General features: G+C 35.8%; 15 protein-coding genes across 22 annotated transcripts; 7 read left to right on the top strand and 8 right to left on the bottom strand.

Moving 5' to 3' along the window:
* Window positions 1–978: 978 nt before the first annotated feature.
* On the top strand, window positions 979–4628 carry LOC147402772 (DNA-directed RNA polymerase II subunit 4-like). Its single transcript, XM_086438119.1, is given in 8 exon segments — window positions 979–1107; window positions 1338–1433; window positions 2062–2170; window positions 2315–2392; window positions 2791–2824; window positions 2920–2962; window positions 2965–2987; window positions 4400–4628. Coding segments are annotated over 7 exon segments (414 nt in total). The 5' UTR covers window positions 979–1107; window positions 1338–1384; the 3' UTR covers window positions 4478–4628.
* A 1399-nt stretch (window positions 4629–6027) lies between these two features.
* LOC147402771 (programmed cell death 2 C-terminal domain-containing protein) lies at window positions 6028–11701 on the bottom strand. Of its 3 annotated transcripts, none has more exons than XM_086438117.1 (8): window positions 11572–11701; window positions 10664–10762; window positions 10486–10569; window positions 10293–10390; window positions 9849–10177; window positions 8847–9081; window positions 7018–7222; window positions 6028–6477 (listed from the first exon to the last, which is right to left on the bottom strand). In XM_086438117.1, the coding sequence occupies exons 2-8, from the start codon at window positions 10754–10756 to the stop codon at window positions 6355–6357; spliced, it is 1167 nt and encodes a 388-aa protein (XP_086294243.1). In that variant the 5' UTR covers window positions 10757–10762; window positions 11572–11701; the 3' UTR covers window positions 6028–6354. The 3 variants fall into 3 exon arrangements, with proteins under 3 accessions (XP_086294243.1, XP_086294244.1, XP_086294242.1); XM_086438118.1 differs by having other exon boundaries at window positions 10664–10766; window positions 11572–11680; XM_086438116.1 differs by having other exon boundaries at window positions 10664–10758; window positions 11572–11676.
* A 1409-nt stretch (window positions 11702–13110) lies between these two features.
* On the top strand, window positions 13111–15116 carry LOC147402770 (Ubiquitin carboxyl-terminal hydrolase family protein). Its single transcript, XM_086438114.1, has 2 exons — window positions 13111–14455; window positions 14965–15116. The coding sequence occupies exon 1, from the start codon at window positions 13167–13169 to the stop codon at window positions 14442–14444; it is 1278 nt and encodes a 425-aa protein (XP_086294240.1). The 5' UTR covers window positions 13111–13166; the 3' UTR covers window positions 14445–14455; window positions 14965–15116.
* A 1954-nt stretch (window positions 15117–17070) lies between these two features.
* LOC147402769 (GTP-binding protein-like protein) lies at window positions 17071–23966 on the bottom strand. The gene is made up of 10 exons (XM_086438115.1): window positions 23818–23966; window positions 23368–23421; window positions 22182–22358; window positions 21458–21529; window positions 20575–20634; window positions 19988–20097; window positions 19509–19808; window positions 18153–18344; window positions 17636–17687; window positions 17071–17478 (listed from the first exon to the last, which is right to left on the bottom strand). Exons 1-10 carry the CDS (start codon window positions 23857–23859, stop codon window positions 17428–17430), a joined length of 1110 nt encoding a protein of 369 aa, XP_086294241.1. The 5' UTR covers window positions 23860–23966; the 3' UTR covers window positions 17071–17427.
* A 1964-nt stretch (window positions 23967–25930) lies between these two features.
* Window positions 25931–34080, top strand: CSTF64 (cleavage stimulating factor 64). The gene is made up of 10 exons (XM_086438112.1): window positions 25931–26109; window positions 26268–26346; window positions 26968–27142; window positions 28289–28322; window positions 28435–28679; window positions 28765–28842; window positions 30712–30747; window positions 30847–31398; window positions 31851–32204; window positions 33467–34080. Exons 1-10 carry the CDS (start codon window positions 26076–26078, stop codon window positions 33587–33589), a joined length of 1710 nt encoding a protein of 569 aa, XP_086294238.1. The 5' UTR covers window positions 25931–26075; the 3' UTR covers window positions 33590–34080.
* A 1400-nt stretch (window positions 34081–35480) lies between these two features.
* LOC147402767 (shikimate kinase 3, chloroplastic-like) lies at window positions 35481–41372 on the top strand. Of its 2 annotated transcripts, none has more exons than XM_086438110.1 (11): window positions 35481–35639; window positions 36148–36483; window positions 37266–37324; window positions 37534–37588; window positions 37676–37748; window positions 38258–38345; window positions 39404–39486; window positions 39602–39731; window positions 39867–39945; window positions 40652–40716; window positions 41159–41372. In XM_086438110.1, exons 2-11 carry the CDS (start codon window positions 36264–36266, stop codon window positions 41213–41215), a joined length of 909 nt encoding a protein of 302 aa, XP_086294236.1. In that variant the 5' UTR covers window positions 35481–35639; window positions 36148–36263; the 3' UTR covers window positions 41216–41372. The 2 variants fall into 2 exon arrangements, with proteins under 2 accessions (XP_086294236.1, XP_086294237.1); XM_086438111.1 differs by having other exon boundaries at window positions 35576–35698.
* Window positions 41373–42025: 653 nt separating this feature from the next.
* Window positions 42026–45243, bottom strand: LOC147402766 (O-Glycosyl hydrolases family 17 protein). Its single transcript, XM_086438109.1, has 2 exons — window positions 44483–45243; window positions 42026–43880 (listed from the first exon to the last, which is right to left on the bottom strand). Exons 1-2 carry the CDS (start codon window positions 44827–44829, stop codon window positions 42764–42766), a joined length of 1464 nt encoding a protein of 487 aa, XP_086294235.1. The 5' UTR covers window positions 44830–45243; the 3' UTR covers window positions 42026–42763.
* A 154-nt stretch (window positions 45244–45397) lies between these two features.
* Window positions 45398–53949, bottom strand: LOC147402765 (S-adenosyl-L-methionine-dependent methyltransferases superfamily protein). Of its 4 annotated transcripts, none has more exons than XM_086438105.1 (11): window positions 53816–53949; window positions 52860–52957; window positions 52563–52667; window positions 52113–52173; window positions 51816–51891; window positions 50831–51356; window positions 50641–50739; window positions 50197–50346; window positions 49137–49243; window positions 48409–48483; window positions 45398–48093 (listed from the first exon to the last, which is right to left on the bottom strand). In XM_086438105.1, exons 1-11 carry the CDS (start codon window positions 53908–53910, stop codon window positions 47995–47997), a joined length of 1491 nt encoding a protein of 496 aa, XP_086294231.1. In that variant the 5' UTR covers window positions 53911–53949; the 3' UTR covers window positions 45398–47994. The 4 variants fall into 4 exon arrangements, with proteins under 4 accessions (XP_086294231.1, XP_086294232.1, XP_086294233.1 ...); XM_086438106.1 differs by having other exon boundaries at window positions 50641–50718; XM_086438107.1 differs by having other exon boundaries at window positions 50641–50715.
* Window positions 53950–56128: 2179 nt separating this feature from the next.
* LOC147402764 (laccase-15-like) lies at window positions 56129–62729 on the bottom strand. 2 transcript variants are annotated; one of them, XM_086438102.1, is made up of 6 exons: window positions 62572–62729; window positions 61396–61547; window positions 59868–60112; window positions 58854–58982; window positions 57766–58713; window positions 56129–56268 (listed from the first exon to the last, which is right to left on the bottom strand). In XM_086438102.1, the coding sequence occupies exons 1-6, from the start codon at window positions 62665–62667 to the stop codon at window positions 56138–56140; spliced, it is 1701 nt and encodes a 566-aa protein (XP_086294228.1). In that variant the 5' UTR covers window positions 62668–62729; the 3' UTR covers window positions 56129–56137. The 2 variants fall into 2 exon arrangements, with proteins under 2 accessions (XP_086294228.1, XP_086294229.1); XM_086438103.1 differs by having other exon boundaries at window positions 56142–56278.
* Window positions 62730–67407: 4678 nt separating this feature from the next.
* Window positions 67408–71272, bottom strand: SEP2 (stress enhanced protein 2). Its single transcript, XM_086438100.1, has 2 exons — window positions 70882–71272; window positions 67408–67857 (listed from the first exon to the last, which is right to left on the bottom strand). The coding sequence occupies exons 1-2, from the start codon at window positions 71161–71163 to the stop codon at window positions 67588–67590; spliced, it is 552 nt and encodes a 183-aa protein (XP_086294226.1). The 5' UTR covers window positions 71164–71272; the 3' UTR covers window positions 67408–67587.
* Window positions 71273–72584: 1312 nt separating this feature from the next.
* On the bottom strand, window positions 72585–74874 carry LOC147402762 (uncharacterized). Its single transcript, XM_086438101.1, is given in 2 exon segments — window positions 72585–73379; window positions 73382–74874. Coding segments are annotated over 2 exon segments (1494 nt in total). The 5' UTR covers window positions 74572–74874; the 3' UTR covers window positions 72585–73075.
* A 1633-nt stretch (window positions 74875–76507) lies between these two features.
* On the bottom strand, window positions 76508–77564 carry LOC147402761 (uncharacterized). Its single transcript, XM_086437530.1, has one exon. The coding sequence runs from the start codon at window positions 77562–77564 to the stop codon at window positions 76734–76736; it is 831 nt and encodes a 276-aa protein (XP_086293656.1). The 3' UTR covers window positions 76508–76733.
* Window positions 77565–83642: 6078 nt separating this feature from the next.
* On the top strand, window positions 83643–90837 carry LOC147402760 (histone acetyltransferase of the MYST family 1-like). Its single transcript, XM_086438099.1, has 9 exons — window positions 83643–84091; window positions 84870–84958; window positions 85359–85418; window positions 86384–86593; window positions 87504–87572; window positions 88086–88247; window positions 89436–89529; window positions 90080–90222; window positions 90454–90837. Exons 1-9 carry the CDS (start codon window positions 83776–83778, stop codon window positions 90655–90657), a joined length of 1347 nt encoding a protein of 448 aa, XP_086294225.1. The 5' UTR covers window positions 83643–83775; the 3' UTR covers window positions 90658–90837.
* A 4080-nt stretch (window positions 90838–94917) lies between these two features.
* LOC147402759 (somatic embryogenesis receptor kinase 2) lies at window positions 94918–103215 on the top strand. The gene is made up of 11 exons (XM_086438098.1): window positions 94918–95389; window positions 96083–96215; window positions 96355–96426; window positions 97787–97930; window positions 99050–99121; window positions 99230–99301; window positions 99390–99502; window positions 100326–100460; window positions 100540–100881; window positions 101048–101442; window positions 102337–103215. Exons 1-11 carry the CDS (start codon window positions 95305–95307, stop codon window positions 102649–102651), a joined length of 1878 nt encoding a protein of 625 aa, XP_086294224.1. The 5' UTR covers window positions 94918–95304; the 3' UTR covers window positions 102652–103215.
* A 4610-nt stretch (window positions 103216–107825) lies between these two features.
* On the top strand, window positions 107826–111209 carry LOC147402758 (Tetratricopeptide repeat (TPR)-like superfamily protein). The gene has a single exon (XM_086438097.1). It carries the CDS (start codon window positions 108592–108594, stop codon window positions 110548–110550), a length of 1959 nt encoding a protein of 652 aa, XP_086294223.1. The 5' UTR covers window positions 107826–108591; the 3' UTR covers window positions 110551–111209.
* The last annotated feature ends 1589 nt before the right edge of the window (window positions 111210–112798 follow it).

Below are 112798 nucleotides of genomic sequence, written 5' to 3'. Positions count from 1 at the left end.
GATCAGTGTAATTTAGTTTTAGAGAGAAGAAGAAATCGAACCTCTCTTACCCATAGTCCTCCTCCTTTTATAGGCATTAAACTTGTTCGTTTTCTGTGCCACCCTTTGAGGTGACCTAGGACAGTTAGCTCACTCCCTGACATGTCAGCTGCAGGGGTTGTTGCAACTGCCCTGCCACTTCTGAAAAAATCAGAGTTGATTTGACATGATGTGGGTTGTTAGAGCTGTCCATCACTAGCACATCTGTCAGATCCGTCTTACCGACCTACACTGTCATTGCCCGGACTATTTCATTAGTAAATGGCTTAGTTCTGAGCTAGATATCCGTGCATCTGTCGAGATTAATCATCCGAGCAAAAGTCGCAGTTTGTCCGAACTTAAAATCATTAATTCTGGCCTTTATTTGAGCCACGTGTCCATGCTTAAGAATTTCCCCCACAATATCTCTAATATTCAACAAAACATGAGAAGGCCAATCTAAATCATCATTTACTCAGTGTCTCAAACTTCACACCATCTCATGAGACAAACAAGATGACTTAAACAATATTTTGTAAGTGTAATGATTTTCTAATTTAACTCAATAACTCAAAAACTCAAAGACATGGCATTTAGATTTTCCCTTGGGATACACAATCACACATCCCCATACATTAAACATGTGCAGTTGTGTATCCCAAGTGAAAAAATCTCTGCCTTCTTGCACATGCCATGTCAATGAATTTTTGAGGTATTCTATCAAATTGAGTTAGAAAATTAACACTCCTTTGATAAAATCATGTAATAAGACTCCGTTGGGTCAATTAGGATTTTCTATTTTTATTAATATTAATAATATTTAACTATTTATTATTAAAAAAAAAATAGTAACTAATCATCATATAATAATCTACCTTCTTTTTTATAAATAAAAATAAAAATAAAAAAATAAAAAATTATTTAAATGAAAATATATCTTAATAAATAATTTTAAACCATGAACGAGATAACTCGGCCTCGTCCATACGAGACCGAGACGACGAACCAATATTCTTAATTTAAAGCCATGCGTGTGTCTTCAACCCACTAATCTTCTTTGCGTCTCCCAAGTCCTAAGTCCTAATCGAGGTGAGTAATTCTCTCTCTTTGTCTCTTTCTTTTTTTCCTTCTCCTGAAATTGAAGCAGAGCTTTTTATTTTTCTGTTTATTTATCTTAGGGTTTTGGTTTCCAAATTCCAATAGATACATAAACAACGGTTTTTTCAAATATTTGTGCGCAAAACCAGTTTGTTTAATTGAAATTTTCGTTTTTTTTTTCAATTTCATGGAATCGATTTAATTCTCTTTTAATCTTCCAGAAACTTTTGAAGAGCTTTAAGAAGAACAATCATAAAATAAAATAAAAATGTCAGGAGAAGAAGAAGAAAATGCTGCAGAGCTGAAGATCGGAGACGGTAAAATACTGTTATTTCTCTTAATTTTATTGGTACAAACTGCAAGTATGATTACTTTTGATTCGAAATCTATTTGGTACTTTTTAGTGAGTGGTTATGTTGAAACTTGTTAATAATCTTAAAGTGATGGTTTTGATTAGGTTATCTTTGAATTAGGGCATGTTCTGTTCTCTATCATGTGTCCTATATGGGCATGAATTATAATGAATGAGTCTTTAGAGAGATATTTTGGATCTGTGACGTTGATCTCGGTGAACTAAAACATATTGCCTCTTGTTCACTTTTCTCCCCTTTTTTTCCACCATTTTGTTGAGATCTTGGAGCTCCTTAATTGACAATCACCGAAGGTTCTGGGTTCAATTTCATGGAAGTTTGGAATAAAATGACCAAACAGTGTCCAGATTGAAGAAGATAGAATAGGTTGACAAAACATGTGTTAGAACAAAAATAGTACACAATTTACTACTATGTTGACAAAATTATTTTTCTTAGAGCATATTGTATATATTCGGTCATGACCAAAAAAAATTAATCGTTTGTTTTGTTTTTTCGTTCTTCGTGTGTGTGTGCGCGCGTTATTATACTTTGTGTTTCATTTTATGGTTTTGTTCTTTTCCTCTTTTTTCAGAATTTTTGAAGGCCAAGTGTTTGATGAATTGTGAAGTTGCTCTAATTCTCGATCGAAAGTATGAGCAGCTTCAACAGATGTCTGATGATCCAATGAATCAAGTTTCTCAGTGAGTATTCAACCACTTTTTTCCAGCATCATTTTAGTGTATAATACAATTTATTTAGGAGTAAGTGTTCAAATCCATCACGTTTAGTTCCAATTCCACCTCTCACACTATATGGAATTCAATTTTGGGTATCTTCCATTTCAGAGTATTTGAAAAGTCACTGCAGTATGTGAAGCGATTTAGCCGGTACAAAAATCCTGATGCCGTTAGGCAAGTTCGAGAGTATCCTTCAATTTCAGATGGTGATACAAGTTTCATTTTCCTTTCTGTGGGCAACATACCATGATGGCCATCTTTTGTGGTTGTTACTGGGAATTGATGTTATGAACTTATAACTTATTGAATTTCATGAAGTTTACTAATTTTCCTTGGCTATTTTAGTTCTCCATTTTTTTTCTATCTTGTCCAGAAAAGAAATGGAAAAGCAAACTGAAAGAAGTCCTTTTATGTAGCTGGACAAAGGGAAAATCTTGCTGTTTCCTATGTTTTCTGTGAAATTATGTGCTTTCTGGCTTCCTGTGAAGTTTGAATTTCGTTTTCTTTAGAACTTGGTTTTTTTTTTTTTTGGTGGAAGTCATTTGTCTCTAACGTTGTGAATGTGATTCTTAACCGACAATCAGAATCCTTAGTAGGTACCAGTTGGCTGAGTTTGAGGTAATTTAACAAATCATTCACTGAACAGAAATCCAATCCTTATTCTCTAATAAAAGCCATACTTGTATAGTGTTTCACTTCTTTGTATTTTACAGCTCTGTGTACTTGGCAACCTATGCCCTGAAACTGTGGAGGAAGCAATGCTATGGTCCCATCTATTAAGGTAATCTCATTCGCACACGCTTTCACAAGTGCAAGTGTGCATATCTCTAACCAATGCATTATTGTGACATTTGTTTTGCTTTCATAGGAATAAGTATGCCAATGCAAGATTTTTCGACTTTTTTCTTGGGATAGGGTGCCCCCCACAAAACATCGTATATAAATGTGTTTATGCATGCTAACACACATCTACATGAAATAAACACGTGCATGAATCTCTCATTTCAAATTACATGGGTACTTGCATGCATCCATGCATGCATTCATGACATACTTGTAGTTCAAGGGTGATCGGAAGGTTATATTACCCTTCCATGGTGACTTGAGATCTCCGACTGATATATAATTAAGACAGAGGAGTGGGAAATAAATATTTCACTAAATCAGTAAAGCTGTAGAACATGAAAAAGGAGACCTTTGCATCACACATTTCCTTTAAAAGACAAGATTCAATCAACTGACATTGAGTGTACAATCACCACTCTTGAACTTAAAATATCACAAGCTTTAAGTTGTTGTGAGTTGGTTCTTGGGAACCTTTGAACTTGAAGATAGATGTGATTGAACTGAATCGAACTGAACTGATTGATAATTCCACTGTGTACCAAGTTTTCAAGTTAGGTCACGATGTAATTCCAATCAGTGGGAACCATTTACTCTGCAGTCTAGATATGCCTTCTCTTCCAGCTTAGGATAATTTATAGTAGTAGTTCCACATGGTTGTCTTTCGGTATTTTGGGTGCTCCCTGAAAAAGTACCTGGCAGAACTCCATCGTGCACCAAAATATACGTATCAAAGCCTTGTTTGATGACTTTGGGATTTTTTGGTCTGTCTATCTTGGCTAGTTTATTGTGTTATTTTTGCTACTTTAACTCAAAACTAAGAGGTGATAATGTTGATAAAACATTCAAAGTTCACACTAGTTGAATTTTTATGTTTTGGTGGGTAGGGGGTGGTAAGCTAATGAAAGTTTACTTACAGTTGATTAGTTTTGTTTACTTGTCAAAGGAAGGGCCGTTTCGTTGCCACTTCTTGACCTGGACGAATCATTTGCTACAACAAATTAGGCATTAGCATACCAGATCCCACAAGGACTTCATATCATACATGATTGGTCCTTGTGTGCATGACCCTGCTGAATAATGGTACTTATGTGAGACAAAACTAGGTCCACCTTAATTTGTGGAACAAAATCTAGGGTTTTGTGGAGTTTGTCGAACATCATGTTACTGCAGCAGATAGCATGTATGCATGCCACCATTGGCTTTTATGTGTGTGTGTGGACGAACTCTAGGGCAGATTTCAAACTTATGATTGTGGTATACTTGTATTTCTGAAAATAGTGTGCACTTTTCATTCAAAGCTGCACTTGCTTTTTACTAGTCATTTTACAGAGTGCCCTTGTTTTGCAGACCAAGGGACGGGCCCATGATGATGAAGCCATTGAGAAAATGTTGAACGACCTGTCTTTGATCAAGAAATTTGAATGATATACTTGTAGTTTCCTCATTAATTTATGTATCTGCCAGATTGAGTTTTTAGGTCAATTTGAATGTTTTGTATGTGTGATGAACCTATGTTCTAAGTACATAGGAAGGACCCAGAAACTTTATGAAAAATTTGATTCGAAACTTAAGACTACTATAATGTTTCTACAAACTTTGTTGCATGTTGAATGTTTATACATATGCCCATAGATCAAGAATGCACTATTGAATGAGTTTGATGATTAAGTTCTGAGCAAAATGCAATATTAGGAGAAAACAATGCCATGCTCTTGAAGTTATACATTTCAATCTCAACGGTGAGCTCAAAAGTTGACTGATCCAAATTATCTTTACAGTTACAAGGAAGGGTGGTGAATATTAAAGATATAATTGAAATCAAGTGTTTAAAAATAAAAATCTTTGAAATCATTTTTGGAATGTTAAATAATGGAAACAAGCGTAATTACTAAAAATAAATATAGATTATGGGAAGTGTTTATACTTAAAATAAGGGAAAATTACTTAGGATCCAGGCAAAGGGACTTATTTCTAATTAGTTCTTTCTTAATAGTCCTTGTAGTAAAACTTTTCTTTCTCGTGAACCTCATTTCTCATCAATGGAACAGCAAATGTGTCTTAATCATTTGAAATCACCATTTTTATTCAAAGACTCCATTCCAACATAAAGGATTTGAGAAGGAAGAAGTCATTTTCAAGTACTTTGAAGATGTGTGTAGAAAATTAAGATTCTTTTTATAAAAAAAACCTTCGTTTTTAAATGAAAATTGATTAAAAATGGTTTTTTTTGTTTGAAATCATCTAAGACAATTCATTATGTAAAGTTTTTAGTCCATCTTTTTATGTATTTTAGTTGAAAATTTTCAAAATAAATGAAAATGGGTGAGTTTTACAACGTAAAGTATGAAAATTTTAATTGTCGAGTTCAACAACAACAACAAAAAATGTCAACTAAACAATGAAAAAGTAGTGATCTTGACAATGTATAAAAAGCAGTGAGCTCGACAATAAATAAAAAGTGGTGAGATCAACAATAAAAATGTTGACCTTAGATAATAAATAAAAAGTGGTGAGTTCAACAGTAAGAGTGATGACCTTGACAATAATGAAGGACCATGAAGAAAAAAAGAGTTTACTAAATGGATCATCAAGCTACCGCCCTAAATTCAAGGACTACTTAGAAAGAAAAACCCACTTGTCATGGTCATCCAAGTAATTTTCCCTTAAAAAATGCCTTATTGTAGAAACAATAAAATGACTTTGTAATCAAATTGTGGATTGTTATTTTCTAATTAAATCAGGATCACAGAAACTATAGATTGGGAGCAATTGCGATGGGCAGCTCTCGATGCAACCACATGGTTATTGACACAGACACTAATGGATTTGATCGTCTGAATCAATTTTCTCTCATAAAGACAATCATACGCAAATCATTTGGAATCCAACCATTTGAGCATTTGACCAATACATTTTTTTAATAGTTTGCGAGGCAAAAGGTCTGTTGTTCACATGTACCTTGAGTTCAAGCCCAATTTTCATACAAAAAATTAATAATAAAAATTATAAATCAAGTTATTAAAAACATTGCAGTAATTTCAAAGTAAAATAAGCAGACAAAAATAATACACGGACATTAAAGGATTTCAATGAGAGGTCTTCCCGTTTCTGTTAGTATAAGCTCAACAAGATCTTCCTCACTTCCTCCACAATTTCAACCTGTTTTCCTTGGTGAATGCTTCACAATTTCATTTGAAAAAGAATATTACTTAGACGATAACCATGCATGGATCATGCTGTTAGGCATGGCCACAGGTCACCGTTGCATGCAATGGATCTGTTTCCCCATATGATGCTGCAGATTACAAGTAACCAAGTTCAGCTGACCCATGCAATGGCTTCTCGAATTGTACTATAACAGCCTCCTCTGCCACAGTCCAGCCCTTGCTGCCAGACTTCTCTTGATGGGATGGAAGAGAACAACTCTGAAACCACAAAAAACCATATCAGGAGCAGATTTTAAAATGCCATCTTGATATGAGATCTCAAATGCTTTCACACAAAACTTCACTCCACATGGTACACATGCAGAAGGAATTAGACGAAGTGAACCCCTCATTGTGCATCTCGGAGCCTGAAACAGGCTTGACCAGTTCATTCAACCCATATAATCAAGTTGATTTTGTGGGTAACGAGCCAATCCAAGTTGCAACCCATAATGCAGTACCAATAGACATGGTGCACGTGTTGGATTGTACCCACTATTCAATGGGTTATCGTGGCAGATGTCCTAAGCTGAAAACAAGAAAACCAACCCCAACTTGTGATATCCTAACCACCTGACCAAGTGCACTATCAATACAATCCAGACAGAAAGAAAAAAAAAAATCTACCAGTATTATGTGGGGGGACCATCCTGAGTACACCTGATTTGTAGCTTACATTTCCTTGAATAGAAAAATACAGCTTTGGAAATGTAAACTAGGTCTGAAATAAAATTAGTTAGATATGATAGAGAAATCCACCTTGGAACAAGTGTACACAATGAGAGTCATCCAGTTCCAATCCTCCGGAGAATGTGCTGATGAACCATCACTGGCTTCCTGTAGATAAAATAATAGTGGAGGCATCAACTGCATTTCATAATGCCGGGGCTCACCACACAACCCACAGTTCACGGGTTCTTCTAATGCTCTTGTAGCCAAAAGCGGCTTCCCACCATATGAATACCTAGTGGGAGAAAAATAATGAAAAGTTTATTAGAAAAACAAGAGGGAAAAAAAAGGTAAAATAAAGATAGAAATTGCACACAGAAACAGCAAAATTTTTGGACACTCCAAGAAGAGGAGAAAAATAATATTAGTCAGAAAGAAAGAGTCGCATAAAACATTGCTTTGTTGAAGACACATCAAAAAGTACATTTTTTTAAGATTTTGAATACATGCCCGCAAATTTGAAAAGAATTGTAAGGGGTTGGCCTAGTGGCAAACCAAGCCTTGACAAGCTCCTCAGGAAGGCTAGGTCAAGTGTTCGAAACCCCATGAAGCATTCCTTGGAGCCACCCTTCCGGGTCCGGTTGAATCTCAACTCAACCAATTGCACGTAGGACTTTCCGAGGGGGTGGTGTGTGTGACAGTGGGATTAGTCTCACCCAAAGGGTGGGGATACCCACGATAAGTAAAAAAAAAAAAAAACAGACCATTCCAAATTTGAGGGATATGGAATGTGAACAATTTATCAGACAACTGTTAGGGAGTACTCCATATTCTACCGACACAAATAACTTTTGAGAATCCAATGAATTTCAAAAGGATGTCATGAAATAGAAAAGAAAAAAAAAAGTTGCATAAAAGGACCATTTCACATGGTCCCACCTGGTATAAAAGTTTCAGTGGGTTTGACTTGTCTTTCCTGTGCCAGAGGCAGGAAGATCTAGGTTGTCATGATAAGTTTCAAAGAAAACAACAGAAATCTAAAAACAGAATATGGTTGTATTGACATGCTATTCAAACTAGTTTGGTGAAAGACACAAAGAAGTGATCCTATATAATATAGACTTTGAAAAACTAAGACTGGACTAGATAACAGAAACAAGTTTGTGTTTCCAATGATAGTAAATAAGCCTTATCTTTCTCCCAAATAGGGAACGGACACAATTACATGTACCAACTATCCAAGCACATTTACTCCGTCAGAGATTTGTTACCACCACAGACATGGCATCAATCCAGGCCTTCCAAATATTGGGACACCCCTTGGACATGAAGTAACAGAAGTTCCCATTATTTGGACCAAACAACAATGTCACAAGGAATTCTAATTTTTGAAGGAAAACAAATGGAACACCATGACCATACATGCACATCAGACACGTGTCAATTACATACCAACACACTTGGACAAATCTTACATTATATTCTTTAAATTTTTCATTGTATATACTTCTCAAAAAAGAAAAATCAGTATAATCCTTCTCCTATGTTCAAACTGATACATTTTGCATGCTCATAAATGGTTATGTACAATTGTTTTTACGAATATAAAATATATTATCCAAAAGAGGAGACTGGGTTGAGAAGTTCTAACTCATATAGAGAATAAAACAAGAAGAGAAAACAAAAGAACATGACCTCAAACGGAAAAAGCCACAAAACCCACACCTGATTCTACAATCTCTCATTACCAACTAACTCCCAATTGCTTAGGCAAATTCGATTTATCAGTGCCTGAAACCTTATATTAATGTCTAAACCACACATATAGCCCCATATAAAACAGAAGACCCCAGATCAAAAAAAAACATGCATGAATCAGTAAAACATAAATATCACAATTCGCTGTCCAGGTGCAATACCTGAAGCACTGCTCCGGATATGCATCCATTTGTTTCTTGAACTTCAGGTATGTCCTGTCAACATATAAAGCTCTATCATACTCATAACCTTCTTCTTCCCATATTTCTTCCCCAGTTGGACCATGAAGATCACTCTGGCTCTCCTTGATAGAAAGTGAGGAGTAATTGGAACAAATAGCACTGATATCCCCTGACAGTGACTCTTCCTGACTATAGATATAAAAGCAAGATACCACTGCAATCAAAATACAAAAACCAAAAGCACAGATGAATCAAATGGGATCCTTAAAAACAGACCAAATATCCAGATTCATAGAAAAGATGTCCTGTCTTGGCTACATGAGTAATCATGCACCAATATACAAGCAAAGAAATGGCTAGAAATCGTCCTTCTTATGAAAAAGTATATTTTGGTGAAACTTTCACAAAGAAACATTTTCTATCGAATCTGAACACAACTTTGTCCTTTCATGTAAGAAGATTTACAATAAGGTATGATATCCATTTTGTAGAGTTCGGGTAACATGCCATCAAGAAAGGAAAATAATGGGTTAAAAGTCTTTCCACAAACGTGCAAGCTATAACCCCCTATTGGTTCAACTTAGAATAATGGAACCCTTTGATAGATATAGGGTTAGTGGTTAGCAAATGAAGTAGGGTTCAAGGGGGTTTGAACCTAGGATGGAACCTTTTTAAAAAGGCCCTGCGTATTTATGAATACTTTTAGGGTAATTAAGCTGTGGAACGGGACTTCACAAACACGAATTTTGAAATCTTTTAATCGGAGATCGTAAGTTTTGTAAACAGTGCCTTTGAATTAGGTCATAGTCTTTCTTTAGCCCACACTCTTCGAGATACTAACAATCTAGCCAATTTTCTTGCTAACTAAGGTGTGAAAAGCACTAAGGAGACTACCTTCCCTAAAGCAGTATTTTTTTTTTTTTAATCTCATTGTTTCTTGAATAAATTATTCATTAGTTGAAAACAGAATGCAAGTTATACCCGGTATGCTGGCATCAATTGGTCTGGTGATCAGTCTTAACGCCGAGCCCTTCACATCGGACTCAAGTTGTTGATGACCATTTTGTTTCTTGGACTGCGAAGCCAGGCATGAAGCTTCAAAGAGTGCCCTACCCAACTCCTCTAGATCCACATCTTCATCCTCGTTATTTACATCAGCGTTGTCTTCTCCAGAGTCATTCGCCCACAAATCCATCTCCAACCATTTGCTATTTGAAACAGCTGCAGAAGATGTTGATGAAGCAACTTCCTGACAGGCAGAGCTTGATTCCTCCTCAGTGTAAGACTTCTGAACTCGAAGAGCGCTCCAACTGCATAATTTCATCAAGAATTTTAATATATATTTTTATTGGATAATTTCTTCGTTTAAATCATCACTAATAGAAAAATAAACAAAAAGAACATTATAACTCGGAAGAGAAGGACCTAAGAGGGTTACTCCCACATTTAGGCATTACGCAACCAAAAACATAGATTACACGCTCTTCAATCTTCAAAGTATCACTTGAAATAGGAGCATAAAGCTGCATAAAAACAAAACATCTCTTAGAATTTTCTCATTCTGAAGGGCATGAATTGTTTAAAAGAATTACATAATGATATAAACAAGCGACAGAACCTGCGTAACGAGACAAAGATCGCTACCACATGCACCACACTTGAGCAAATTAGGTTCAATGTCCACTTTTGGAATAGGCCAGTCCTGCCAAGTGAAAATAAATAAGACTTTTAAAATCCAAAAAGGGTAACTTCTAATTATGATTGGATATGTTATCAAATATATAGCAATTACTTACTGGAAGCCCACCAATTTTTGTAGTATAATGATCGGCTGCTTCACGATAATCCTCGGCCCATGGCCCTGGCATGCCTAGAACAACTTTACCCATGTCTTACTATGTTCAACAATAAATGGTGAAATCAGTATCATATAATATATGGGGGCGGTTCAAGGGCCATATGAGAAAACATATGAAAAAACTTTCGTTTTTCAAAATAAGAGTTAGAGGTTTTGGATTGAGCTGATTTTTTGCAAGGATGGTCACTATGATGAAAAGATCATCCTCACAAAAAATCAGCTCAATCAGAAACTTCTAAATCCATCAAAAGTGATTTACAAATTAGTGATAAAAATTGGTAAAAAATCGACGGTCCACATTCTAAATCACTTTTAATGGGGTTAGAAGTTTCAGATTGGGCTGATTTTTTTTTTTTTGGATGATCTTCCCATCATAGAGATCATCCTCACAAAAAATCAGCTCAATCCAAAATTTCTAACCCATATTTTAAAATTTTATTAAAAACGAAAGTTTTTACATATGTTTTCTCATATGGCCGTTGAACCTGACCCATAATATATATATATATATATATATATATATGCAGAACAATTTTCGCACAAAGAATCTCTTTGTGCCCAATTATTTGGGTAGATAGCATAAGTCAAGGAAACCAAAACCCGGAGTTTTATAAATCAAATTAAGAGACCCATTGAAAAAATAAATCAAATTTAAATAAATTGGTTGAAGGAATGGTTTCTAGGCAAACTTGGCAATCAACTTGATTTGGTAAAATATCAAATTGGTAACCACATGCATAATTTTTTTATTTTTTTTTCTGAATTTCATGTACAGAAATAACAATATCTTGAAAAATAATGCCTCAAAATAGTTCAAATCCAGAGAAAAAAGAGTTAAGAAAATACCTAGAACGTCTACTATAGTCCTTAGTCTGTCGCCAAATCTGTGGAAGTGGGAGATAACGAAGCAGAGAGATAAATATGGAGAGTTATAGAGAGAGAGGGGAAGAAAATAGATTGATGAGGGAGAATAAAATATATATATATATACGTACCTTGCGCGCGAACTCCTTCGCAAAGTTAACACGGCTTTCATAGAGTTTTACACGGATAAAAAACCCGCAAAAATAAACGTCCAACTAGCAGTCTGCCCTTGACCAAAAGTCAGAATGGCAGTTAATCGTAAAATTTGAGAGCTGTTACTGGCACCCCAATTTCAATATATTAAATTATTTATCAATAAAACACATTTTTCAAACATTACAAAGATTTGACTGAAAGTATAAGGAACTTTTTCCAAAAAGTGTGCAACTTATGACCAAATTCCAGTTTCACTGCACGATTCATTTTAATTTTCAAAACATGCATTTTGCGTGAATTCATCACTTTAATAATCAATGAATTCGTTGGTATATCTACGAATTTGTTGATATTAAAAGTGACAAACTCATGAGTTTAGTAGGTTCTAAAAATGACGAATGCATGTTTTGAAAATTAAAATAAACAATATATATCAAACTTGGAATTTCATCGTACTCAATACATGAAATGGAGATTCACTCAAAATATAATCTCAATGTTATAACATTCGTTCAAACAATTTCAATAGTTGTTTACAATTATGATTAGACTCATATAAAATTTTAAATCCAAAAAATAGAAATCTAACAAAATAAAAAAAAATGAGAGAGGTTCTATTGGCACCAAAACTTTAACTTATTCTCAATTGATTTGGGGTGCCAATAGAAACTCTCAATTGATTTTATTTAAAATTTCTTTTTGAGGTAAATGACTAAAATGGATTCTACCTTAAGCTTCATTCCTTAATGGGTGAAGCTTCATTTCGTGTGTTCAATATGATGAAATTCCAAGTTTGGTATACTGTTCACTTTAATTCATAAAACAGGATTTCATCATTTTCATGATCTATGAACTCGCGAGTTCGTCAATTTTAATATCTATGAATTCATAAATATACCAACAAATTCATTGAGTATAAAAGTGATGAATTCACTTGAAATGCAGGTTTTGGGAATTAAAATGAACAGTGTACTGAAATGAGAATTTGGACATAAGTTGCGCACATTTTGGGAAAAATTCCATTCTTAATTCAAATAGTTCATTCTTTAGAGTTTGCTAACAACAGCCCAATTCATATGTAATCATCGAATAGGTAACCCACACATTGGGTTGCTATTATTAAAAGATGGTGTGACAATAGAAGCTTTCAATTGAAAATCTAGGTTTGGGCTTCAGTTGTTACAACATTTGGTGGGTTTCATATTAGGCCTAAGACTAGGCCCAGTCCATCATATCCTACATCCGAATTCTGAACCTGACCTCCATGAGCACTACTCCCTTACATCGTCGAAACCCTAGCTCTGCAACGAAAATATAGGATTTTTTCTCTCTCAAGCGAAGAACAGTCGAGTTTTCACAATTTGGGATTAAACAATTAGTTTTTTCTTCGTAGATTTTCGTCTTCCCCTGCGCGGAGACACATGAACTTTAGAAGAACTACGACTCTAGTCTCTCTGTTCAAACCTCAGCCTCCACGCGAAACTAACCTTCATCACCACTTCCAATGGCGAGGACTTGAAAAGGTTAGACTGAAATGGGTGAAAAACAGAGGTCTCGACCACATAATCGACACAGAGACTGATCTCAAAGCCGCATGTCTACTCAAAGACGCCATTAAACGATCTTCAACTGGTTTCATAACCTCAAAGACTTTCTCAGACTGGCAAAAGCACCTCGGCCTCACCATTCCAGTTCTTCGATTTATGCGAAGGTATCCAACTCTCTATCAAGAATTCCCTCACTCTCGTTACCCAAGTCTCCCTTGTTTTCGACTTACAGATACTGCTCTCCTATTAGACTCACAAGAACAAAATGTACACCAAACCCAAGAAGCAGATACAGTCGAAAGGCTTTCTCGGATTCTAATGATGTTGAAAAATAATTTAATTCCGTTCAAATCACTTCTTCCTTTAAAATGGGATCTGGGTTTACCAGATGACTTCGATAGAACATTAGTCCCCAAATACCCAGATCATTTTCGGGTCGTTAAGGCGTCAAATGGGCTTTTGTGTTTGAGTTTGTCTCAATGGAGAGAAGAACTTGCAGTGTCCGCTTTGCAGAAAAGCAATGAGAGTACCGATTTAAGAGATGGGTATCGTCAATTTAAGAATCAAAGAACGACATTAGAATTTCCTATGAGGTTTCCTAGAGGTTATGGGGCACAAAAAAAGGTGAAGGCTTGGATGGAGGATTTTCAGAAGCTCCCTTATATTTCACCTTATGAGGACTCTAGTCAGATTGACCCGAATAGTGATCTAATGGAGAAACGGGTTGTTGGGGTTTTGCATGAGCTTTTGAGCTTGATGATTCACAAGAAAACTAAAAGGAACTACTTGAGGTGCTTGAGAGAGGAATTGAATCTGCCCCATAGGTTTACTCGGATTTTTACTAGGTACCCAGGGATATTCTACCTTTCATTGAAGTGTAAAACGACAACTGTAGCCCTCAAGGAAGGATATGAACGGGGGAAGTTGGTGGACCCACATCCCCTTACTCGAATCAGAGAGAAGTTTTACTATGTAATGAGGACGGGAGTTCTTTATCGTGGTAAAGGTGTGAACTTAATACCAGAGAAAGAAGGTGTGGGTAAGGATGGGGAGGACGGAATGGAAGAAGAAGATTTTGAAGAAGAAGAGAGTGGCGATGAATACTATGAGGAGGTTAACTCAGACGTTAAAGAGGAATCTGACGAAGAGTAGAATGTTTATGCCTAGTGTAGATGCACGAAATGGCACTACACTTTCCTTCTCTTTAAGCTCGGGGGACCTGCAAAACAGCCCACTCCGACGATCAAGTTAGCCAAATTGATCAGTGTAATGTGCTTAGAGAAGAAGAATTCGAACCTCTTTTACTCATAGTTCTCTTCCTTATATAGGTGTTCAACTTGATCGTTTTCTGTGCCAGCCCTTGAGGTGACCTGGGGTAGTTAGCCTACTCTCTGACATGTCAGCTGCAGGAGTTGTTGCAACTGCCCTATCACTTCTGAGAAAGTCAGATTTGGTCTGACATGGCGTGGGTGGTTAGAACTGGCTGTCTATTGCAGGCTTATCTGTCAGACCTGTCATACCGACCTACGAGCTGATGGCACAGCTCCGAGCTTGGAATACATGCATTCGTCGGAGTTAATAAACCGAGCAAGAGTCTTTGTCCGACCTCAAAATCATTATCCTTGCCCTTTATCCGAGCCACGTGTCGGTGCTCAAGAATTTCCCCCCACACCTAGTGATTTATCAGGCGAAAGCAACAGCTCGCTAGATAAGATTGTATCAAAATGCTGAATGTACATTTTCTTTGGAAGTTAATTTAGTGAATTTGTTGTCATTTTCCTTCTCAAATATCATTATTGATTGTTGATGCTTGTATCAAATAAATTGTTTACATGGTATTTTGTGGATGTATAGACACTAGGTACAAACACTAATGGGACCAGGATTGCTAACAAAAATGGTAAAATAAAATTTGTGAATAAATGGTAATGTTTTGTTTATAGATTTTTATGTTACATTTCGTTGTGTCCACTTTTTTTGTATATGATGATAGGATAATATATTATATCATGCTTTATTATGTCGCGTGATAGTGAGTCCCGGCTCATGATATGGTAAATGATTGTGAGTCCAAATTCATTTGATGTGCAATAGGCCTGAATCTCATTTGTAACTCTCACTTACCAGATCAAACAGTAGAAAGAAAACTATGCAGGAAAAAAACAACCTTCAAAGATAATGGGATGTGATATATTGATTCTTTTTTCCTATAAGAGTAAAATCTCATGTTAACACTAGATGAACAAATCATAGCTTTCATGAATGTGGAAAATGATTGAGGATAAGGAAAACAATGTGATATTTAGATCACCTAAAAGATCGCTTGTTATCTTCAAAAACTTTATTTATATTGTACCCATTATTAGCAGTAGTTACTTGTTGCATGTATGGTCACTAGTTTTATTTTTATTTTTATTTTTTTTCTCCGAACATTAAATCTAGATGAAGGACCATAATGTATGATCACTTGTTTCATATTACCTACTGTTAGTGCTCATAATCATTATTAGTTTTACAGGTTCCATACCTTCTATGTGTGTTAATTCATCACTCACGATACCTTGGCCCAATGCTTAACTATTGGTAGCAACAACATCACCTGTTTTTTTTTTTTTAGCACCATATCTTTCGTCAAGTTATGTTTCTTCTTGGCCTATTAGTGCCTTCAAGATGAACCAAAGTGCTTTCTGATTGATTTTGGTGCTGATCTTTGGTGTTTGTTTTAGATGCCAAACTGTCTTAATTGACTTTGACTTCTATTTTGTCCCTGTTGGAGTTGCTCATAAATTTTGTTGGATGTGATCATGTATAAGTTTAGTCTTTCATGGCTTTCCCATCCATCCATCTCTTCGTCCCCTTTTTTTACACTCATTTTATGTACTTATTTATCAATTGCCGGACCGGTCCTATGCTCCTCTTGTAGTTCTTTCCCTTTATTAGAATGTGTTCAATTGTGATATAACCTAGCGGTAAGATCATTTCCCCACAAAATCACCAACTTTTAAAAACTGTGTTTGATTGTGTAATTTCTTGAGAAAATGAATTCCCTGAGAAGTCAGATTCTCCTGTCCAGGCATGCAGGAAAATATGTCATGCCTACCCTCCAGTGAAATGATTTTCTCATCAGGTTGGAAAATATCTGTGGTGTTTCTCATAATGTTAACACAGGCATGAAGCAACCAAACACACTCTTGATTTGATTGGTACTCATCGATCACATTCCAGATCTAAGAACCTATGCACAACTTGTCGAGACTGTTAACTATCAGAAAAATAAAATTGGGTACCACCTTGGTAGTACAGTTTTGGATAATTAAAAAGGGTGTCCATTCTCCATTTCAGGAGTCAATCACCAAACATGACGCCTCCCCTCTAAAACTCTCCATGTTGTAAGTTGTTTCATCCCAAAATCATTTGATTGGTAAAATTCTAATTGTTGGGTTTAACTATCCATTCCTTGGGGAAAAGGGTCAGGAGTTATTTGACCATAAAATTGGTAATCCTATCCAATGGGCATTGGAAAGCATTTAATAATTGAATTCAAATATGTCCCAGATAAGCAATCTTAATTTCTCTCTTCTTTTTTTAAGATGGAATTCATAATGATATTTCTGTAAATAACTTTTTTTTTTTTTTTTTTTTGGTATAAAAAATAAAGAACCATTAAAACACAAATGATTGCTTTGTAAGGGTAATTATTGAAGGTTGCTGCTATCATCCCATGATTGTATTACTGAAGGCTTGCCATTAAAAATCATGCACACAACTTTGGAGCCTCTTCTAAAGTCAAAAGTTTATTATATTCTCTCCCATAGAAAATCTAGGTCTCCCTTTCATCTAAAATTATCCACAACAGTCTCACTAGTTCCAGTCAAGCAATGATGGATCACCGGATTCTAGCTAATATCTCGCATATTGGTAAGGCCCTACTCTATAAATATATATGAACTAAACTGATGATACAGTTACTGCTTCAAACATACTTGGAAGGAAACCACATTACTTAAGGGGCAAGGCAAAAGAGGGAAGCAAAACTCTCACAGAAATTTCTTCTTCACCAACAGGACATTTTCTCTTGATCCGGAAATCTCTGGTACACTTTCTGCTGTCATGACAAACTTCTGCGTCCCTAAAATCACACCTTTTTAATAATTTGAACAACATCCTCATCTTCAAGTTCATGCTCCTGATAAAGATTATCAAATGATCCATCAATATACGCAAAAAATGCATGGGCAAAAGGAGGGTAAATTGAACTACAAATTTATCCAAAAGAAAGAAGAAAGATGAACTACACAACCTAGCAAGTGATGTTCATTTAAGTCAAATTATAGAGAACCAACCTTGCCCACTCGCTGGGGCTTGTGTTTCACGCTTGACCCCCAAACCAATGCACTGAACATCAACCACCACAGATGAGTTAGTGAAGAGCAATATAGAATAGTAATGACAGAAAACTGGAAGCTCAAAACCCAAAAAAGATAACTCATGTCAAGAGGAAGGTATACATTCAGGCACATTAGGAGCCACAATGCAATGGATCCCACTTGAGGCCAAAACTTGGCCCGATCTGATGATCCTACCAATATGATGCATAACATTCTTCTGTATGGGAGGAAAAAGTAAACAAACTAGGGAAAACATGTATAGAAGAGATGGTTATAATTCTATGATGGGGTCATTGATCTGGGTCACTCTGATAGGACCCATCAGATGGTGGATCTCAGAACCCTGCACGTATGCTATTTGTACAGAGCCCGTGTGGACTAAAGCTTCCTCCCATTCAATCTGACATGAATGTTCTAAGAAATAAAATAGATCAAAATCCAATATCATGGGAAGGCTGGACGGATAACTCACTATTTGAACTGTTTAAGCATATCTTTATGAATTCGGCTACAGAAATCCTCAACAGTCCTCTTTTTGGATGATAGAATTACTGGGTCTTCGTAATCAGGATTCATCCCCTTGGGCTTCGTATATATGCGGGTTAGATCAAGATATTCCCATATTTTATCCAGTAGGCCATCAAGGTTCCACTCCAAGTGAGCACTGCAGCAACAACCCCAGTTAACATAAAAGTAAGCAGGTTGATGTATATGATTGAGAAGAAAATAGGCAAAGTGGCCAAACTTGTCAAAATAATGCATAAAGGTAAAGTGGGCAGCGAGACTAAGCTAAATACGCTCAATAGATAGCAAGAGACTTAGAGGCACCATGATATCTGAAGAGGATATGGTAGATAATGAGCTACTTTAAACTTTGGTTGTAAACCACCGCTACACCTGTTGTTGCCCATGTCAAAGACCCAAATTGGAAATTCTGCATTTTCTGATGCGTGCATGTGTGGGTGGAAAGGAATTCGATGCTTAAACCAACCCATTAGAAATGTTACATATTGGGGTCTCACGTTTCTGATAGATGGCACCAAACATTGTAAAGGCAGTCTGTAAAGGCCCGGGGTGTACGTGCAATCAAACTCAGGTATGTATCTATATATATATATAGAGAGAGAGAGAGAGAGGAGTATTTACAGGATTGAATCAGAGAATCTGACAACTACATACACGGGCCCGAGGCCAATTCACTATTATGCATCTCTTGCATAATTGGATTCCCCTTCCCAATGGGGATCAAGCTATAAATAAAGATTTGCATAACTTGGAAATTGATATATGCTCTCTCCAAAACTAAGCAGACGTGATATAATTTATTTTCTGAAATTTCCTTATTCAATGTACCAGTTTCAATCAAGATGTGCGTATTTTTGGCAATCACACTTTCTTTGGCAACAAAACAATTTAAAAATAACTGTAGAAAAAAAAAAAATTATGTATCTCTTGTACTTTTGGTAATCACACTTTCTGTATATGTTTTGCGACACTTAAGGTGTGCCAGGGGGATCTCTGTCAAGATGTACATAATTTTTGCACATACTTTCTGTTGCAACAAGACAATATAAGTGGCAAAAAAGTGTGAATGATGCAAGACACTTAAGTTGAAAAGTAATTGTTTCCAGAGGAGATTATAAAGTCTCAATCATTCTTGACGGTCAAGAGCAAGATGCATATCATATTTATAGCCTCACAAAAACATAGATACCCACTGCCTTTCAACTGTAAACATTCACAAGTTCCAAAATAGATCACTAATTGGCAAAGGCAGAGGTAGAAATGGTTATGAAAAAGACAACAAATCCATCAAAGAAGATATTACCTGACTGGGCAGTAGTGAGGAAGTTTGTCCAGAATCTCCAGCTCTTCAAGTGTTATTTGATCAATCTTGTTGACAACATAAATGCATGGTATATATACCCTACTACCCTCAATGACATCTATGAGGTCATCAGCAGTAGCATCAAACCGAAGAGAAATATCTGCATTATGAATTCTGTATTCACCACATATCGCCTTCACAGTCTCAAGGTCCAGGTGCGTGTTTGTCACGGTTGATGTGAAATTAATTCCACCCTTATCTTTCTTCCTAAAGGTCATATTTGGCGGCTCCTTGTTTAACCTGTCATTAGAATAAATAAAGTAAGATTGAACTCCTTAAACACAGAGTATGCAAATAAATAAAATAATCTACATATATCTTGGAGAATGCACAATGAAGCAACTCAAGCAATCTCTGTAATATTTCTGGAATAATTAATCAGAGTAAAATGTAAGAGCACGTAGATTGTCCCAAAATACCTTATTCCGAAACCCTCAAGCTCTTTCTCTATCAGACGCTTGTGAGTTATCGGTTTTATTGCATCAAGAACAATTAAAATACAATTGCATGTCCTAGCAGTACTGATAACCTGGAAAATGACGACACGGCATTTAATATTAAGTGATCTAGTACAAACAATAAATGAACAAGAAGCATCTAAAAAGTAAGTAGCAGCGACTGTCAATCAAGATTTTCAGAATATATGACGTGACTAAGAAAGGTTGCTAATTTCAGGAAATATGCTCGAATTAACAGAATATGTGGCTTTAGATGATATTCAGTGACCCTCAATATGGAGATCTCTGGTTACTTAGATAAATTAATTTAAGAGAATTCAGTCAATCACATCCGGGTCACTTTGGTTAATAAAAAACATGAATTATGCATAAGACAAACAGGAAATTGGAAGGGGGCAGAAATTTGAATCACATGGTTCAGATGAAGTTTACAAGTGATCCTGTAGGCTTACCAAATAACAATACTCTGGTACTTAACACAATTGCAACAGAAAACTCCACATAAAAATAGGTACAAAGCAAGGTTCTAAAAACAATAATCACTTTACCTGCCTTCCTCTACCCTTTCCATCTTTTGCACCCTCGATAATCCCAGGGAGATCCAGTAACTGCCAAGAAAAAAACACACACATGATATTTGCTGGATTGATTCACAATCTACAGATAAAGAACTGAACATTAAAAATTGCAAAGAGAACAAAATAAACATCATACGTGAAGCTCATTGCAGTCATCTTTGAAACAACAAATCTATCAAGAGAACACAAGTTTCCCACAAAAGAAAAGTGTTTGGGGTTACACCAGTTTGGAAGCCAGCAAAATACTGATACCAAAGGTTGATTAACTCATGCTGCTGACCACAAGAAACAGGGAAATCTGAGGGAGATTTTTTTCCAAGTGTATGAAGCTTACAAAACTTCATCAATGCATTTTCTCTCAAGTCCCACTATTGTGGATGGAGAAAAAATAGGAGCCAAGTATATTTTGATGGAAATAAGGGACTTCATTTAGAAAAACATCAACCGGATGGCAGTGTGCCCCATTGCATTTCCTTTGAGAATGTTCCGTGTACATACTGCCACTGCCTACTTCCCTTACAAAGAAGCAGTCACGTTCCTCATTAAGAATTGCAAACATAGGAACCAAGTATATTTTGATGGAAATAAGGGACTTCATTTATATAAAAAAACATCAACCGGAGGACAGTATGCCCCATTGCATCTCCTTTGAGAATTTTCCGTGTACATACTGCCACTGCCTACTTCCCTTACAAAGAAATATGCACATAAACAACAGTTTAAATGCTAATAAATCATCGCATCCAAAATTTCTTATTTGACATTAGAAAGTATCATTCAATGCCACAACTAAGCTTGAAAACAACTTAAAGCAGACAGGAACCCTAGAACTTTGTGTGGAGCATGATAATACCTGAATTTTAGCTCCTCGGTAAATGATAACACCTGGAATGCAAGTTAAGGTAGTAAATTCATAGGAAGCAACCTGCAAATGATGAAAAATATTAGGAACTGCAAAAAAAAAAAAAAAATCAGATAGCATGATGACCAGAGTAGTAGTTTCTTCTGGTCATCAACAACATTTGAGTTTAAAGACAGCCCTTTGAGAATGATGTAACTAAGTGGGTGGAGAATGTTACGAGACTTGCATTAATAGAAGGTATGACTTTAGACAGAATTCGTTCAGTTGACCCCGAGTTTTCAGGATACAGCTTTGATGATTTTCGGGGTAAGGCTCTGATGATGGTCATGATGAGATTGCTGTGGAAGATTCTTTAACTTTTTTACAGTATAGATCAGTGGCAATTTGTTAGTGAGGGCCTTCCTCACTATCTCCCCTCCTTTTTCCACTTTATTTCAATGTATTGTTGGGCTTTCCCTTTTATCTAAATACATTTTTTTTTCAATATCATATACTTAACATAATATGAAATATTTTTTACAAACATAATATGAAGTATTTAAAAGAATATTTCTATCAATGAATGGAACAAACTATACAAAAGTGACCCTGCGTTGGGTTTGCCGGAGTTGGTGTATCTCACACAATATCAACGTGGGACACGACACTTGTCTCTGTATTTGACACATAGAAGTCGGGAATCCAAAATATGAGAATGCATGCAAAAGTTGCATACCTCTGAAAAAGTTCCAGTTAATTTATTCAGAAGGGTTGATTTCCCAACTGAAGGGAACCCTACTAGACCAACTCTTGAATCTCCACTTTTAGTAACATCAAAGCCTTCACCAGCACCACCACCACCTCCTTTTGTAGGAGGAGCAAGGAGATCCCGTCTTAGCTTTGCCAGTTTAGCCTACCAACACACAAATAGCAAATGTAGTAAGTCCCGTTCAAGTAATTTAGAAGTGTAGGAATTGAACTTAAAGATTTTGTAAAGTAAATTGATAAAACCAAGTGAGAAATGATCAGGCGAGTATATGGCAAAAGCATGGTGATTAATACAGATGTACTAAAAAAGGAAGGGAGGGGGGGGAGGTACAAGAAGAATAAGAGGGAGAGATACCAAACGAGAAAAACCCTCAATATAACATAGGAAGGGGGAAAAACAAAACAGGAAAAGCTGCCCTTTTCAAATGGTCAAACATGTGGCAAATGGAAGCGACCTCCACAAAACACAATCACGAGAAGAAAAGGAATTAGTGAACAATCATAAGAGAAGCCGAAGCCCATGAAAACTCCTTGGGACATGAAGAAAATGTTGCACACTTTCTAGCAAAACAGCAACAAAAGTGCAAATGATCCTTTGCACTAATGATTTTTTCTATATTTATAAATATTTTAAAGCGTGAGTGAATGAAAATGTCAGTCCTTTGGCTACTCTTCTTAGCATTTGTCTCATGGGGATTGTTTAAACATGTGAATTTTTAATTTTTTTTTTGGTGGGGGTGTTGTTGCACCAACCATCATATCATTTTTTACGAGTATCCACAACCCATCGTAAAACTCTACAAGTAATGCACCTTTACAAGAGGATCCAACCCAAATAATATAAATACAAAATATATAAATACAAAAATAATAAAATTATTTCAAGTTTCTCACTCTATATATAGTATTCAAACTATAGTGGTGGCGATAAAGTCTCTGGGTGGCAAAACCACATAGCTGTGATCAAAACCCCGCCTTCACTTACAATGAGTAACACTTCTCTAAAGAACACGAAAAGTTACATATCATATACACTAAATACTGGATCAGCATCAGTTGACAATTGTTGTTGTTGATGATGATATATTGTTTAATTGAAACAAAATACTCATTAAAGAACGATAATAATTGTTAAACAGTAGAAGCATGGGCACCTTAAGCAAACCAAGGTGATGAGCAGTAGCTTTGTTCTTTTGTGTCCTTGCCATCTGCAAGAAATAAACATTGAGGCATTATTAGTCCTTAATATTCCCTAAACTAAAGGAGAACCTTCGTCTCTGCCTAAGCATCTACAACTGACAAATCTGAAAATCTTCGTTCCAGTCTATCAAATCTGATGTTGATGTACAATCCAACAGATTTGATCAATGGAACACAAACCCTAATAAAGTCCTTGATTCTACTCTTAAAAGAGCTCAATCATCTCTGGATACTGATAACTAGAAATAAAAGTACGAATCGTTCGATTTTAAATTGCGAGTTTTCAACTGGATTAAACTTCTTGAATGGATGTCTTCGACTAATAACCGATAGTGAAATTAGGGTTTTCTAACCAGATAGGTGAGAGATAGAAGAAGAAGAAGCATGAGTATAGCTCGATGTACCTCATCTTCGATGTCTTTGATTTTCTGCATCACAGTCGCCATTGTTCAAGCTCGCCGAAAATATTTTCTTCAACGAATATGGAGTGAGCGCCTTTTTTCCTTCTCTTCGTCTTCGATTACAGAATCGAACTGCGGGGGTGGGAATATTAATACCGCAGGTCTATGTGACTGGTTGAGCGGTTGGTCGGTTCGTTTGGTTCGGATTCGGGTTTCGGTTCGGGTTTCGATTTTTTCTTTTTTTAAATTAAAAAAATCCACACCTATTTGTTTACTTAAAATTGCAAAAATAACATTGCCTTTTACCTTAATATCCAAGGTTCCCAAGTAACCATTTTTTTTAATTAAATAAATTACTAAGTTAGTAAGGATTTCACCCTTACTAGTGTCCTTGGCTCAACTTGTGGCATCCAAGACCATGATCCAATGCTTTAGAGTTGAAAAGGACAAAATTCTATGAGCTTTGAAAATTTAAATATTTTTCATAGTTGAATTTTAATTTTAAATTTTGGACTTAGGTGAAAGTTTGGTAGCTTTCTAATTTTATAACAGGTAGATCAAGTCCAAAAGAATTTATTTATTTATTATTATTACTATTATTTTGGATGTGAGCTTTTCCATAAAATCTAGAAGAGTATAGTATTGAATTGCCAATGTGATAATCCATTTGAGCAAAAACGACTTTTAGTAAGGCTTAAAATCTCGCTAAATTAGTAAGGAAAGTATTTTTTTTTTTTATATAAAAATACTTTTAGATATTCAATTTTTTTAGTATAACAAATGGATAAATAATATCATTTTCTTATTGTCTCTCGTTTTTATCCAATCGGTTTCTCCCACTTTGAATTCATTATATTTATCTAATTCTCATTGTTCTTATCATAGTTGATTGGGCATTGTAATTTTCTTGAATCAAAATGATTGAATTCATAATAAGATATTGTTTTAATATTTCTTTATTTTATTCTTTTTTTTTTTTAATACCTATAAATCATATTTAACCAATAAGACTAACAAATGTTGAATGCAGTGACGATGCCCCTTCAAAAAGGAAGAGGTCTTAAGTTCAAACCCTTGTGTTGGATACCCATAGGGATTTATCCCTATTTACTTAGTACGTGTGGTTTTGTGGGATATTGTATTTATCCGAGGAGATTTTAGCAAGATATAGTGTTTTAAGAGGTCAGTTGCCTCGCTCATTCTAGTCGAGCTATGAGTTCGAAACCATCATCCTCAAATAGCAAAATAATAATAAATCATGCTTAAAATTATAAGGTGATTAGACATGCTCCTTTATGTTTCATTGAATATTTGAGATACCCATATGTCTTCAAATTTGATGAATCTCACTTCAAAATAGTGGTAAAACTCTAACATAAAAATGTGAGAGAGAAGCAAATGTGTCTGTTCAATGATTTTGTCAAAATCACAACCCCTTTATTAACATAGTGACAAGTTGAAGGGTTTGGGAAAATTGAACAAGGAAAAAGTTCACAAAAATTATCGAAAGTTGAAAAAATTGGAGAAAAAAACATACTATTACTTGACATAATATTAAATAAAACTACAAAATTCTATATTAAAATAAGATATAAAAATATATTTTTCAAATCTTTGTGAATAACTCCGGATTAAAGTGCCAATTGACAAAAGGGATAGACTAATTGCACTATTTTTCTTCATCTTGGAAGTTTATAGAGTGATCACAACTTCAAAAATTTATAAACAATAAATTCAATTTTCAATGCTTTATGATCTACAAATATAATAAATTTTTCAGAAACTCGTGATAGTGATTGATTATTTATCTTTAATATTGGTGTAAATTTTTTTTTATCAGACATAACAAGTAGAGATGGGATCTAATTTTTAATTTAAAAAAAAAAAAAAAAAAAGTGCTTTCTTTAGATTGGAGTGCAATTGGTTCTAGGTGATGTGCAACTAGTCGGTCTCTTAAAATCAATTAGGTCGTTATATTTCTTAAATATTCTAAAACGTGGGCGGCTCGATTATTTGGACAAAATCATGACTGTTTTTCATAAAAAGCTAACCCAAGGTTTATAAGGTAAATATTAGGAACCTAAACTACTCAAACGGAAAAAAAAAAAAAAAAATCAAAACGAAGAAAACCTAAGCATCTTCAACTGTCCCCCCCACCCCCCTTCATCTTTCTCACTGTCACATACAAAAAGGACAAAAAGAGAGAGCAGAGTTGTTGCAGAACAAGAATGCCGAAAAGGAAGCTCTTTTGCTTGTGATAGATGGCCACCAATTCTCAACACCGCTGCGTCTTCGGTTGGTCACAGACTCTCCCTGATTTCGTTGTTTGTTCGTACACATTAGTGTATCATATTGATTCTAATTCATCAAATAGCCCTTCGTGGATGTGATTTCTTCAGTTGGATCAATTTGCCTCTAATCATTTTGTTTTGAATTTATTTGCAATCTGGCAGTTGGGAACATACCCTATGATGCGACTGAAGAACAGCTTATACAAATCTGCGAAGAGGTTGGCCCTGTTGTATCATTCAGGTTGAACAATACAATCAAATTATTTTCATATTGAATCATTCATCTCTCTTTATATGTATTCTTGTCTCTGTCTCTGTATCTGTATCTTTCCTGAGTTGTTAATTGTCGAGTTTAATGCATAGTTTTATTATCGAAACACGAAGAAGCATATGTTTGAGCTTGCAAGGAAAAAATAAAGAAGAGAAGAACAAAAATTTGTTTGGGTTGGGTCCAGTTCAATGATGTACTGCATTGATCATATGTTTTAAATTATAGATTTGAAAGTCTGAAACTTTTTGCACAAAATATAGCTTAAAATCTTAGAAAAATGTCAACTTAAAAAAAAAAAATTTCATTTTTTGATCTCAACTTACCTAATAAAAGGGAGGAAAGGGGCTAGAACTTCGTAAATTACATGTCTGTCATTTTCTTAAGCTTCCAGTAGAAACTAGTTTATCAAAATTTATTGGATATGCAAGTTTCTGCTTATATACCACAATCTGTTGTGCAAATGACAAAGATCAAGAGTATTATTGTTTGTGAGGTGTGGGAGGGAATATGTGTTATCGTGTTATATCTATCTTCGTTATTTTCTTATTGAGATTGCTTTACAATTTGTTCAGTGCTATTCTTTTGTTTCAGATTAGTTATCGATAGAGAAACTGGGAAACCAAAAGGTTATGGGTTCTGCGAGTACAAGGATGAAGAGACAGCTTTAAGTGCTCGTCGAAATCTTCAGGGCTATGAGATAAATGGACGCCAGTTACGAGTTGACTTTGCTGAAAATGATAAAGGCGCCGACAGAAACCGTGAGCAGGTAATATATCATATTTTTTGTTATTTTGCGTTGGCATTCTACCCAATGAGCTATTACTTATGGTGCATGAATTGTTTGTCCATGATGTGAACGTCTTGCTTGAGTAGATTGGTATGTATAGGTCTTAGATTATTGGTTTGTTGGATGTTGTTTAGTCAAATCATATGATACATACCAATGCGACCATATTTTAAACCAGGCAATCTAAAATACATGAACTGTTGGCCTATGATTAGGGTTTGAGGTAACTTTATCAAGTTTAGTATCAGCCTTGGGCGGTTATGATATTGACGGGGGGAAGGCATGAACATTTTTTTTTTTTTTGGAAACATGCAAACATTCATAACTTCTCACTGCACTAAAGTCATAGTATTTAAGCATTGGAACTATGTAGACCATCAATTATATAACCTATAATAAACGCGCATATGTACATGACACTGTACAACAATCAGATTTGATGGATCCATATAGTCTTAGAACTGCAAATGACACAGTGAACCGTCCTCTAAAGAAGGTGGCATTGAAAATTTTTGTGTGCTGGGAGCTTTTTTCCATGGTTGCTTTATCTTAAACATAAAACAAGTAAAGTTCTTATTTTTACTGAATAAAACTCTTAAGATTTTACAATTTGATTTACAATTTGCTTTACAATTCATATCAAGTCTATGTACTAATGATTTTGCAATCCAATTTGATTTAGTCGACATTGGTTTAATAGCCGTGAAGGTATCTTTTCTTACATATTAATTGATAGTTATTCTATCTCACAATTTCATAGGCAAGAGTACTTGTCACTATGTCATCTTGATGAACTTGAGCAATTTCATGGTGTCACTACTAAATGTATGGATTTTGGATCTATAAAAATAAACATTAGGAGTTACTCTATGCAACTAATTGAAGACAGAATTGCTACCGGATCTGCTTTTGCAATGTGAGAGTGGAAATAAACAATGAAGTGATATTTTCTTTCTCATAATCAAGATGCTTGTACTCCAACTACATTGAGCGACACATTTTGCATTTTCGTTCCTTAGCTTCTCTTGTTTTGTTGATGCCATAAATTTTGTTGCTTGGTTTGAACTGAATGGCCAGTCATAACAGAGAAATAAGTTGTGTCATTTGGGCTTTCCTCTTCTGCAGGGTCGTGGCGGGCCTGGGTTGACTCCAAATGTTGGTTAGTCTTCTTCATTTTTTTTTCTTCCCCCCTCTCAACTTTGATTTTCTTTGGGATGTTGCACCTTACTAATACAACAACTCAAGTGACCATTCTGTATGGAATATAACAGATGCTCAAAAACAATTAGGTGGTCCGGTCCTCGGGGATTCTGTTATCTTCCAGCCAATTGGTCTCCAGCTAGCTGCTACTTCTGCATCCATCATGGCAGGAACTTTGGGTGGTGTTCAGACCGATAGCTTGTCCTCTAAGCAAAATGGTTTGCCAGCTCAATCTGGTCTGGGCAATGATCCCTTAACTCATTTTCTAGCTAATATGTCCAGGAAACAGTTGTACGAGGTTATGTCTGAGATGAAGGTAAACATTTATTTCCCGCCTCTCTGCTTTCTTATATCAAAACTTTCAATATATTATGTGATTTGACATTTAAGTCTGATGATAGGTAATGGCTACACAAAACAAGGAACTAGCTCGTCAACTACTGTCAGCGAGTCCACAACTGTCTAAAGCTCTCTTTCAGGTGGTTCTTTGTTATTTGGTGCTTTTGTTACTAAATAGTCCCCCCCTCCTCCTCCTCCTCCTCCTCCTCCTCAGTAAAGATAACTAAATAGCCACTCTCTCTCTCCCTCTCTCTGGTTTAATTATATTTTCAAGCAGCATATTTTGCAATAATTATTTGAATATCCATTCTAGGAGCACTGGTAAACATTATTTTGAACATTAGGAGCTGTTTTCTATAATGGATTTTTTTATTTTTATGTATCATGTACCATACTCCAAATGTTGGGATTGGCAACTCGGATCTGATCTTGCCAGTCAAATATATCTTTAGCCATATCCAAGTGTGTCTTCGTATCTGTCCTTCCCATCCTTTTAGAGTTTTTGACTTGCGCAAAAGAATCAAAGAGATATTCTCTAGGTACATGCTATATACAGGTGATCTAGTGTTGGTAGATGCAACAGTAGAGGGTCAATTCAAAACTAGAAGTATGAGTGGTACATTGGAGACTAAAGGTTTTAATGTAAGTTGTTAGGAAAAAAAAATATATGCAATGTTTGTCAGGACACTTCTTGTGATGGAAGCATTGATTAATATCGATGGATAAAACAAGAGAGATTCTATTGCCACACCAACTTTTGCCAACGCCACCTCAATTCATATGTAAATTACCAAAGAATTAGCACACATCTCAGGGTGGCATTAGTAAAAGTAGGTGCGGCAATAGAAGCTCTCTAAAACAATATTTTACAAAGACCACTTCCATTATACGTAAGGATGGAGAAATTGGTAAGGATGTGACCTTAGTGTTGGGTGGATACAAAGAAAGAATGCTTTTGGAGTATTATGCGATCAATGTGTGCTAATCAAGCTAAAAGAATTGGTATCAATAACGGCATCACTCAGAAGGAGTGGCTTGGTGCAAGTTGAGGACTGTATAGTAACTGAAGAAAGATAAAAAATGACAAGGATGAATGTAATTAGACAATATATGAAAGAATATGCCTTAATTGCAAAAATATATATATTGATAAAAATTGAGTGAGTTGTTAGTAATTAATCGCTGAAAGTGGGTTTTGAACCCAGGTTTTGATATCGACACTCGCAGAGTTTAATCAACTTAGCAAATTGGCACCTTCAACCTTTGATTGAAGATATTCATGATAAATAGAGTTAGATGCAAAATTCATGTTGTCAACTCTAATAATTGGGATAAGGTGTTGATGATGATGAGGAATTTCACAATAGCACTCCCCCCCCCGACCCACCACACTTTACTGGAGTTTCTTTCATGGATTTTGTTTTTAGATGGGATAGTTTATGCTACTAGTTGTTTTGTTTCGGTGGTTTTTGTCTTTTCCTCGTTGTTCTCTGTTTGTTTTTGTTTTTCCTTGGGGGCTATCTCTAGACTCCTTTGTATTCTCCTTTTTGATATTTATAAAATCGTTATATTTATCAAAAAAATGAAAAAGAAAGATAAAGCAGAAACTTTTGTTGATTATGTCAAACTGTGCTTTAGAAACCAAGAATAGAATCTTATGTTACTTTGTCTACATGTTAGGGAGATATAAATATAGCTCCTTCCCTTCTTTCTCTTATTCCCCTCGTTTCATGGTCATATTTATTCTTTTAGTCTTTAACAAAGTGAAGAGAGGTGGTTCTCATTTATGCACATCTCCCAAGTGAAATACTAGATACATGGCCTATTTCAAACTTAAGCTTCATTTGGAAAAATGCTTAATTCTCCTAAATCTCAGGGCTAATGTTTTCTTTTCCTTCTACTCTTTTTGCCTGTTTTCTTCCATTTTGTGTTATTAACATCGTTTTATTTATAGTACAATCATACAAGACCACAACTGAATGATTATATTTTATGAAATGATCGTGCAGGCACAAATAATGCTAGGAATGGTAGCTCCACAAGTGGTTTGTCCCATTTACCTCAAAGCCCCTTTTTATCTTTTGTTAGACACCACTGAGATTCTCTGGCAAAGGACATATGATTATTATCTTTGCATTGTGCAGTTGCAGATGCCAAATATCCGGCAGTCATCACCTGGTTCACTCTTGCAGCCTCCAGTGCAGGATGGCATACAGGATCAGAAACCAGCAGTGCTTCCACCTCATCCTGGTCAAACATCTGTCACACAAAATAAGTTGCAGTTTGGACTGATGCCAAGGGTTCAAGAAGCTCAAGGCTCTACTGTGCCGCCTCAAAACACTTCTGTTAATAATCAGCCTACCACACTTCCATTTCAACAAGTTATTATGCAACCTCGATTTCATCATCCTCACCAAACACAAAGTCAACTTTTACCACAGACAACAGTGCCAGGACAGTCTGGAATTTCAACAGTTCCATCTTTACGACCTTTCACTAGTTTGTCAATTCGACCACAAGCTTCGGCTTTGGAAACTTCTACTGCTCTGAATCAGCAAATGCAGCTTCCTTTGCCACAGAACCCTAGACCAGTTGGAGCTGCAAATTTTGGGCATAATACTCCGTTGGTTGTTCCTAATGCAACTGCTCATAATTCATTGTTGCCTCGTCCTCTGTTATCACAACCAAGCTTTCAGGTGCTTACCTTTTACTGACATGATCCGTTCTTTTTTGACTCAGCTCTATTGAAAATAATCTCACTTTTTTTTTTCTTGAACTTGTGATTGGAAAAAATAAAAATAAATTGTTAATTCAGTTAAAACTTTATCATCATGCATGCTGAAACGTTCACATTGTTTTGTGGTCTGTGTATCAGACTTTGGAAAAGAAACATATCAATGATTCTAAAATTAGGTTCTTATACACTGGTCACCAGTGGGAAATAAAATGAAAAAAGTGGAAGTTAAAGGGGATATAACAATACCAAGATGTTCTATTTTTGTTCTTTTAGTTTATGTTTTTCTTCTGGTCTTTTGATGTATAATATTCTTCTAAACCATTTGAAGTGAATCCGTTTTGGCACATCTCTGTGTTTCTTATAGTACAAAGTTCTATTCTTTCGCTGCCTCTAATGCTTGTTGAATGGCAGCCTGGCTCATCAAATACTATGATATTATCGGGTGCACCAGAGACAGTAAACAAGCGCCCTGAAAGATCTGCTCAAGTAACTGATGACACACCATGGGTCCCCAGAAGTGTGTATTTGAACTCGTCGTCAGGTTTATCTAAGCAAACGAGCATGTTTGGTGATACTTCAGAACCAACGAATCATCCATCAAAACTAGCTAGGTTAGAAGATGGACGGAGTTCCTTACGTACAATGATGAATCAGAAGAATTCTACAAGTGGATCTGGGCCAACCCCAGATTTTGGAACTGGCTCATTGCCTTCCAACCGAATTCCTAGTACTGAAGGACAGCATTCTGAGAAACAAGCTCCTCAGGTAAATTTCTTTTAATCCTTTGGTAATTTCAATAGGCCCGCAACTTTTTATTGTAATATTGTTAATATATCATTCCATTATTCTTGCTTGGTTTGGTGGTGTAAACCGAATTGTTGAACAAAGAATTCCCTTGTTACTCTCCTCCTTTGAGTCATGGGTACCGTGTTCAGCAATCAATGTTTTTATACAGGAAGGAGTGGGGCAAGGGCGAGGCAGTTGGATGTCCTAAAGTGTGATGCTTACACCTCGCAAGGATGCCTACAATCTATCTATAAAAAAATGAATGCCAACAATCCACTCTTCTGCCTTTGAAGTTTGAACTCCACCTTTAAGCTTGCTGGCCAGTCCCAAGCCTAAAATTTAGGCTTGTTAAATTGTCGCACTGGGCTCATGCTTCGGTTTTAAGAACCAATGGGTCTCTAAAAGTATGCCCACCATAGAGGCTTGTCGTAGGTTGGCATTACTCTCAATCATCTCCCCCCCAACCCCCTGCGCCCCCCTTCTCCCTCTCAAGCCACAGTTTGCCTTCATAATATACCTTTTGTTTTTTGATCCTTCATGAAAAAAATTCAGTATTGTGTGGTGGCAATTGAAAGGTGGAGTGCTTGCTAATAATACTGGTTTTGAGGGACGGAGAAAGTAGAATGCCTTTTGACTGTTAATTGGGGGCTTGGGTTAGACTTTGGTGTTGGCTCATGCTAAACTTGGGGCTAATGGATTAAAAAATGTGTTTTTAATCAGAAATCTTGCTGTTGCATGTTACTCCTTCAGTTTTGGTTGAAATGGACTCCAGCCCATCTAATTTTCTTTGCAGAGCAAACTCTTGCACACCTTGAGGTTTCTAGCTGAGTTCCACACATTACAATGCCTTGTGCAGACTCATCATCTCATTACCAGCTTTACGCTCTGTACATTGATTTAATTGTCTTGTTTATTTGCATCTTAAATGGTCATATTTCCCAACACTTTTATCAGCCTCATAATCATATAATGCCTTATCCCAGACCATTCAACTCTTTATAGAAAAACAACTTCAGTTGGGGCAAGAAGCAATATCCTAAATCAGAAAATTGTATCCATATTGATATTTGCTAGCACTTTTGCGTTGATATTGGTCTGTTACTGCTACAAGAGTTCGATGATGTTTAACAGTTGTTTTGGTTATTTAGCGCTTATGATTCAAACTCACATTTGACCAAGCAATGCTCGTGGTTTCCTTGTGGTGGCGTCATGATTTTTTTTTTTTTTTAACACCATTGCAGCTTGCACCTGAGGTAGAATCGGCCCTTCTGCAGCAAGTGATGAGTCTGACATCAGAGCAGTTAAGTTCGTTGCCTCCGGAACAACGACAACAAGTCATTCAGCTGCAACAGATGCTCCGATGAATCCAATCCCCAGATGCTTTTACCGATCATCAAATTGACCGGTCTCACACGACACAACTATCGGCCCAGACATGTTTTTTCATGCACTCGTGATTGTTGCCTAGGTGAAAGAAGGCTGGTGTCGGTTGTCACCATCCCTAACAGTTGGAAAAAGACTCATTACAGTTGTCCTGTTCAGCTCTAAAATGCATGGGGATGGTCACATTCATGTAACATTAAGAGATTGTGAATATCATTATCTATAAAAGAGTAAGATTGAAAAAAGAAGATAGTTTTGGGTTCAATTTTTAATTAAGGGGAGAGAATGATTATTTGTGGTGGTGTTATTTCTTGACTTTTAACATAAGTTTGTTCTTTGGTCAAAGGGAAGTAAACCAAGTCAGAATCAGATTGCTTGTTGAGTTGGATTTGGTTACATGATGTTTCATGTCTTCTCTGATGTACTTTTAACCTAAAACAAGTTCATCTTGCATAGACTTTCTTGTGTTGAATCTCTCTTTTGTGCTTTGCCTATCATCTTTGGTTTTGTACTTTTAACTACACAATGAAGACCAATGAGGGCATTAGTCTGAATGAGAAATTAAATAAAAATGGTGACTTGGTCTCGTAAAACAAAAATGAATAATAATCCCAAGTAGAAGGGATCGATGGAGGTTGTTAATGCCAGGCATTAAACGAAATTGAATGAGAAAAAAAGAACCTTCTTTAGTTTACACAAGATTCATGGAATGAAACTTCTAAAATATTAAATCTTAAAACAAAACATCTAAAATAAATGAATGTTTTGGTGGATTTTTGAGATACCTCTTCTCTATTTTCAATCTGATGACTTGCCTCTTTGATCCCTATCCTCTCTTATAAATTAATAAAAATTGATCCAAATGAGTTCATTTTCAACCTTTAAACAAAAAGTCTTTGATTGATGGTCTGAAAATCAATCGTCTTCAAACTCTTCAACCGTCATGGTAAATTATTTTTTATGGGTAGATTGAAATTATTAATCTCATCTTCAATCTATTATTTTAAACCTTGTCTTACCCCCTTATAAATAAAAAAAAATTGTAACTTTATTTACCCAAAATCTCATCACTTATATTTCTCAAAAATTGTTATCTTGTTCTTTAATCGAGAAGCTTGAAGTAGATAAAATCTTAAGATCTGAGATAGGGAAAATGATTTTTCATCAAAAGGTCAAAGATGATGGATTTTTTTGGAAGTAATTGAAGATGAGGACATTTATATTATCTTTGTTCTACTAAAGAGATTACGATGAAAGGGCATATCATCAGTTTGAAAACGTATGGATACCTCAAACAGAAGAGTCGTGATAAAATGATTCTCCCACATGGCATGTCATACTCAAAATACTCACTTGACGTGGGATACACAACTGTACATTTCCGTACATCTATGTAGTTGAGTATCCCGATGAAAGAAAATCTATGGTTTTGACACACTTCACATCAGGTGAGTATTTTGAATATGCCACGTGGGAAAGTGTGAACCATCTGATTAACATTAGCTAGTCATTAAGTGATTAGGATTGAAATATTTTGATACGTTAACGAAGCACTGAAAAATCCCTCAATTCTATCCCTGTTCTTGTCCATTACCAAACCCTTCATGTTGCGCGGCGGTAGGTGAAGGTAGCGCCTCTTGCCAAGATTCTCACCAAACACTCGTAGACGAAATTACTAAAATACCCTAGATAAAGACCAGAACATGATAGCTCAGCATTTTTTATAGTAGGATATCTTACTCTCTAGAGCGACTAGGCAAGGTCAAGAAATCTCAAAATACCAAAACACCCATACGAACTAAAAGAAATTCCACCAACTGTCCAGTGGTAGAAGCGTTATATATTAGTGGCATTTTGAACAATTTATAAGAAAATAGTTTGGTAAGGGGTTCTTTGGTAAATTCGTATTTACTTGAATTCCCCTCGCAAATATAAGAACCAGAGAAACGTTCACTCTTCTCCTCCCACGTCTCTACTGGTTTACCGCTATCGTGCGCATCTCTCTAATTCTGGGCCGTATCCCCTCTTCGGGTACGTAGATTCTCTGTATCTCTCTCATGTTAGAACGAAGAACTCTAGGGTTTGAGAAGGTTTGTAAAAAATGCATAGTTAAATCTATCTGGAATTCTCCATTAAAGACTTTATTTTCAGTGATTCAACCTCATTTACGCTATAAACCTCCCTGATTGGTTGCAGATATTTCATTTCTAATATTATGTGTAATATTAGAAAAATCTCGGGTTTCTTCGGTTCTTGTTTGCTTCTTTCTGTTTTTGGTTCATTTTGGGGTTCTAAAAATCTTTATTTAGAGAAAAATAGAAATAGAAATTTAACCATCTATGATTGGTTTCATATTTTGGATATGTTCTATGTAATTTCGAAATATGTCGTCTTTTTTTGTTTCTTGGTTTAATTTTATTTTGGTCCGATTAGGCCTTATATGCAAGCGATTGTAGTGTTTGGAAGTTCTTTATTTTGAGTGAAAACGAGTATTGGAATCTAAAATTTTCCATTTTTAAATTTTTTTCTCCTGATGCAGCCAAGGTATGATTGAATTGGATCATTGGATCTCTGTTGGCCGAGAATCTTCGAAAGTCAGGTTCTTTTATAGCTGAAGATACCAAGTGTTCTGTATTTCTTTGGGATACTGAAAGTATGGAGGCGATGTATGCTACGAGCTCGGCATGTTGTATGTTGAACGGTTTGGAGAAGATTGGACAGAAACCAAGTGGTTGCTTGCAGTTTTCTCAGAGATGTAGAGAGGACCAGGCTCTTCGGATGCTTAATTCAAGGCAGTTGAGGCATAGTATTTCTTTTGTTCGACCACCTAGACTGGTTGGACTTGAGCTTTCATGTTCTTATAAGAATTCTCAGGGTAAGTAGGGAAATCTTTACTATTATAATGAGAGAAGGCGGAGAAGAAGTGGTTCAACACCAAAATTTGAATCTCACAAATGCTCCCACCTTTACATTTAAATTTAATATAATTAGGGTTATTTTGGTCAAAAATCAAGAAAATTGCACCTTATAATCACGTTGCTTAGTTTTCAAATTACAAAAATATCTTTCTTAATATGTGATCTTCAAAAGCACTTCTCATACATGTGTTTTTGCACATGCCACCTTCTAGTTATTGATAATAAAAAAAAATTGGTATGACCTCACAGCTTCAACACAAAGCACTGTTTTTAAAAAAAAATTATATATAGTGTGTGGTGTGGTAGGGAAGTTGGATTTAAACCCACGGCTTCAAAGTTGCATTGCAACATCTCAACCAACTGAACTATGGGTATAAACCTCGAAGTGGTCTTGACAAGAATTGAACTCACGATCTCCTTTTTCAATGAATTGTGACCTATTTGATCTCCTTGGTTGAAGCAACTTAAAGAAGTGCCCTGACTGCTTACTTGTTCTGATTATATATAGACATTTTGGTTTCAAGGTTCAAATTACTTCCATTAACACTCAATGTGAACATTCCGATGGAAATATTTGAGATTAGATTATGTAGGTGGGCTTATGGAGCCAAGGAAATTAGTTAGAAATCATTCTGCGTCTATTTTCTGTTTTGTTTGATTAGTTTTGCCATAATCTGAGACTGCTTATCTTGTTTTTATCATTGAGTTCCCCTTTCAATTATTGTTACTTCTTTTGTAGAGTCGGCATTGGAATCAGAAAAAACTCATACTTTTGTTGACGAAGCTCTAGTTTTGAAGGTATGGATCGATGTCCTTGATTACCTATTTTATTTTTATTTTATTCCACGAGGAATGGAAGAATTTTGGCCCGTTTTTTTGTGAAATGGTGTTATACATCGGGTAATTGGTTCTTGGTGGAAAGATTTTAGTACTTGAAACTTTGAGAGATGATTGGTCGTGTGAGATAATTTGCACGTCTATCTTATTGGATGTTAGCATAATTGCAGAAGAAGTCACAAGAAGTTGCCCCATACTTAAACGGACGTTGCATATATCTTGTTGGTCAGTTCTCTTAGCTGAAAGTTGTCCAGTACATTAGTATTATGCAGGTGGTTCTAATAGCTAGATTCTATGGGGTATAAAATGCAGGAATGATGGGATCTGGAAAAACAACCGTGGGAAAGATTTTATCAGAAGTACTAGGTTATTCTTTTTTTGACAGGTTTGTTCCTGTATATCTTTTATATTTAATTTATATGGGAGCATATAAATAATGTGGAAATCCAAGGTGACTACTCATATGGTTCATTTTGAGGTGGTCTACTAAATTATGTCAGTGAATGTGCTGCACTTTGTGGATGGATGGGATCCACCACTCCATGGGTACCTTGTCGATACTTTGTGCAAAACCAAGTGGATCAGATGATCATAAACGTCTGTTTGATAGACCTTTTCTATTTTGGACCACTTAAAATATTTTATTTGATCATACAAAAGAATGGGTTTAGATGGGCTATGATGATCAGCTGATCGGATCTTTTTATAGAAGATCTCCTTGGAGGCACCCCAATGAGGTGGTTGATCCAATTCCTCTCTGTTTGCCATTTATACTGGTATGCCTTTGGTAGGTCTATCCTTATGATCCACTCAACCGGTACCTTTTTTCACTGTTACATGGAACTCTAGAATATATATGTATTGGATTATTTATGATCTTTGTTGGTGTTGCAGTGACAAATTGGTGGAGCAGGCCGTGGGTGGAACTTCTGTTGCTCAGATCTTCAAACAGTACAGTGAGACCTTTTTTAGAGATAATGAGGTATTTTAGAAAACATTGTATGTCATCTCTTACTATATTCTCTTTCAATTTGGTCTAGTGTTGAATTTCAGATCTTATTATTATTTAGGCCACAGTATTTTAGTTTCGAGGTCTGCCAGCATGATATGCTGGGGAAGTGTCAGAATTTTATTATCTTGGCCTAAATGAGCAGTGTATTTTGGAACTTTTGGTCATTTAGACTTAAGATGTAACATTTTCAATGTGAATTCTTTTCAATTAAATTTCCAAAAACCCTTCAAAGTACTTTTTTTTTGTTTCTCCCATTTTATTATCTTCATCTAATTTTACCTATGGAAAAAAGATAAACCCCTTTACATTAGGTTTATTAATCACATTTTTTAAGGTAAAATTTTTGGAGTACTTGAAAAAAGCCCTAATTTCTTTTTATTTCATACAAAACATCCATGACATGATTTAAATTCTCAGCTTCTAGGTACATCTCAGTCAGTTGAAAGCCAAGTTGTTTCAGTACAGGTAAATTGAGACAATGCGACAACTTTAGTATGACCTCCAAAGTATTGTTCTGGTCACCTCAGCACAGGCATCTCAGCCAAGATATTCCTGTTTAGAATGGAATTCTGAACCATGGTCCACTGTTGTGCATCATGTCATGGACCCAGTATGTCTGAGATAAGCTGAATGTTCTGTGCATTGGAGTGCTAGGAGGTTGGGTCCCTGTTAAGACTTGGGCGTCAACACACGTTCGGGACATATGGTACAATGATGAAACCGATTTATTGCGTATATTAAGAGAAGCAAACCAACAAATCAACAGAAATATTTATTAATACTAGCATTTAAGAATCACTGATGCCACAACAATTGGAGCTCGTTGGCTGTTGTTACAAACAGCTACTGCTTTAAATTTGATTCATTTAGTTTACTTTTTCATCCCCTACAGCAAATAAAAGGTTAATGGTTGATCTGTTCTTTAGATTGAGTTAGGCTTGTAGATTAAACAAGTCGTTATCTTGTTTAGCTTTTTTTCCCATACAGGAAATAAAAAGTTAAAAAGATTTTTCTTCTGTTTTTTTTAGAGTGAGGTATTGCTGGAGTTGTCTATGATGCGCCGCTTAGTTGTTGCCACTGGGGGTGGTGCAGTGATTCGACCAGTCAACTGGTATGGTAACATGGATATAGTAATAATCTATCTTTTCCATCTTCCTAATAATTTTCAGATTGCGTCATATCTTTCAGTCATATGTATGAGCTATGTTGATCTTTTGAATTATCAGGAAATATATGAAAAAAGGGCTCACAGTCTGGTTAGATGTGCCTTTGGAAGCTTTGGCAAGGAGAATTGCAGCTGTAGGGACTCATTCTCGCCCTCTTTTGCATCATGAATCAGGTGATGCTTACACAAAGGTGACCTTCATCTTGAGCAGCACCTGTACAGCAGGATTATTTTTTTTTAATTTCTATTATTTGTGAAATGCTATTTTAGGAGGGAGCAAAATCTGATTTTTCTCTTCACTGTTTACACATTTACTTCTTTAACAGGCTTTCGTGCGGCTTTCGACACTTTCGGAAGAGAGAGGTGAAGCCTATGCCAATGCTGATGTCAAGGTTTCCCTTGAATGTATGTTATCTTGAACACATGACATGTTTGTGGTTTCTTTTAGTTTGTGATAGAATTTAATGTAGGAGCATGATTTGATCACTCGACCGAAAGAGTAGGGATAAGCTTTGATGATGAGTTGACATGTTGGAATATGATAAGAGGGATGATCCCTCCTCTTATGAGTCTTATACAACCTATGATAGCATAACAATGCATGTGGCACTTGCATTCTATGGATCGATCTCACCAGGAAAATCTCTTAAGCCAAAATTGATGTCTTCCAGCATCATCTATTATATTCCTTTTGACCCTTCAAAAACCACGTTTGATTGTTTACCATCATCTAATAGAGTCCATTTCTGGATAGCAGTCTTGCTTCTTCCCTGTGCCATGTTCATGTAGATAAAGAACATCTATACTTTCCTTCATTAGGCTATCGTGTCTTTAATCCTTGTGACACGGAAAAGTTCAGTCTGGTGGATGATAAGGATCTCCTACCACCTATTGATGGTTCACAACCTCCTGGTCCTGGATGTGTGACACAGAGAGGGTTGATTGAGGTGGAAGCATGAAATTTCATTCTGAATATATTTTTTTTGCTGCCTCATTTTAATCCCTTTTGCATGTGTTTGATTCTATAGAGTCTGGAAAATATAACTACATCTATCGTTATGCTTATAATTTGGTAAATGCCGAAGAAGTCAAAATGTGTCTACTTTTGCAGATATTGCAGCCAAAATGGGTCTTGGAGATGTAGCCGATCTGACACCAACCGCCATTGCAATTGAGGTAGCTTTGCCATGCCCTTCATGTCTATGTAGTCTCTTTCCCCTGTAACTCATTCGGGGCATGATGTGAACACCCATCTACTTTATAGGAGTTTTCAGATAAACAAAAGGTTTCTCTCTTTTATTTTCCATAGAGCCTAGATATCTGCCCTAAGGAGTGATCACATGATCTGTTTTTTTTAAGCATCCATGCGAGGACCAAAAGGTATTCCCATGGTATATGCCAGTCCTAAGCCCTGATAAAGGAGGAAGCCTGTGTACAAACTTTGCTACCTCTTAGAATGAATCCCAGTCCAATTCTTTTAGTTAAAAGAAAAATAAAGGAGTAGCACTTGTTCATCAGGCCTCCATTTTTGGGATGTCTTTGATGATGACGACGCAGTATGAATTACATGTTTAATTAATGGCTTACTGTTTTGACATCATTTTTCTCATCTTGGCAGGCTCTCATTCAAATCAAGAACCTCCTGCAGGGTGAAGGAAACATGACTTATTCATAGAAATTTTCAAATCCTCGAAGCTCTCTGGTTCTCCTTTCCATGTTGTAATGTCTTATGTTATATATAACTTTTGCCACGCCAACTTTATTTATCACACAACAATGATGCATCTGTACTAATTTTATTGTTACATAAGTGACATCTCTCTCTCGTTAAACCCTCTATTATCCCACCTCCTCCGGTCTATATTTTCCCATTCTCAATCAAACCCTTAATAATCTATTTTCACATATCTCTTCAAAATCCCAAGGAGATCAAACTCTAATTTTAATCTTTCCTTCCCTTTCAACCTCTCCAACTCCATCAAAATCCCCTTTTCTCCACTTCTTAAAGTCACGCTAATCCTCAAACAAGTCGAAACAAATCTTAATAACTTTTTTTTTTTTGGATCGTTGATGTTGATAATGGGTTGATTTCAGAAGAGTCGCAGGAATTTAAAGATTATGTGCAAACTGTGATGTTAAAAGAGTGATTCTTTAGTTGGAGAGAAAAGGAATTTGTATCATGATAAAAATAAAATAAAAAAATGTTTTCCCACATCTTTCTAATTTTATCATTGGGGTTGTATAAAAAAAATGTGGTTGTGGTAATAGACTTATAGTTCTCATGTTTTGTTATTTCAATATTTGACCAGATTCGTATGGCACAATTGATCCTACTAAAGTGGTACCACAAATAGTGGATTCGGGTTTTTATTGGGTCAAATCAGGATCAATCAGACCTTAGTTTAGTTTGCTCATCCATCCTATTGTGATTTCTTTGGCCATATCAAAGCTTTATCCCAAAGATTTGGGGTGGGCTACTTAGCAATATCTATTTGAAAACGGTCTTGGTCCTACTATTGAATTTGAACAAGACATTAAGAGAGGGATAACTGATGAGTGGGTAAAGAGAAACCAGAGGCACGGCTCTCTTTGAGAAGAGTTCAGGAATTCACGAAAGCAGTTATGTGAAGATTGAGTAAATCGACGTGAAACTAAAAAAAATTGTGATCAATTTTGAAATTGTCCAATGTGCAATCAAATTAAACAGTAGAAATCATTTTCCTGCAGAGTTCATTTTTCCAAGGATTCACTAGAAAAAATAAATTCCCTGCAATCATACAGACCCTGTCCCTTATTGTTATGTTCCATGCTTGCTAGGCAATGTTTAAGAGACTTCTGCTTTTCACAAATTTGTTGCATTTGTTCCCTTAATTTTCTTTTCCTTTGCTTGTTTTTTTAGACAAAACAATAATTTATTGTGAAATTGAATATGGGTGTGTACAATATATGACTGATACAGAGAAGAAGAAGATAACCAAAAATGAAAAATAAATAAGGAACAAAGAAAAGAGACAAAAATACACCATCCTGCACTGTTGGGCGTTATATTTTCTGAATGCGTGTCTAGTTCAAAACCACATATTTTAGAAATAGTTGTCTATCTCATAACACAAGCTATGGCATCTTTTCGCGCTTAGTTTGCTGGATCATCAATGTTCAGATATGAGAAGGTTGATATATCTCAATCAGAAATAAAAATCATTACTTCCTAAAATCTTATCCTTTATATGAGAAGCAAGAACGCCACAATCCCCCCAACTACTGTCACTAAAACATCTACTACTCCCTTCTGCAACGACACCGAAGAACCATATGCAATCATTAATGGGAAATGACAATTTTCAGTAGATGGATCATCATGAGTCACCATTGCCAGACCAGAGAAATCACAGTCCAAAAGCTTCTGGTTCCTTTCCTGAAAATACATGTTGAATGCATACGAAGCATTACCATGGACATCCAAGTTGTTACAGGAGGACCCATAACCCAGAGCGGTACAATCAGAGAAAGTACAAGCATAGTCAATGTTTTCGGGCAATTTTGAGAGGTCTTCTACATATTGGTTCAGAATACACCACCTTCTTGGTAAATAGTCTACGTCTTGCGCCCCAACTAGACCCTTGTTCTCTAAGTTACCAGACAGATCTAATTCATACTTTGGCTTCCCATCAAACTCAAATATCCCCCAATGCCTCTCAAAACCACCTGGTGCAATGCTTTTAACATTCTCATCGTTGATGCTGAATAGGTACGCTTCAATCTTCCCTCTTCTAACTGGAGTTCCATTGCCACTCAGTACGTGTCGAACCAGTCCTTGGTTGAATCTCTTTGCATTATCGACATTTGCATTCTTATCACCATCAGTAGGCCACCCAACTTCTCCAACTATGATCGGTGTGTCAGGGTATCCTGCTTTCTTCAGGGCCCATAGGAGAGTGTCAAGATTGGCATCAAACACATTAGTGTAGAGGGAATCACCATCCTTGATGGGCTTGTTTGACCCATCAAAAAAGGCGTAATCGACAGGGAAGTATTCGTTCCCGTAGAGACTGAGGAACGGATAGATATTGACAGTGAAAGGCGCATCGTTCTCGTAGAGGTATTGGACTATTTGGATAGTGAGGTCACGTATCTCTGGTCTGAAGTCACCAGCAGATGGAACTGGATTGGAATCGGGGGAATTGTAGATGTCAGCGTTGAATGGAACAGTGGCTTTGATATGTGAGCCGAGCCCGGCTACATTGAGGGCTTCCTGGATGTTCCGCAGAGCTGGCAAGGTGACTGTCAAGTAGGTGCCATTGTAGGTCTGAAGAAATGGTTCATTGCCTACAGCAATATACCTGCAAAATCATTCTTTTGCAATCTCAATTTCTTCATCTAAGTTAAATTAGTTTGGCTTGATAGAACTGTTTTTTGTCTCTTTAGAAATTTAAAAAGATTTAGAGAACATAGAAGAAGAACCCACAATTTAACAATTGAAGAAACACAACTAATCTGGAGAAACAAGAAGAACAAATATCAATCAGAACAAAGAAACCCATAGCATGAGTTGAAACCCAATTCAAATGGAAACCAGAAAAGTAAGTAAAACATGATTTTGTGTTTAAATGGGACTTATGTTCAAATTAACTGTGTAGTTTTTAATTCTCTGTTGTAGTATGTAACTTGACTCTTGTACTATGGCTGGTTACCTCAACCGTCTCCTTCTTTATTTTAATAAAATTTGCTCTACTAATAATAAAAAAAACCAAAGAACAAAACCCAATTCAAAGAGGCAAGATGAACCCATTTCACAATTTGAACAAGAAAAACAGTTAGACAAAGAACACAATAACAAAAGGAATTATTTTTTTTAGAACATAGCAATTTATCAAGAAAGAAAAAAGTGTTCAAGCAGGAAAAAGAAGAAGCATATATATGATAAAAAACTGTGTTACTCAACTTGATTTTGACTCCACCATTGAAGCAATACTGGGTCACATTCTCTTGAACCCAAGAAGAAGCAACCCCATTATCTCCACTCATCTCCTCCAACATGTAATTCGGTATCGCCAGCATGACCTCGATATCTGTCCCAATCAGAGCTGTTAAAATCTTTTCTTCAGCCTCGAACAGCTTCACCTTGTTGAACCCATTGGTTCTAAGCATCTCAACTACCATCTCTGGAGGGAGCTGGTGAGTTGCCATTGTTCCCCAGTTCACTCCAATGCTTTGGCCATTAGATACCATGTTCATGAACACAAGAAAAAGAATAAAGAGAGCTTTAGAGTCTGTTCTTGAATCTGCCATTATGTCCTTTTTAATGAATCTTCAATAAAATCTCTTGCAATCTTTCTTTCTCAAATCAAGGAAGAAGAGAAGAACATCAAGAAAGAAAGAGAGAAAGGGGAATTGTTCTATTGTTTGTGGTAGTATTTATAATACACTAAAGATGACTTTCTCTCTCAAAAACTATGGTGGTTTAGACAAAAGAAAAAAAAATAATAAAAAGGAGAAAGGGAAGATTCGTTACTTAATTCTGTTATTCAGTTATACTTACCGATCTAGGCTAACATGCACCTGGTGCTAAAATTTTCAATTCTGTACCATTTTATTAGGTGAATTACCTGAATTGCCCTTGGGCTTTCCTTGATGAAGGTTGGATGGGAACTGGAAATTGGGGTTTGTCTTGTGGCAAAAGTGTCATATTTTTTTGGTAAAAAAAAACACCTGTTTCACAGGAAACAGTAAATATTTCGTGTGGAGCAGTAAATATGTCCTGGGTATCCTTTATATTAGTCCCCACAAACTTGGACACTGGCGTCCAACGAAATGTCGAGTTGGGTGAGTTCAACATCAACTTCTTTGTTTTGTTTAAGTTTAAGTTACTGAAAATGTGAAAATCCTCCTCTACACTGGGAGTGGCTTGGCATTGCGCACCCTACCTCTACTTTTCTACCTCGTGATACTCTTTTAGGCCCACTAATCTACAAATAAAAGCCAGTTTGATTGATGATTTTTAGCCATTCCATTATTTTTTTTTCTTTCTACGAGCTTTATGAAGATGCTGATGGATATAAGCTAGAACTCACTGAAGTTTGATATTTGATATATGGGTCAGGATCGGTGTACACATGTATCTACTCATATATTTACAACACATTTTGTCCTATGTGGGCTAAAAGTTCTGGATTGAGCTGATTTTTGGTGAGGACGTTCTCTATGATGAGGAGATCATCCTCACCAAAAATCAGTTCAATCCAAAACTTCTAACCTCATCAAAAGTGATTTACAAAAAATACATGGTCCATGATTCTTCAACTTATAAATATGGGGTCAGAATTTTTAGAATTTGCTGATTTTTGATGAGGATGATCTCCTCATCATAGAAATCATCCTCACCAAAAATTAGCTCCATTCGAAACTTTTACTCACATAGGACAAAACACGTTATAGATATAAGCGTACAGGATATATAAATATCGCCAAAAAGAGGACCAAACATGGGTCAGCCAATTCGAGTCTTACAGGAGTTATCTTAAATATCTGACATACATATAAGACTCATAATATGATACAAGTGACAATGCCCCTAACCTGAGAGTACCTTTAAGGAATGAATTGAAAATTTTCTTCGGTCTTCCATTCATGGGTTTGTATTATTACCGACATATCCTCATGCGATCATACAAATATGCTATTGAGCCTTCTGAGCAAATTCATTATTTTTTTTTTTTTTACATTGACTAATGCATGAACAACATGTGGCATAATCAGAGTTACAAGTGGAAACTATCTTTGATTAGAGTGGAAGGAAGCTTGAATCCCCTTTGAAAGGAAGGGAATCCTATCTAAATGCCAACTTTCCAACCTGAATCTACGTGTTTCTTACTCCATAAACTTTTCGTTCCTTCTTTGCCTTTGTGTTAAAGGGCACCTTTTCCTTCTTCACAAAGGGGTTGTGAAGGCATGGACCATTTCCAAAAAACAAAAGTAACTTAAAAAAATAAAATATTTTTCTTTATTTTGCTTCCTTTTTTTCTTTATTTTGCTTCTTTTGATCTTTAGCTTTTATACATATATGTAAATAAATGACACTACCCGAAGCTGGTATGTGGGATGTTATGGTCTTGATGCACTATGTTAAATCTCGTCAAAGACTGAGACGACTCATTCACCAAGGAGAAGAGTTGACATGTCGTCTCAAAGACATGATTTGTTCTAGTTCTATGGCATTTTTTAAAATCTCGTCCCACACCTCAAATAAATTGAATATCTCATCCAATTAGATTCGGTCTCGTTCATGGACAAGACGTCAAAATGAATTGTAAATCCATGCTTGTAATAAAAGGAATACATAAATAAACAAACTTCCTTTTCTATGATTTGAGAGCAAAAAAAAAATGTAAATTGAAGTAGTGTAATGATTTTCTGACACCCTCCTGTGACACACCCCCCCCATCACAGAACAATAGATTATTTGCCTTGGGATACCTCTAACCATAAATCTTTTTCCTGTGTATCACAAGGCAGATGATCTACAACTCTGTGATTGGGGGAGAGGGGTAACACATGGATACATCAATTTTCCAAGAAATTGTACAAAAGTTGTGGTACCAAAAAGTTCATCATTAAACTTTGTTAAGAACTCGTTTTTTCTTTTGTTTATTTTTAATTTTTTTAAGAAAAGGTGTAGTGGCGATCTTAATCACAGGTCCCTCTCTTACCATTCCTTTTCATTTTATATTCCAAAGTTTACTTACACCCCTCATATACTAGGCAGAATCTGAACAAATGTTACTTCGTTTCAGCAACAAATGTTAACCATTAATCTTTTTTTTTTTGAAAAGTTTTTTTTGGTTCCTTCTTCAGCGATGCCAAATGTATAGAAGCCAGAAGAACAACCAAGAACTCAGCACATCATAGTTGAGTGTCAAGTGTCCACTCCCCATAAAAAGGAGTTTTTTTCCGTTACCCAAATGCTATTATCAAAGGTGTAGAAAACCTCAATACAAGAAAGTTGCATAAAAAAATTGATGGTGCATGATCATTTCTGAGGACCATTCAAACCAAGTCCCATCAATTGGCAAGTGTGAAATAAAATGGGAGCAATTTCCCTCTTAAAAAAGTATAATCAGATCTTTGTGGTACAAAGATGGTGCTGGAAGGGGAATCAAAGGCTTTCATCGACTTTTTGTGCGCCGAGGAAGTGTAAAATCAGTTGGTTAACAAGAACAATTTTGACAGATGCACAAACAGAACACACAGGGAGACAATAAATGTTAGGACCGCAACTATAACGATAAATTAAGATAACGATACCTTTTTTCTCATGATGTGTACATTGCATGACTAGTTTGCTTTCATTTCCCCCCTTTTTGTTTTGTTAGCATTAAGGGGAGGTAAGCCTCAAAGGAACCCGTGATGAGGACCAATCCCAGACCCGGGATTGACTTTGTTAATAGTTAAAAGTATTTACAAGGATTCCCCCAGCGCAGATGGGAGGGTATCATTAGTCACATCCGCACTGAAGCAGGTTTCTTCTGGCAGTCGAAAGCTTAAACAAAACATTGCCTGCAACATAAAAAAATAAGACTTCAACAAATTACTTGAGCTGGGTAGCAATAATAACCGAGACTTTTAACACCATTTCGACACACACATGTATAAGACAAGATGAAAGGCCTAAAGCTAGAAAAGATTATATAACAGGCACAACTCTGTCGCAAAAACAAAGTGGATTTAATGCAAACATGCCACATAGTACAAAAGACCATAGTTGAAATTTAAGGTGAGCATGAGGTATCACCATATGAGCAATCTACTAAAAATTCTACTACTAATCATCATATACAAAACATGGTAAGTGACCCTCATGTGAGTTTATACCTTGTTTGGAGCGACATCCCTAACCCTATGAAGTAATGGGTCTAGTATCTTAGCATTCAAAGCAGACTCTGCCTCCTGCAGGAGAATTTCACGAGCAAGTTAAGATATGTAAAAGAATGAGCAATGAACAAATAAATAAAAGATGTGGCAATCTGAGCAAACACAATAGACTTTATTTTCTGCAAAGATGAAATTTCACACATGGCACGTAGCAGAGGTTTGGACCATCTCACCCATCCCCATTTGGCAACTTTCAGCCCAACTATCCTTCTTTTGCCTTGATTCAGAATAAAAGATTTCTTGTGTTCCAAAATAATCCTTTATTCTATCCTTAAGAGAAAGAGATGTTCCGTTATACTGAAGTACAGATCTCAAGTGAGACTTTAATAACTTTGGTTTATGATCAAATGCTCTGAATTCTTATTACTGGAGCTAAAACCATTCCAATACCCCTTTTCCCAAGCATAAACTGAACCAACAACGGGATAAGCATGAAAAGAAAGCTTCTATAAATACTGATTCACCGTTGTCTAAAATGCTAACAAAACATTCACAAAATTCAGCGAAAATATACATGCTTGAACATTGGCATCAAATAACCAACATACCATCTCACATGTGAAAAAAGGAAGGATAAGCAAAACTTAAATTCCAAAAACCTTTTTGGATAAAAAGTGAGAAAGATTACAAGGGGGAACTCGATCATGTTTAAATGGAGAGAAACTTACAGAAATTAATGATTCGTTCGTTTCATTTGATCGCATAAAGCAATAGCAATGAATCAAAGGTAAAGGTCCCTGCCAGTATTTCTTCTTAATAAGACTCCTAAAAGCGTCTGTAGGAACGATTATCAAGGATTAATTGAAAGCATCAAACACATCATAGTATGACATCACACAAGATTCCTGCAGGCATAGGCAAAATATGAAACTCAACGATGCCAACAATAAGAAAATAGCCAGGAAACAAGTATTCTTAAAAAGCAACATCTTAATATTCTTAGTTTGGGGTATGACACGCAAAGTGGTAAATAGACTCCGAGTGAACGCATAATATTAATTAGTATAGGTCAGTAAAAATGTATAGGGGGAAATGGCATGTCAAGATATACAAAATTGCTTAATCACACTTGGGCAATTTGAACTTCCGAAGTCTCTTATGTTTGGAAAGAATCTAATGGCTGGTGTAGTTCCTTGCCAAATGCCTTAATGCTGATTTTTACCTAACAATTTCCAGATCATCTTGTTAATCCTCTTTGATAAGATGGCACAGATTGTAAACATATGCATGCTTGGCCATCGATTTTCCTTATTTTATACATTGTAACTATGTTCATATAGTTTTGTTGTCAGGTGGGGTCCTGCTAAATCTCAGAACAGAATATATGGGCATTAAGATAGGCATGAATCTCCTAGTCAAGTTTTCACTGGATTGTTCACATTGGACAAATGCACACACCCACATGCACATCAAGTTTTCACTGGCTTGTTCACTAGAGATACACACACTGAAATTGACAGGAATTACAGGAAAACATACATGTAGCAAAAAAAAAGGATAAGGAATGGGTACATATATAGAAGGATGACGGGATCTTAAAAACAGGAAGACAAACTCTTCATACTTGTATATATGAGGTTGGATTGATTGTAGGCTAACATTTCCTAGGAAGTGGGAACGTCAGGAACAATGCGTGCGTGTGCGTGTGCATCAGTGGGGATGGGGGTGAGGTGCACAAGAAAATATCATAGTGAAAATGACAGATACTACGAGGAAACATTCACTTACCAAGAAATTGTAAGGCAGAAGCAGGTAGATTCATAATTACATGATCAACATGCTCCCAGGTCTTAGTGTTGGATAGATTAGAGCCTTTCATCCTCTTGTTCGTGCTTCCCTTTTTCCTACCTGTTGCAGCACCATCCACAATTCCATATTCTGTAGAGACAATAACAAGGAACAAAAAAAATAAAATGAATAATATTTCAATCAAAACTAAAAAAATAAAACATTCTATAATCCATGGTAAATAAATACAAAAGCTAGACATTAGCTATTGTTCCAATGGCCAAGTGGATGTTTTCTTTTAGGAGTCCATCTTGGTCCTCCCTCAATAAAATTGCTGCCCTTTATCGGAAAAAAAAGGACCTCACATCAATGTTGAATCTTTGCATCCAAATTAAAGATGCAAAAGCAACACTTTGTAGATTTCCTATGATTTGCCAAACATACCTTTCTCACAACATTCTGAGGGTCTTTTAGCAGCAGCAGCACCACCAACAATAGTCTCTAATGGGCTTTCTCTGTCTTCTTGATCAGTGGAACCATTAACTTATTTTATTTTTTCCCGCGGCAAGGCCAATGAATGTTAATTCGTGGTTCTCAGGAAAGACAATTAAATAATGTGAAAACAAGTATTTACCTGTTGGCCATCCCTTTTCAGAATCTTCTTTCCCAATAACTGGAAGGTTGCATCCCTCACAAGCTTTGAGAATTGGAGCCTCAGATTCCAGTTTAGTTTCACTAACTGGCACAGCCATTAATTGAGAAACAAATGCTCTCGCATCCATATTGTATGCACAAACAAGATCATCTACCTTGTTGAACTCTGCGTTAATCTTTAAATAGTGAATGCTATCTGGATTTAAGTCGTTTGCATACACTTTACATCCCTTTTGTGCTGCAGGAATTGCGAAAGGGCCAACACCAGCAAACATGTCACAAATAATCTCTCCTGCCTGGAATTGAGAAACCAAACGTATGTGTTCATGTTCCAGTCTTGAGTTCCAATAGACCAAGCCATAATTGAGCTTGAATAGTGCTCCATATTGCTTGACTTCTGTAACCATATCATCTTTCCCTGCTAGAACCTCAAATTTTGGCACTCGGAACTCGTTTGTAATGTTTCCAACCTTGTTCACAACAGTTTTAATTCTTGGCTGGTTCTTCTGCTAAAAAGAAAATAAGCATAAAAAAACTCCCCAAAGAAAGTTATTCAGAAGCAATAAGACTATAGACATGTTTGTTAACAGCACATCCAAGGTCCTAGATACATATTGGTTTTTATTCATTCAAAGAGTATGGTTAGATAAAGAAAAGCATTATCACTTAGAATGTAAGGAACCACAACCGAGTAACTAACAATCAAGGAGCTTTGGGTAGCATGATAACAGTAAGCAACACAACATGAATTATAATGACAAGAAGACAATCCTTTTCTTACTATAGAACCTATATGCAATACGTTTCTTCCATGTGGCATACAAAGGGTAAGCATATCTGGCTCAAAGAAAAACTCATAAATTTTGAACCTTTCAGATAGCTTCTATGCATATCTACTGAACAGATAATTAGACAAGAAAGGGAAGCATTGTTTTTCCTCAATAGGAAAGCAAGTTCAAACTTACGTCATAAATAACCTTCGCAATTACATCTTTGTAAGGAAGTAAATCACCAGTTATATTTAGATGAGCAACATGACCTGAATGAACAAGAAATGTTGTTAGTTTGTTACTTGAATTAGGATGGCCCTGACTATCATAAACTGAAAATATAATATCAATAACTGTAATATAGGTGGACAAGTGAGGTGTATACTAAATGGAAGACCAAAGTCCATGTGGAGAAGATCGACAAACACATATTTGAAAAAATGGAAAGGTTAAAAAAGAAAGTAAATGGAGAACATATAGGATTACTTAACTATTGTTTCAAATGATGATGGAACCTCTACTCCAGCTGGCAGTATCTGCCTCAGAATATGATCTAGATACAAAAAAAATGCAATTTGGTGTTTCAGAAACATGTTTACAGACAAGATAACAAATAATATCAATCAGAAACTATCGAAATAGAAAAATGTTAAGGTTAGGGGACCTTAAACCTTAGTTGTGAACTACCTATAAACTTATCACGCTTCTCTTCTGAAATTTTAACAATTTAAAGAAAAAGAAGAAAATCAAATGCATTACACGCCAATTCAAACCCAAGTCCTTTTAGGCTTACAAAAATTGGCGAGATGATAGTACAACCAACGTAACTAAAACATGACCATATACAAGCCAGTACTAGGCTATCCTAGATACTGTTCAAGGAATAAATTGGTTGCAATAAACACGCACTGGCATGTACTTTCAAAGAGATTTGCTACTGACCTGCACCCCAATAGGAATATCCAAGCGTCAAAGAATAGGGAACTACTTCAATCTTGCATACCTTCTTCAACGCATCAAGTGTTTGGTCTGGAATTCCAGATAAGTCTGTTTCAAATAAAAAAAAAATTCATCAGCATAATGTGCACCATTGTAGTTTCTATCACTTTTTACAGCATAACCATGCGTTTATGTTTTCCAAATGGAGGTGTTCTAGTCATTGTAGAAAAATCAGGACCCTTCATTAATTTTACCATTTGGTGAAGGAATTATGAACATCCAATATTCTACATTTCTTACCAGGATTTTGAATTCTGTCAGATAATATCATAAAACGGTTCTTTTCACAAGATGGATCTTCAGTGATGGGTTTGATCCGAGGCTTATCCAACATATATCTGCAAGAAAATTACCACAAATATTCAGTGATATGGCCAAGGCACAGTAGTAGAAAATTACCACAAAAAGAATTTTTTTGAGGGGTTAGGATGAAGGTTGGTTTTGAACCCAGGTCCATGGCACTACAACCCACGGACTCTATGAAGTTACCAAGATAGCACTTCAAGCTTCCTAAAATAATGAACTACGTGAAAACTCAAATGGTAAATGATCACTTTATGCAACTAAATGGTTCACAATGCTACAACATATAACATTTTGAAACTTCATGAATTAAATTAGCACGGATGGTATCTATCCGAAGTCTAAATGGATTAGAAGACGCAAAAGATAGTCAACCTGGATCAAATCTTGAAAATTAACCATCTTATATCTCACAAAATCATTGTAGTTGACTTGTGCTCTCTATAAAGCCAATAGTGATTTTTAAATTTTGGCAGGTAAGACTGGATCAATGCAATATGTCAACCAACTGAAATATGGATTCAAACCCAGTTGAGAGTAAAGTTGTTGCTCTAATCAAACCACAAATCTTACTATGTCACGTCTCTCGTTATTGAAACTCAACTCACACTCCATAATTTCCAATTTGATAATTAGTTAACTTAAGTTCCAGTTTTAGTTTTAAGTCTCTAAGTGATTCACTACAATTGAACTCATCTCTTACTATGTTTTAAGGATCCAAATACCTAGAAAATATAATCATCAACTTCCATCTCAAATTCTGCATGAATTACAACTAGGTCTAAGTAATCGATTAATCTTGAAGATTTTGTAATGGAAAATTAATAAGGAAATCCGAAACTAATAAAAGAACAAAAAAATGAAAGAAAGAAAGAGTGAGAGAGAGAGAGTACCCGTTTAATATCCGAGTAACGGTCTTGCAGAGTTCGCGAGGAACTCGAAGTGCCCACAGTTGAAGTTTTAAGTCGAACTTGCTTTCATCCAACATTGTACCTTCTCTGCTATGAGACTTTGACAGAGAGAGAGAGAGACAGAGAGAGAGAGAGAGACGGCACACGGGGATGGAGAAGAAGGGGGTGAAGGTGAGTTATAGCGAGGGTTACCTAATTAGTTGGTTAGATGCTGAACCGCAAACTGGTTCGGTTCAGCCGAACCAGTTCGCGGGACGATTTGCTCTCAGTTCGAGGGAAGAGTCGTGCTGAAGTAACCTCATATCGCACACTTCTTGATGTGAAAATGGATAAGAACCATAGATGCCTTTAAATTGTATCCCGATGTAAAGTATCTATGATTCCCATACACTTTCACATCAAGAAGTTACGCCTGAAGTCACTTCAGTCTGGAATTGAGTTTTTCTTTTTTTCGCTAACCCCTCCACGTGTTGATAATATTTGAGACAACCCCCTAAAATCTTAAACTCATCTTTAACCCATAAATAATAGAAACTTTTTTGTTTTTTTCTTCTTCCCAAAATGTGTCATGCAAGCTCTTTTCATTCTACTCATCACTTGAAACTTCAAATACCCTCACCTCTGACTACCCCAGCGAACTGGATTCATTCTCGAGTGACGAACCACGAATCGCAAACCCAAATTCAAACCGAACAGACCCACAAATCAAGTAACATGAATTACTAGTTAGACAAAGAGAAATTATATTGCCACACCAACTTTTACTTACAACACAATCCTTTTGAAATTAAGTAGGTGCTTACATTTTACAAATACACTTTACATATAGATTAGTGTGTTATAAGTAACATTTGATGGGTTAATAACAACTCTCTTAGGGAAAAGGTTATTTAGATTTTAGTCCATGTTTTGGTGAATATTTGAGATATCCTTATATTTCAAATAGATTTATTTACTTGACCTCCGTCTATTTTGATAAACTAATAAAAATATAACATAAATAATTTGTTCTTCATCATCAACTAAAAACCCTAGATTTTTCCTCCAACCTTAAGGTTCTAAATCATTCAACCTTCGAGGATTTTTGAAAAAAATAGAAGAGGATGAATTTTTTTCCAAGAAGATTCTAAGATTTTCTAAAAAAAGTTGAAGATGATTGAACTAAAAACAAGGTTGAATAGTTAAAGATAGTGGATTTTTGAGAGAACAAAATCAAGAGTTGTTGATTAATAGAGGTTAAAAACGATGGCATTTAAGTTATTTTATTAATTAGTCTTTTACACTGGACTGAGGTCAAGGTATTGGTCATTCATCAGTTGGAAAACAAAGGTGTATCTCAATGTATTCCACTTTGTTAAAGACTATACCCCCTCCTCTTTATCACTTTTAAGTTCTTTTCCCCTCCTTTCAATGTATTCACCTTTATCCCCAATGTTTACATACTTTCTCATTTCACCCATCAAGATTAGCTTTGCCACGAATGCAGTGTACCAATCAAAACTCCACAACATGAAAAAACCCATATAACTGCGACAAGTCAAGGAGTAAATTTTTTTTTTTTTTTAACAGTTCAAAACCATCAAATTAATGAAGGATTGGAGAAATTCGGAGGCTCTAAGCCATCGAATATGAGGAAATCAAAATTTTCAACGGCATTGTGCCATTGAAATTTAATTTCTAAAATTCATGGGTCTAGTCCCGTCAAATTTTCCAAGTTTCACATAATGCTTTTTAATTATATTGCACTAAACACTATTTAGTGTCAAAAAACCTTTACTTCTACTATTATTAACAACAACAAAGTCTTGTCCCAAAGATATGTACATTTTCTTGTTTATTCTTATTGACACAACCTTTGTGAGAGTCATGGGTGGCTAAACTTTTTTGTCGGTAACAAATTTTTGGTGTTATCATTAGATAAGCTTGTTCTTAGTGAGACCAATATATAAGGGTGAAGGATATTGTTGATGCAAATTCACATTAGTTATTATTTAAAATTATAAAAAAAATGTCTTTGCAATATATTAAGTGACATACCATGTCATAAAGTTAGATTATTTATTTAAAATTTTTAACACAATCTTTTAAATTAATTTTAAAGACAATTATAATCTTACAGTAGTGCTTATATTTGTAGTTAATGCAAACGTGCACTCCGCCCCCGACGCACAACCACCTGATGCGCTGCGGCCTTGAGGGAACAAGCTCAATGGTATGACTACGTTATCGATGATAAAGTCAGAGACAAATTATTACTCCAATCTCATGTACAATCTTAGATGTCTTATTTAAAAAAATATTTGGTCAACATGGTGGCATGTTTGGTGGTGGAGGCAACAAACTATCATTTGAGTGCGGACCATTTCTCACTATGAACACGGTATCCATACCCCACGTAAGATGACGCTCCAAATGGCAGTGCATTAACCACACCCCTGAGCAAACCTAAATAAATTAGAGTCATGATGAATCATATGCGGTTGATGTGACAAGGACACAGAATCATAGATCTTTTTTTTTTAAGATACTCAAAGAAAAAGATGTGCGGTTTTGTGCCCCTTGCCACATCAGACACGTATATGATTTATCACGTGCATTCATCATAATTCAATAAATTAAGAACAACAACAATAACAATAATAATGTATTCTTAATACTTATAAACAAATAGGGATGCTTCACTTCTTTCAACAACAAAAAAAAAAAATTCCAAAAATTCTATTATTGTTATCTTTTTAAAATTTAAAACGATAACTTTCTAAAAATTCTTTTTAATCTAAAATTTAAATAATTATATCTATTAAATAATAATTTAGTTTATTATTATGAAAATGGAAAATGATTACAATATTTTTAGTTTAATCAATCATAAAGATTAAAGGGACATCTAATATGATACTAAAGTTAAAAAATACAAAATTGGGTGTTCGAAACATAATCAATTTCACATATATTGTAATCGATTATGTAAATAAACAACACAAAACCTTATCCCAAAGATTTGGTTAAATTAAACAAATCATATTCCCACGGATGTTTAATAGGTAAATAGTAGATATTTAATAGAACAAAAATTGTATATGTGGAAAATCTCTCTTATATCTTTCAAATTTTACACGATGAATTTAATCAACCAAATTTTTTTAAAAAAAATCGATGCCTGTCAATATGACTCAATCGAGTTTTGATATGACTCAGCAAGTTTTAAGACATAATAAAAAAGGGTCATGATAATTTGACTTACCCACGTGGCATACTCAATTGACACCCTTGATGTGATATGTTCGGGAACCGTAAATCTGTATGCCTCGGAATACATGGTTCGCTCGGGGTACGCTTTTTTATGGGAAAGTGCAATTGTATATCCCAAGGTGTGCAGATCTACGGTTCCGAGTGTTGAGTTTAGTCCCACATCGGATACTCATTGCCTTATCTCTCTGCTTATAAGCTCTTGGGCCTCTCCACTCATTGCCCATTAGTTTTGAGTTGAATCCTCAAACTTATTATGGTATTAGAGCAGGCCTTTCTCTCATCCACGTCACCCTATTTATATCTCCGCATGCTTTGGCCCAGTTTGGCATATATGTGCAGGAGCGTGTTAAGTTTAGTCCTACATTGGACACTCATTGTCTTGTCTCTCTCTCTCTTAGAAGCTCTTGGGCCTCTCCACATTGGACACTCATTGCCTTGTCTCTCTCTCTCTTAGAAGCTCTTCACTCACTGTCAATTGGTTTTGAGTTGGACCCTCAAACTTATCACCAAACATGTCACATCATGTCAGGGGTGTCAATTGAGTATGCCACGTGGGTAAGGATTCTTTCAAAAAAAAAAAAAATGCGTCTTCCAAAATAAAATGAAAACAATTAATTATGTTCTCCACCTAAAACATAACCATGAAACTAGATGGTGGGGGTGGGCATGATGAAACGTACCAGGGTTGTCTGCCCTGAATCTAATGGCTGTCCACCCATTCTTAGGGACAGTGATGGTATTACAACGAGGAGGATCGAGGAGGTTAAACCCAGAAGGATCCTTGTTTTTGTCATAGTTCCCCAAACCAAACCCAACCATATAAAAGCTGTACCCATGCAGATGCATTGGATGGTCTTCTCCTGCAACCAAATTAGTCCCTTGAAAAACCACCTCCACACTTGTATTATACCTTAATACCTTCACCTCTGTACCCAATTTCGGTGTCTGAAGACTCAGTGGCAAGTACTCAGCCGTAAAATTATAAATTAATGGTGGCATACTAGGAAAATTATCACCAAAAACACCATTAATCCTTTTGTGGTAAGCTTGAAGTATGTTGATTGACGGGTTAACGAAACTTATGTTGTTCATACTAGCTGCCAGTCGTGTTCCATTGGATCCTTCACACATGTTGTTCGTAAGGCATTGGAACGTATTTACGGAAATTGTGGTAATCAATTGTGTTTCAATGGTTAATGGGACATCGATGGTATGGTTTTTAGTAGCTAAGCTTCTGAGGCCATTGAGGTAATTGATCAAGGCTGATGTGTCATTGTAATAGGGGAGATTTGGGAATGAAGGAGATGATGATTGATTGTATTTGCCAGTGTATTGGAGGATAGCAGTGGTTGTGGTGTTGTCAAAGTCAACGTTGAGGCCTGTAGAATAAGCCCGAGCCGCGATGTAATAGTGATTTATCGGTTGGTTGGTGACTAGTAATACATCTGTGGTCTGACCGGGGCTTATGAGGATATAATCTCGTGTTAATTGCTTAGCGTAGCTTGCATCGATCCCTACTACCGTAATTTGATGTCGAGAAATGGAGAAGAAGAGAATGTCGTTCATGGCTGCATTTACTATGCGAAGAAGATAGGTCTTGCCTTGATGCACCTGTATTCGAAATGTTCCTATAGACAGGTAAGGGGTGGCCGGGTTAGGGATATCAGTGAGTACTATTCCTAAAGTTTGAAAATATAAGATTGCTCAAATCAAAGATATGTTGCAAAGAACACCCTTTCGGCTTTCGTAATGAGAGGATCATTTGCACCTGGTTTTGAACATGGATAGAGATCGCCCGGGTGGCCATTTATGGTGAAAGCATCGGAGATGTTGGGAGCTCCTCCTGTTTGAAGGGCTTCCTCAAGGACCTCCATGACATCCTTCTTCCACCATTCTCCTACCATTAACAAATGCTAAAATTAGGGTTCTTTTTATTTTTATTTTTTATTAAGGAAGCCAAACAAGAGATAGAATTAAATAAAAATAAACACACATAAAGAATGCCTACATCCACGGAAAAGAGGAGGATTAATCCATCATCAATGATAAAGATTGGTTACAAGCTCTCAAACCTCTCAACTCTCTTAGCTCTCAAAACCCTATCTGAGAAATACATATAAATACCTAAAATGCAGCGAGTGGGTCAGTTGTTGTGTAAATGTCTTGTATTCTGTTAGCGGTATGCTGAGTTGTAGGGGTGCAAGGGGCAGCCGCCCGCCACCACCACCAATTTTTTTAGGGATTAAAAGGCAATGATGTAATATTTTCTTAAGGATTTTTCCAATTTTGGGGGGTTTATATTATTTGGGGAGATAGACGTGTTTAGCCACTCCCAATTTTACAAATAGAGATCTCATAGGTGTAAAACCTAGTTTTAAAAAATATTAATTGTTCTTGAACCGATTTGTGGACATAAACACATTGTCAAACCACGTAAATCCTTGTGTTGTGTGCAATTTTTGCTCTCTTTGCTGGTTCCTTTTTTTCACAAGTGGGCTAGCCGCTCTAGGCCTTGGTCCTCCAACACTGAAAAAAAAATTAAAAAAGAACTCCTTTCTTAATTTAGCCTCTTGAGACCCAACTTAGAAATGCTATACATCTTACAAGATTTTTGTTACATTTTCTTTCTTCCTTTCTTGAAGAGGGCTCATGTACTAGCTATTAGAATATAGAATTATATTGACCAGAGTCCATAATGTAAAATAAACACTACAAATTAAGCTGATTAAATGAAAATAAATTGAGATGGTTTGGTCATTTGCAACTAAAGGTAGGTACATACCTAGTATGAGTTTCACTTCTTTGTATGGCTTGGGGAAAGGATAGGTGGTTCCGATCTTAGGATAAATGATGATGGCCCCATGCACAGTGGCTCTGGTCCAAGCACTGTGCGCGTGCCACCATAGAGTGCCTTCCTCATCAGAGAATATGATAGTGTAGCTAAAATTGGCTCCAGGTTGAATTGGGCACTGTGTGACATATTCAGGTCCATCTGACCATGGATTCCTTGGTTGCTTCACCCCATGCCTGTAATAAGTTTCTTTAGACATTAGATAGGCCTTCACACCCTCTTATCTTAAATACATATGCTCATGTTAGGTTTTTAAATTTCTTTGTCTATTTAACCTTTCTAATCATGGTTTAAAATCTTGTCCAAGACCGAGACAACTCATCCGATACGTCTCAGTATCGTCCACAAACGAGACGGATAGACAAGTCAAACGGATTGGACGAGATTTAAATAAATCACGGTTCATTTTTCTCATTGTTGAACGAGACGACTCAAACGTATTGGAAAACTCGTTTGAGATGACTCAGTCTCCTTCATGGACGAGATGTCAAAACGAGTTTTAAAACCATGTTTCTAATTAATAATAAAAAAGATTATTATTAAGTCATTTGTAGTCGATGTATACCAATCAAATTAAAAGGAAAAGCGAATAAGATGATAATAAGACCAATTATGCTCTATGAAACTGAATGTTGGAAAGTCGAGAAGCACTTATCATGTTAATAAATTGAATAAGCAGAGTTGCAGAGATAAGGATGTCGAGAAGGATGGAAATTAGATTATTATTATTATTATATAGGGTGTTCGATCGCTGAGAAAATTTGATAGAAACTTGGATGACAACGTCATTTGATTGTACTTGGAAAATCGGATTTGAATGTTAAATTGATCGGAATCCATTGGTGGTCAAGGTGAAAGAGTTGGTGTCAATTTTTGACAGTTCAAATTCTTTACCAATGATGATTCGAACATTGTTAGATCATATTTTCATTGGAAATCATTTTAATCATGGATTTTACATATCAACAATCAAACATATCATAAGAGTTTGTAATATTGCAATTGAAAACAATTGAAAAATAAAATAGTTTTTAGATGTGAGTGTGATTCGGATCGGAGATGCATGATTGCACTTTTTTGTAGAAAGATATTCACCAAGACACCCAAAGTAAATGATATGTCCCTGGTGCAATCAAACAGCAGAAAACATATTTTTGAGAAATTCTATTCCCTCATGACCATTTTTTGAAGAAATTTTTTTTCCAAAATAATATTTTCCCTACAATCATGCATAACTCGAACATATATTGTTATTAAGTTATTCCTCTCACTGTAAGATCGACTGTTCAACATGGCATCCATACGGACCCCACAAATAGAAGTACCAAATAATAATTTTTTTGCTAAGCAAACAAAAGATTAGTGACTAATTAATAGAGGTGAAGATGGGATCAACGCTCCTCAAGCCTTTACTAAATAATATAAAAAATAAAATAAAAAAGAAAAGAAATAGCCTTACCAGTGAAGGGTGACATTCTCTGTTGCCTTGTTGTAGACATGGATGGTCACTTTGTCTCCTTTGTGGACATGCAAAGTGGGCCCTGGAAACCTCCCATTTACGGTCATGATGTTCTTCTTGCTACAGAGTCTTGTATACCGAGTTTCTTTAATCTAAAATTAATAACTTTAAATCATTAGTATCCTTTCTTTGGTAAAGTCTTGGTTAACAATATAATGTGAAAATACCAAATCACACAAGGATTCAGTGGTGTTCTTACCGTTCTTAGATTTTTATTTAAAGAAACCGGGAGTAGTGAAAAATATGTCTATCTCCTAAAAATAGAAAATCCTTAAGAAAATATTACACAATTTTTCTTTTCGTAACCCTAAAAAGTTTGGACTGAGGGCTCCGCTCCCTCCCTCCCCTACAATATCGCTAACAAAATACAAGACATTTACACAATGTACAATAGATTTGGCTTCAGTTCTTGCTATCACCAAGTTATTGATCGCATTAAAAATAAGTTTATTGATATTAAAAAGAAAATACATACATATAAGGATATCTACTAAATGTTTTTATGAAGATTTTATATATATGAATTAGTGATTTTTTAATATTTACGAAAATGGTTATATACTCAACTTTGTAAAGAAAAAATTTACAAAAATGATAATCCGATGTTCAATCCATATATATAAGCAGGATAGTCTGATAAATTTATCTTTGTGCCCTTGAATTGAATGTAGATTCATTGAAGCGTAAGTAAATAGCAAGTGTGATCATTTTCGTAAAAATGAATAATTACAAAATTGGATATATGACCATTTTCGTAAATATTAAAAAGACATGGCTGGTTCAATAAGTTCTTTTGCAAAAAACTCTGGCCATTTTTGTTAAACACCCTTTTCAACATATATATATATATATATATATATATTTGCTTTAATGTATCAATCAACGTTGATGAACATTAAAACTTTGGTTTCTGATTCTCGGCCTAAATTACTAGACTCACCATAAAGAGATCAAAAATTAGAAATTGAACTATTTTATAATCCATGATAAAAGCATAAGCGCTAAAATGGGAGTGACGCACTGAGTAGAAGATTATTGCTACTAAATTGCAGACTATCTTACAAATTAGATAAACCACATCAGAGATATATAGCAAAATAAGACGACACGACTTACAACAAAAGCATAACGTTTCCCTGTGGCATGGTGAAGGAGCCCATCTAAGAGCAGAAACCCTAATAACTGCAAGATCAAACCCACCCTAAACCACATTTTTAGTAGAAAATAAAACCCTTCTTTCTATGATAATTTAATCACCATTTCAAGGGCTTTATATAGCTAGGTTTATAATAAGGATTAAGAAGAGTTGGCATCCTCCTCTGGTGGATACGCGACAAGGTTATCCGAAGTTCTAGACTTCTTGATGGTCCTTGTTATTCACATCACACAGATCTCAAGGAGCATCTAATAGTACTCCTGAGTTTCCGTTTGATGTGGATATGGTATCGTGATAGGCTAACTACCTTAGATCAATTGGCTAACAACCTTTGTTAACATGACTTTCTTTGATTGGTTGTTGAATCTACTTCCTGATTCAGATTGGTGGGCATGCTTTCCTTAATTGCATGATCAATTTAATAATTTTGACTAGAGTCGTGACAATCTGACTTACTCACGTGGCATACTCAATCGACACCCTGACGTGATAGGTTTGAAACGGTAGATCTGCTCTCCTTGAGATACAAAACTACAACTTTTTATGGGGAATAATAGTAATGTATCTCGAGGAGAACTGATCTACGATTGAGTATGCCACGTGGGTAAGTCAGATTATCACGATTCTTTTGACTCGCTACTTAGGAGGATACACATACACACGTGCATGCATGCATGCACGCCTAGAGGCATAGATTTGTTAGTTAATTAGGATATCTTTCGATCAAGTTGAAAGAAGACTTATCCCAAAGACTTGGTGTTGGTTGAACAAATTCTCTACGTCCATTCAAATCCATCTATCTACGAAAGTACTTGATTGTGAGGACGAATTTCAAAACAGTATGAGTATAATTAGCACTGTTGGAAAACAAATATGCTAATAATGTAAAATTAGAACATTAAAGATGATGATTTTAGATGGAATTGAATAGAGATGCAGGAATTATGTTGGCCGGAAGAAATTTTGGGAGAAAGCTTCTGGTGAAGGTGACAACTTATTATTGAATTCTAGGGCTTCCCCTACTACACGCGATGTGAAAAAAAAAATATATATATATATATATATATATATATATATATATCAATCCTGTAATTGACCCAAAGTTTGTCGAATTGATCATATAATATCAATTCATTTTGATGAATTGATTTACATTTATTAAAAAAAATTTAAAAATGTGTGATATTTTGTCTTAAGATAATGTATTTTATTTTTGAGTTGGGATTCATTAACTCCTAAGAGTGACTCACGAAAAAAGAAAAAGAAAAATCAGATTGAGATTTATAAGTATCTTGATAACACAAATCTCGAAGATACTTATCTTGAGGATAAATCTCAATCATTAGATTTTATTTTTAAAGGATTGGAATCATGCATGTTTTTCACGAGTCATTCTTCGGAATTAGGGATCCTGACCCTTTATTTTTAGGGTTTTGGGGATATGTTAAGGTGAAAAAAAAAAAAAATACACCTTGAGATAAGCATATGAGGGTATTTCGATAAAAAAAAAATACTTTTTAAAGGATAATTTCCGTACAAAATTCAATTTTCAATTTGTACTTATTGCACTTTAACGTGTGCCCTTTACAGGACCCTTACAATCTTACTAGATAAAATACACATGAAGAATAGCTGGAAACCACATTGACCATTGAATGACCGGTTTGACTGTATGTAACTTTGGATTGCTAAAGACTTATTAAGGTGTGTTTTAAAGAAAGGAGCTGCTCTAAAATGGGAAAAATTAGAGTTTGAGACGAAATGATGGAATCAATTTTTGAATTGTTTAGTTTTGTAAGCAACGGAAAATTCGGGCTGTTCCCCTTCTATTTTTAAGGATATTTCCAAACAAACAATTCACAAAATTTTGCTTAGGTGGTTATTTCTATATTATACTATAGTACAGCAGTAGTTGGAAAAATAAACCCACCTACCAAGTACTCTCTTTATTGTCAACCGAATAGTTGAATGTTGAAACAAGAGGAAAAATAGATATTTTCTAAAGATTCATATTGATTTCTTATGGATTTGTAATCATAGTCCCCAAAACATCCTTCCATCGACTTTTTATAATATGAATATTTTCATGAAATCTAGATGTCTGCATTCTTGAATTGTCAATGTGATTGATAATCAATGTAGGCCCAAAGATTTTTTTTAAGATTTTGAAATCTAAAAAAATAAATATGTGGGCAATGAATGAACAAGAGAAAGAATTTGGATTAAAAAAATTAAAAAAAACAAAGTTCGGCACTTAAAGTGTCGAAAATTTGAATTAGAAAAAAATTCGACAGTTTAAATATTGAAATAGTTTCCTTTCAATAAATTTACAAAATTTATTTTTTTTTTTATACAAAATTTTTGTCTAAACTTAAGAGTGTTGATTTTTAAACTCAACCTGATAGGATGACTCAAAACTCACCGATGTGGCATGGGCAAAGAACTACAGATTCTATCCATCGGGATATATGACCAATCTGCCATCTGTAGTTGTGTATCCCGAATGAAAGAATCTACGGTTCTTTGCACATGACAAGTCAATGAGTTTTTTAGTCCGGCTGAATTCAACATCTCAGCCTCTTGTGATATGATTTAGATCTGATTTTTAAAAAAAATTAATCAACAAACAATTCTTTTCCTCTAGATCCATGTCTTTCAAAATGAACGTCTACTAAACTACAGGGTGCTACAGGAACCATGTGCTACAGAGGATGAGGGTGTTATTCCTCTACCCTAGGTGCACATGATCTGGATTCTTCTTTACATTATATAATGGGTTTAATGAGTTTGATTCGAATCCAACTTAAAATATAAGTTTCCTTTCTAATTATCACCAATCAGGTGGCATAGGTGTACTACCACACCTTGTATGCCAAGAGAGCACTTCTCTTTGTATTACTTCTATAAGAGCATCTTGGACGCAGCACGCTCTACCCATACTCATAAATGAGTCTTTTAGGTATTGTGGGTAGTAATTATGGGTATCCATGTGATATGCATTCCAACTGTCTTACACATAAGTGCTACCTTAAGTTGTTTAATAATTTTTTAATTCAATATAGATTTAAAATTTTTTAAAACATACTTTTTTTTTCAATATAACCATTTGAATTTTTTTTCCTTCCATGAAAGATAGATAACCTAGTGGGTGAATCTTTTTTTGATATAAAAAATGTCTGGACTCAAAAGTTGGTGAGGGATGGACCATCCATTGGAGTTGAAAACTTTTTACTCCATTACCCATAATGGCAGTTGGGAGCTCAGGGATAAAAGGAATGGTAATGCGTTCGAGTTGCTATAAGCAATTGCAAAGTTGGGATGAAAGTGGTTTTTTTAATATCAAAGTCTATTTTTAATGACATTAGTAACTCAGTGATGGCCAAAACTTTTTTTTTTTTTTCTTTTTTTGATAAATAGTATTGTATTCGAATAACAAAACCAAATCGGTCGAGATGAACAACCTGGAAAGACCTTACATTACAGTACTACTCACAACTAGAACATCATATCCTATCCCACTTAAACATGAAATCCTCAAAAAACAGACCACTAAGCTCCTTATATACTTTGGACCAACAAAACATAAGGCCAAGATAGACATAATTGTTTCTCTACAGTCCTTCTGTTTTCCCTCGAAAATGCATCTATTCCTTTCAATCCACAGCAATCTTGTTGTACCACCAAACGGGTGACCAATTGACGAGTGATGGCCAAAAGTAACCCACATCTACCAGACAGTGTTTATAAAGTTTATTTTTTAGAGAAACAACTTGATAGACATGTTGATAATTATATTAAAAGTTTTGAAATTTTAGTTATTAATTTAATATCCAAGAAATAGTCTTGGAGGCATTTTAATCCAAAAAATTAAAAATATATTGTTTTAAGTTCTGGTAGATTCCCACAAATGAAAAAAAAGAAACTACTCTGAATTATTTCTGCTTCTATCTATTTTGAGCTTTTGTATCGTGTGAAGCAAAGTTGAGTTGTTACCAAACCCAAATTTCAAATCCTGAAGATGAATAAGTGTGTTCCCAAGCAGAAAGTATAGCAAGTGGATATTTACAGCAATTTGTAGTGATGGAAAGCAACCAAGCAGCCAACCGATTTGTAGAAATAGAACCCAATGCCGACAAACTTCACTTGATGACACTCCACCATATCGTGTAAAGTCATGATAAAGGGACGCGCTAAAACATACGCAGCTGATGTGGCAAGTGCACAAAAAAAATGTTTCTGTGCCCTTGCCACATAAGCCACGCACACTTTAGCTAGTCGTTTTATCATTAGCTATCATTACGCAACAAATTAGGGCAGTCAATGGATTGAATTCATGTCACATTGAGATAAATCTGAAACTGACTCCTTTAGGGTAGGAATCATCCTTTGGTTAGATCTGAACACTCCTCTGAATGGACCTTTATCAATTCTCAACATTTGGACTCCAACCCAATCTGATAACACAATCAAATTGAATAAAATTTGACTCATTTAACAAAATAATTTTAATATTTCCCTGCATATCATGTGATCTTCATATCCCTGTTGTAATGAGACATGGTTGATCCAGAATTGTTCTATTATCTTATTGAATCTCAAATCCTAGATCTAAACTCTAATGGATTATTAGATTGGATCATATAAGATTTCAGGTCCAATCCAATCCATCTACACCCCTAGCAGGGAGGGAACCCAATTACTACAAACAGAACATACAAAAATAACTCAAGCCTTAACAATGACCATCATCTTATTGTAGCCCATCCTTCTCGACCATATATAGACACGTATAAGTATTTATGATAAGGCTTCGATGTAGATAAGTATGCTGCTGCTGATACAAACAGTTACAAATGCAAATCTAAATTTACAAAATGAAAATATTGTGTAACATTCAACTTATTGGAGGGATCAGTCAATAAAGTATAAGAGAGTGGATGCATTGTAATAAGACCTATAATGTACTAAATTTTCTTCTATATCTCATCAGACCAGTCATTAAGCTCGCTTTCGTAGAACAAGCCATCTATGAGATTGTCAATTAGGGAATCGATGAAGGTGTTAGCACTAACAGTGAAGATACGACCCACTCTGGTTCGGGCACTTGAGAACCAAGCAAAAGCGGCAGCACAGACCACAGCACCCAAACACACCCCTAGGGCTTCGGCAATCCCTTGTAACTCCATCTTTCTGAATAATGAGTTTCCAGTGACAACTTCCATTGTCACTGTAGCAGCAAATACAACCTAAATCAAGAAATTCAACGGAAATCAGTATGGTGATGATGGTTCAACGAGATACGTTGTTCAACATAATTGAGATAAATTTTCAAGTTTCGGCCAAGACCAAGACAAAAAATTGAGCCTGAAACATTCAATGTTTTGAAAATGCTTTGGTTTGTCTCAGAACAGTCTTTAATTTTCTCCTCATCAAAACATTGTCTCTGAGATGAGGATTTAGGCTATATGTTTGGTAACACTTCTGAAGTCTAGAAACTAAAAATTGACTTCAGAAGTTTCATCCAATGTCCCTTATCGCTAGTTCAAAACCTCTGAATTTCAATTCTAAAGTCTGAAAATTGAAACGAAACAAACAGAAATAAAGTTTGTGAAGTCTGAATTTTAAAGGTGGACCACCTCCATTCAGACTTAAGAAGTGTTACCAAACACACATTCACCTTAGTTATTAAAACCCAAATCTATAACAATCATGCAAATAATATTATCCAATCATTGCAGATGCTAGCTAGCTCAGGTGGTAAAGTCTTTGGGTGATGATACCAGAGACTTGGGTTCAAATCCAGCTAGCACCGAGTTACTAAACTTGGTAAAAACAGGTTTGCCGATAAAAATTAAAAAAAAAAAAAAAGGATTATCCAATTATCATGTTTAGTTTGGCCTATGTGAGCCTTAAGCAAGGCTATCAATGGATTGGATTGGATCAAATCTCAAATCATATTTGATCCAATATGACAATACATGGTTTACAATCATTGGGCTGTCCACGATTCTTCAACTTGTAAACTAGGGTTAGAAGTTTTGTAATGAGCTGATTTTTGGTGATGATGATCTTCTCACCATAGAGATCATCGTCACAAAAAATCCGGCCATTTTGAAACCTCTATCTCATTTATTAAAAAACGCTTGGCATAATGTTTGGTTTTCTTTAGGGCTGAATGCTTCCTTATATATATACAATAAGCCTATAATAAAATAATACATAAATATATATGTTATATTATATCCATGGGAGCCGATCGAATGCCAACTATTTGGCCAACATTTTGTCCTACATGGGTTAGAAGTCTTGGAATAGGCTGATTTTTGGTGAGGATGATCTTCTCATCATAGAGATCATCTTCACCAAAAATCAGCCCATTCCGAAACTTCTAACCCATGTAGGACAAAACGTGTTGGCTAAATAGTTGGCACCCAAACTGCTCCCTATATATATATATGGGGTCCCGTTCAGCACCCTAAGCTTTACCACACACTTTAACAAACGTGTTTTGTCTTACATGGGTTAGAAGTTTTGGAATGGGCTGATTTTTGGTGAGGATGATCTCTATGGTGAGGAGATCATCCTCACCAAAAATCAGCTCATTCCAAAACTTCTAACCCCATCAAAAATGGTTTACAAAAAATGGACGGTCCACGATTTTTCAACGTGTAAACATGGGGCTAAACATTTCGGAATGGGCTGATTTTTGGGGAGGATGATCTTCTAATCATAGAGATCATCCTCACCAAAAATCAGCCCATTCCAAAACTTCTAACCCATGTAGGACAAAAAATGTTTGTTAAAGTGTGTGGTAAAACTTAGGGTGCTGAACATTTCCCATATATATATATATATATATATATATATATATATATATATATATATATATATATATATATATATAGATTTTGAGCAATTTAGTTATCAATATACCTATTATACTTGTATTGTGTTAAATGGATCTAATCTGAACCAATCCCAATCCAAAGCTTATCAATATTAAAGATATCACTATGTTTTGAAATTGATGATATGCCCCCGCTACCCTGCCTACAATTTATTTTTCTTCAAAAAAAACTGGTTATCTTCAAACTATTAATTTCTAGAGAAAACTATTTTTCCTTTTTTTTTTTTTTTTTTTTTTCTGATAAGTGTAATAATTTCATTAACAAAGAAAGCAGAAAGGAGGCTGAGGCACCCCCCAAACAAGAAAGAGAAGAGAAAAAAAGAACATCAAGAACAAGCAAAACTAAATGTTACAAAGAGTATCCCATCTGCAAACGAAATCCTGAAAAGAAATGCCCTCGAAATCCCTTTTAAGTTTGGACCAAAAGTATAGCAAACCCAAAATCTCCCGCATCCCTGCGTGGGACAAAGTGTCCTTACTTTAGAAAACTCTTATTCATTTCCTTCCAAAAGACACATTCAATGTCATCTTTATTCCATTGTGTTGTATTTAATGCCTTGTATATAACTCTTAATTTCTTTACCAAAAACTTCATCCTTCTAAAATATTATATTGTTCTTGAGATTTGAAGGTTAAAAGTGATAAATTCACCCCCAAAAATCCGTTATCTTCAGGCGATTAACTTCAAAGGTACACTATTTTTAACCTACTCAAGCCATAGTAAAAACTAGGTTGATGCGGGTGGTATGTAATCGAGGGGTATCTCTATTCTCTAAATCACCCTTATAATTATCAAATAAAAAAGAGAACTTTTATTAATACACCAAATTTTACTTATAACACACCAACTTACATGTAAACAAGTATTCACGTGTTTGAAACCTCACCAAGCAATGAATTCCTTCGGGCCACGCTGAGGGTCCAATTGACCCTCAACTCAACCAGTTGCACGTAGGACTTTCAGAGGGGGTTGGGCATGTGACCATGGGATTGGCCTCGCCCAATGGGTGGGGATACCCACGATTAGCCAATATATACATATACAACGTTTAATGGGTCGTAAGTAAAAGTTGGTGTGCCAATAGAATTTCTCAGTAAAAAAAATATTGAAATAGTGATGGCTTGGCGTATCTGGATCTGGACTCAGATCCCACGATCCCAAATCAGATTGATTGATTCCGGATCGGTCTGAACTCGACATGACTCGATCTAAAATCAATTTAACTCAGGTCTAATTCGGTGCTGTCAACGACTTGAACATACTTGATTTGACTGAACCAACGGTCTCCGGTTACAAACCTTAATCCACTCGAGCACGTTTGCTAAAGCCAAGAAAGAGAGAAAAAAAAAAAAAAAAAATTACCATAGCGAGTCGACCAGAGACGATCTCGAAATCCTGAGTCTTTCTCGAGTTCTCGATATACTCAGATAAAGAAGCGAAGAAAGGTGACACGTCATCATCATTATCTCGCCGAGTTCTGATCATTCCTGTGCGATCTGAACCGTAGGATCTAAGAGTGCACACTCGAGGCTGAAGGACGATCTTCACGCTATCAGCTGGAGACGAATCGGCGAGTTTCAGCTTCGGAACAGCCGATTTTTGCGATTGCAACTCGCAGAAGATCGCCCGCGCGGCCGTAGCCATTGAGAGTGAGAGGACCTTCGAGCATAGGCTTTGCAGAAATGCCGACTTTTGATTGTTCTTTCCGTATGGTTGGAATGTTCGCGGTGTTCTAAGATTCCACGTCTCCCACCCGCGAATTTGACATACGAAGAAGACGACTTAATTTTGTGGGTCCCACAGTCGACGTGGTACCTATGTTCTACGCTAGCGTTGCTTTCGCAGTATCGCTTAGCAATAGCACGCCTGTATGGAAAGCGATAGTTTTTTATTCAATAATTTAAAGCGCGTGGCGTTGTATAACGGGTCCTCTGAACTGAACAATGGGATTTCAGGAGTGTTTGGTTACAGGTTTCAAGTGGACCCATCCAAAAGAAACCCTAACATTTTATTTGGATGAAAGAGGTGGTTGCAATGAGTAGTGGCACATTATGCACCACCCTAAAAATCAGTGTAGGTGGTGCTTCCACTACCGACATATTTGGTGGCACAATTTGCGGTAGCTTTCACTCAGGTGCCTATCGAATATTGTAAAAGAATTATTTTAACAACATTGAAGATGATTGATTTTGAGGATAAAAAATTCAACTGTTTTTGTCATTTCACAACCGAGTTGGTGGCACAACTTGAAAAGGTAAATTAAATAAACACATACAATGCCTGATAAGTTTGGGGGTTCAACCCAAAATCAATTGAGAATGAGTGGAAAGGCCTAAGAACTTATAAGGAGAAAGACAAAGCAATGAGTATCTAATGTGGGACTAAACTCAACTTGTCGCACATATGTGCTAAATTGGGCCCAAAGCATGTAAAGATATGAACTGGATGACATGAAGGAGAGAAAGGTCCACTCTGATACCATGATAAGTTTGGGAGTCAACTCAAAACCAATTGGCAATGAGTGGAGAGACCCAAAAGTTTTTAAGGGGAGAAACAAGGCAATGAGTGTCCCATACCATGATAAGTTTGGGGGTTCAACTCAAAATCAATTGACAATGAGTGGTGAGGCCCAGGAACTTATAAGGAGAGAGACAAGGCAATGAGTATCCAATGTGGGACTAAACTCAACAACGCCCACGCATATACACACAAATTAAGCAAAAAATTTGATCCAAAATCCACAAATTAAGTCAAGTTGTAGCGTAGGCACCTGGGTGCACACACACACGAAATCACATAAGAAATTTGATACAAAATCCATAAATCAGAAAGCAAGAAAAATAAAATGAATCTCTTAAGCCATTGATCAATTTTCTAGTTTGCATTATAAATCCAAGAAAGAAGTTATACATAACTAAGAGAATACTAATTGACGATAAAAAAGTTGAGGAACATATAAGAATGTTAATCTAATAACATTTAAAGATGTAAATTTACATCTGTACATATAAATGTCATTTATAAAATGGGCATCTTAAGCAAGACTGCAAAGCATACAACATAACTGCAAAAAATAAAACTGATGGCACATAAATAGAACAATGTAAATAAAGGTTTACATGATCACTAACATTTCCAAGCACTTTGCCATCATAAACGTTGACTTCCAACACAACGTCGGTCATTAGATTGGCATGGTTTAATTTAATACAATTGTTTGGACTTGCAAAGCCTGCAATAACTAAAGAAACAATACATCAAATAGCCAGACTGCAAAGGGTATGAAGTAGAATGGGAGAAATAAGCATCATCTCTGTTTTGTACCACAATGACATGTACATGCAAGAACAAACATTAGCTCATTAGATTGGTTGAAATTATGATAGAATTATTGCTGGCAAATGAAATAAATTTGTAAAATTAAGTAATTATGCATAACATCACCTGGAACCGAAAACAAGGCTGTAATTCAACACAAACTCAACATCCTTTGACATGAAGGACAAGATCCAAGTGAGATCCAAGGAAAACTGTCTTAGTATTTTGGTGTCATGAATCACACGCATCCATGTACTAGACTTCTTCTTATAAGAATGCCTCTCTTTCTCATCTCATCACACAAAATTGAAATCTCAACTGCATTATTCTGCTTGAGGTAACCTCTAACCAGAACATCATAAACTACAGCATCAGAAGTGATCCCCTTTTTCAACATCTCCTCAAAAACCTGTTTTGCCTCAATCATAAGCCCTTTATTAACTAAACCCCAAATAAGCGAACCATAAGTGAACAAGTCAGGTTCTATACCCTTCCGAACCATTATGTTCTTAAGCCTAAACGCCTCCACTAAGTATTATATTCATGGGAAATTTATTTTCTAGTATTATATTCAGGCACTAAGCCTGAAACTGATATCTCCCTAAAGATCATATCAGCTCCAAAATCATGCTTGAACCCTCTTGCCAACATTTCCCCATATAAATCCAAAGTAACTTTCATGTTGCCCACTTTGAAATGGCTGTCTATAAGCGTGGTCAATATCATCTTATCTGGAGGGACTCCTTTACTCTCCATCTCTTCCCTAATCTCTATCGCTTCATGTAACATGCCTTTACCGCATAGACCCCCAATGACCGCCCCATATGCCGCTACATCAAGCCTGATCCTCTTACAATGCATTTGGTTCAAATACTTCATGGCCAAATCCATATTTCCTTTCTTGAAGTGACCATCTATCATCGAAGTGTAAACAATAGAATTGGGTTCAATCCCATCCTCCTCCAACATTTTCAAAAACAAACCATCTGCTCTTTCTAACATTCCACGTTTACAAAAACCATCTATTAAAGCATTGTAAGTAACAACATTCGGTGAAAACAAAGACTTCAACATTGTTTCATACAATTCAAAGGCAACTTCCAAATTACCATTCTTGCAATGCCCATCAATTAAACAAGTAAAAGTAACCAAATTGGGAGATATTCCAGCATTTTTCATGTCATTGAAGAACAAATAGCTCAAATCCAATTTCCCCAATTTAAAGAACATATCGATAATTGTACTATATGTAACCACATTGAGCGAAAAACACTTCCACATCAAACCAAGATAAACAAAAACTTCCCTTTGCATTCCATGTTTACAAAATCCATTAATCAAAGTATTAAATGTAACTAGATCAGGCTTACATTCAGTATTACGAAGCCGATTCATGAGTAAAGAAGCTCCCTTTAAATCTTTAATCCCACAGTACCCATCAATTAAAGAGTTGTAACTAATAATATCAGGCTCACATTGGATTCTTGGCATCAAATTTAAGAAATCTTTAGCCATTTTTGGGTTCCCAAGTTTACAGAAAACTGAAATTATCGAATTGCAGGATGAGAGGTGAGGATAATAGCCTCTGGAGATCAAATCAAACAAAATTTTAAGTGATAATTCTCCGCAATGCAATGATATAAGCTGGTGAAGGAGCTTATTGCAAGACCATGAACCAGGGAATCTCGCATTTCTTCGCAACTGAGCGAAGCATTTTAGGGCTTTTATGGTCATTGCAGTCGATCTAATTTTGGTTTGATAAGTAACCCATCTTCTCTTTTTAGGGTTTAATTGTGCCAAGATCAAAGAAATTTATGGGTATGTGATACAGGGGAAAAAAAAAATCGAAAATAAAATCGCTTAAATTTAAAAGAGCTATGAAATTCAAGGAAAAAATCGAAGATTAGGTTCTACATGCACAACCCTTACTTCGAAGAGATTGAACAAGAGTACTGCACCTTATAAGCTCGAACCCTAAAAATTTCAGAATAAGTATGGTTTCAGCGCCATGAATAAGAACATCGCCAGCTTATTATAATTCAAACTGAAATGACCAAAACACCACCATAAATCAAAAACATTTTGGTTATTTAGACGTAGACTCCTCTACGTTTTAATGAATATTTGAGTTACCGGTCCCGTGTTTTCGAATTTATGATATGGCCCCTTGACGTTGGTCCTCTCTTATACATTCATAAAAATGACCTAAAAGTCCCTATCTTCATTCTTTTACTTTAAAAATCCAATCTTATTCACTAGATTTGAAGATAATTGGTTGTGGGAAGAAAGTCAACATTTTTTGGTTGAAGTGGAAAATGAAGGCTTTTAGATCAATTTTCATTAATACATTAGAGAAACCAAGTTTAAAGGAGTATATGATCAGTTTGAATGTGTAGAGTAACTCAAATGATATTCCCCAAAACGTGGAAGGGTATGTCTAAATCATGAGCGGATCTTTTGTTGCCCATCTTTCCTGTAGCTCATGTTTTATAAACCATAAAACATCACATTAATAAAAGATAACAGTTTAGTCCTCTTTTATTCATGGTTTAAATCAAATTTGGTATATATATGGGATTAGGATCCGTGTACACATATATCTACAACGTGTTTTGTCCTATGTGGTTGGCACAATGTTTAGCTCTCTTTAAGGCCTCTGAACACCACTCATATATATATATATCTTTTTGTCAAATTGAGGGTTAAAAATGGATGGTCAGTGGACTCCTATATGTAAATGATTCTCTGTAATTGTCATAATGATGTGGCACACCCTCAATCGTTGATTGTAGTTCTAGAGAGCAACAGGAAAGACAGGTTACAAAGGATCTGCTGCTATCTAAATCACCCCATGTCTTTAATTTATAAGGTATTTTGATCATTTCAGTTTGGCTTATAAAGCAGATGATGTTCAAGTTCATGGCACCCAATATTGAGCTATTGAATACATTGACGGAATCATAGTAATAGGCCTTGGATCTAATCACTTAATATTGGTTGGCGGTTGAGCCTACTAAAGGATCTACAACACTTAGTCGAGCTCAATCAATTGATGAAGTGCTCGAATTTGAGTTCTTTGTAACATGAGAATGAATTATTAATATGAGGGACAACCAAACAATGGAGTTCTGATTCATAAGTTTAAGTCCAAAAGTTCAACTTTCAATACCCTTGGATTGGTTCCTAATAGGGTTAAGAGAGGAATGATGGAGATAAGTCATGTACATTTTTAAAATATCTATGAGAGGCATTTCATCATTCATGGTTCATCTCATCACATATATCCTTAAAGACATAGTCAGTTACATTAAGAGAGATGCTATTTTCAAATCAACTTTTGCTAATGCCACGTCAATTTCTATGTAAATGTAAATCACAAAATTGCTCACAGTTGGGGTGGCAATAGTAACTCTCTAGATAAAGCCAATAGTCTCTAACATCGTAGATCTGCTGTCTTCGGAATACAAAATTGCGCTTTTTTATGGGAATCACAATTTTGTATCTAAGGAAAGCAGATCTAGGGTTTCCAAGCCTGTTGCGTCAGGCAAGTCCAATGAGTATACCACGTGCCTAAGTCAAATTATCAGTAGTGGTTTTATTATCATTGATAAACTGAAGGAACCCTTCCCTGAAACAAATCAAACGAGAATAATTATAAATCCTCAATCAAGATTCTCTTTAACTCTTGAGGGCTGCAAGAAACATCTTCAATTACAACAAAGTCCACTCCAAAGGAACCCTACACCATAAGCTCCCTCAAATAATCAAATAATAGTAACATCATAGGCTCCCCCAAATTGTATCTCCAAGTAATGTTGTGTTGTATTAATAGAAAGTGAAAGAATTCAACAAAAATTACAAAAGGAGGAAGACACACTCTTATTTTTAGTCATTAATTACCATTCAACACCATAATCATGATTAACTCTAACCCTACTTCCATTTCCATCTCCATTTTCATAGATTCTACCCATCTGCAAGGCACCCATGTTTGAGTTATCTCCGTAGCCAAACACCCTTCCTCCATCTCCAAACCTCTGTGGAATTACTGGACTTTCATGCAAATTAAACCCACGGTCGAAACCTGAAATATTTGCTTTGGTACTTGAAAGGTTAATAACTTCGTTAACTCCATTAGTAATAGTAGTATCTTCAGTAGGAGACTGGTCTCCTTGTCTAGCCATGGAATTCTTCTCCCCTTCTGTCTCTCTATACTTGTTAAGGTAAATCTTTAGAGACCCAACATAGTTCTCAAAGCCTAGAGCTGTCATCGCCCATAGAAGATCGTCACCGTTGATCGTCTTTCTCTTCTCTTTTGAACATTTATCGGATGCTTCGCCAGTGATGAAGCTGATGAACTCCGATACACACTCTTGTACCGTCTCCTTAGCTTCTTTCGATATCTTTGCATTGGCTGGAAGTGATTTCTTCATAATTCGGCTAACGTTCGCAATGGGTAGGAATCGGTCTTGCTCCTTAGAAGAACTGTTGGATACGTTACTGATAATGGTGCCGGAGTCTGTGTCGGAAGGCGGACTTTCAACTGGGCTGTTGTGTCTTCTGCTTCCTGTCATGGAGGAGAGATTGTAAGAGAAGCAGAAGAGAAGCAAAGGAAGGATGAGAGAATCAGTGCAAGTGGGCTGGGTTTTAAAGCTGAGAAGGAAGGGTGGAAAGACGGATTGATGTGGACACAAGGACAGAAACACTAACTTGATAATAAGAAACATTAACTCAGTTAGATGCTTTCCGAGTTGACTCAACAACTTGTTGGTCGGCCTTGGTCGAACTGTGTGTATGAAGGAGAATTATCAACACTCTCTATCCATCTCAATTATTTACCGAGTTAACTCGATTGATTGGCTCATTTGCAATGATGGTTGGACTAGAAGTGAGTAGGAAGAAAATAGTGAGATGGGTAAATCACCTAGTTGACTAGGATAACTTGAATTATGTGTCCAAGCTTTGAATAACACCTCGCTCTTCAAATATAGACTCACTGAGTCAAATATGGAAAAAAATTCGTTTTTTGTTTTTTCCTTTTGTTTGATTTCATGTTTCTGACTCGGTGAGCCAACTTAGTTGAATGGATTGTATGAGTGGCACGTACTCGGTTGACCAGTTGGTTCTTGTGACTTTGTGCTAAAGTTGGCATGCTAACTGTGAAGAATAATTTATTTGAAGTCCAGACTTTAGAGAGGGTGAGGAAAGAAGCCTTCCTGATGGCATCTTGAAAGTAGTTTGCTACACCTCAGTGCTGCAAGCCTTGATACGCCAGCCCACTGACTCGCGAATCTATATGGCGCATTTTTTTGTTAAAAGTTAGCGTGATTGGTGATTTCTATCTATTGGATTCATCACATGTTTAAAGAATGGGCTCATGGGATAAATATTCACAGGTCAGTTGGACCAAGGGTGAGCCAGGTGGCATTTTAGAGAGTGGGGGTGGATCAAACTTTGCTCCCCTTCTGATGTAGTAAATACTTTACCCACCATTATTATGGTGATGGAATCAATCAAAATGGTGGGCCCAAATTGTCCTAGATGGATTAAAGAAAGCTTCCCATCCTATACAAGCGTGCTTCTAATTTATTTGATTTAGTTCTTTAGGTGTTTAGAATTAATCTCTACCTTTGATTCTTACCAATGGACATGGTATCTTGAACGGCCCAAAAAAAGGAAGAAAAAGGGTTGTTGGCACATATGCCTACTGTCCTCTCCCCCTTTTTTTTACTTGTTTTGTCTCATCACCAAGATGCTGCACCATATCAATGATGTATTAAACATGGAAAATGCTGGAATGACACAATTGGAGACACAAAGGTGAAAAAAAAAAAAAAAAAGATGTGGTGGCACACACATAACCGTTGATGCTTTCTATGGGACATCATTTTGTCACCTTTGTGTCTCCATTTGTGTCACCCCAACACAACTCATTAAATAATATCAAGCCATGGTTGCAAACCCTATGTTTGTGTTTGATTGCTAGGAAAATTTGTAGGAAAATAAATTCCTAGAAAATGATTTGTTGAAAAATGTGAGTTTTCAATGGTCACCCATCAGGAGTTAGCTGAGATGGTAAGACACGGCTGGGGTTACTCTTCAAGTCGTGACTTCGAGTCTTTATATGCCTCTTCACGTGTAGAGTGGGATGGTGTGTGTAGCTGTAGGCTAGACTCTCACCTAAGGTGGGGATACTCCTAGGGTTTATTAAAAAAAAAAACCAAACTTGCAATAGTCTTTGAAAATTCATTTTCTTAACCAAAATCATCATCATTATTGAAGTCATATCTTTTGGGGTCAGTTGAAAGGATGCATTTCTTATTTAGTTGTTGGGAAAGTGCAAGTCATCTATAACTGCATAAAGGTACGTTTGATTGCTGGGAAAATTAACCTTCGAGAAAATGCTATTTAACAACAAATTATACATCATTTTTTGGGAAAAGTTTCTTGTAATTGTGAGAAAATGATATTCAAGTGGGATGATAAAATTAGAGGCCGACTCACGCATATTGACCATACTATACCATAATCTGATCATCTTTTGTTGAAAACCCATTTTTTTGTGCAATCAAACCGCAGTAAATAATTTTCTCAACAATGAAACACACTCTAATTTTTTATTTTTTTATTTTTAAATCTTTAGCAAAAGAGTCGTGCTGGGGTGACACAGGATTTATTGTGATTCTCACAATTCTAACGTGGACTTGTATACATAACTGTAGATGGTTTTTACTCGTATCGCAAGGAAACAAATCTATGGTTATGTGCACATCCCACGTCAGACTTGTAAGAACCGCAGTAAATTCTTTTTGTCATTTCAGCATTTTCATTAGCAAAAACCCTTTAAACAAGGTTTAGACAAATGGCTTCATTAGGTATCGTCCCTAACTTATATCATAAGTGGGCTTTAAATAATAAATGTCCTTAACTTGCTGTCCCTTATTAAAATAGTTGCTAAAGTCTCAAGATTAATATACAAAGATGGTATTATTTTAAGTGATCTCCCCCAATCATTCACTTGAGAAACTACAAGAAGAAACTGAAAAACCTATACTATAATTTAGGGTTTGACATGGATGGAAGGTTCTCGGTTTTAGGTCAAACTTATTAGACTAATATATTTTGATTGATCTTGTCTGCAGAAACATTTTTTTTTCATAAAAATGAAGTATGATCTTCATAAAAACAATATAGTGTAAAAATATCATATGTCTGCAGCTTGCATCCAAAAGGGGAAATATTAGTCACTTGAGACAAGTTGAGATCCAAGTAGAAAGTTTATTTTACAAACTGAAAAAAACATAGGAACCATGGTATTAAAACTTGTTTTGAGGTATCGTCTCGGACGAGTTTTTCGATACATTTGAATCATCTCATTCAACAATGAAATAAATGAACCTTGATTTTAAATCTCGTCCCATACTTTTGACTTGTCTCTATCCATCTCGTTGGTGGATGATACCGAGGTGTATTGAATGAGTCATCTTGGTCTTGGATAAAATTTAAAATCATGATAAGTATTAAGCTTAAAAAAAAAAGTCTAAACTTTGTGTTACAAAAAATTTCAAACTCAACCGAATTAGGATCGGTAGGTTCTGAACGGTCTATTGCAACTCCCATGTGAGTAAGAGCTATTTAACTTGGCCCCAAATCGATTTAAGCCAGACACTATTTTGAAAAACTTAGCCGAGTAATTTAGGAAAATTATATAATGTAAAAAAAAAAAAAAAAAATCATAGATGGTAACATGGATCAAATATTGAACTATTCTGGTTTGCACATGAATATAATACTAGAAAATTTAATTTCCCAAAAGCCCCTTTTGGTGTGATATAGGGGATAGTAAGTCAAATTTGGAACAAAATATATGATATAGAAAGATGGCTTATAAGAGTTGTATTTTTGTATAAAACAAGTTCATAAAGTTAAATAATATCATATGTGCTATATAATGTAATGGAATTGTTTAAGGATGAAAAGGATGCCTTTGTTTTTATATTTGTGTCAATGTCATTAAACTGCCGTTCTGCCTTTTCAGACCTAAATTAAATTAAGATATATATATATATTTTTGTGAGTGTGCGTGTATGTGATTGAAAATTCAAGTAGACCCAATATCACCTCCTAAGCATGGCTTCAAAACTCGTCTAAGACCGAGATGTATTGTTGGAGTAGTCTCGGTATTAGGCATGGGCGAGATGGATGGACAAGTAGTTAATGTATCGGATAAGATTTAAAATCTTACGTTCATTTTTTTATTTTTGAATGAGATGTCTGAAACATATCGAAAAATTCATTCGAGACGACTCTATATCTGGCACAGATGAGATGGGAGGCGAGACCGAGTTTTAAAATCACGCTCCTAAATCATTCACCTAAATACCCTACCCATTTAGGCTTCTTTCTTTGTCATAAGCCTAATTTGAGAACATTGTGCATTCAACAGAAGTGCTTCTATAAATATATATATATATTTATTTATGGGAGATTACCGCCATATGAATCAGAATTGGGAATAATTTGACAAGGTAAAAATCAATAAAAATGAAGTTGGAAGAATTGAGAAAATTAAAATTTGATTATTAATCACGAAAATATAAAGATGTATTTATAAATTAAACAAAATAACGATTTATTCTTCTCCCAAACTAAACAAATCAATAATACTTTAAGCAAAGAGACGTTAAAAACACAAATTAACCCTTGTTTTATTAAAAATAAAAATAAAAATATCCTATCTCAATATCGCATGGTAATATTTTTATCATTCTCTATTTAGACGTAAATATTTTACCATTAGTCAATCATTAATCATAATTTGTCAATCAACTAATTAAGTTTTTCACTCCTTTTATATCTCTTCACCCTCCCCCATATTTTTTGAATAGAAAACTCAATTTAAGTCAGAGAGTATGTGCTTTGTATTATGATTTGTGATAAAAGTACAATTAATCATAAAATATTATTATGTTCTTATTATTAATTTTGTTCAATGTTATTTTAGAATAAGAATTAAAATGTCTAACAAATATATTGAGAAGTATCCAAGTGTTCTTGATTTGTATTAAGGCCTAAATGTTTGATACATCTGTGTAGAAGACAATTTTTCTTATAATAAATTTTTTAGACATGCTAGGGTGACATAAGATTTATGGTAATTCTCACAATTCTAACGTGGAGATGCGTACATAACCGTAGATAGTTTCTACTTGTATCACGAGAAAATACATCTATGATTATGTGCACATCCCACGTTAGAATTGTGAGAATTGCAATAAATGCCCTGTATCTTTCTAGCATTTTCCTCAATTTTTTACTTTTATAATTAAACTAATCTCTTAAAAGTACTCTATGGGATGTTTTAATCATCATTAATAAAAAAATATGACGATATTATATTTTCAGATAATGCTAAAGTACCATTGAAATGCACATCAAGGGGATGTTTGTGGCATGGATGTGTGTCAAAACCATAGATGCATTTCATCGAAATACAAAATATTTCTCACGATGTACATTTCAATGTTACTTTAGCACGACTCTATGTTTTCAAGTACGAGTGATTTTTTGCTCTCACATTACAACCACAATTAGACATTTGGTGTAAATGACATAAGCAATTAAAGAGGAAACTGCTCTCCTGACCACAGTGGAAAATGAAAATTTCTTAATCTGATCACCTCGTGTCACGATATTCTATGAATAAAAAAAAAACCCCCAACACAAAGGTAAACGACTGCACTTTTTTTTTTTTTTTCTCTTCCTCTTCCTCTTCCCTTTGCTTGTCCTTTCTGATTCACCTCTTTGATTTTTCTCGATTTTTCTTTCTTCTTCCTCCATTTTTCTTTGGGCTTTCTTCTTTTTCTTCTTCTTCTCATATTGGATCAAGATCTACTAAAGGTAAGAATCTAGATCTTATTTACTTTTTTGATTTTGAAGAATGATCTGAAAATAAGATGATGACGATGGTCATGATCTTTATCCAAAACAAGATCATAATCCAAATATAAGATCATGATCTTGATTTTGAAGACATCTTCAATGTAATTGTGAGAGAATGAAAATAGTGAAAATTATAAGAGAATCAAAATAAAGAGAATTGAGAAAGAATAAGAGTGTGAGATATGTATATATATACACATAGTCCAACGGCTAACTAACAGTCAAAAAAATAAAAATAATAATTTAAATTTATTTCTTTAATAAAAATCCGACCCTTAGATGGTCAAAATTTTGATTTAAAAAAAAAAATGAACCCTTAAAAGGCTGAAATTTTGAATTTTAAAAACATCAATCATTCAAGGGTTGAATTTTTGATAAAAAAGAAAAAAAAAATTGACTCTTAAAGGGGCCGAATTTTGTTTCTTTCGATAATTTATTCAAAATTGTTAATTTTTTTAATAAATACAAATTTTAATATATATATATATATATATATAATTTTCATTTCTTAAATTTACGTGATTTTAGAAATAAAAATATTTTGTGTCTATTTATCCTATTTAAATTTACTTATTATTTTTTTAATAAAAATTTGACCTTAGAGGGTCGGAATTTTGATTTTTTTTAAAAACCAGTCTCTAAAGGGTTCGAATTTTGTTTCTTTCGATAATTTCTTCACAATTGTTAATTTTTTTAATAAATATTATTTTAAATATATATATATATATATATATATTGATAATTTCCCTTTCTTAAAATAACGTGATTTTAGAAATTAAAATATTTTGTGTCTATTTATCCTAATTTGGTGTGTAACAGGTAACATCCTTAAACTGTGAGGTGCTAGAACATGAAGTTTGTGTGGCATTATAAGTTATCTTCAATTGCCATATCCTCGACTTCAACAAAACCCTAGGATCAATTACGATCTGTATCGAAAATTTCTCCCCAAACCCAAGCCAATCCCTTGTTTCTCTTCGTATCGCTGGTCCCAAGATGGGTTCGTTGGAAGAACCAGAGAAGACGACAGAGAACGGTGCAAACCCTAATTGCAACGGCAACCAATTGCAGTCAGATGACACCTTGGACACGCCGGAGCTAGACGATGGATCTCCCGGAAATCAGCCGGAATACACGCCGGAAACTGATTCAACGAGGAAGAGAAAGTCTGGCTTGCTCCCTTTGGAGGTCGGTACGCGCGTGATGTGCCGTTGGAGAGATGGAAAATATCACCCAGTCAAGGTCATCGAACGCCGAAAAATGCACTGCGGTGGATCCAATGCTTACGAGTACTACGTCCATTACACCGAATGTAAGTTCCTCAATTTTTCTATTTTACCTTTTTTCTCATTTTTGGATCGATTGGGTTAGATCTAGGGTTTCGGGGTTTAGGTTACAAAAGAACTGAACAAGGAAATTGTTTTTTGAAAATTTTAGGTATATTTGGCATTTTATTATGAGGATTATGAGGTTTTTCTTGAAAGATGTTATTAGTGGTAGGTTTCCCGAAGTTTGCTTTTCTCCTCCTAATTTTGGATCGATGGGGTCAGATATAGGGTTTTAGGGCTTAGGTTACAAAAGAACCCAACAAGGAAATTTTTTGACAATTTTAGTTATATTCGGCATCTTATTACGAGGATTATTAGGTTTTTTCGACAGATTTTGTTAGTGTTAGGTTTGATCAGTCAAATGGTGTACGAGATTAGAAGAGACTTGCAAATGGGTTTCGGTGAAAAAATTGAGGATGGAAGGTGTTAGGTTTTAATCAGTGAATTACAAATTTTGGAGTTTAAGAGCATTTGATTTGATCATTCTTTCATGAACCAAATTAATAGAAGAAAATTGTAAACTAGGATTTTTGAAGGTGTTAAATTTGATTTTTGGTAATTGTTTCTTGTTGAAGCATCGGGCTTAGTGCAGTGGTGCTGCAGAAATTTTTTTTTTGTCTTAACAGTTAACTTTAGCCGTAGAACAGCTAGTGTTAACCACCGGGCATTTCCATCTACATCCGTTACCATTAATTGTCATTCATAACTTCGGGTTCAATAGCTGCCTTTTTATGCTATGCATTGTTTTTGTTCTGTTCACAGTCAATAGAAGGCTTGATGAATGGGTTAAGCTTGAACAACTTGATCTGGAATCAGTAGAGGCTGACGTTGATGAAAAGGTGGAGGACAAGGTATTGTTTCATATCAACTTTCTCAATGCATGTTAAGTTATGCGAGTCATATTTTTATTGCAGTTGTATCCTACATATTGAGGAGTGCAAATAAGGGTTCCCTACACTTGTGGGATTATCTTCTATATTTGATGGATTTTTGAGGAGTTCCGCTTGTGTGTGTGTGTGTGTAGTTCACACGTGTGTGTCTTTTAAACCATTGGAATCTTGGGAACCCTTATAAGCTATCGTTACATTCTAAGGGATATGTTTTTTGGATGAAGTTTTCTCGGATCTATATCTCCTGTTACACATTTGTGTTTCTTTTCCCCAATGCCCCGTACATAATGATTTTCATCTTATAGAAAAAGGATTTTACTTTTACAGCTTGGAAGAAGTTTCTTACACATGGTCTTTTCAGGCAACGAGCTTGAAAATGACACGTCACCAGAAACGTAAGATCGACGAGTCACATGTAGAGGTATGTACAAATTCATCTTTTATTGTTTTGTAGGATTGTATTCGTTATTTGAAATAATTCTGTGCCCTAGCAAATTGAACCACCATACCAAATAAAACTGCGACTGTTGGACTTGCTTGTGCTTGCTAAATCTAAGATTTAGAGGAGAATGTTGCCACTTGGGAGTTGTTCAAGTGTTAGGGCATTACAACTAACTCTATCATCTGGTTTATAAAAGTAAGAAAACAGCTATATCCAGTTTTGGACTTTGAGGTGTCTGGGCCGTAGATGTTAGTTAGTCACCTTTTGTTTACTAAGATCCTATTGCAAGCACTTATTTAGAGAAAGTAAGAAAGATCTTATTACTATTAAATGCCAATTGTATTTGCATTACTCTTCTTGTACAAATTCTTAGGAGTTTTACATTTGATTCATGGAGATGGCACAAACATCTGATTAGCCACGTCATTGCCTAAGTTATCATTTACTTATATCCTAGTTGCTTGAACATTTTATATAAAATTTTATGTAAAGTAGCAGGCTACTCATTCGCATCCCTGTCATCAAGCTGGTCAACCTTTTTCAAATCCTCACATTAATTCTGATCCATATCTAGGCTGTAGATGTAGATCTAGATTGAATTGAACTGAGAACTCAAATTATGGTTAACACTTCTCATTCTACATGTATGTTTGCATTAAAAATACTAGTTATCGTGTTAACTCTTATTTATTTTTGTTAGTTTTAAATTTTCTTCAACTTGATTAATGGATGTTGTTGTAAAAGTAAGGGGTCAAAATGATAACAGTAAAGATGACACAAAATTAAATTACGTCTGGGAAATTCTCTGCATCTAACTTTAGATTGATGATGCTTATCTTCATTGTCTGAGCACTCTTATCAAATCCTTTTTCTATTTTTTATTTCTTATTTGTCTTGTAATTCCTTGATAAGTATCTAAAGGAATCGTTTTTCATTTTGCCCAGGGCCATGAAGAGCTTGATGCTGCCAGCTTGCGTGAACATGAAGAGTTCACAAAAGTGAAAAACATAGCAACCATAGAACTTGGAAGATATGAGATTGAGACATGGTATTTCTCCCCTTTTCCACCAGAATACAATGACTCTCTGAAGTTGTACTTTTGTGAGTTTTGCCTCAATTTCATGAAGCGCAAAGAACAGCTTCAAAGGCATATGGTGAGCTACACCTCAATTTTTTCTCGTTTTTGGAATTCTTCTTGACTAAAACAGTTACTTTAAACAAGAAAATAAGATTAATTCGGAAATCTTCTTTACTGTAAGAAAATCAAGGGCTATGTTGTTTGATTGTGGGCAATACATATCAGGTAACACCTTGATATAATACATGGACAAGCCCACGAGAAGTAGTTGTTTTTTTTTAAATATGTTTGTTTAAATTATTTGATGAAGATTTTTCTTGAAGTCATTCTTGGTTAAGAAAAGTTGCTTGGGAAGAGTGCAATCTCCATTTTCCCGAGAATGAGTATATAAGGAAATGCTATGTTTCTTTGACATGCCTACATTGCAATGCTTATTAGAAAATTCTTTAATTGAGATAATGACTCTACGAGCGAACCTGTTGTCTTCTGGAACTACTAATTAGATATCGTTACTTTTATTTAAATTGTGTGTAATTTGGGGAGAAGCCAAAATAGTCATGCATAGTTTGGTTGAGCAGTAATGCTACCAAGTTCACACATAGTGATAAAAAATCAAAATCACCATTTTGATCTAGTCAGTTGATGAATCTGAATTTTTTATTTTTATAGTTATAATGTTAGTTGTGGGTTTATCTAGAGGATATCTTCCATTTGAGTTGAAAGCTCCATTTATTTCTCACATTAAGGTTAAAATTTTGGGTGGATGGGATACACTGCACCATTTTGCTAATCATGACCAAGTTTGTTGTTTTGACCTTCCCTGCAGTGTATTTGTGAGACTTGACTTTTTCGATAGGTAGATGTATATTTCTTTTACACTTGTAGTTTGTGCATCAAACTAATGATGTTGGACGAGGTTACTGATTTTCTTTGTTTTCGTCTATTAGTAGCCTTTGTAAGTGATGCATGCCCTACTTTTTATGTAGAGAAAATGTGATCTCAAGCATCCGCCGGGTGATGAGATTTATCGCAGTGGCACCCTGTCAATGTTTGAGGCAAGTTCTCCTGCACTTCTTGTTCTAGTTGCAGTTGTATTTTATTTGATGGTTTAGTCATAATGAAATAAATAATCAAGAATGCACATTAGGCATGATGTTCCCTGAGTACTTTGCTCTCTATGGATAAATTCTGCCAATAATCAAATTTTAGAAAAAACATTGAATTATAGAGAGAGTGCAACTGTGCAATTTTCATCAACTCTTTTAGTTATCTATTATGAACTTCCATGTTACCATACCTAATTATGCGCAAATGCCATTTTTTTAGGTAAACTGGGAACTATGTTTTCAAATAATATGCCATCATTTCGGTGTAAGCTTGAAAAACAATTTGTTATAAGCTGCTGTTTAAGTTTACGTATGTGTTCTGACTGTTTAGTCATTTTTTTCTCTTAATCTTCTAATCTCTTAATCAGCTTTTGCACATCATACGTGGTCATTTTATTTTATTTCCAAATAATATATTTTAGTGATTGTTTAAATTCTGTAAGACTTCACATTTTGAAACAGGTTGATGGCAAAAAGAACAAGGTGTACGGGCAGAATCTTTGCTATTTGGCGAAATTGTTTCTTGATCACAAGACTCTTTATTATGATGTGGATCTCTTTCTGTTTTATGTTCTTTGTGAATGTGATGATCGAGGATGCCACATGGTTGGGTATTTTTCTAAGGTAATTATTTATATTGGCTATGTCTCATCTGTAAAATTTTCTTTACCTTACTATCTTGATATTTCTTTAAATTTAGTTTTATCGCAGTAGATTGGTGCTGTGGATGTAGAACATACATATATTAGAAAAATGGTAACCTGATTTTTGGCTTATGATATTCCAATTTGATAGTCTCACTGGAATGATGAGCAAAATCAGCTATAGATAAAACCAAGGTCTATTTTCAACTATGACCATACGAAGGGAACATTACAAACAATTAGGAAATTGATTTCATCTTTTTGATCATGATATTTACACTTGTTGCACATCTCTGATTGTTTATTTTTAATTATTCTATGAATATATCTGGACAAGATACCCTTTAAAGTAATAAACTGAGACAGTATATTAATTTTTGCACAGAGACTGCCATTAATCTATTAAGAGGTTCTCTCAGTCTCTGTACAACTGTACTTCATTGTATAAAACACGGGAACAACACCTTGACATTGCAGTGAAGTCATATATTTTAGTATTTGTTATATCCTGGGTATTGGTTTTCTGGATCCCTTGTTGCCCTTCTCAGATTTTCAGTTTCAAACTTGTGAAAGGGCTTGGTCGGGATACAAAAATAAACAGTATAGATATTTCGTAGTATAGGGGCCTAAATGTTAGTGGGTAACAAGCTTCCAAGAGCATGCTCTTAGGTCAGAGGCCAAAAGAATCCCCAGCTCCTCTGCACAAGACATAGTAGCCTTCTCAAGGAATCCGTGCCTTTGGAACACTGAAGTAGCAGATTTGTGGTCCTAATGTCTTGGATGTTTGATGCACCACAAATAATGGTTGAATCTAATGCCATAACTTTTTTTGTTTTCTTTCTTTATTCCATCTGTTTTTTCCTCTATTCCTCCCCCCTCTCCTTCCTTTTCTGATAACACAGTTCATTGAACCATTAGCAAAGATCTGCAAAAGAGGGAAGATATTTCCAACCGAGAAATGACATCTAGTAATACTCAAACATAAATCCCAAATCAAAGATTTCCAATTGTCCGGACTCCTCCATCTTCACCTCCTGCATAAGATAATCCTTTAGAAAAGGCTCATTGCACGTTGAATTCTGTAGTTTATGACTTTATGCAAGTTACTGCTCTGTTGTGCATTTGAGATTGTGAATTAATCATTTCAATGCCTCATCTCATGATGCAGGAAAAACATTCAGAGGAATCTTATAATTTGGCTTGCATTCTAACCCTTCCTCCCTACCAAAGAAAAGGCTACGGAAAATTTCTAATTGCATTTTGTAAGCTCTCTGTCACATACTTCTTCCTATATACTTTTTTCATTTCACTTGCTATTAATAGTGATTAATTTGACATTGGTGTATGGTATTTTGCTTCTATGTTTATTTTTCTTTCCTTTTTTGTTTCTCTGTTCATTATTTAGGCTGAGATGATCTCCTTTCGATTGTCTATTTTACTTCTCTGTACTGTGATGCTATCAGCTTGCTTTATTTTTTAGTTGGTCATCTTGACCATGTTTTGTTTCTTTTCTATGACGCTATCAACTTGTATGAATCCTCATGATAAAATGTACGTGTTAGTATAAAAAATTATCTTGCTTTTTAGGTCACAAAAATTACAACCCGTCGGCTTAGTCCCATAGTTTGTTTCTTTCTACTATTACTTTTTTTTATTATGAAAATTCTGGGCAAGGGGCTTGCCAATGGTTGTGGACACTCTGGCACATGTGCCAGGGTTACCAAGCATCATGATGACGGATAGTTTGTCCTCATTTTTATCTTGCATTATATCTAGTCAAAGTCATTGCTAATGTGAATGTAATATAAACAGCTTATGAACTTTCTAAGAAGGAAGGCAAAGTAGGGACACCTGAAAGACCACTATCTGACCTTGGACTGTTGAGCTACAGAGGTTACTGGACCAGGGTTCTCCTAGACATCCTGAAAAAGCACAAGGGAAACATTTCCATCAAGGTATGCTGCAGTGGTTTGGCCCTCACCAAAACTAAATTTGATCATAACGATTTTCTTTTGGCCCATGTTGAATGTTGAATTGTTGAATGGTTACTTGTCAGAAACAGAAGTAAAAAGGAAAATAAAATGCATAAGTTTGGACAAACAAAAGAGCAGTCTGACATGTCTATCGAAATGGTTATATTGTCATAGTGATTCTGTTTAAATATTTGTGTTTTTTATTTTTTGAAGGAGCTTAGTGACATGACAGCCATAAAAGCAGAGGATATATTGACCACCCTACAAAGCCTGGAGCTGATACAGTACAGGAAAGGGCAGCATGTCATCTGTGCAGACCCCAAGGTCCTCGATCGCCATCTTAAAGCAGCTGGCCGTGGGGGTCTAGAGGTTGATGTTTGCAAATTAATCTGGACTCCTTACAAAGAACAAGGTTGACGACTTCCTGAGGGTTGTGTCTATCAGATCTTTGAAGTGCATGTAAAAATGTAAAATATGGGTATGCATTACTAGAATAATTGATTTCTGGGTTGAAATTTGTGGGCTATTTTCATCCCGATTTCTAGAACTGTATTAATTTGGATCCAATTAACAAAATAGTTGGTCTGGCTTCTGGAAGAGTCCTCTTGTCATGTTTGCTTTTGTCCAGCCTAAAATTCTGTGTTAACCCTGTAAAATGCACAATATCTATGGTAGTTTGTGACCAGGCGACCAAACATACAAATATTTGCATTGATTTACAGCCGAGAGCGATGTTCAAGAACTTGTTTGGTTGCTATAGATGGGGCCTGATGGCGTTGCTTGTTTGTTACTTCATGATTTACTCTTGCTTCCAGGTGGATTCATATTTATTAAAATTATATTTAATTATTTTGAAGGTCCTTTGATTTATACAATTATTTTTCACATTCTTAAGGTAAAATAATTAGTAGTTATTATGTTATATAAGACTATGAAGGTGGAAAGGTAAAATATTAAGGAGGGTAGAAGAGCGCAAAGACAATAGGATTGAAGGGGTAAAAGATCGAAATAGGTAGAAGAAAAAAACAAGTATAAAGTTAGTGGTATTTTTGAAAAGGACAAAGTAGAAAGGTTAAAAGGTAGAATCTGTCCTCTTGATATCTTTGCTTATGAATTTTGAGAAATGGTGTGGGTTCCTTCCACATGGTAGTGTTTTATTACTAAGAAAGGAGGGGAAGGGGTATCGCTGAAAAAAAGAAAGAGAAAAGGTAAATTCTGTTTGTTTTTTATTATGAAAATATTGATCAGAGTATATTGCTTGTGTGCCTCCAATGCATGGTTTTTAAATCCGGTATCACGTCTCGTCTTGTTCAGCTCCGATATCGAGTCGTTTCAGACAAGTTTTTCGATACGTTTGAGATGTCTCGTGAGATAACTCAAAAAATTACACTGTGAGACATAAAACTCAATCAAAAAATGACTTTATGAGTTGGTCTTGTTCAATTCTGATACCGAGTTAACTCGGACGATATGTCTTGGTCTCGGACGAATTTAAAAACCATGCTCCAATGTTTATCCCTTGTAAAGAGCTGTTCATATTCAATCTTGAGGAACAAATTCAAAACTTCAACTTTATTCTTTTTGTTCCTTTTTTTCAAAAAAAAAAAATACATATTCACTTTGTTGCTTTTCTTTTCTATCCTCTCTTTTTATAACACCTCTCGAATTTTATTGTATTTTTCTTTTTATCCCCTTAGATTTAAAGAGGACGATCGTGTGATAGGCACTAAACATAATTATATAATAAAACATAATAGTGGATTTAGAATCTCATCCCACCCCCTACTTGCTTTATCCCTTACGTAACGAGGGATAATTTTTAACTTCTAACCTCTTTTCTTCTTTTTCAAGAATGTCTTTTAATTTTATTGTCTTTTTTCTTTCATTTAAAAAAAATAAATAAGAATACCCCTCTAGTTTTATTATCTTTCTTGTATTATATTACTTTCTCAAATATATTCATACTAATTTATTGTCTTTCTTATTCTACCCATTATCCAATATTTGTCTCACATCTCTTACCCCCCTAAGAGAATTAGTAGGCAAAGGTGGGCTTTTAACTTAGCATTGAGTTATTGGTCTCATAAAAAAAAATAGTTTTGCGGATATAACAAGAAAAAGCATTTTCTAGAAATTTTTTTTAAAAATTATTTTCCAAAATTTTGATCCATTGATTTGTAAAAATTGAATAATCTGATTTAAATGAACCGAAACTGATCATATAAATCCAATCCCATCCAATTGAGCCGGCCATTGGTTTGATCAAAGATAAATTCTATTACGATAATATTAATGAATATAATCACGATCGAAGAATAGGGGAGTTTTTGCCAGACCAATCGCTATCTGTGGTAGTAGGAGACATAGGAGAGAATAATTTTAATGAATAATCATGAAGAATAAGTGAGTTTTTATCAGACCAATCGCTCTCTGTGGCGGTAGGAGACATGGGAGAGAATGCAATTGTTCCGAATTTGACCAATTCAGATGCACTATGAAGAGACAAAGCCTAAATATGTGCACGTGTCAGCCTTGTAACTAATGGAGCATCTTCTTCACGCGTGTGAGGCCCACCTAACATAGAATGTCTGGAGATTGTGACCTTCAGTGGACATCCCGGTATTTTACCGGTTACAGACAGTCTCGTTTCGCTGTTTGTTGTAGTGACCGTCATAAAGTAGGACTATCGGGCCCATATTGATGTAATGTTTCCGATATCTTAAATATCGGGCACACGTAACTTCTGAATGATGTACTTGACCTGATGATCCAACTGTAGCAGGATTATATCCACCATCCACATCAAATTGAATCAAGGATCCAACTCGACTGGATAGATCAACATATATGGTGCATCAAGGAAAATTTTTTTTAAAGGTCCACTGGGTTTAAGGCATACCCAGAAGAAAAAGGATACTACAAACATTTTGAAATAAAACAGAGACAAGATTGTTAGAAAGTAACTCACAATCTAACTCACTACAACCTATACTAACTTTGGTCGGAAGCAAGCAAGTCGACAACTCTATTAACCTCTTTAAAGATGTGAAAGCCTGTTGATGCAAATCCACTCAAATTATCAATTTCTTTTATTATTGATTTTATGTTTTATGATCATATTCTAAAAATCAAATCAATAATTTTTTTGATAAAGTAGGGAAGTCTAAAATGGGGAAATGCATTCTTTAACCTTACGAATCATTTATTTATATGATAATTATTAATTCAATAGGGTAGAATCCTCACTTTGAATAATTTGATCTGTCGGGGGTGGATTACCCTAAATTTTTGTTATCTTTGTTCGAGGGATGGGGAGTCTGTCAATCACATTCTTATTCATTGTTCTTTCTCTCGTATTATTTGGATGTTCTTCTTATCTCATTTCTAGGTGGATTGAGTTCTTCATTTATCTTTTTTTACACTTTTAAAGGGTTGGAATTTCAACATCTTCTCTTCTAGAAAGAGGCATCTTTGGGGTATCCTTCCTTTCGTCATTGCTTGAAGTCTCTGGAGAGAGCGTAACAATAAGGTGTTCCATAATAAGGAGAGCTCGTCTCACACAGTGATTTTAAAGATTTTGAGGTTTCTTTTCTTTTAGTTAAAGATGAGTAAAGACTTTGAGGGAGTGTGCTTTTAAGATTTTGTATTTAATTGGAAAACCGTTTGTGACTCATCAATTACAATAAAAAATGGAATACTCTAGTTTTAGGAAGTCTTGAGAGTTGGCAAGTTGCCAATTGGTGTGACTTGAAGTTTTCAAATGCCCAATGTTATATAACTCGTTTACCAATGAGTGATTTTCAAACACACCCGTACTCTTTCCTTACATTATCATATATTCAATTACATAGTGAAAATTGCTTTCCTTACTAATTTAATAAGATTTTAGCCCTTACTAAAGATTTTGAGCTCAAATGGATTACCAAGTTGGTAATCCAATACCACAACCCTCTAGATTTTTTGAAAAAAATTAAGAACTAAAAAGAAAATAATTTATTTTTTTGATCTTGATCCAAAGTTTTGAAAATTGATGACTACTAAATTTCCATGAAACTCATAAATTTTAAAAGAAACTCACAAATTTCGAAATTCATAGAATTTAATCATCTAACAACCTTATGACTTCAAATTATTTTTCAGATGCAACAAGGTGAGCTCAATGACCTTAGTAACAGGGGCGGAGCTAGTAAGGAAACATTGGGGGCAATTGCCCCCACTCAACTTTTTTGGGTATTTAAGATACCCTTAAATTTATGCTTAAATTTGAGATATCCCTACATTTTGAACTACTGACATGTTCCGTTTGACCTAGTTGCCCCCACTCCCTCATCTTCCTCTAATTTTTGTCCCCTCCAATTAACTATAAGTTTGCCCCCACTAAAAGAAAATCCTGGCTCTACCTCTGTTTAGTAAGAGCTGAAATCTTAATAAGGCTAGTTGGACTATTACACTCAGTCATTTTATTAGAATGTGGAGAAAGGAAATGGCTCCAACATATCGTATCGTTTCCGGTTCGATTTTATCGAATCGGACATTCTTTTTCCAATTTATCGGAATTTTAATGAAGTGTTGACCCATGGCCCATCGGATGTGGCAGTTGTGCGAGTGGATGGCAACTACGTCTATCCACGCACGTGTGTGTGAGAGTGAGAGATAAAGAAAGAGGATTTGTCTAGGCTCGGGCAGTAGGCACGGGCAACGGGCAGCCCACACTGGACTACTGAAACACTGCATGCACGCCTGCCTCGCCGCACTTGAGATTTCACCAGAAAGGCAACAAAGTGAAAAATCAGAGAGAAAAGAGAGAAAGAAAAGCTGAGAAAAAAAGTTGCAGAGAAGTAAAAAAAAATTATGGATAATCTTCTGCAACTCCTCCAATTTTTGTACTATTTTTTTTCTTGATGAGATGGGCTCGCGCTTCTGATTCGATCGACCTTTTTTTTTCGTAAAAAATGGTTGACATTTCGCCGAGATTGTCTGCAGTTTTCAGAAATTAGGGTTTTATAATGTGTTCTTGATTGTTCTAGTGGAATTGTTGTGGATCTGAGACAAGTATTGAGTGTCATGGAGCGAGATACCACTACTTTGGTTCTTCTCTGGATGATCCTGGTGTTTCATCCATTAACTGCTATCCTTGCTAACATGGAAGGTTTGTTCTGATCTCTCTTTTATTTTACGTTCGGGAAGGTTTATTAGATCTTTATTTGTGATTATTTTGTGGTGTTGATTCGAAGAAGTTAATGGGATTTGCATCTGATTTCATGATTGCTGATGCCATACTGATCTGTATTGATGATGTAAATCAAAATGTGCTTAATTGGGTGGATTTGTTAGATTGTTTCTGACCTTTTTTGTTAAGCTTTTCTAATTTTCCAATAAATCCAGCCAAAATTAAAAGTTTGGAAAGTCAAAGAACTGGATTTGCTGCAAACTTTTAGGGTTTCAATAGTTGAACTAGCGTTATGGGTAAGTGAAGCTTAATTGTCCGTGGTAGTTTGTTAGTGACTTAATGGATGTTTTTTTTTTGTCCATTAAGTGCAAATTTCAATGGGGGATGGAATGACTGTTTATGTAATTTTATCTCCAGAATTTTATATTAAATTTTCTTAAAGTTTCAAGAAACCCATGTCAATGCCCCTCCTGTTTCGTTTCTTATAAATCCGAATTCTTCATTCTGATAGTTTTGTGCCCAAATAACATTGGCAAATTAGATCACAAGTAATGTTTTTGGAAACTGTTTACTGATGTGCCTGGAACTACTTTCTCTTCGGAAATTAATGAGCTGATGTTTACTGTTTTCTTGAACCTACAACTGACGATAGCTACATGCCTATGTAAACAGGTGATGCTTTGCATAGCCTGCGGACCAATTTAATCGATCCTAATAACGTGCTACAGAGTTGGGATCCTACCCTTGTCAACCCGTGCACATGGTTTCATGTTACATGTAACACTGATAATAGTGTTATAAGAGTGTAAGCAATTTTCCTTTTGAATAAGCTTTGTGATGTTACGTGCTAAGGTTGCAACTCACCATTGGGTGGATACCATTGCTTTCCAATTGTGATTGGCTAGCTTATATCATGGTATTTATCTTTTGTTATCTTGTTTCAGTGATCTTGGAAATGCTGCTTTATCTGGTCAACTTGTTCCACAACTTGGTCAGCTTAGAAATTTACAGTACTTGTAAGCCCTTTTCTGCAATTGAATTTGTTTGATTTGTTGTCTGTCTTTGTACAATTGTGATTGTTATCATGCACATGCTTTAGCCAAAATCCAGCTCTTCTAATGATTGCGTGAAGTCGCACACATTGAGTCCCAAATTATGCGTGTGTTTTATGTATATAATATCCAAATAAGTCAGCTTCTGTTTATAAAAGTATAAATGATCACAACAATGTAAGTGTTAATTTTTTTTATCCTTCCAATCAGAAGCACGGGATCACATTAAGATGTTCACGTAATGTTCTTTGACGTCCCAGAAGCAATATGATTTCATTTTTCTTTATTATTGGTGACCATGTGACATGATTTACTTTGGTACAATAGCCACTCCTTTAGTTCATTGTAACGGGTGGTTCACTCCTGTAGACCCATAGCTCAGTTGGTTTAACACATTGCAAAATAACTTTGAGGTCGGGGGTTCAAGTTCAGCTTACTAGTAAAAAAAAAAAATTTCTTCTAGGCACACGTTTCTTTACAATCCAGTCATTAGATTTTATGCAGCTTAGCTTGTTAAGACATGTACTATAGTCGAACTGAAGAACCATGCTATGATTATTGAGATCATGTATGTGGTCCGTGGACGATCAACTTGCAGTTGATTGTCTCATTCATCAATGTCATTATTGAAGCCCAATCCCAAAGATTTGGGGTGGGCTAAATGAATCATCTTCCTCCAGTCAATTCTGCCCAAAGTCACCTCTTTTATTGTTGAAATTGTGTTCATATCCGCTTTCATAATCTCAATCCACATTCAGTGATGTGTGGTAAAAATTTCTTGTTCCATGAGGTCATAGCTGCTTTTGGTCACTAATACCTTGGTGTGAGCAACATTAACCCCTAACCTGCTGTTGTGTAATAACGTTGTTATAGCCACTACTGATTACCTCATGTTGTGAACGTGTCAGACTGAGTTAATTGGTTCCAGATTCAGTATGTATATGCACTTGCATATGCCAAATTCCTGACCTTGATGTCGGCACCTTATGTTGTATTGCTCATATGATAGCACATTATTTCCTTTCATGTTAAAAAATTTGTCTTCTCAAAATAAATGTCTATGTTGTTTTGCATTATAGATGTTTATTCGAAGGGAAAAATTGTATGTCATGTTCTTTTGTCTATAATTACTTCATACATGTGAAAAGCAAAAAAAAAAAAAAAACACTTTTTCATGTAACTTGTATGTTTAAAAAATAATGTTGTATACATTTTTGGATATCGATGCCTCTCTTATGCTTTTTTGAGATGTTTATGTGATACTGTGCTAATCCTTTCAGATTACAAATGATCAAATTCACTTTTTTATTTTATTTTATGACAGGGAACTCTATAGTAATGACATCAGTGGACCAATTCCTAGTGACCTTGGTAACCTGACAAACTTAGTGAGCTTGGATCTTTACTTAAACAATTTCAGTGGCCCCATTCCTGACACATTGGGCAAGTTAACAAAGCTGCGTTTCCTGTATGATTACTTATCTTCCCCTCACTTTATAGGTTGCTTTTGCTTGTTTTTGACTCCTTTAGCTGACGTTAGTTGTTCCATTTTTTGGAGCTATGGTACTTGAGAAGGGATCTCATCTTTCTCATTCCAATTTATTATTCTTCATTTTACAAGCAAAATTAGAAAATCAACTTGCTTGCTTGGGATTCTTTTTTATGGACTTTGAAAAACCAACTTGTAATGTAATTCATCATTGAATTTGCAATTGTTTACCCATGTCAACTTTTCTATAAATTTATTTGTATTTTAATTGGAAAAAATGAAAAAAAGGACTAAACCTACATGTAGTTTATTATTCTTTTTCATTGATTTGGGAAATTTTCACATGAATTTAAGCTTGCAAATGCTTTCATGTGACCAGTAATTTTTATTTTCAAAATTTATGTTTGCCTTTTCTGGTATTTGCATTACCAGCCTTCTATTTTGGAAAATGTTATGAATATAGAGATGCATTGTATTAAGGTGAATACAGTTTATTTCATATACCTTAATGCATTGCATCTCTATACTCTCATAGAATTGAAGTTTATTGGCATATCTGGATATATGTTGGTATATACCAAAGTGTAGGGCTGAATATTGTAAACGCTGCATTTTAGTTATCTGTTCTGTCTGGCTTTGTTGAAAAGGAAGTTGTCCAGTCAAATTTGTCATTTCAGCCAAAATTTAAAATCACACTCTTCATTGGCACTTCCAAGATATCAGGGGAATTCTTTTTATGATCAGAAGTAGCTAAAACTGATTTTAACTGTTAATAACTTAGTATCCAGTTTAGTATCCAATGTAGACTTTTATTATGGTTCCTCACCTGGTGTGCATGGTCATCTATTCATGTGTAGGTAGTGTTCATTGAGAATGACCTCGTGTGCATGCGTGTGTGATGTTGAACAATCAAACCATGGAAGACCATCCTCACAAATAGTGATGAAATTCCTTGCATCTCGACATAAGGACCTTTCAATTAAATTTCTAGGTCAACGTTTTTTTAGTTAGGAATGTTGGTTAGAATAGCTATATATTTTTATCACCTTCTCAAAATTTGGAACTTAACATTGTCTTGCAATGTCCGTGGAAGGATAGGCGACTCAACAACAACAGCTTGACGGGTAACATTCCTATGTCCTTGACCAATGCTACTGCACTGCAAGTTTTGTAAGTGTCAAGTTCATCTCCTTTTTTATGTAATTCAGACATTTTTCCCTCTTCAAATTTTCTTTCTTGTTGGGGTTTGTTTCCTTGAATTTGCAATGTGGGATGCAGGGATCTATCCAACAACCGTCTATCAGGAGCTGTTCCAGACAATGGTTCCTTTTTGCTGTTCACTCCCATCAGGTCAGTTGCTGATAGTTAAGTGCATGGTAAGGTTCTTGGTTTGCTCTGACTATGCATTTTATATTGACTATTATCTCCTAATTTGCAGTTTTGCTAATAACTTGGATCTCTGTGGCCCCGTAGCTGGAAAACCTTGCCCAGGATCTCCTCCATTTTCTCCACCGCCTCCATTCGTTCCACAACCGCCAGTTTCATCTCCAGGTAACTTATTTTATATTCATTCTGGCAATGTATCTTAGTTGAAACTGATGTGTTTTTTTTTTGTTGATAAGTATAAAATTAGATTAAAAAATTCAGAAATATGAAAAGAGAAGGCCGAGATAGCCCCTCGGAAAGGAAAGCGAGAAGAAACATTAGTTGAAACTGATGTTTTTCATAATGGTCTTGTCTTTTAGTGTGGTTCATTCCTGATCCATTTGGACCAAACCTTGTAACGTCTATAGCTAGTCTATTTTTTTCCTTCCTACCTGTTTTCTCCTCTTGGACCAAAGAAACCTCCATAAGTTAACGTTATATTTGGAAGTATTAATAGGAAGGTTTGCTTGCTTCAGTACATAAGCCTGCGTGACTTGTTTCTAATAGTTATAAAAGGATCTATTACAGGAAAATATAAAGATCCAAAGAGATACATACGACTCAAGGATATTGAGAACGAGAAGACCTTCCTAAAAACAGAGTCCAAGAGAATTACCATAGTTTTCAACTCATTTTAATCCATGTGACAAGGGCAATTGTATTTTTGATTTTGTGCGTGTGTGTGAGCTCTGTGCTATGCATTGTTTTTCCATGACCAGTACTTTACTATTTTGGTACATCTCATTGGATTCCCACTATTGAAATTGATGGCATTATTAGTATTTTGGGAATAAACTTTTGCAGCTAAAGCTTTTAAAACTGTTGTCTTGGTTGTAATCAGACTGAGGCAGCTTCCTGTTTGAATTTATCCCTGGATTATGACTTGTGCATTTCAATGATTCAGGATCTGTAGAAAGGTATTAAATTTTATGTTATATGTAAAATTCAGGAAATAGTGCTTCTAGCACTGGAGCTATTGCTGGAGGAGTGGCTGCTGGTGCTGCCTTACTGTTTGCTGCCCCTGCAATTGTGTTTGCATGGTGGCGGCGACGGAAACCGCAAGAACATTTCTTTGATGTACCTGGTTAGTGATTAGTAGAAATTGGAGTTAATTTTGCATTTATGGTGTAGATGTATTATAACTTGTTACACCTCTTCTGCAGCTGAAGAGGATCCAGAAGTTCATCTGGGCCAGCTCAAAAGGTTCTCTCTGCGAGAACTACAAGTTGCAACAGATAGTTTTAAAAACAAAAACATTCTGGGTAGAGGTGGGTTTGGTAAGGTGTACAAGGGACGCCTAGCAGATGGTTCACTAGTTGCAGTAAAACGACTGAAAGAAGAGCGTACACCGGGTGGAGAGTTACAGTTTCAGACAGAAGTAGAGATGATCAGCATGGCTGTGCATCGGAACCTTCTACGTTTACGTGGCTTTTGCATGACTCCAACTGAACGTCTGCTTGTATACCCCTACATGGCTAATGGCAGTGTTGCATCTTGTTTAAGAGGTGCTACTCGCTGGTCTTTCTACCTTTTTTTCCCCTTTCTTTTTTAAATGATTTTGCCGTTTTCCTTTGCTTGGGTCTGCTATTTCATGTGGGATGTTACCTTGCATCGCACTGTGCTTGTTCTCATTAATAGTTTAATAATTTATAAATTCACGTGTTCTTGTAGAACGTCCACCTTTGGAACCCCCTCTTGATTGGCCAACCCGTAAGAGAATTGCTTTGGGATCCGCAAGAGGGCTTTCTTATTTGCACGATCATTGTGACCCAAAGATTATCCACCGTGACGTAAAGGCTGCAAATATTTTGTTGGATGAAGAGTTCGAGGCAGTTGTTGGGGACTTCGGGTTGGCTAAACTAATGGACTACAAGGATACCCATGTAACCACTGCTGTACGAGGCACAATTGGGCATATAGCTCCTGAATACCTCTCCACAGGAAAGTCTTCAGAAAAGACTGATGTCTTTGGATATGGTATCATGCTTCTAGAGCTTATCACTGGACAAAGAGCATTTGATCTTGCTCGGCTTGCAAATGATGATGATGTTATGTTACTTGACTGGGTATGCAATAACTTCTTTTCCATTTATTGGTTTGTGTTCCTTACGTGTATATTATTTATATTAATGTAGCTTTCTTTATTAGTTCTTTGAATTCATCTACAGAATTCTAATTTCATATAATTACATTGGACTATTTGAGGCTAGGATTGGCAGTTATTACTCACACATAGCGTAACAGGTTTTAGGTTTCCAGGATCAGAACTAATTTAGATTTGTAACATGTATGTTTTATTAGCTTTCATGTCCAACTGTCCTATCTGCCAATTTTGAAGCTTGATAGGAAAAGGACATTCTAGACCCCAGGGAAGGAAAGACGGCCATTTTTTACCGGCACAAGGCATTTTGTGAACTCTTAGGTATTGTGCTTTAATTTGCAGACAGACCACTTTGGGAAATATTACGAAGGTGATTAAATCTAGTCCTTTGCTTGGATGGATGTTAGACACCCCGTAAAGGTGTGGTCCTGCCTTCAACCCGTTCTTTTCGTCCAGCACGTCCAATGGACAAGCTTGAACATCAATGCTTCCTTCGGCTATTGCGTGGGGGATATGCAACGAGAGAAATAACAGGGTGTTCAATAGCAAGATTAGTAGTTTTCATGCTTGTTTCTTGGAGATCTTGGGCCTTCTATACCTTTGGTCAAAGCAGCACACTGAGTTCATTGGGACTACCTTCGATGACTTTGTTTTCCGATGGAATTCGTTATGTAATCACTAATGCTGTTATTTTGCTTTTTATCTTCTTCTCGTTATTATTTGTGAGGCCTTCTCGGCCTCCTTGTACTTTTCCCTCTCTTCAATATATTATACTTTTCAAAAAAAAAAAAAAAGGTAGGTGAATAATTATAAAAATAACCATTCACCACTTGACCAATCCACACACCTATTTTTTCAGGTAAAAGAACTTCTGAAAGAGAAGAAGTTAGACATGCTGGTGGACCCGGATCTAGAAAGCAACTACACTGAGGCTGAAGTGGAGCAGCTGATTCAGGTTGCACTGCTCTGCTCACAGAGTTCTCCAATGGATCGACCCAAGATGTCAGAGGTTGTGAGAATGCTGGAAGGTGACGGCTTGGCAGAGAAGTGGGATGAATGGCAGAAGGTGGAGGTGGTTCGCCAGGAGATTGAACTTGTCCCTCCTCGGAACTCTGAATGGATCGTCGACTCCACCGACAACCTCCATGCTTTTGAATTGTCTGGACCGAGATGATGAAACACTGCTAAATAGGGTTGAAGTAAAGGAAATTATTTATACCCTTTTTCTATATAATTTTTCTCACCCCAAGCTGTGTCTTATGTAAACTCATCATCCTATAGCCAAAAGTGCAACTCTTCACATCTGTGCATACAAATCGGTTGTGCTGCCAATTTGATTTTGTATCATCGTCTACAGCCATTCCTTGGTGATGGTGTAATGTTGAAAAAGCTTATGCCATGTTGGTGCTGGAGGGAACATTCATCTCTAGTGCAAGGGTTTTGTAAGATGATATATAATTGCAGTCTTCACAAACAACACAATCAAGAGCTTCATCTCTTCTTTCTTCATCATTTTAATATATAGGTTTTGAGAGAGCTTCAAGATTGTAAAAAGTGCAAGTTCTGAGCAGGAGTTTGTTAGGCCTTGAAAAGTATTTTCGTGTGGATTGATTTGTAATCCAATTCTTTTTGTGTAAAGAGGGATGTTTGATAGATACTAATTGAGTTTGATCTAGGATTGATGGAGTTTGTTAAATTCTTAATCGAAGTGTTTTCAAGGAATGTTGGATTTATTTTACTTATGTTTCCCATGCATCTTGTATCTACCTTAAAAACGATGCATCTTATATCCATCCAGAATTCAGAAACCACTTCCAATGTATAATGTGTTTCTGAAAATCGTCAATGGAAGCCTTGCCTACTCGCTAGGGCTTTCAAGGATTTTGGTTTTGATAGGGACTCGATCCGATCAGATCAGTTTTGGATCAATCATCTTCTGATCCGACCTACGTCATAATGTGATCATAGTAAGAAATAGAGAAGAGGATTAAAGTTGAAGATCACCATCAAATTGAAAGAAATGAGAACAGAAACGACAGGAGACTACTTGCGCCCACAAATACCAAAGGATTTCATCTGGGAAACAAACTTTATTGGTACAATCCGTACAGTTACATCTATTGAATCCACTCACCATTTTTAAGATGGATTTTGTTGATGTGTGCCCTAAGGGCACACGTTAAAGCTACCTTAACGAGTATCCCGATTTACTTCTTATCCTTGTTCTCGTTGCCTAAGTCGGTAGAAGTTAAGATTGAAAGACTCATGAGAAGGTTTCTATGGAATGATAATAATGGTGGTAGAAAGTATCATTTGGTGAAATGGAAGATGGTTTGCACTCCAAAAAAGAATGGAGGCTTGGGGATTAGAGGGATAAGGATAACAAACAAAGTTCTTTTGGGCAAGTGGCTTTGGAGATTCGGAGAAGAAAGAGACAATTTGTGGAGGAGAGTGATTCAGGCTAAGTATGGAGAGAAGAGATATGGTTGGTTTAGTGATGAGCCTAGAGGCACTTATGGGTGTAGTGTGTGGAGAGGTATTCAGAAGGGTGTCGATAAGTTTGAGAGGGAGATTAGATTCAAAGTTAGGTTGGGGGACAAGGTTAGATTTTGGGAGGATATTTGGTGCGGAACTTCATCCCTGTCTACCCAATTTCCATCCTTGTACGCTTGCTCTTTGAAGAGAAATAATTCGGTAAGGCAATGTCTGATTCGAAATGGGAACACAAATTCTTGGGATCTGGGTTTTAGGAGGAACTTCAATGATTGGGAATTGATGGAGGTTACATCTCTTCTAGATCTCCTTGATCAAATCCAATTAAGAGAGAATGAGCAGGACAGAAGGGAATGGATCAAGGCTAAGGATAAGAAGTTCTCGGTAAAGTCTTTCTATGATTGCTTGTTGCCGTCGAGTGAGGTTTCTTTTTCCCCGTCTATCATTTGGACCACTCTTGTTCCTTCTAAGATCTCTTTCTTTTTATGGCTTGCTTCTTTGGGTAGAATCCTCACCTTGGATAACTTGATTTGTCGGGGGTGGATTATCCCAAATTTTTGTTATCTTTGTTCGAAGGATGGGGAGTCTGTTAATCATATTCTTATGCATTGTTCTTTCTCTCGTGGTATTTGACTGTTTTTCTTATCTCGGTTCCAAATAGATTGGGTGTTTCCTCTATCTTTCTTTGAGCTTTTAATGGGATGGAGTTTTAATATCTTCTCTTCTAAAAAGAGGTATCTCTGGGCTATCCTTCCGTCCGCCATTGCTTGGAGTCTTTGGAGAGAACGCAACAACAGGATTTTTCATAACAAGGAGAGCTCATCTAACCAAGTGATGTTAGAGATTTTGGGACTTCTTTTCCTATGGTCGAAGATGAGTAAGGCTTTTGAGGGAGTATGCTTTCAAGATTTTGTGTTTAATTGGGCTAACATTTGTGACTTGTAGCCTCTTGCCGATTGTTTATTTTCGCTCTTTTTTGTCTCTTTCTTTTGTCGCTTTTTGTGTCTATTTGTTTGGGGGCTACCTCAGCCTCCTCTTCTCCTTTTCATTATTAATATCATTTACACTTATCAAAAAAAAAAAGGGCACACGTTAAAGGACAATAAATAATACACTTTCGAAATTGGATTTTGTACCGAAAATGCCCTTAAATGGTTCATCTGTTTAAGGGTGTCGACGGGTCGGTTCATATTAGGCACACTCAGTCAGAGAGAGAGAGAGAGAGAGAGAGAGACAGAAAAGTGAAGAACATCTAAGCTAAGCCAGGGAAAGAAGGTAATAGAGAGAGAGAGAGAAGTGAAGAACATCTAAGCTAAGCCAGGGAAAGAAGGTAATAGTTTCTTTTATTGTATTTGATCCGTAGGGATATATTTGATGATCCTTAGGGTTTCTTCAATTGTTGTTGATGAGACTTGAGATGTATTATATTTACAAGAACAGTATTCCTCTTCTTAGAAAAAGTTGCAGAAATTTCATTTACTTCAAAACCCTTATTCCATTCTCAACCACTGTGTCAGTGATCCAAAACCCACTTCCCCATAACCCTCTCATTGTAGATTACCTCATAAACTCATATGGGTTCTCAAGAGATAAAGCCGTCTCTGCCTCCTCACGCTTCTCTCCCAAAACCTCTCCTTCTAACTTTGACTCTGTTCTAGAAGTCCTAAACCAGACCGGTTTCTCTGATACCCAAGTAAAAAATCTTATTTCCAAGCGACCCACATTCCTCTCTATAAACGTTGAAAAAACCCTTAAACCCAAACTCAAGTTCCTTGAAGATCTTGGCTTCTCTGGCTCATCTCTTACCAAACTCATTCTCAAAAACCCAAGTATTCTCACCTGCAATGTTGATAAACATCTCACCCCCAATGTCGATTTCCTCCGGTCATTGCTTCACACTGATGAAAACATAGTTAGGTTTCTCAAGAGAAGCGGGTGGATCCTTAATTTCGATCTACGTAAGTTCATAGCTTGCAAAATTGCGATTCTACACCGATGTGGTGTTCCCGATAAGAGAATTTTCCAATTTCTGCTACAAAGGCCAAAGTTTTTCTCCCTGAAGTTGGAGCGCATCGAAGATGCTGTCTCCTGGGTTGTAAAATCTGGGGTTAACCTAGATTCTGGATTGTTCATTCGTGCTGTTTATACGATAAGTGACTTGTCCAGAGCTACTCTTGCTGTGAAATTTGACTTGTATAAGAGTTATGGGTGGTCAGATTCAGATATTATATCTGTCTTCAGGAGAGCTCCCAATTTCTTGCTGTTGTCGGAGCAAAATGTGAGAGCAAGTATGGGTTTCTTGTTGGATGAGCTCAGATTTGAGCCCAAGGACATCATATTGAGGCCGTTGCTGCTAATGTTCAGCTTGGAGAAGAGATTGAAGCCTCGGAGTGAGGTTTTGAAGATATTAAACTCAAAGGGATTATTGGAGAAGAAGAAAGCTCATCTCAGGACAGTTATGTACCTACCTGAGAAGAAGTTCTTGGAGAATTATGTGATCAGGTATGTAGATAAAGCTCCTGAAATTCAAGAAGTTTACATGGGTACTAGTATTCAATGCTGAGTTGAGATTTTGGAGAAAGTGTGAAAACAAAGTATGAGTCGCGACGATGCTCCACCTTCAAAACGATAATAGTTCTGACATTGTTGCTTCATTTAGTTTGAAGTAAATCTCAGTAATTTAGTTGGATGTTGTTCTCAATCTTTATTTTCTTTCTGGCAGATTGAAACCATTTCATTTGAAAGTCATTTGTACGAGGAATGGATGTTTTTCAGATCACTTTTAATCAAAAGTTTCATTTGGGTATCTTAAAAGAAAATTTTCAAATTGATTGATTGATTTGTTTTTTTTTGTTGAGGGGGAAGGTTTGACTTGTTTTGCAGGTAAATTTGCTTGTCATTTCAGTTCAAGTTGTTTTTTGATTATTTTGTTTAGGTGAAGTGCTCCTTTCCGTGCTTTTTATTTATTTATTTATTTATATATATTTATAAGTATAATATATTAAAGAAAGAAGGAAGAACAAAATACAAGGAAAGGAGGCCGAAGAAGCCTCTCAAAGAAAAGCAAAACTAATGAAAAAATCTAAAACATAAAAATTTCATTAGAGAAAAGAGAAACAAAATAAGGATGAGATAGCCCCCCAAACAACGAGAAAAAACAAGCAAACCACAAAAAGAAAGAAATAAAAACAAGCCCAAAGGAAAGGTGGGTTATGAGTCGCAGATGGAATCCCAATCGAAAACAAAATCCTGAAAGAACACTCCCGCAAAGTCTTTATTCTCATGTTCAGTCAAAAGCACAACAACTCCAGAATTTCCAAAATCAGTGATTGAAACGAGTTTTCCTTACTTTGGAACACCATGTTGTTGTGTTATTTCCAAAGATCCCAAGTAATGGCGGAAGGAAGGGTAGTCTAAAGATACCTCTTTCTCACAATACTTTTATTGAATATAGTTCTGAACTCAGTGTTATTTTGCTTGAATCAGTAGTTTATTTATGTATTTATTTTTTTTGCTTCCTTACCCATTTCAATTCAGATTGAGAGTATAAGCCATTCCACTTCAAAAGCATTGTCTAATTGGTGCAAGTATAAGCACCATTGACTCGTCCTCCTAAGAAGTTTGAGTTCTCAAAATAAAAGAGTGGTCCTTCCAGATCCTACTATCTTGGTCCTTATGATGCGACCCTTGCTGGGGTTTCTTAGATTGCTGACTTCAATCACGGATGCAACCTAGACGTCAGCTACTTATATATATCCTAATTTTATAATAAGATTTTTCATTAATTGTTCTTGCTCCAAGAGACTGTGGGTTCAAAATATTCAACATCATTATCATTCGTTTCTTATTGGTTTTGTTAATGTGTGCACTTACATTGAAGTCCAATAAATACACCTTGCGAGTAAGCATCTGAGGGTATTTTGAAAAAAACTAAAATTTAAGGGTATTTTCAGTACAAAATCCAAAATCAAAATTGTATTTATTGCACTTAAAAGAGTGCCCTTAAGGCACATGTTAACAAGACTGGTATCTTATTATTAAGAAAAGACAAGTATTTATATGGAAAATAAGGTTCACATTGCTAATCCAATAGGTTTTGGGTACAAAATAATGCTCCCTCTTCGTAAAATCGAGGGGATTTTGGTATGTCCGTTGGAAGTTCTTGGTTTAGAATTTGGCCAATATATGATTCGAGCTAGGGTTGTCAATGGATTGGGTTCGGAATGGACACGGAAACTGATCTGATAAGAATTGTCTTTGTTGGATCTCGGTAGTAGGATCCAAATCTAATTTGATACTCAAAGATAAAGAAGCTTCATATTTGTGTATATTTTAGGGTGTTTTATTAAAATTTGGGGGTCTGATCCAATCCATTAACAGTCCTACAAAATGCACCACCAACTTAGAGATCTGCTTGACGGATTCATATCCCTAGGCCACTTCTTACACATCTTCAATAAAACTGAATTTGGGGGGTCCACCCATCCCCACCTATCTAACGGTACAGATCAATTAGCTTGTTGATTAAACGAAATGGGAATCAGTGCATATGTTAAGAATGACGAAGGTTGGTTACACAACCAACCAACCTAACGTATTTTCCCGCCAAATACAATGAGACATGGTTACCAACTCTTTTACTAGAAGTCTCACCCGTATTTCAAATCTTTCGACCGTTGCTCAATGGAATTCCAACATTAGAACAACTGTAAACGAAGGTTTCTGTCACAGAGCTCTTCTTATCTTTCGCCAAATGAAGCAGTCCGGCTTCGAACCCGACAATTTAACCTTCCCCATCATTGCAAAAGCTTGTGCTAAGCTCTCGAATCTCCAATACTCTGAAATCATTCACACCCATGTCATGAAATCACCATTTATGTCCGATATCTTTGTACAAACAGCAATGGTGGATGCGTACAGCAAATGCGACCGATTAGATCTTGCACACGAGATCTTTGTGAGAATGCTCAAAAGAGATGTCGCTTCGTGGAATGTGATGATCATGGGTTTTGTTCAATCAGATCTTCTTGACAGAGTTTTGGGTCTTTTCCATCAAATGAGACTCGCGGGATTTCAACCTGACTCAATCACAATAATAGGCCTGACCCAGTCGAGTTCCATAGCAAAGAATTTGAACATTTTAAAAGCTGTCCACTGCATTGGAATTCAAATTGGGATCTGCGTGGACGCTTCGGTTTCCAATACTTTGATTGCTGCATATGCTAAGTGCGATGACTTGGGCTCAGCAGAAACCGTGTTTCATGGGATTTCAATTGGTTTGAGAACTGTAGTCTCATGGAATTCCATGATTGCAGGGTATGCTCACCTTGGAAATTTTGTTGAGGCCATCGGTTTGTATCGAAAAATGTGCATAGATGAAGTTAGACCTGATTTGAGCACGATCCTCAGCTTACTTTCATCATGCCTGAACCCTAAGGCACTCTTGCAAGGCAAGATGATCCATTCTCATGGTATTCTGGTAGGGTGTGATTCAGATATATGTGTGATAAACACCCTCATTTCGATGTATTCTAAGTGTGGAGACATTGATTCCGCTCGTTATTTGTTCAATAGCATGTGTGAACGAACTTGCGTTTCATGGACAGCTATGATTGGTGGGTATGCAGAGAAAGGGGACGTGGATGAAGCATTTGCATTGTTTCATGTTATGGAAGTGACCGGAGAAAAACCCGATTTGGTTACTTTGGTTGCTCTACTCTCTTCTTGTGGCCAAACTGGAAAACTCGAGCTAGGAAAATGGATTAATAAGTATGCCATTTCAAATGGGTTTGGAGAGAATGTGATGGTTTGCAATGCATTGTTAGACATGCATTTGAAATGTGGAAGTATAAACGATGCGTGCAAGCTCTTTCATGAGATGCCTGAAAGAACTATTGTTTCTTGGACGACCATGATTGCAGGATATGCTTTGAATGGGGAATTCGAACAGGCTATTGGGTTTTTCAATCGAATGTTGGAATTGGGTTTGAAACCAAACCATGTAACGTTTCTTGCCGTTCTTCAAGCTTGTACCCACATGGGTTTCCTTGAAAAAGGATGGGAGTGTTTTGATTTGATGACCGAAGTGTATAATATAAGACCTATACTAGAACACTATGGGTGCATGGCTGATCTTCTTGGTCGAAGAGGTAAGATAAAAGAAGCATTTGAATTCATTCAAAACATGCCCATTGAACCTGATGTTGGCGTATGGGGTGCTCTACTTGGTGCATGCAAAATTCACAATGACATAGATATGGGTGAACATGTATCTCATCGTCTTCTTGAGATGGACCCGAAGGATGCAGTTTCTTATGTGTCGATGGCCAACATTTATGCGGCAGGAGGGAAGTGGGAGAGTGTAGCAAAGATACGGACAATGATGAAAAGCAACAGAGTGAGGAAATCACCAGGTCGTAGTCTTGTTCAAATGAACGGAAAGACTCATTCATTTACAGTTGAAGATAGGTGTCACCCTGAAGGCTTCTTGATATATGAAGTGTTAGATGGTTTAGCTTTGCAGTTGAAGGAAGAAGGATTAGGTCATGCTGAGTGCATCCTGCATCATGAATTAGATTGAAATTACAAGATCTGATGATGGTATTGACAAATTGGATTTCTAGAGAGATCATTATTACAAGTAGGCCTACCGAAGTTTTTTTTTTTTTAAATGTTGGGTAGCTAGCAGGAATTGGTTTATCCTATCAATGGACAAGGAGACTCGTTCAGTTGATGCTGTTGAAGGTAATTGTTAGAATCATTTTCAGGTTCATGAAATATTTGAGGCACCCATTGAAGATTATACAAGCTAAAAATTTCATTGGAGACAAGTCATTGGGTGTGTAGTTTATGAAGTGGTGGACCAAATTTTCATTGGCTCCAAAACATTCCAGGTGCCATCTTAGGGTGTGTAGCATATGTCACTAGAGTGTCTTTTACCCCCAAAAACAGAAAAGAAAGGAAACTTTAATAATACAAAAAATAAGTCGAGAAAATATTATGTGAGAAAATGTAGTCCTTTGTCTTCAATACATTATTTTCAATCATACTTTAATAAAATTCCTTGATTGTTTCTTTCCAAAATTAAGAAAAAACTTTGAAGCGGCCATCCTGCCTCAAAATTTTGAAGGAACCCTCTCCTTTGAATTACACGTGGCATTTCTAAGTGGGTATCCTAAATATTGACGAAAATTTAGGCTGTAAAATAAATACAAAATACCATGTGTCTTGTAATAAGCAGTAGGGGTGCAACTTGGTCCTGTTCAAACCGAGAACCGAACCAAACTGATAGCTTTGGGGTGGTTTGGAACAAGTTGCGGTTCGGTTCCGGGTTACGAAAATGAAGAACCGATCAATTTGGTTCGGTTCTTGGATCAAGCTTGTATAGAACCGAACCAAATCGAGAACCAAACTCCTATGCAATAAATAAATATATGTGTGTATATGAAATTCCCATCTCTGTACGCTTGCTCCTTGAAAAAAAATAATTTAGTACGGCAGTGTTTGATTCGGGACGGGAACATGAATTCTTGGGATCTGGGATTTAGGAGGAATTTCAATGATTAGGAATTGACAGAGGTCACATCTCTTCTAGATCTCCTTAATTCGATTCAATTAAGAGAAAACGAGCAGGACAGAAGAGAATGGTTCAAGGCTAAGGATAAGAAGTTTTCTGTCAAGTCTTTCTATTATTGTTTGCTTCCGTTGTATGAGGTATCTTTTTCTCCATCTATCATTTGGTCAGCTCTTGTTCCTTCTAAGGTGTCTTTCTTTTTATGACTTGCCTTTTTGAGTAGAATTCTAACCTTGGATAATTTGATCTATTGATGGTGGATTACCTCAAACTTTTGCCATCTTTGTTTGAGGGATGGGGAGTCAATCAACCACATTCTTATTCATACTTCTTTTGCCCGTGTTATTTGGATGTTCTTCTTATCTCGTTTCCAGGTGGATTGGGTTATTCCATTATCTATCTTTGGACTTTTAGAGGGTTGGAGTTTCAATATCTTCTCTTCTAGAAAGAGGCATCTTTGGGCTATCCTTCCATTTGCTATTGCTTGGAGTCTTTGGAAAGAGCATAACAACAGGGTGTTCCATAGCAAGGAGAGCTTGTCTCATACGGTGATTTTAGAGATTTTGGGATTTTTCTTCTTCTGGTCAAAGATGAGTAAAGATTTTGAGGGATTGAGCTTCCAAGATTTTGTTTTTAATTGGGATACAGTTTGTGAACCATAGCCTCCTGTTGGGCGTGTTTTTCTTATTTCTTCCTTGTTCATTCTTCTTTTTTGGTTATGTTGTTTGGAGCCTATCTCAACCTCCTCTTCTCCCTTTTCTTTCATTAATAAAATTTATATTTATCAAAAAAAAAAAAAAATTATGAAGAATTATTTTAAGAGTTAGTACATAGATTAGTGATCTTTTCTGGATAAACTAATGACTTTTTATAGATAGATTTGTGATTTATTATATGAAATTTTATGTTTATTTTTTCATTAAAAAATATTACTTATAATTTATAAAATATTTGCAATCCGTGGAATCGAACCGAACCAAACCGACTTTAATTCGGTTTGGGTTGGTTTGGTTCCAATGGAATTTGGTTCGGTTTTGGTTCTTATTTAGTAGAACTGACCTATGTTGGTTCGGTTCTAATTTGACCTCAAACCGAACCGAACCGAACCAAACCAAGTTGTACCCCTAATAAGCAGGGTTTCTTCAAAATTTTGAGGCGGGCTTGCCATTTCAAAGTCGGACTCCCAAAATTAGTTGTCTTCAATCTATTGTTTTCAACTTCAATGAAAAGCCCTTAATTTTTTTTATCTAACGTC

This window comes from Akebia trifoliata, chromosome 4, assembly GCF_017979445.1.
Source record: "Akebia trifoliata isolate Shusen 1 chromosome 4, ASM1797944v1, whole genome shotgun sequence".
Lineage (NCBI taxonomy): Eukaryota > Viridiplantae > Streptophyta > Magnoliopsida > Ranunculales > Lardizabalaceae > Akebia > Akebia trifoliata.
The sequence above is the reverse complement of the archived record's forward strand: the minus strand, read 5'-3'. Positions and strand labels throughout refer to the sequence as shown.

Excerpts from the sequence above, each read along its gene's own strand:
- LOC147402771 (XM_086438117.1), bottom strand. The coding sequence starts at position 10,756 with ATGGGTAAAGTTGTTCTAGGCATGCCAGGGCCATGGGCCGAGGATTAT. Across the intron at positions 10,570-10,663 it reads CAAAAATTGGTGGGCTTCCA|GACTGGCCTATTCCAAAAGT; the intron begins GTAAGTAATTGC and ends TTCACTTGGCAG. Across the intron at positions 6,478-7,017 it reads TTGTGTACACTTGTTCCAAG|AGTTGTTCTCTTCCATCCCA; the intron begins GTGGATTTCTCT and ends TTGTGGTTTCAG.
- LOC147402770 (XM_086438114.1), top strand. The coding sequence starts at position 13,167 with ATGAACTTTAGAAGAACTACGACTCTAGTCTCTCTGTTCAAACCTCAG.
- LOC147402769 (XM_086438115.1), bottom strand. The coding sequence starts at position 23,859 with ATGGCGACTGTGATGCAGAAAATCAAAGACATCGAAGATGAG. Across the intron at positions 23,422-23,817 it reads TCAAAGACATCGAAGATGAG|ATGGCAAGGACACAAAAGAA; the intron begins GTACATCGAGCT and ends TATTTCTTGCAG. Across the intron at positions 17,688-18,152 it reads ATGCTTAAACAGTTCAAATA|TGCATTGGTTTGGGGGTCAA; the intron begins GTGAGTTATCCG and ends GTTGATGTTCAG.
- CSTF64 (XM_086438112.1), top strand. The coding sequence starts at position 26,076 with ATGGCCACCAATTCTCAACACCGCTGCGTCTTCG. Across the intron at positions 26,110-26,267 it reads TCAACACCGCTGCGTCTTCG|TTGGGAACATACCCTATGAT; the intron begins GTTGGTCACAGA and ends GCAATCTGGCAG. Across the intron at positions 30,748-30,846 it reads GAATGGTAGCTCCACAAGTG|TTGCAGATGCCAAATATCCG; the intron begins GTTTGTCCCATT and ends TGCATTGTGCAG.
- LOC147402767 (XM_086438110.1), top strand. The coding sequence starts at position 36,264 with ATGGAGGCGATGTATGCTACGAGCTCGGCATGTTGTATGTTGAACGGT. Across the intron at positions 37,589-37,675 it reads ACGTTGCATATATCTTGTTG|GAATGATGGGATCTGGAAAA; the intron begins GTCAGTTCTCTT and ends TATAAAATGCAG. Across the intron at positions 38,346-39,403 it reads CCTTTTTTAGAGATAATGAG|AGTGAGGTATTGCTGGAGTT; the intron begins GTATTTTAGAAA and ends TGTTTTTTTTAG.
- LOC147402766 (XM_086438109.1), bottom strand. The coding sequence starts at position 44,829 with ATGGCAGATTCAAGAACAGACTCTAAAGCTCTCTTTATTCTTTTTCTT. Across the intron at positions 43,881-44,482 it reads AATGGTGGAGTCAAAATCAA|GTATATTGCTGTAGGCAATG; the intron begins GTTGAGTAACAC and ends ATGATTTTGCAG.
- LOC147402765 (XM_086438105.1), bottom strand. The coding sequence starts at position 53,910 with ATGTTGGATGAAAGCAAGTTCGACTTAAAACTTCAACTGTGGGCACTT. Across the intron at positions 51,357-51,815 it reads TTGCGAAGGTTATTTATGAC|AAGAACCAGCCAAGAATTAA; the intron begins GTAAGTTTGAAC and ends TCTTTTTAGCAG. Across the intron at positions 48,094-48,408 it reads GGGATGTCGCTCCAAACAAG|GCAATGTTTTGTTTAAGCTT; the intron begins GTATAAACTCAC and ends TTTATGTTGCAG.
- LOC147402764 (XM_086438102.1), bottom strand. The coding sequence starts at position 62,667 with ATGTGGTTTAGGGTGGGTTTGATCTTGCAGTTATTAGGGTTTCTGCTC. Across the intron at positions 58,983-59,867 it reads AGAAGTGAAACTCATACTAG|GAGAATGGTGGAAGAAGGAT; the intron begins GTATGTACCTAC and ends TGTTAATGGTAG. Across the intron at positions 56,269-57,765 it reads ATTCAGGGCAGACAACCCTG|GGGTGTGGTTAATGCACTGC; the intron begins GTACGTTTCATC and ends AGGTTTGCTCAG.
- SEP2 (XM_086438100.1), bottom strand. The coding sequence starts at position 71,163 with ATGGCTACGGCCGCGCGGGCGATCTTCTGCGAGTTGCAATCGCAAAAA. Across the intron at positions 67,858-70,881 it reads TCTCTGGTCGACTCGCTATG|GTTGTATTTGCTGCTACAGT; the intron begins GTAATTTTTTTT and ends TTCTTGATTTAG.
- LOC147402761 (XM_086437530.1), bottom strand. The coding sequence starts at position 77,564 with ATGTTTCTTATTATCAAGTTAGTGTTTCTGTCCTTGTGTCCACATCAA.
- LOC147402760 (XM_086438099.1), top strand. The coding sequence starts at position 83,776 with ATGGGTTCGTTGGAAGAACCAGAGAAGACGACAGAGAACGGTGCAAAC. Across the intron at positions 84,092-84,869 it reads CTACGTCCATTACACCGAAT|TCAATAGAAGGCTTGATGAA; the intron begins GTAAGTTCCTCA and ends TTCTGTTCACAG. Across the intron at positions 87,573-88,085 it reads GCACCCTGTCAATGTTTGAG|GTTGATGGCAAAAAGAACAA; the intron begins GCAAGTTCTCCT and ends ATTTTGAAACAG.
- LOC147402759 (XM_086438098.1), top strand. The coding sequence starts at position 95,305 with ATGGAGCGAGATACCACTACTTTGGTTCTTCTCTGGATGATCCTGGTG. Across the intron at positions 97,931-99,049 it reads TTAACAAAGCTGCGTTTCCT|GCGACTCAACAACAACAGCT; the intron begins GTATGATTACTT and ends GTGGAAGGATAG. Across the intron at positions 99,503-100,325 it reads ACCGCCAGTTTCATCTCCAG|GAAATAGTGCTTCTAGCACT; the intron begins GTAACTTATTTT and ends TGTAAAATTCAG.
- LOC147402758 (XM_086438097.1), top strand. The coding sequence starts at position 108,592 with ATGGTTACCAACTCTTTTACTAGAAGTCTCACCCGTATTTCAAATCTT.